The following is a 116,396-nucleotide window of genomic DNA, read 5'->3' on the forward strand; positions in this document are numbered from 1 at the left end:
AGGCCTACGCATTTCTACATAGAACAATCCACGCGCCCGTGGGGACTGCACAGGTGAATATGCAGGAAATGTACTGGAAATTCAACTTGAAAGAACTTTAAAATTCCGCATCGGTGTTTCTTGTTTTTCAAGACCACAGGAAATAATGTGGGCATGGAGAAAAATAATTTCTTATTTTTTATTTGTCACATGCGTACAAATCATCACTTGACAAGAAATATCAATTCGATTGTTATCGTCCCGTCTTCGGTAAGCTATATGAATGAAATTTATGGGAACAAAAATTCCATCAGAATAAAGTAAATATAAAGTTTAACGTTTATAACAAAGTTTGAAATTGCTTGGACCTCACTTACTGGTTTGCATTTCCTGGCCGTATCAAATGTTACATTGTGTGTCATGATTGGAAATGTATACTGTAAGCATGGTCCGGGTTATGTCCATAGAGAGGATAGTACGATTGACCAATCAGCGAACCTGCCGCCGCCAACGTCATGAATACTTAACCATGCAAACCTTGGCTCGTACATTGCAACGAGTTTGGAACTTTTCGGCTTGATTTCGCCCTTTATTTTTAGCACTGGGTAGTTTTTAGTTGTAGACGTTACGCACAATGTTTCAGTGCGGCCGAGATGGTGACCGACACAAGTGGTTAGTACATTGAAAATTACTTATTTGGATGAATTTCCTGGCCGGGTACGGCTCCAGAAATCAGCATTTGACCCTTGTAAATCTACAGTAAGTTATTTGTCGCCAAATATCGCCTATTTTGGTAAAATTTCAATTTAACCTTGCCATCTGCAGTATGCAGAATTTTTCAAGCTTTACAAAGATGGGTCAACTGTTTTAGTCGGTCATCGGAGCACGATGGAGCACGATTTTTTCGATCACCATGCGTTTCCCGATACGATTAACCCTTCGCTAAGAAAAACGCGCGCCGGATCAATCGCCGAGAAGTAACCAAAAGCTGGAAAAGAGAACGAAAAACGTCCAATAACTCTTTGTCGAATATGGTTAAGGGTAAAGAAACTCAGAAAACTATTCCTGAAGAAATCTTACAATTTTTAACACGGTAGAACGTCGCCAATCGACTGGGGCTAAGATACTTCCGGGTAGCCACAGTCTCACTGGATCGGTGGATCTGTCAGGTCTGATATCGCGATCTGAACGAAGTGAACCAACGTAACCTTTGACCCTTGTTACATATACAGTACGTGATTGGTTCTTGCCTTAATTTCATTACATATACGGTATGCCATTGGCTCTTCCCTACTATCCTCTATATGGACATAACCCGGACTGGTAAGTATGATCCGAACATCGTCCGGTCCCCATGGCTTGGTTAGGTCGGTGTGATATCCCTACCTTTAATGTGAGTAAATGTAGAGTACTGTCAAAATTAATCTGCTTGGCTGGGGAAGACGATAATCCGACCGAGGGCGTCACCCGAGGGACTTTGTTTTTACTTTTTACTATCCGCTACCTTCAATGAAATGGAATTGATGCAGTCACCAGCACTTTTTAATTTTAAAAGAGTGCAACACAGCATGGATGGCCAAAAAATTAGTAAATAAAAAACAGGAAAATATCCGAATACCAGGGAGGGTTGTTGTATTCCAAATTCGGTATACTTTGGTATCAGCCCCTTACAACGCAATAAATTTCATGAAACAAATATAACAACGCGAATAATTTTTCCAATCATATTTGCCATCGTTGGTGACAAACCTTACTTTGCTTCTTTTAGAGATATCTTTATGGATGTAGGCCTATATAATCCAAATCCTGCCGCTTGAAGAGTCTACGCATCGATAGGTGGCGCTAGTCACTTGATTTCTTTTTAATGGTTCAAGTTTCTCGTGTGCATGATCCATGATCGGGTAGCTATGCTAGAGCGATCTAGAACAATACAAGCATAGTCTGACTATAGGGTATATTGATATTTATAGTTAGCCCGAAGGGTGTTCATCTATATGAACACCTAATTATAATTGCTTGTTTCAGTAATTTCTCTGTCCATGAGAGCTAAATACGTGAACACTGCATCTGAATCGTTACTTTACTCGTCCAGCGTGGACAGATGTGCAGTGCCGCGAAATACCAGTATACACGCTGCTGGCTAACTGCTTTTTCACAATTTTGTTGAATAATGGTTTATTCCGTATATCGCCATGGACAGGAACCAATCACCAACAAACACAACACTAAATATGGTAAGACTCTGAGACCCTGTACGTGCCCAGGATTTCAAACTATCGAAAGGAAGTAGAGGTATTAACTGGACGGGGTTACAACAGGGGACCAAAAGCGGTAGTTTTCGTTAATATACCAGAGTCCACTAATCATAAATGCGATAAAAATATTAGATGGCAGAAGTTGCAACGATTTGAACTTTTAACAATTCATTGATACTCACTCACTCACTCACTCATTCATTCATTCATTCATTCATTCATTCATTTCATTACTCGTTTGTTTATTGACCGATCGGTACATATTAAAACCATAAAATAAAATTTTACGAACAGTAAAAATTATTCCTTATCGCACAATAACATACTCACGGATTGTAATAAGGCTGAGTTCACAAAAATGGTTGGGGGGCTGAAGGGGGATTCGAAAATTTTTGGGGTAGTGGATGAGGAACATGAAAATTTTGCTCTGCCTGTAGGGGGACTTGAACATTTTTTGGTTCCCTTTTACGTTTTACATTTTCCCATCATTCCAAGTTTTTGTAGGTAACTCAATAAAAAATGAATACCATTAATGATTTTTATGTCATCCAAGTTGTAATGTTTGTAATAGTTCAACAAAATCTAGAGGCATTCTGTCATATTTCACGACTTTTATCTTGAAAAATCTAAACATGTATGGTTTGTCATAAAAAAAACAAACAAACTTGAGCCTAGTAACAGGGTAGAAACTGCAACTAATGGTGATTTTTCCAATACTTATGTGCAACATATCAACTACAGTTTCTTGCTGTTTCCCTACAGCATCCTCAAACACACAATATTCAGTTTGTCGACAAAGCTTATATATTCAAATATTGTGTGCTCTTCAGCAGGAGCAATTGACCTGGCCAGAGTTGGATTAACTCAGGTTAGCTTAGACTGATAAATCCAAAAAGTTCACCGATGAGTTTAAAAATCAAGAAGAACTAGCCATAGGAATATGACTTTACAAACTGCTAACAGCAGGTAGTGTTGAACATCTGCGAGCGGAACGGCGCATACGAGTTTTTTTTTTTTCTGCTCGCACATCCTTTACTATATACGGGCTTGTGATAGTTGGGGGGGACTTGAAAAATTTGGTTCATATAGAGGGGGAATTTGAAATGTTTTTTTAGGGTATTAAGGGGGGTCTGAAAAAAAAAGATTTCAATCGCGATTCCTCCAGCTCCCCCTCCCCCAATCATAATTTGTGAACGCAGCCTTAATGTTATCTCTGCAAGATAACAATGCGGACAATACACATCTATACGAGCAGGTCGTGTCGAATGGCCTAGTATTTCAGAGTATATAGAGTATACCAAGAAACTGTGTCTGACACAAAAACTACAGCGTTGGAAGTGTAAAAAGTTTAACATTTCAACAACTTGAGCCTAACCATTTGCAGAGGAGGGTGTCTCTATCTACGACTCAACATATATGAATTGTGTTCCTTGTGAATGGTCGGTTTGCGCGCAGGGTCGCCGGTCGACCACTATGTCTTTGGAGTTTTAATCGAAAGCCGAGGATCGACCATAAAGCTTTGGGGTGATCGAAAGAAATAATAATCTTCAGAGTAAAAAAAGTGAAAGGATTTGTAGCCTTATTACTTAAAAAAATCACAAATATTCAAACAATTCGAAAACGGGTAAAAAAGTATCGGTACTGGAGAGGAGTGCACGTGAACTTCCTATTTTGTAAAATGTCAACATTTGGAAAACAGAGAAAATAAATGTTGCCTCTTTGGCCAGCAAAATTATTTAAGCAATAATTTGACCCCCCCCCCCCCCCCCCTCCCGGCCCATGAATAGAATAGAATAGAATAGAATTGATCTTTATTGAACTGTATGCCACTCTGGCATATTAGCACATACAATAAAGATATTCAACTTCAAGTTGAACAAGTCAGAGTGAAAGCGAAAAGCTTCCAAATTCACTTAGAAATAATATAAAATTTTCTCTTTTCAAAACAAAAATAAATAAATTTTGCCAAAGAAACAGCTGTGTTATTGTTTGTCATTATTTCAATAAATGTTTCAGTTAAACTTTGTTTCTTGTCTTTTAAACGGAGGATTTGTATTGTTTCTTTGTTATATAATGGGCATAAGAGTAAAAAGTGCATTTCATCTTCTATTTTGTTACTCTTGCAATATGGGCAGATACGTTTTTCTGCTCCCATTTTACGATGTCTTCCTGTTTCTATGTTAAGTTGATGTGCACTTATTCTAAATTGTGTTAGAGAAGCCCTTGTGCGTGGATTTTTCACAGTTATCTAAGTAAGTTTCATAATGTTGGTGTGTTTTGAATAAGCGGTATGTCCTTAATTTATTTTTCATATTGCCCTGTTTATTATGTATTTTGTGTCTAAACTGTTCTTCTATTTTGAAACCTATGTTTTTTAAATGATCGCCAAGTTTGCTTGAGTCTATGGGCCGGAGGGGTATACATTATTGTTATTATTTTACAGTTTTGGAAATGCCAGATAGATGTAGTACACATCAGGGCCACAATTGTGGATAATTGGATACATTATCAGTAATAATCTGAGGGTATGACGTCACAGAATTCACTGGTATTGACGAAGCTATGTAATGGTCTCTTGTGCGGTCTAAACTTTAATGGAGGTTTGGTCTTTTAATACCACGTTACCTTTTAGACCTCTGTAGGTCTACTCTTAAAATTAATTTTACTTATCAAAATGTTCAAGATCCTTATATTTACGCGGAAGACGGGTTTAAAAATGCACACAATGGCATCATTTCAACGACAATATGGTACCTGTGTCCCATGCAGGCAACCACAAGCAGCGTGTTGAACTTCAATATCAACAAAACGTGCAGCGATTGAAGAACACAGATCCATTATAGGTAATGTAGAACAAATTTAGGGGGGTTTGTCCTCATGATATGTCGAGATATGTCATCGAGAAGTGTTGTCTGGCAAACTCACCTGGCACAGTGACATACGACTGTGTCAGAATGCAACACTTGCCACTGGTCACTACACTTGATTACCATAGTGGAGTCTGTGGAAGAAAGTTACCATAGGCCTATATCTTCAGGTGATTGAACATTTGGGTCAGTCGGAGATTGTACTTCCTTCGATCAGATTCAGTAACAACAGTTTCGCATGAACTGATGCTTCTTCCAGTTTAATATCTTTTCATGTACAAAGAAACTTCCCAAATAGTATACAGCTCTAAATTATGGTCAAGAAACGATTGAAAATGCAACGTATATATTGAAGATTTTGATTTATCGCCTGACAAAGGAAATTGCACTCAAAGAAGTGTATACACTACTCTTCTGACTTTTTGTAAATTTAACAAAAAGGCATACGGCCAGGCCTCTAATCGTTTGGCGTTTGTTTTGGTTTTTTGTTTGTTGTTTTTATGTTTTATCATGAATATTTCAACAAATTCAGTCATTCCCTGTATCATGGTCCCTGATAGAGGGACCATATCACGGTCCCTCTATCAGGGACCGTGCCTATATCCTATTCGTGTTAACCGTTTTTAGCTCGCGCTACGTTTTCGGATGTTTGTCCTGGCATGGTGTAGTTTAGAGCTCACCAAGTGTGGGCCTACATTTGACGCAACATTAAATCGAGACAAATTTTGCTGAACTATGTTGATTTCATTACAACATGATTAAATCCACAGACTTGAGGCAAGTCTAACTCAACACAAAAACACAAAAATGTGAGAAGCTATACAAAAACAAAAGAGGTAAAGGTATTATTAGCTTTTGGTTGAGGGCGCTAGAGTGATCGTCCACTCCTCCAGCTCCCGCGCCCCTCAGACTGTTGCATTTTAACAGTATCCTGAAAGGTCTGACCCTGTTTGCGCAGGCGCTCCATCAGAATTGATTTCTGAAAGCGAATTAGTCGAGCAGCACATACACAATACATACAGGTGGCAGCCGGTAGCCAAAATTTTATTAACGTGTATCTCAAGATGAGGTCACACCGTTACTAACCAACGGGCTGGATTTCTTGCCGTGTTATCCATAGCACTAATCTAAAGTTAAACTGGAAAATGGGGTAAGTATAAGTGTAATTTGTATGCGAATATAATCGTATGCACATGAAGTTAATGACAACTTCGACAGAAGCTGCTGCCATGCCCATATTGACTTTGAATAGGTGTATACCCGATCCCAAGTGTTCCGGTCACGGTATTCGAATTTGACAGTGATATGGAAAGTGGGAACGCACTGCGTAGTACGGTGTAGCCGCGGCGTTGCTTCTCATGGTCTCTCATATTCCAAGCAATCGTGTGTTGTCATTGACACGACGCGGCCAGGGTGTTTCAGTCGTGTTGTGCTTTTGAAATTTACGTTGGCTTTCACCAATGTTAGGACATACTGCTTCAATATTATACAATTACACATTAACGACAGTTCAAATTTTGCAGAGTACCGTACACGCTTCCTCATTATTTATCAATATCGGATCATACTATTTATAGGTCGGCGTTTCACATATCAAGTTAATGAAATATTTTGTACTAGGAGTATATTTTGAGTTTGAAATGAGAAACACTGCTACACCCACCATATGAGGTACTCACTCACTGTAATCCGTCGCGCATTGTAATTGTCTCAGGTGCTCCTTTCTGTTGATTCTTTGTGATCCAAATCGGAGATAATTACTACCGTCGCACCCCTGGAATGTACGAGAGCTAGTGATTGTTTTCAAAGCCTGTGGTCGTATCTAAAATTTCGCAAACTCAACTGATGATATTTTAGCGCAACAGATCAGGTGTCCCCATATCACCATAGAGCAACGACCTCTATGGTATCACCTACAGCCATCACATACCAAAGTGTTGATATGCAAGCTCTTGTAACATATAATTGTGACTCATTGTAAGGTGTTGTTTTAACATTTCACAAGTTCATTTGGGAATAAATACTGGCATTGTGATATGCATGGCAACTGTTGATGATGGCAGTTGTGTGGGAATCATCAGTTCCTGGTAGTTTCCTATGAAAATTGAAACATATATTAAATAATTTACCTTATCAGGAGAAATTGATGATTTGAATCCAAATTCCATGCCTTTCACAGAGTTGACTGATATTGCATGTAGGTATCGAATCAGAAGCTCTACCAGGGAATCAGAAGTGATGTTCCCCCTCCCCCCCAACCCCTACTGATTTTGGCTGTTTTCTTAACTTTTCATCTCTCCAGTCACTCAGGTCAGAGAATCGCTTTTCCCACAGAGCTACTGGTACCATGCTGCAACTTTAAATGGAGCGCTGTAGATGGAATTTAAATTTTGTAAATTTTGTGAAATTTAAAAAAGTATTTTGACCAAAATTGACTCTGGACATGCATGCAAATTGTCAGCTGCCATTGCCAGTATAAAAACATGAGGAAGAAACAAAATCAAGGTGCAAATAGTATATATATGTCACCAAAAATAGTCACTCATCCTCTTTAATCTACAATTATCACTTTACATTGCAAGTAATTGAAAACTCATTTGAATTCTATTTGTTCAAGAATTTTTTTTTACAGTAAAGTCTATTTTTTTCAGGTATTTTTTTTACCAAAATGATATGTAATAAAATTGAAAGGTTGCAATAGGTGACTTAAATTTGATTGACTCAATCATATGTCATGACAAGAGAAAGAAAATTCTAATAAAAACTAGTAATCCAAATCTCTGAGATGACAGGAGTTTCGTTTTGTAGAATCATCATCGTTATTACTAAAATAATGAATGTAATGTTTCTGATATTGTTGAAAACATCATAGTAACTTGATAGCATTTGTATAGGCAAGAGGGTAAATTTTTAATATTCCAAAATGTAAACAAAAGGAAAAACTGAAGCAAAAAAATGCATTTTTATAAAAGGAGAAAATTACAAAATATTATAGAAAGGAGAAAGAAATGTACGGTACTTACTTTTGTCGGAAATGAATTGATATTTATATTGACTTGGTGTCTACATATCATCAGACTAGCTGTCTTGATATTTCTAGGTTCTGTATCATATGACCAGTGTCACCATGTACAAGAAATACTGGACTGCTGCCAGTGTATACACATAAAGTTTTTGAAAGCAAAACTGCATGGGTGTGCAAGAGTAGAAATATCAGTCTAGGTGACTAGCTTCCAGACTCTTGTGGTCCAATTTTCTCTCCACTTTTTGCCTTTCATCAATATCTCTACCACGGCAAATTTTGACAGGTACACATATTTGTCCCCATGAATTGCGTAAAGATGACACTTTCTTTCTGCCGATTGGCATTGGATGAGACCCTTGTTACATAATGTTGCCAAGTCTAGTGTAAATTTGAATACAAGAAAGCAATCAATGTCATTGTATATGAAACAGTAGTGGTTCTCTTCTCCAGCGCCCCTCTCCACCCCCTTGTGATAAGTTGTGAAATGTTTTTATTATCAATCAAGAAATTCACAAGCAGCGTATAATGTATTATGATGGCGTGAGATGGTTTCACATACATAGAAGGAAATAAACCAACATTATATGTAGCTCTGCATAGAAATCTGTGTTAGGGGTGAACCATTTTATTTGGGGGGGGGGGGGTATGGAGGAAATGGGTATGGGAGCAAATTTTTTTTTCCTGTCACAGTGACAGCAATTTTTTTTTCTACTGTCAGAGCTGCATCAATTTTTTTTTTCAAATGGAGTAGCAATGCAAATTTTTTTTTCTTTGTCATCAAGTTTGTGATGCGTGTATATAAGGCAGTATATTTACGGCCTGAAACTCAGAAATTTCAAGTGACACCCCCCCCCCCCGTCAACCATGATGAATTTGAGTAACTCCCCTCTCTAACTCTGAAATTTTGACTGATCCCCCCACTTAGAAAAGTTAAATACAAATACATGTATTTGTAAAATTTACAAAATACAGCAACAGTAAAGACCTTTGAAATCCTGATGTACTCTGCTAGACTATCATCAGTTATCTCATGATGGTTCAAAAAAGGTGAACCCATCAAAATGAAATTGCAAGTCACAATAAAATAAAGATATAAAAGCTCACGCAGTATCTAACCATATAGTATATTGTTTAATTTGGATGGGTATTATGACAGGGTTTTCACTAGGATATCTGACCGGGCAGAATTTGAAAGTACAGGGGGAGAACACGCGAGAGGCTTAGGGGGAAAGTGTCACAGGGGCTTTGCCCTATCTTGCATGGAAAGTTTAAGATATTGATGTGTGCAATGGTGCAGTCTGGTGCTATCTGAGAGGTGTTTTTTAATTTTTTTTTACTAAGTGAAACTGTTAGAACACCTCAAGGGGGAGAGCACGAGAGGGGTTTCCCCCTCTCGTATTGGAAATTTTGGGAAATTGATGTGTTTAATGGTGCAATCTGAGAGGAGTTTCAGGTTATTTTGCATTTGGTAAAACTGTTTGAAAATGACATTGAACACTGCAATATTTTTACATTTTATGCATGATCAGTGTTTGTGTCACAATATTCAACAACCAAACGATGACAATACAATTTGTGAAAAACAGTTCTGTTTGCCAGAGACTGAAGATAAATAAATATACAGGAACGGAAAATTTGTGACCTTCTTGTGTCATTTCTCCAGCTGCCAGCTTCTAATGAAAAGCTGAATATGGTATGTTTAACTGTCAAAATGGTCATTGAACTGAGGTAAATGAAACATGTTTCTGTGATAATAAAGGATGAATTCACAACAGTTCAGTTTTGTCCTAGATCCTGTGAAAATTTTGAGAAATTGATGTGCGCCACGGTGCAGTGAAGTGCAATCCGATAGGTATTTTAAATTTGTCTTTTACCAGTAACACTGTTAGAAAACCCAAGGGGGGGGGGAACACGAGAGGGGTGCCCCCTCTCGCATTGAAAATTTTGAGAAATGGATGTGTGCAATGGTGCAATCTGAGATGTGTTCAATTTATTTCGCAAAAAAAAATTGAGTAACCCGTCCCCCTTCTTCCTCTCCACATTTTGAGTAACGCCCCCTGAAGTTTTCAATTTTTTTAGTGACCCTCTCCCTTGTATTTCATTACATTTGTTGTTCCTCATTTTTCATTGTCAACTTGTACATCTTCCTAATATATTTATATTGAGAGAATACTATATTGATTTTAACACTAGTTTATTGACTCCTGTCTTGTGTTTTAAAATTTTCACAATTTACAGAAGTCAAAAAGTCCCCTTTAGATAGTGCCTATGCCATTGAGATATTGCAACAGAAATCCTGAAATATGATTTCTTGGGTCAGAAAAGGGAAGGAAAACATTGAGTGCACTGAGGTGTAAGTAGACCTATGTAGTGCATGCTTATATCATAAGTGCTGGGAAAAAAACATAAGAATTGCTTGTGGTAAAAACATTTGCGCCGCCTATGGCGGCACGCCGGCAAAGAATACATGAGAATAGGGTTTCCGAATTTTGCTAATTTCTGGTGCATTGTGACAATTTTTTTTTTCACTTCTGTCTGTTATGACAATTTTTTTTTCTCAGGCCATGGCAGGATCAATTTTTTAGCTCCCATAGCCATATGTATATATGGCAATGGAAGCTATTCTTATAGGCTAGGGAAATGTCTGTATGTATGTATGTCTGTATGTCTGTATGTCTGTATGTCTGTATGTCTGTATGTCTGTATGTCTGTCCGTCAACATCAAAAACTCCAAAACCGCTGCACATTTCATCTTGATATTTGGTGTGTACATGGATGATGGGCTGTAGATGAGATTTTGTTCAAATGAAGTTGTCATTGCCAAAAATATGCAAATTAAGTGAAAAAATGTAAAAACAGTCAAAATTGAAAATCTCAATAACCACTGAGCAGATTACATGAAAAATTAGCATGTAAGTACTTTGGGCTGACCTGAAATAATTGTGCTTTTTTTGATTTTTTGATATTGTTGAAAATATACAAATTAGTGCCAAAAAAGGCGTTTTTGGTAAAAAATCTTCTTCTTCATGAACCGCTGGTCAGACAGCTTTGATATTTGGTATACAGGTCCCTAGGGATAACCCAAATTGGATTTGTTCAAATTGTGATGAAATATGCAAATCTGTATTTTTAAGGAATTTTTTTGTCATTTTTGGTCAAAAATTTATTTCATCAAAACCGCTCGTCTGACAGCTTTGATATTTGGTATACAGGTCCCTAGGGATAACCCAATTTGGATTTGTTCAAATTGTGATGAAATATGCAAATCTGTATTTTTAAGGAATTTTTTGTCATTTTTTGTCAAAAATTTATTTCATCAAAACCGCTCGTCTGACAGGTTTGATATTTGGTATACAGGTTCCTACAGATAAACTAAATATGATATATAGAATATATGATGAAATCTGCAATTTTGTATTTTTGGTGCAATTTTTGACATTTTTGGTCAAAAGTGTTTCTCAAAAACTACTTGTCTGATGCCTTTGATATTTGGTATACAGGTTCCTGGGGGTTCTCCTAGTGTGATATAGTGAAATTTGATGAAATCTTCAATTTTTGTATTTTTGGGTCAATTTTTGCCATTTTTGGTCAAAATATTTGTTTCTCAAAAGTTACTCATGTGATAGCTTTGATATTTGGTATACATTTTTATACATAATTATGATGAAATCATCAATTTTGTATTTTTGCAGCTAATGTTGCCATTTTAGGTCAGGCCATCCTGAAATGAGCTATCAAAGATCTCAACCATCTTCATCAATACATATGTCACAAAAAGTTGCTCTCTACATAACACAGCAGAGCTCTGTCGACTATTGGGTCGCTTGTTTTTTCAAAACCGCTGGTCAGACAGCTTTAATATTTGGTTAACAGGTCCCTAGGATGACCTTAGTGAGATGATTTCATACAGTCAGGAAATACTTAATTTTGTATCCATGTCTATAGTAGCTTCAGGGACATTGGCCCTATGTTTAAGATAATGTTGTGATTCAGTAAGCATTTGAAATGGTAAACTGTATTTGGTGTTGAAATGCGGTAAAAAATAATGAGAAAACATAGCTGAGGTGATTTCAGCAGGTTTGGTTTCCAACAAATATATTCAAAGTTTTTTTCAATGTTAAAGAGTGATGGAGGGGGGGGGGGGGGTCCTGAGGTCCTGGCAGATTTTGAAAAAAATCCAAACAAATGTCAATAAAAAAATCAGCCACAGAAGGTTTGTCAAAAAGAAAAGGTGGGATAGTGGGAAAAAAAGAATGTACAGTGTATCGGATAAAAAAGATGTTCCTCATCAATCTTCCAGACAACCCCCTTTTATCAAATGGTACACCCCTGATGTATTTTTGTGTGCCATTAAACATGCAGTGTATTTTAGTTTAGATGTCAATCAAGTTAGGTAAGGATTTGAAAGGAATAGTCAAGTTCACCACAGTTTAACTTTATCTCTTGTGTCATCATCCTTGTGTAATTGGTTAAGTTTGTAAGTTGCTCCAGATGTGGATATACCAGCTGTTCTGGAAGAAAACAATGTTTACTTTTCCCTATAGGGTTTCTGAGTTAATGATTGCATGTTGAAATCTCTCCATGTATCTGGTGCATGGGCAAAATGTAAATATTGGTTGCATGTTATGTATTTCAGTCTATGTCAAATATTGTAAATGAAAAATCAAGAACAGTTTGCTGTGTGCTTGTAAAAGATAACATGTATGTCAATTAAATTATATAAAATAATTAAATATTAAATATTAAATTAAATTATGTCAATTAAATATTAAAACTGCCTTGCAGTTTGATTGTCTTAAAAATTATCACAGAAGTAGAAAATGAAAAGAAACTAATCAAATTGCTGTAACATATTCACCCTCAGTGTCTGTAGGCCTATACTTAACTATTTTATCATTACATTCAGCTTTTTGTTATATCTTTATCACTCTCCATGGGCCAAGGCACACTTGGGGTCAATGTCATCACTCTGTGCCAGTCTGTGAATGTCAGTCTGTCTGTATTTAGGCCCATGTTTCATACAATTGGTGGTTTGTTTTGATAACTATATTTGGTATATAGGGATAACCTAGCAATACAATTTTTTGACAAAATGTGACATGACTTCGGTGACCTTTGACCTCAAATATACATATTTGTCCATAACTCAGTAACCACAAGTGCTACACCCTTCATGTATAGTATGATGGGACACCTTATGATGCCACATATTGTACCTCATTAATTATGTGCATATCTAATTTTGAGCAAGCCAATAGAGCCAGAGGTCTGATTTTTGATATATAGGGATAACTATAGGAGAGAATTTTTTTTGACAAATGTAATGTGACCTCGGTGACCTTTGACCTCAAATATACATATTTGTCCATAACTCAGTAACCACAAGTGCTACACCCTTCATATCTGGTATGATTGGACACCTTATGATGCCACATATTGTAGCTCATTAATTATGCACATATCTCATTCTGAGCAAGCCAATAGAGCTGGATGTCTGATTTTTGGTATATAGGGATAACTATAGGAGAGAAATTTTTTGACCAAATGTCATGTGACCTTGATGACCTTTTACCTAAAATATATGTTTATGTCAATAAATAAGTAACTACAAGTGCTATGTCCTTTGTATTTAGTAGGATGGGAGACCTTATGACAACACATGCTTTACCTCATTAATTTTGCACACATCTAATTCTGGGCAAGTGAATAGAGCTAGAGGTCTGATTTTTTGGCATATGGATTAATCAGCAATATAATTTTTTTTTCAAAATGTCATGTAACCTCAATGACCTTTGACCTTGATTATACATATATATGCATATCTCAGTAACCACAAGTTCTATACCCTCCAATTTTGATAGGATATTAGACCTTAAGATGTCACATCTTGTACCTCATTTATTATGCACATATGTATTTCTTGGCTGGCCAATACTGCTAGAGGTCTGATCTTTTTTCCCGATTAGAACCATAACTTAGACATGCCTCATGTGTTTCAAATTGGGAACAACGACATAGACCTATTTGCCCATAGATCTCAACATATACACTCCAGTGATACTTCTTAATGACCACATTTCCCTGCCCCATCAAGACTAATACTCCTATTACAAGTGGGGACTGTCATTGTCAATGACTTGTTTAGTTAATGGTTGTATCACAGTATTCGATATTTCTAATTCTGTATTTTTTCCATTTTATATTCTGAATAAATACATTAAACATATTTCACTGTCTCCAGTACATTTAGTTTTTCACTTCATGCACTTATCCTTTCACACATGTTCAAATATCTGACCAGAGAACAAACACTAAATAGTCCAGGATGGGAAGCTACAGTGTCATTGACGCTATTTGGTTTTTCTTCTATCTCACCTGGCGACAAATTTTTTTTTTTCAAAATCCTCCATACCCCCCCCAGAAATCAAATGGTGTTCCCCTTATAATAAACTTATTCAGAGAAATACTGCAAAGCCATCTTCTCAGAACGCATCTTGTTCTTGAAGATGTACCAGTAGTATATTATCTCTGATTGAAATACAAACCTGATTCTTCACCAAAAAAAACCATTACATTGAAAATTGAGCTTGTGTGAAATCTTATTCAAGTTGAGATTTTCAGCATTCTCAAAAGTCACATATAAAAATATAACTGCTGGTAGAGAGAGGATTCATGACCAATTAGCATTTTGGTGAAAATGTGTCTTTGCTATTGTTTTACACATTGACTTCTGAAAACACTGCTACCAAAGCATGGGGATAGCAAATCTATCCCCCTTGTGGAAAACCCTGTGTGAACTTTATCAGATATCAGAAAGCCTTGATGGAGTGATAAACAAAGAATTTATTTATTTTGTTAATTGCATGTTACCTTGGTGTGAGACAGGTAACTGCTCCATGCAGTGATATACATAACAGATATTTTGTTTGCAAATTTTGAAATCTAATTTGACAGCATATCATGTGGACAAAGTTTTGAAGAGTTCTTTGTCTGCCATAAGGAATAATATTATTGTTGCATTCTTAACTTTTGAGACAAACCAAATGTAACAAGGAGAAGGGAAGACAAGTATTACATTATTTCTAATGAAAGTGAATTACACTGCCAATGTTCAGTGAAAGACCAGAAACTTTATCCAGTAAAAGCAATCATATGGTATAGTTCTATCCATGGAATGTCTCAATTCAAGGTACACTACTAGCTATGTACACACAGTAAAATAACATCACTGTCATGTGATAATGGGAAATTCAGAAGCCAAGCCTTGCATGTAAGACTTGTTTACTAAATCAAGACTGGTGTTATACTCAGCACAAAAAGCCTTCTGTGAAAGTGCAATGTGCAGGGAGTGAGGTTTCCATGACATGTGTGAGATTTTGACATGGCATTATGATTACAAGGGGTGTGTGCTAATTTAGCTTTATTATGTACATGATAAAATTTCACAATGTGGTCATTCTAGACTGGCTTCTGTTTTCAGTAGACTATTTAATTCATTTCACATTTTCAGTAGTGGATAAAAGATGATTGTTTGTCTTCAACATTTTTTAGCGGTCTGTGTTATCTGTATGAGACTAATCTTTTGCAATGGCCAGATTTCATTGCACTTCTTTGATGAGAAACATTACCCAATGCCTGGTGACTCTTTTCACACATTCCTGTACTCAGCACACTATGAACTGTGAACCAGTCATGAGATCATTGCCCTGGAAATTTGGAAAGCCAGAATACAAATAACATCAGGGCAGTATCATTTTACAGACAAAATAATCACATTATCATATGACTCCCAGATCACTCCTAATATTTTGAACTCTCTAACCACAGTGTATACTTTCTTCTGCCCTTCCAGTCTTTTCAAATCTACTTTTTGTTTTATGCAGGGAACAACCAATTTACACGACTCGGGCACATGTCTTCCAAATCGACCCGACCACTAAGAAGAACTGGCTTCCATCCAGCAAGCAGGCTGTGGCGGTGTCTTATTTCTACGATAGTACAAGAAATTCCTACAGAATTATCAGTGTTGATGGATCAAAAGTATGTCATTGAGAGCAAAGAAATTTTATCATGTTGTGTCTGTGGATGATTTGAATATATATGCATGGTCACATCATTTTTAACCTGTTCATCCCATTCCCTGTAAACAGGTCCAAAATCACCATTGATGACAATAGGATCGGGATAAACCATAATGGTGAAAGGGTTAAAGGTAACCAATTCACCAGCAGACTTTGGTACATCTCCTTTGTGTTCAGTGGAGTGTTTTGACAAATGTACAGGGAAATAGGGTGGAAAAGTAAAAACTGTCTTCAAAGTTCATCAGTTGTATATTTATCTAGTGAACATGTGTTCCCATGGAGTACCAACGACAGATGCCAAACAGAAATAATTCATAATTTGTTAAATTACTAAGAGTTAGATCAATCGCTGTCACAGGAGAGGGGAAATAAGGGTTGGTGAGGGGGGACTTCACCAAGAGCAACTCAGACAGTCCTACAAGACATATAGTTTGAACACTTGCAATTCTAATTACTGCCTCATAGATGTCACAGATTGCCCAGGCTGAAATGATCTGAGAAAACAAGATGTCCATCAGTAAGGACTGAAACTTGATAGGATGTAGATCAGACAAGGCTGATCATCGATGAATACAGATAGCCCATGTGACCATGAGTCAACAAAAGCCTGATATGAGCTAGTCATTGATCCACTGTGTTTCCAATTCTGTCTTCTTTACTTTGCCTAGACCCTACACGTCGCTTTCGGCCTCCGTGCCTCCGGAGTGGGGTCGGAGGCATGGAGGCCGAAAGCAATTTGTAGGGTCTAGGCAATTCTTTACTATGAATACAATATACAGTCTTTGAATATATAAAAAGATCTGAATTCTGCATGTCAAATATTAAGTGTTGCATATTGTCGTCAGCAAATGCAACCAACCTAGACTTGCATATCTTGCATAAACCATCCACAATGTTGAATAATGAATAAATCCAATTTCTCTCAGGTGATTTCCCTGCAGTCATAGGTAATTCATTCTCTGGGCAAGCTATCATTCTGTGTAGAAATCTGACAGAAATATGCCCACAAAAGGCAAATATTAGTACTACCCCTTTGCCAAATTCTCTAAACACAAAAAGACATGTACTCGAAACAGTTATAGTTGTATCGCATATAGCTACAAAAATTGCAGGCATACAGGTTTGATGAAAACATATATTCCATATGGCCATGCTGAAATTTTTGCCTGCAAAAGTTACATAGAGACAAGAAATATATGGACATACACACTTCATCACAGATCCCAATATGTTATTTTCAAATCGTCCTACACTTGTCGATGGAAGTGGATATTTCATAACATTTTACAATTTTGAATTTTTCTTTCCTCAGGCAATCATCAATAGTACTATTAACCCATTTATGGCATTCACAAAGACCAGTCAGAAGTTTGGACAGTGGTCTGATGCCAGGGCAAACACTGTCTATGGCTTGGGATTTGCATCTGAAGTCGAACTAAACAAGGTATGTGACCTATATCAACCTTTGACCCCTTGTTATTCATGACCTTTCACCCTTGAACCTATACTGTAGTCCATAAGTAGTGAATGGACTAATATCTCAGAAATGTAAGCGCATTTGAATGATTATTTCATTAATGATATTAAATGTTCTTTCCTTTGAACTTGAATCTTTCAGAAGGTCGTTGATCCAAATCAGCAATCTTGAAATGTGAATTCATGTAAAATAGAATTATTTTAGTGTATCTGAAAAGAGTAGAATACTAGACTGGAGGTGTAATTGAGAAAGCTTTAATCCTTGATGATTCATCTGTGATACAATGTCAAACATTCACTGTTCAATTACAATGTAAAGTTTTTTCATCAAAATAGGAAAGAATTCTCCTTGGGCAATTAGTGAAAATATCCTGGCTATTGATTGTGCTCAATGACCCCTGAACTTTGTCAAATCCTTCTTTTACCTCCTGGAGTCTTGAAACCATAATCTTTGGAATGCAAGGTTCTTAAAATGAACAATGCAATAGCAACTACCTTTTCTGTGTGGAAATTCTGTATTTTTTTAAATATTAGCTACCTGTTGATATTCAAGTACTGACACATATACATGCAGGTCAGGCCTAACATTGTACACATTCTAAAATTCTGGAATTTCAAAATTGTGAAAATATGATATTGGTGAAACTTGCAGTCAATTTTAAGAATGAATTGTAACATTGAATTAGAGTTCACACTATATTTATGTATTTCTAAGTGACTTGTACTAATTCAGCCGTAATGTTGATAAGTATGGTATGAATTGGAGATTATATTAGATCATTGTTATCGCAAAATGTGTGAAATTAGGTGCTTTGAAATTGAAGTGGTTGCTATTGATTTTCCTACTTTACAATCTCCCAAATAATAAGCAACAACAAAGGATTTCCAGTTGACCTGGCTGTGCAAATGAAAGAGTCTGGTGATAGGAATATAAGCTGAATAGGGACAAAGGGATGCAATGTACATAGTGATGATCCTAGCTTCTAATGCAACATTGAAATCTACGATGAATGATACAAATGACCCAATCTAATTTATCACTGTTACATCTCAGTTGTTAACTATCTGTTGCATCTGTCTTTCTGATATGAATGAACTTTACTGTTGAAAAGAGATCTATTGGTGGTTTATAGATGTTTCCAATTGCATGATAAAGTGTGCTAGGATGCAACATCTATGCATTACCTTTTCATCAGTCTTTGTACTGTTATGAATTATTCCTTTGGTCTAAAAATAGACCTGGTTAATAATACCCTGGTATTTGAAATGAAATGCACCGTACCTGGTATATCTATAATCGCAGTTTAATCCATCCCCTTTGCACCACTTGCTTACATTTAACCATACTCAGCAAAAAGCGACATTCATGCGTCAAGGCTAACAAGGAATGACATAAAAACCAGCTGTCATTTTTATAGACATCCCTATTGGCAGTCTTCACAAATATTTTATCGAAAATGGTCTTCATATAGACGGTGAAAACCATGTATTTAATGCTAAAGTGTGATATGTTCCACACTATGAAATTTAGATTTTGATTTGTGTTAAAAAATCACTCTTCCATGAAATTAATTCTTATGCCAAATTTTCTGTTTTAATATTGCTGTACATATTCCGCATAAGTGACATTTTATTGAAAAATTCTTTAGACATGCGTCACACCACTGTATCAAAGATTAATTAATAGTAATAGAGAAGATTTTGTCCATTCCTCAAGTGTTTGTTGATGTCAGATTCTGTAACACTTCACAGTCAAACACTTCAATAAAAGTGTGATCCTGGATTGATTCAAGTACTTAGCAGGAACAGCAGTTACAGTGAAACTTTGAAAGTCTGCCACAGATTGCAAAGTGAAATGTGAACTTTTTATAGTTAGGGTAAATTTATGTAGTCATTCTCTTACAATTTGTAAAAAAGTGTTATGGGCAGCCAAAATTTTTTCTAAAAAAATGTGAAAAAGCACATCAATTTGTTGGAAACAGAAATCACTCTTAATCAATATCAAATCTATCTTTCAGAACATTATTTTGTTACAAATGCAAATGATTTAAAGAATTAAAATTATACAAACAATTGAAGATAATCTGTATTGATGTTATTATTAGATTTGCATGATAAATTACGCTAGTGCCATCGTATTCTTTCATATAAATGTAACAACTTTTGCTCACTGAGGCAGAAATTGATGTCAGTTAAATATTTTGTGCTTGCATAATTAAATATAACTGTGATACTTTTCTATTCAGTTTTGTGTCAAGCAAAATTCCTCATTGATATGCTCACAGCGATTTCATGAAGCCTTTGAGAGTCAAAGTCAGTTTTTGTCACCTTTACAAAATATACTCCTATCAAAATGTTTCAGATTTTCCTAAAATTATGATAAAAACCGTAACCATAGAAATGTGATGTCTATTTGCTTCAAAATTACACAAAAAATACAGAAAAATTCATAAAAGTTGGTAAAATGTTGCACTAAAATATTTTGCACTGAGAAAATTTACAGCACTGAAAGGGTTAATGATGCTAACATATGTGACAGTTGGGCCGATTTTCATAATCTATTCAAATTGTGATTATGTTGTATTCACATATTACGTCATTTTAATTTTTTCAATGCTGATAAATGTGTCTCCCTTCTAAGTTTCTCAAGATTGTAAAAAAAAATTCTCTTGCATTTCCAATCAGTATGATTCAAATTGCCATCAGGCGTTGGCACAGTGCCAAAATTTATACCCAACGCTCTGAAGTTTGTGTGTAGTTTTGGATGAGTGACCTTGAGAAACTATCCAACCCAGCTTAGCGTTAGACTAAGGATTTATTTCTTGGTGATAAGAAAGACTTAATTTCCCAACGCTTCTGTTTTCTGGGTCACATGTCTTGACCATCAACATTACAATCGGATCGCTTGTCCTGTGAGTGCTGTTGTTCTGACAATCTGTAAAAAGTGTCAAAACATGCTATATTGCTATCTAAACAAAATTTTCAAAAAACAACATTTTGTATATTTGACCTTCTGATAAATAATCCTGAAACTGAAATTTTGTCAAAGTAGGAAGATGATATGGATGGTTCTGTTTTGACGACCTACTGACTCAATGATATCATGTGCCACTACCATTGTTAATGGATTGAAAAATCAATTTTAATTTCACAAATGGTATCCCACTGCCACAGTAGACCATCACTTTTATAATATTGCTGAAATATAATTTTTCTTCAGTACATTCGAGGTTGGAATGACACAGTCATAGGTACATGTGCGAAGCGTGACCTGAGTTAGTAAATTCGTTGTCACATTGTTTACACCGTTGCATTCTGCTGAACCTGTGCATATTTTTAGAACAATGATGGATCTCTCTATTGTTACATTTCTAATGTGAAATGCATTTCCCCACTGGAAGTTGAAAGTCAGGATTTTTTATAAAATCTGCATATTTATAATTCGAACCTGGCTTGAACCTTTTATTGGCCAGTTAGCATCCATGATGGTTTATTCTTTGAACAAAATATTCTATTATTATGTGAGATTTGGTGTTTTCAACTGTTTTGTCCTTTATGGTAACATCAGCTGAGTCACCAGGTCATTGAAAATGAGATGGTGGTATATTATTTTTGGAACATCAATGATGAATACAAATTTTTTAATTTTTCATTGCTTTGTCACATTTACAAGAAAAAATATTTTAGTGAAACAAATGATTGAAACACTGTTAAAGGGACAAAGTCGGCCATTTTTCATGAATTTAGTGTCACACGAGATACTACTGATATTGTTTGACATGTTGAAAGATGAATTAATGGTGACCATGCATATATTCAACCCTGGTTTTAGACAATTTAAATGTAACAATCGCAAAAATGAATTAATGGTCATAACCATTAATTCATTTTCACGATGATTTCATGTATCGTGTCGAAAACCTGGGTCGAATATATGCATGGTCAGCCCGTTCATTATCTTTCAACATGTCAAACAATAAAGGTAATATCTCGTATCAAACAAAATTCATGAAAAATGGCTGACTTTGTCCCTTTAATGAAAATACGCGACAAACTGAACGTCATGTAGATTGGACTGGAAAATATTGTTTCATGAATTCAGCATTCATTACTACTCAATTTCATAAGAAAAACACATAATTAGAGAAGCAATTATTCACTATCACTGATGAATCTGAAATGTTTGTGAGATCTTCCAAATGTCCAGAAGTTTGTAAACACATTGGAAATATGGTAACAACAAACATTGCACAATTTCATACATTTGTTGTGGTGCCGACATGAATATGGATTCTTAAAATGTAAATTTGCAGTGTTTCTACAATGATACTAAAAATAATACCAACAGAACATAACACAAGGTATGATAATTTCTGTCAGCTGTTACATATGGTGTGTTTGTGCATGGACATTTTACAAGGCCACTCTATAGCAGTATTTCATTTTTCTTTCAAATTGATTGATGTAGCCACTCATGAAATAAATTACATTTATTTAATTTCGCCTTTCCAAATATGATGATGACATCAGGACAAGGTCATTGCTATGTACAACATTTGATTTGGATAGTTTCAGTTCCATTGGTTTAAAAATGATAGCAATTTTTCTCCTGAACCAATCATGGCCACTCATTAGATTCTTCAATGCCACTCATTTGGTAACTTTGTTTATAATAGAAAGGTTCTCTTGTGTTATGAACATACATTCCATCTAACATTTCTAGAGTTTTTGAAAAACGAAGTTGTTCAAATAATAACATAAAGGTTTCAGACTACACCAGCTCTCAGAAATTGTTGGGGTTGGGGTCAGAAAAATTGTGTCAGAAAAAATTGTGATAACTTAGATCAGTTAATGAACCACTCTTTTTTAAGGGTAGGGATTTAGCCAAGCTGTTTTGACTGTGATGTCTTTGCTGGATGACTAGGTGCCAAATGTTGTGAGTTATAATGTGACTGACAATTTACTAAATTTATCAGATGTGGACTTGTCACATCACATGACGTTTCTAATCAAATATTCTATTCTGAAATGTTCGTGATACACGGCATTTTAGTTTGCCTAAACCATCATAAACTCAAATGATGGTACAGCTAAAAATACCAAAAAAAGGAAATAAAATTGCATTTTTTAAAAGTCAGCAGATAAGATTAGCTAAAAAGGAATTCACAGGGCTATGAGTTGTTCTCTACATATTTACTTCAAAACAATCACTTACTGAACAAACAGCCCTAGGAATTTAAACCTTTTCCCAACCATGGTTTGACCAAAACCCATTGTTCTCAAATTGAAAATTTTATTTTTCCATTCATAGTTAACACAGGAATGATTGCTACTTTGAATTTCAAAATTCAGTAAATGCTAAGGAATTTGTTTCTGTAGTACCAAAGTGACCCTAGATTTTTAAACCTGATTTGGTAAGAAAATGGTTTTTTTTTCATTTTTTTTTTCTGAGCAAAAGTTGTAAGTCTTTCACTGTTGAGGCGCATATTACCTCAAGTGTGGAACTGTTTGCAGGGAACCTGAGTTGAACATATTAAAATAGGTGTACTAGAAAAGTTCATAGCTTATGATGATTAATTTTTAAATTATTTGTCATGGAGGGTAAATATGAATCTTTATTAATGCCTAAGCTGATGGAGTGTCTTAATTACCGGTAGGCTTTGGCTTCTCTCGGACTCACACAGGAAATACAGAACTGAAACTTTTCCTCCTTGAAGATTTTTGCAGCCATTTTGCAACAGGATTTTTTGAACTGGAATATGTAACATTAGAACTTCTTTGTGATCATTGTGTTATTTCTGCAGTCCTGATCATACAGTAAAGCATTGCTAAATGATTGAGAACTGTTGTATCTTGTAAGACTTACCATCTTTACCACAAATTTTGTGTCAAAAAACAAAGAGGTAATCAGATGAAACTGTTGTGTTTATTTATAGAGAAAGAAATAAATTTAAATAACTTTTTGCAAAGGAAGTTGAGTATTATGCCAGGAAATTTAAGTAGTAATACTTTAATCTCTGACTGGTATATACCCAGAACAGTCACACTATTTATTCATTTGTGTTGCCATAAAATCATGTCAAAATATTTGTGAGTTCCATTTTTCTCAAATCATTTCCAATCTATTTCTTCTTTGCCAGTTTTGTGAAAAATTTAATGAAATCAGAGAAGCAGTGAGGCAGACGGCAGAGAAAGCCAAGACCATCAGCAGTAGCAGTAGCAGCTCTGTCCAGTCTAATGGCTCTGTTTCAAGGACATCTCTGACCAATAACTACGTCCATCCAAGCAATCAACAAGACAAGCCAGGGGACCAAAATGAGGTAGGTCAAAGGTCAATCCTTATTTAGGGCATTGAACTTTATTTAGGCATTGAACTTTATTTGGTTCGTTCATGATATAATTTTTTTACTGAATTTAATGTTGATTGTTTCTTGTTTTAATATCACATCTCTAAAAATGTGAGAAATTCAAAATATTTCAACATACATCCATTATATTCAGCCTTTTGATGAACACAATTGAGATGACTTTGAGATGGAAAAGGGGATTTATAACTACAAATTAGTCAACTATATGATATTCTTTCTACGAAATTCAGTGTAGCAATTGTAAACTGCAACCACTTTTAGGGGAAAAAAGTTTACATTAATATGGTGTATGATTTATGCAGAGTGACTGTGGTAGAGGTAATAAAATATCTCCATACATACATTACAGGTATGTTTTATGCCAGGGACATCTGATGGATAATTTTGAATTTGCTAACTCTTGACAATATTGCTATACAATAGTTAACCAAGGGGAACTAAAAATGACAGAGAAAACGTGTGAATTTTCCATCATTCCTCCTGCAAAACTACTACCCCCCACCCCTTTCTCTCTTCAGAGATTGAACATCACCATAGAAAACAATGGAGTTGGGCCAAGCCATTGTGTGAAAGGGTAAAGAAGGTCAATCAGAATTCATTACTATAACTTGTACATAAGAACAGAGTATATTCTATGCAGACATAGATCTTTTTCCAAAATTTTGTACTCAGGATGAGAGTGACATTGATGGTGGCAGTCGACCGACCTCCATGATTAGCAACACTGTCTCACCTAGCAGTAGCAACTCACAGCCAGCGACAGATGCCCAGCTAAAGTACGCCAATGACAGGCTGAAAATTGCTCTGGCCCAGAGGTAGGCAAGGTCACGTACTTGTTTATGTCCAGTGACAAATTTGATCATTGGAATGCAATTATACAGAAGTGTTCAGCTGCAGTGCTGCTTTTAGTGTTGAAATAATGTAGGTCATTGGGGAGTATTATTGTGATGTCCTAAAACATGGAAACTGCTGTCATGATTGCAAATTATACATCTGTTTTTATTCTGGATTTGAACAAAAGTAACCAATGGTGTATGGTTCATGTTACATGATAATACTTTTTCAGTGTTTTCAATGAAGTGACCCATTCCATTGAACATTGAAAAGTCAACAAACTGCCAAATTGTATCATCTTTGCATGATATCCAGAGTTTTGATGTAGTTTTTGAAGAATATGAGATTTTAGCCAAGAGATGTATGATATACATGGACAAGACTGACAATAATTAAAAGTTTTAGTTCATGATTAATTTTCGAGGAGGTACAAATATACTGTTGGTAATCACAGAGTATGAACACTTTTTTAACAATACATGAAAGAAGAAACTTCAGGTACCAGAATGGTAGTTCTAGATTCCTGCATGCGTAATAAAAACTACAAAAAGATCAGCTCTTACAGATCATGTTTATTTTTTCCACCCCAATTTACTGATGTATAGGTGTGATCAAAACAAAACAATTTGATTCACCAAATGTTCGTAGTGATAGGGTTGTTAATTATATCTTCAAGAAAATGCAGTACTGCATAACTGATGGAACAGAGCTTTTCTTCAAGTTTAAATGAACAAGTTCGTGTCACAATGAATAACAATGTTTACCACTGCAGTTCAGCAAATGCAAAGAAATGGGAAATGGAACTACAGACGTTAAAAAACAACAACGCAAAGTTGACGACAGCATTACAGGAAAGTACAACCAATGTGGAAGAGTGGAAGAGACAGCTAGCGGCGTACAAAGAGGAAAGTGCCAGACTCAAACGAAAAGTAAGATGTGTCTCCTGTGTTTGTTTCTTACCTTTATCGGTAAAATTTAAGATCACCGGGCTCATCTTTTTTATGGTATTAATCAGAGCTTTCTTAGGGTGCCTTTGATGACAAATGAATACAACGATACCCCCTAGGACAGTGTTGAATTTTCTGAAGCTGAGAATTGGGCCATTCTTCTTCAGTCTTGCACCTTAGGGGTGGTGTGTGTCTGTCTGTCTATCTGTCTGTGTCTGTCTGTTTGGCTGTGTCTGGGTATGCACACTGAAATGGTTACATTTGCACCGGAAGCAATCGGATGCTGTTTCTGCAGTTTTCAGGAAACAAAATCCAGTCTCTTCCATCAGCCAAACGACTTCATGACAGAAAGTAGGGACACAAAGTGACACTTCTTATCAAACTTCCACAGCTGTCAACCATTCATCATTCAGCAAGGTTGCTAAGATAAATGGAAAGGCAATATTAACACAACATTTCCCCTTTTCTGTAGATTGTGGAGTTGGAGGGAGGAGGAGGTGACTCTGTTAGAACGTCACAACTAGAGAAAGACAAAATAGATTTGGAAAGTAAACTTGCCAGCATTGAATCTGATTGCACTCTGAAAGATCAGGTCAGTAAGTGTAACATGTTCACCCCCAGTTTCCCTGTAAATAGTGCCACAATCACCATTGATAATATTTAGTTTGAGCCAAACCATGGTGGTGAAAGGGTTAAACACAAATTTTTTAAACTTCACATAGTCAATAATTCCAAGTTGAAGAACTCTGTTTATAATTTGAATATGATAAATTTCTATTAATTTTATGCAAATTTCCAGTTCTTTTTTCTATGAAAGGCACTATAAGCAGTTTTCAGACAACAACAGTTGGGCTAAAATTTTATTCAAATTTTAATGAAACAAACATGTTTGCTGGTCATCAGCCACCACAGTCCAGTTATACACAGCTGCATAACTTTCTATCAGCAAAGTAAAGGTCAAAGTTCAAAGTTGTTGCTAATTTTGTTGTCTGTCTCGCTCTGCATTTTGCCTGTAGGAAATAAGTTCTCTCACGCGGAGAGTGGATGAAATGTCAGTCTATGAAACCCAGAACAAAGCATTTGAAACCAGAATAAAGGTAAGTTGGAGTCAGGGTGTGCTATCAAGCGATTATCTTCAGAAACCATGTGATTAGGAAACTTCCTCAAGATAAGGAATTATAGGAAGTGATCAAGCTGTTTTATCAATTAAAATGTTGCTGACAGCAATACAGTGTGGCCCTTGTAAATGGTGTTTTGTTTATCAATTCTTGCAAGGTTCCGACTATTTCAGGTCACTTACGCACCCCGCAGCTTCCCTATTTGAAAACTAAAATTGTTTGCCAAGAGTTGGAGTGTTGGTTACTATGTGTCCATTGTTGACAGGCTAGCCAGCTGTAAATGTTTTGTTCAATATTCCACCACTATTAGGATGCCATAAATGGAATGGAAATATTTCCATCGCACAGTTGATTTAATCTGATTTGATTTGATCTGACCAACTAGAACAATATGTCAAAACACATAAAACGACCAGAACCACCAGGTTGTATTTTAAATTTTGTTTCTGCTCAAGTGCAAAACAATGTGCGACAAACATGATACCACAGACCAGAGCACTTCGAAACACAATACCGCAGACCAGGACACTTTGAAACACAATACCGCAGACCAGAGCACTTTGGATTTGAAATCATCTTTGCAATCAGTGAGTCATCAATATTATGACATGATTAAGTCATTGATCCTAGTTGACAGTCATAGCTTTTGTTTGAATGATATCGTGTTGTGCAGTATGAGTGGAATTTAGGAAAGTCTTCAGTATATAAACATTACATCAGTGCAGATATTTTTTCATCAGCTTGATTGAAACCAAGGGGTTATTTTAACCACACAGTCACACTCTAAATGCCAGACCTAAACCAATCTGGAAGCTTTGGTGTGATTTTGGTACATGCCTTGACCTCAAATAAATCCTTAAAATGTCTGTAAATGTCAGATCATTAAAGCTTCAAGTATGTACATTGGCAGTCTAACGGCATAAGCAGGGATTTAACTGCTGTACTGGCATATAACCGTTACGGTCAAAATGTTACCCAGAAGGCCAGGCAAAGATCCATGGATAATTATGTTTGGTCAAAATGTTACCCAGAAGGCCAGGCAAAGATCCATGGATAATTATGTTTGAAAAGTTTCTTGTACCCAGTCAGTTCTCTTGTACCAGTTGTTTGCACCTTTGTAATTCTATCTTGTACCCAGCTATGTTTACCATTCATGAGCGTTTAGCAAAAGCCAAAGACCCTTGCCAAATACAAGGTTTCCCTTCACACAGTAAGTGCTGGGCTAAATGCCAGATTCAACAGGATTAACCTTTCTGTGACCTCACCGACCTCTGACCCCCACAACCATAATGGGAGCTGCTGTTCCTCAAGGAGGTTGTGTTTTTCTGACCTTAAAGTTAGGTGACCATGCCAATAGCAGAGGTCACATGTCCATCACATTATCCAAAAAGGGTGTTTAGCTCTTGTGACCGGCAAAATACTCAGAGCTAAAATTATGGTTTTTAGCTCCCATAGCCATATGTATATATGGCAATGGAAGCTATTCTTATAGGCTGGGGAAATGTCTGTATGTCTGTATGTCTGTATGTCTGTATGTCTGTCCGTCAACATCAAAACTCCAAAACCGCTGTACATTTCATCTTGATATTTGGTGTGTACATGGATGATGGGCTGTAGATGAGATTTTGTTCAAATGAAGTTGTCATTGCCAAAAATATGCAAATTAAGTGAAAAAATGTAAAAACAGTCAAAATTGAAAAAAACTCAATAACCACTGAGCAGATTACATGGAAAGTTAGCATGTAAGTACTTTGGGCTGACATGAAATGATTGTGCACATCTTGGGTCAGTATCTTGGACTTGCTATTTTTCATGAATTTTTTTGTTATTTTCTCCCATTTTTGGTCAAAAAATCTCCTGCTCTGAAACCACAAGTCCGATTGATTTGAAACTTGGTATGGAAGTGCATAGGAGTGACCTTTCCCAAATTTGGGCAAATCGTGGTGAAATTTGCATATTTTGGTTTACACATCCATAGACTCCCATGTATAAGGCAGATCTCCATAGACTCCCATGTATAAGGCCACGAAAAATAAAAATTTAGTTTCTCATCGTATTCATATTGCAAAAAGGATGCAGTGACACAATTTTTAGTCCCCACGGATGAAGTCCAGTGAGCTTATAGATTGGGTCATGTCCGTCTGTTCGTCCATCCGTGAGTCCATCCGTTCACGCAGATATCTCGGATATTTTGACAAAATGTCATGTGACCTTGATGACCTTTGATCTCAGATATACATATTTGTCCATAACTCAGTAACCACAAGTGCTACCACCCTTCATATATGGTATGATGGGACAGCTTATGACGCCACATATTGTACCTCATTAATTATGTGCATATCTAATTTTGAGCGAGCCAATAGAGCTAGAGGTCTGATTTTTGGTATATAGGGATAACTTAGCAATACAATTTTTTTGACAAAATGTCACGTGACCTCGGTGACCTTTGACCTCAGATATACATATTTGTCCATAACTCAGTAACCACAAGTGCTACACCCTTCATGTATGGTATGATGGGACAGCTTATGATGCCACATATTGTACCTCATTAATTATGCACATATCTAATTTTGAGCGAGCCAATAGAGCTAGAGGTCTGATTTTTGGTATATAGGGATAACTTAGCAAAACAATTTTTTGACAAAATGTCACATGACCTCGGTGACCTTTGACCTCAAATATACATATTTTTCCATAACTCGGTAACCACAAGTGCTACACCCTTCATGTTTGGTATGATGGGACACCTTATGACGCCACATACTGTACCTCAATAATTATGCGCATATCTCATTCTGAGCGAGCCAATAGAGCTGGATGTCTGATTTTTGGTATATAGGGATAACTATAGGAGAGAAATTTTTTGACCAAATGTCATGTGACCTCGATGACCTTTTACCTAAAATATATGTTTATGTCAATAAATAAGTAACCACAAGTGCTATGTCCTTTGTATTTAGTAGGATGGGAGACCTTATGACAACACACGCTTTACCTCATTAATTATGTACACATCTAATTCTGGGCAAGCGAATACAGCTAGCGATCTGATTTTTGGCATATAGGGATTAATTAGCAATATAATTTTTTTTTTCAAAATGTCATGTGACCTCGATGACCTTTGACCTTGATTATACATATATATGCATATTTCAGTAACCACAAGTTCTATACCCTCCAATTTTGATAGGATATTAAACCTTAAGATGTCACATCTTGTACCTCATTTATAATGCGCATATGTATTTCTTGGCTGGCCAATACTGCTAGAGGTCTGATCTTTTTTCCCGATTTAGAACCATAACTTAGACATGCCTCATGTGTTTCAAATTGGGAACAACGACATAGACCTATGTGCCCATAGATCTCAACATATACACTCCAGTGATACTTCTTAATGACCCCACATTTTCCTGCCCCATCAAGACTAATACTCCTATTACAAGTGGGGACTATGTCATTGTAAATGACTTGTTGAGTTAATGGTTGTATCACAGTATTCGATATATCTAATTCTGTATTTTTTCCATTTTATATCTGAATAATTACATTAAACATATTTCACTGTCTCCAGTACATTTCATTTAAGTATTTTCACTTCATGCACTTTATCCCTTTCACACATATTCAAATATCTGACCAGAGAACAAACACTAAATAGTCCAGGATGGGAGCTACAGTGTCATTGACGCTATTTTTCATTGTTTGTTTGTGATGAAGCCTCTTTAATCAAACATCATCATGAAATATCTTCCTGGTACTTCCTAGCGATTGCACATCTCAAACCTACCCTATTCCAAAAATGTTCCCATCACACTGCAACCCAACTACCCCTCAGAATGAAATGGTAAATTCCCCAATAATCAATTCCAAATATCCCCTTGGAATGCAGTGATTATTATAACAGGTAAAAGAACAGCATAAAGGCTAGCTTTGTGTGAAATGGCCACATTTTTGTCAAGTAACTGAGCTCTCTGACATACTATCACACACTGGCATATTTTTCACCCGATAAGCACGGCTAAGCATATTTCATCTTGAATACTGTTCATTCCTTTAGAATTATCATTTTAAAATGAAAACAAAATTTTGGTGTGGCTGAAATGGTTTGTTACTATTATCATCTGGCTAAAATTTCGAGTTTTGACAAGTCTTGACTCGTCTTTCTAGGAAACAGAATTTTGTCAGTTGCTGTATTATGCCTGACTTATCTCAGTATGATCATGAAGGGTAATTCCACAGCTTCAGTAAGGTCACTAGTTTAACTATGGTGTGTGTGTGAGCAGACAGCCCAATTTTCACCAATTACCATTATCTGGTTTTCAATGGGATTAGTGTCGTGCATATGATCAGTGCTTCTACGTCAGTGCTTCCATTGCTGAATGCAACAGAGTGATGACAATATAAGGGGATTCCAAACGCTTAGAAATGGATTCAAAGAAATGAAAATGTCTCTTCTCCTTACTAGTATTAGAGTATAACGGTAATACGTCAACTGGAGGATTTCTACTCATAAATCGCTGTGTTAAGTAGGTTACTGCTTGTAGTCAGGTCTTACGTATGAACTTCACCAATGAATGTGTATTTTCTCATTTCTAATCTCAAATCCTGTACTGATTATCAAGGAAATGTCCATGTTGTTTGTCTCAAGTTACTAGTATCAAGAAATCCTCACTCACTGTGGTTTGTGATATGTCTATGGAGTACCCTGTCAAAGTTACTGTCTTCAAACATTAACATTTTGGTTTATTTTAGATATGTCAGCTACATTTGTCAGGGCATGGAGACATGTTGAAAACAGTGTTCTTTTTAAAATATGGCCATAGAGGGACCAAGCTACATCCCTGCCAACCATCAGAACAGATAAAGAAGGCAATGACATATGATGGACTAACGGCTGCCAGCTAAAAACTACAGTCCATAGTACAGTTAGATTTATGATATTTGACTCACATGGCACACGTTCCATGTTAATTAAATTCAAATTTTATTTTGAGGTGTTTCATTAAACAGAAAACACCAAAACTATTAACAGTGTACCTGCATTTTTCCAACACAATTCCACAGTATCTGGCCAAGATTTAAGTTCATACAGTGATGTTATAATACAATGGGGGATGGTTAGTCCATATCCAGTATCTTTAAAACTTATTTTTGTCCCAAGACTCTTATGTTGTCCTTTCTTTTCTTTTGAATATCATGTTTCCAACTGCAGTGTAATCGGTAATCTTTCCCACCAAATACTCTAATTTCTATTCCAGGAAACTAGATTGTTTTTTGTGCCAGGCACCAAAACCCCTGACATATTGGCCTTGTATGCTTCAAAATCTCAAAATTTTTACTTTTTCATGGAAAACATGATTAATACTGCCATTGTCATTTTCCTTTCATCCAGTCCTTACAGCTAGAAAACAAGACTTTTCAAGACACCATAGATGATATGAAAAGCCAACTGGAACTTGCCAGGCGAAAAGAAGAGCGCCACAACCAGGAAATGGCAAGAATGCATTCCCAGATGGGTCAGAAATTGCAGGAAATGCTTCATTTGCATAACCAGATGAGCAGTCATATCTAAGGTCATAGGTCAAAGGTTAAAGAATTTTTGCCACCTGAAATTTCAAAAAATTGTGGTAGAGAGTCAAATGCTTCTGTGGTGTTTAATACCAATACTTTTGGGAAAACTATGAATTTTAATTATTGCAATATGAATTTATTATTGACATAGTGTTAAAAATAATGGCACATATCAGAAATACTGACACTGCAGATATTTTATGAATCTGCCACTGTCATATCACATGAACCTGAACTGTGCCTTAACATTCCCATTTCATCTGAGATATCTTAATATCATGTTGTTTATACCAATAAGTGGAATTCCCATGGTGCATCACAGTTCATTATATTTAGAAAATATAGCATACTCTGTCAGTGGTTTGTGATTTTTATCACTCGGCTAATTTCAGGTGGTGAAAATTCATCAGAATCTGTCCTCTCTGTTTTATTCAGCTTCAAAGAGAATTATTTCAATGCTCTACCGTGGTGTAAAATATTTGTTTTTTTTCTGACAAAAGTTGATTTTTAGCTCCCATAGCCATATGTTTGTGATTTTTATCACTAGGCTAATTTCAGGTGGTGAAAATTCATCAGAATCTGTCCTCTCTGTTTTATTCAGCTTCGAAGAGAATTATTTCAATGCTCTACCAGGTGTAAAATATTTTTTTTTTTTCTGACAAAAGTTGATTTTTAGCTCCCATAGCCATATGTATATATGGCAATGGAAGCTATTCTTATAGGCTAGGGAAATGTCTGTATGTATGTATGTCTGTATGTCTGTATGTCTGTATGTCTGTGTGTCTGTATGTCTGTATGTCTGTATGTCTGTATGTCTGTCCGTCAACATCAAAAACTCCAAAACCGCTGCACATTTCATCTTGATATTTGGTGTGTACATGGATGATGGGCTGTAGATGAGATTTTGTTCAAATGAAGTTGTCATTGCCAAAAATATGCAAATTAGTGCCAAAAAAGGCGTTTTTGGTAAAAAATCTTCTTCTTCATAACCGCTGGTCAGACAGCTTTGATATTTGTATACAGATCCCTAGGGATAACCCAACTTGGATTCGTTCAAATTGTGATGAAATATGCAAATCTGTATTTTTAAGGAATTTTTTGTCATTTTTGGTCAAAAATTTATTTCATCAAAACCGCTCGTCTGACAGCTTTGATATTTGGTATACAGGTTCCTACAGATAAACTTAATATGATATATAGAATATATGATGAAATCTGCAATTTTGTATTTTTGGTGCAATTTTTGCCGTTTTTGGTCAAAAAATGTGTTTCTCAAAACTACTTGTCTGAGGCTTTGATATTTGGTATACAGGTTCCTAGGGGTTCTCTTAGTGTGATATAGTGAAATTTGATGAAATCTTCAATTTTTGTATTTTGAGTCAATTTTTGCCGTTTTGGTCAAAATATTTGTTTCTCAAAAGTTAGTCATGTGATAGCTTTGATATTTGGTATACATTTTTATACATAATTATGATGAAATCATCAATTTTGTATTTTTGCAGCTAATTTTGCCATTTTAGGTCAGGCCATCCTGCAATGAGCTATCAAAGATCTCAACCTTCTTCATCAATACATGTCACGAAAAGTTGCTCTCTACATAACACAGCAGAGCTCTGTCGACTATTGGGTCGCTTGTTTTTTTCAAAACCGCTGGTCAGACAGCTTTAATATTTGGCTAACAGGTCCCTAGGATGACCTTAGTGAGATGATTTCATACAGTCAGGAAATACTTAATTTGTATCCATGTCTATAGTAGCATCAGGGACATTGGCCCTATGTTCAAGATAATGCGGTGATTCAGTAAGCATTTGAAATGGTAAACTGTATTTGGTGTTGAAATGCGGTAAAAAATAATGAGAAAACATAGCTGAGGTGATTTCAGCAGGTTTGGTTTCCAACAAATATATTCAAAGTTTTTTTCAATGTTAAAGAGTGATGGAGGGGTGGGGGGGGGGAGTCCTGGCAGATTTTGAAAAAATCCAAACAAATGTCAATAAAAAAATCAGCCACAGAAGGTTTGTCAAAAAGAAAAGGTGGGATAGTGGGAAAAAAATGTACAATGTATCGGATAAAAAAGATAATGTTCCTCATCAATCTTCCAGACAACCCCCTTTTATCAAATGGTACACCCCTGATGTATTTTTGTGTGCAATTAACCATGCAGTGTATTTTAGTTTAAGATGTCAATCAAGTTAGGTAAGGATTTGAAAGGAATAGTCAAGTTCACCACAGTTAAATTTCTTAACTTTATCTCTTGTGTCATCATCCTTGTGTAATTGGTTAAGTTTGTATGTTGCTCCAGATGTGGATGTACCAGCTGTTCTGGAAGAAAACAATGTTTACTTTTCCCTGTAGGGTTTCTGAGTTGATGATTATATGTTGAAATCTCTCCATGTATCTGGTGCATGGGCAAAATGTAAATATTGGTTGCATGTTATGTATTTCAGTCTATGTCAAATATTGTAAATGAAAAATCATGAACAGTTTGCTGTGTGCTTGTAAAAGATAACATGTTTGTCAATACATATTAAAACTGCCTTGCAGTTTGATTGTCTTAAAAATTATCACAGAAGTAGAAAACGAAAAGAAACTAATCAAATTGCTGTAACATATTCACCCTCAGTGTCTGTAGGCCTATACTTAACTATTTTATCATTACATTCAGCTTTTTGTTATATCTTTATCACTCTTCATGGGCCAAGGCACACTTGGGGTCAATGTCATCACTCTGTGCCAGTCTGTGAATGTCAGTCTGTCTGTATGTGTATGTCCATGTTTCATACAATTGTTGGTTTGTTTTGATAACTGTATGGGAGCGAACAGTGATTATTGTCACTATTTTTATCTAAAGCAATAATGTGTGCTGTCAAATAGCTTTCTAGCATTGTGCGTTCCAGGTTTGAAGTATATATATATATATATATATATATATATATATATATATATATATATATATATATATATATATATATATATATAATATATATATATATATATATATATATATATATATATATATATTTATAAAGAAACCGACAGTATTACTGGAACATGTTTGTTGTTAGTAACAGGTTAAAAACTGCAATACCTAAACAGTCATCCATTGAAGAATTTGTTTCCATCCAATTTTTTCCTGACATGCTTAAAGGGTTAGTGTTTCTAACTTTAGATGATTTTTAGCTATTTTTTGTTTATATTATTTCTTGCCCTACTCCCCAAAGCATGTTGAGATACACAGTATTCAGCTTGGCAACTCAGCCTGTACATGTGTCAACTGCATTGTTAGTGTTGACAAGTGAATTTAGGTCCAGACTAGAATTCAAGAATGAACAACAACATTGCATTTTACTTGTATAGACTTTATGTTGACAAGCTGAATAGTGGATGTTTGACATGCCTTTTGGAGTAGAACAAGAACTTGCAATTGACGTACAAAATAAAAATGCTAACAAAATCATCAAAAGTTCCAGTTCCTGGCCCTTATATTTGTTATTGTATGCGTAGAACAGCACTTTTCCAAACGTAATTCTTATACTTACTGTGTCACTTATGATAGCATCAGAATTGGAATCACATTTTTTCAAGCTCTGTACGATACTTAGTGTTTTTCTATTGTACATTGATATTATATATTTTTTTGCTATGTATTTATAGAAGCATTCGTTTCTTATATTATTTTTTTTACTTTACTTTTATTAATGTTAGAGTTAAACTAGTGATGGCAAGAATCTGCTTACTGTTATTGAATATGGAATCTTTTTTCTATCACAACATACATTGAATTCCTTTTCTACTAGGAAGATACCAAAATATGAAGGCTTTGAATTTGTAGAAAATCTTTAGGGTAGGGTCGCCCTTTCATACTCAGACTAAAGTTTTACCTTATTGTTTCCCAATGCAATGGCTGGCCCCATTCGCAAAGGACAGGAGGTTTAATGCAGAGTACATAAAGATGTTGATTTTTGTTAAAGTATTCGGGTCATTTGAATGCATATTGTAGGTCTAACAAACAGAAATTTTGGTCAAACGTAAAAAAATTTCTGTTGGCAATATCGGATTGGTTTTGTATAGTTTCAATTGTGATTAAACTGAAGGCACAGACCCTTGAGAGTAAATGGCTGAACTAACTTTTCGGTAGGTGTACATTTATTTGAAACAGTTCCATACAATTATGTCTTGAAAAATTACTTGTTGTACTCTACAAAAATGTTACGAATCGAGAAGAGTCAGTCAGTATTACAATATAGTAATGAGTAGCAAGGGGTTACTTCATTTTGTAAACCTGACTCCCAATTTCTGCCAACACAAGCAATGAACCTTATACTGCTTGACAAGAACGGAAGTTAAGATTCTGATGATGTTGTTCAAAGTGTCAGCTCCCAGGACTTTGACCCTGTCACACACCCACCCTCCCCATTCCTATGGTTTAGTCCTATTGTTTTGTCTTTTTTTTTTTTTTGCATCCACATTGCACCCAAATATAGGAATAAAGTGACCAAATAATGAAGTCTGTCATGGTTCCACCCATGGTGCCCTGTACAATCATTGGTTTTGACGTTTATACACTGCCCAACATTGATTATGATAATCAAACCGGATGTGACCCAAGGTCAATGTCAGTCCTAAAATCATACTAGGAACAAAAATTTACATAATTCTAATAAATTAGTTAAAAAGAATGGAGTGTTATAATATCAACTTTAAATGAAATTTCATTATTTTGTTAGCTTGAACTGTGGTAAACTTTTCATTTTAAATTGATCATTTCAGGAAGCTAAATATTATGTGTGTTATAATTTGTTTGATATCTTTCAGTATTCTTTTATTTTTTCTTTAAAGAGAAAAAATTAATGTTAAGTTTTTAAATCATTTAATCATAATCGTCTTTTTACAGATAAATTAAGTGATCCTGCAATATTTCTGTCCAGTACAGATTTGAAATTGGTGAGTTGGAAAGACTGTCTATTCACATTTTGGCATTTAGTTTTTGTCAGTCAAGACTAAGTTACTAGCATTATGTATTTAAGATATCATTTAGTTATGAAAATTCAAGATTGTTGTCTTGAAAAGGAATCCATTTGATTATGTTTTCGCTGTAAACATGTTTTTCACTCCTTGGATTGTACTACATATGATATTACTCAGCATTTCTTTCATAAATGATGAACAAGGAAATTAGTGTCCCCTGTGGCATTGAAGCGGGAGTCCAATTTTAGTATAGTAGGAAGAAGATTAGTAGAAGGTAATCATTGCGGAATATTGTCATGGTGATTGTTGCTATGGTGATATTACTCAAAGAAGAAGGGAAAACCTGAAAATTTGAAATTTATCATCACAATACAAGTTAATATGTGACAAAATGTCATAGAATAGTAATCAAATTTTTCTTTTTGTTCAGTGGTGTTGCCTTCAAGATAAAAGCATACCCATCTTCCCACGATGTATTGCTTTTTTAAAGTAGCCTAGGCTAGCCTTCCCGTTGCAGATTGAAAAAGAGTCAGCAAACATATAATATGCATGCCTTTCTTGCAAACACAAATACTGTTTAATTAAATTAGCGTAGTTTATTTTATTGTGTTTAACAGATATTGTAAATTGTTTGAGAAGTAAGGCTTATTTTCCTGTGAAATTTATTGGGTGTTGGATTGACCTGATGAAGGTATATATTTAAATAACAAAAGTTATCAATATATCTGTTATTTACCTGGTGTTGTGTAAGTTGCAATATGTCTATATGTCTTGTCTTCTGCAGATGTAATGCAGATTTCATCGGATTTGAATTGATCAGTCAGAAATCGTTATGTAATATTCATGTAATTGACAAATTCCTCAATGATTGTATTTTTATGTGATGCCTCGTCTTTTCCTGTAAATTTTGGTGAGGATTATAATGTTGTAAATATATCGCCCTCATAAGGCGAACCAATACAATAAACAAATATGATTGTGGACCAAGCAATAGAGGGCGTAATTTTAAAAAATGAGTAAGAAATCTCAATTTCTTCACAACTGTGAATGTCACATCACAGTCTAGTAATTGCTACAGCAGAGAAAGTTTTGAAGGTCAGGAGTGTGTCTTTAAATTTCTAAAAATCTAGAAATGCCTACTTAGAATGGTTTCACTATAGAGTTTTGTCCGGCATATCACAGTGATTAGTTGAATGTTGTATCAACTAGTTAACACTCAAACTGTCAACCCAGTGTTTTCCTGATCCAGTAACAGTTTTGATGGTGCTCTTTGAACCTAGTATATATTCTTGCCATGATACCCTCCCAGCTAAGCTGCTGGTGATTTTCACACTCAAAGAATAGAAAGACATGTTTGTATGGAAGTATGCGTAATTACCAAAATCTTGGAGAACACTGACGGATTTTTCCACCCATCATTTACACAGATAAACATATCTTTTCCTTCTCCAGAAATTATGATAAATGTTGTCCTAACTGCAATGAAGCGTGATTGAAGTGTACCTAAATCTGATGTTTGTGGTGAATTTTGCCCTGCCTGCCCAGATATGAACTTCCCTCAGAAGAGTATTTCAAGTCTATGTATTTAGGTTTTGCAAAATGACCACAGATTGGCTAATATGTGTGGTCCTGTTCAGTAAAGGTTTCCTTACTTCTTCAACCCATAATCCCACAACTTTCAAATGTATGCGTTCAAGAGAACATAATTTCTTTTCTCAAAAAACAGTAAATTTTTCAAACTACTGACATTGCAGATACACCAAGATGGCAGTTGCCTTTAGCTTCATGTTGATGATAAGCCTGTCCTGGCTTCACTTATCCAAAAAAGTAAATATTGTTTCTTCATTTTACATCAAGGTGAGCCAGTTAAAGGGTAAATCCGACTGCAAGATTTGCTGGTAATGTGATCAAAAGACTGGAGGGAAATAATTAAATATGGAAGATTGAGCTGGACTAGATCTAGAGCTATTATGGAAATACTACAGCCAGCAATTTGTAACTTTCGTGCAAAGTGAATAATGGTTTGCTTGAACTCACAACTGTTACACACAATTTTACTCAAATCATTTCTTGAGAGAATTGATTGAGTAGTTGACTTTATTCAGAAGATGTATTTCAATACTATAGCTGCAAAACCAACTTTCACTCAAAAAGTGTCTGTGATATCTTAAAGGACAGTCTTGCTATGCAGTGAACCTATTACCCGCTGTATTTGAAACTGTATGGCTGAATTCATTGGTATGATAGTGAACACATGCTGTGAAATGGTTTTGCTTTCATTTTTATTCCAATAAACTGTTATCACAATTATGTCAAAGAACAAAATATGAATCATCTCTGCAATCATGTGCCGTCTGTGGATATGTATTAGTTTATATGCTGATGTGAGAGACAGAGACTTCAGCATGGGGACACCGTAAGCATCATCAGTTATGTGATGAGTTCATGATCTTGCACACACATTGTTCTTTATTCACAATGTCTGAAGGATTAAAATAACTTTAAATACATTTTTTATTTCACATCTTGTTGACACCTCGGTGTTTTTATCAAGCACCTCAAAGTGCCAACGACACTATTTTATGCACACATTCAATTTGTCCTCAACAGATCCTATGAAAGTTCTAGGAATGATCATTTGATAATGGAGTTCTTGATTTTTCACTGCTGCATTATATCCATCCCAAAGCTCACAAATAGCGCCCTCTGTAGTTAAGAATGGTGTTTTAAGTGAGAATGGCCGTTTTTCGTTCGTGAATGGCACTGGCAACAGAAAAGCATTCTATCAGGTTAGGAAGTTGCATGTCAATCTAGCTACAAATGGATGAAATTACAGGAAAGTAAAAAATTAAACTTACAAATTAAACCTCAAAATTTTCTCAAACGGATGTTTTCCAATATTGTGTTTTCAGGCTGATATGTGGCATCGTCATTTTTAATACAGAAGTGAAATGTTCCCAGGTAGTATTTTGGAAAACCAGAGATAAAGGTTGTATCTTCGATCAGTCTTTTTTGTTAACCTGATCAGTTTACCGCAAGTTAATGTCTATATTCAACAAGGAATGGTTGAGCGGATGAAAAACAAGATAATAGTAGGGATGTTGACCGGCCGGATCATACAAAGCCAATGGCGCAATATAAAATGAAGGGAGGGCTCCCCAGAACAAACAACTTACAGACATGAAGAAAAGACTCACTTTCTTTGTTACTAGTCCCATATTTACTGTAATTTAGTTGTTTTTTAGATTCCTGATGAAGATTCCCTGTGTGAAATCGAAACGTCGAAGTTTTAGAAATAAACTCTTATTTTGGAACAGAATCTTTCATCCGCTCAATACTACTCTCAAGACCAAGTTTCATTGCCACCTGGTAGCTGTTACTGTAGTTGGACTGACACCAGTTCTAAAAACAAACTCAAGGAATCTGGTTATCCAGACTGACTGTACAGGAGTGAAGAAATGTCTGCATAAATACTCTGCAAACATTTCCCAGTTAACAGAGCTACCCGCAAAAGTCTCTTTCGATTTCTGGCTTTTACGGATAGGTTCTTCCTTTATGGAATGTTCTTACAACTGAGGAAAATGCCATCTCAAAGGTACAGTGTGGTGTGTACAATGGTTCCAAGGTCCATGTAAATACCTAAAGACTGCCTACAAAGGATGTCTGAGAACTTTTCAGCCTCATGGTATATTTTACAGCACAGTGTTGCTCCCATCTAACAAACAAAACAAGCAATCTAGTGGCTGATAGAGCTCCGCTGTGTCATGCAGTGACTAGGAACATGTCTACAAAATATCAAAGCTATCAGACGAGTTTTTGAGAAACAAAAATACAAAATTTCAAATTTCATCATAATTTTAATATATCACATTAAGGTCATACCTAGAAACATGTCTACTAAATATCAAAGCTATCAGAGTACTTTTTGAGAAGTTTTTTAACCAAAAATGGCAAAAATTACCCATAAATATAAAATTGCAGTCTTCATCATAATTTCAATATATCACAAAGATAATTCTTAGGACCATGTATACAAGGCTATCAGACCAGAGGTTTTGAGAAAAAAATTGACCAAAAATGGTCAATACTGTTTCATCTGCGGGAATTTCAGTACAAGCATACGATTTGACAGGCTATGATAAGAATGCTTCTCAAAAAAAAGTCGAAACGGCTGACGTATTGATAGAAGAAAGTGGCTTCAGTCGGGGTACATGTCTGGGGCCGTTTTATGAATAGAAACCATGTTGGATAGTATGCGCATGTGCGGGGACGAAATTGGCAAGGGATAGGCGCGGCACCGGGAACACACAGACCTGTAATTAACAGGTACTGTTGTACAGACAGTCAGTCCTGGCAGTTTGTAGTCGAACTCGTCCGTTACTACCGATATGATTTCGCAAGGGACGAAATCGTTTACACCTCATCTTCGTTCAACAACATGTTCGGTATTCCATTCGATATTGGAAATTTTCGCCCACTCTCCGGGCACACTAAATTGCCTTCGATCACCTCTACTTCCATCATGACACGGTGAGCTTGTTTAAGAAAATCCTCGTTGCTATCATGGTCCTCGACAGGTTCGGCAGGCAAATCACCGAGATGACCGATACTTTGAGCAGCTTTGTAGAGGACTTCCCACTCGATCTTCGCTATTATTCTCGAAATGAACTCGGGGTTGAAATCGACTTCCTGGACACGAACTTCTTTTGCCTCGATAGCGAGCGGGTAACCGTTCGTAACGCCCTTCACGTGGGATGTCAGCATGTTATGAGTTAACAACTTCATTTTGCGAACTATTGTCAGGATCATGCAAAGCACAGGAGAGCACGAAACCCAGTACAGTTTTTGAGCGCGTGTGACAGGGTTTACTTGCAGCAGGAGGTACCACGCCCACGTGCACGCAGCAGTGAAGAAGCCCACGTGTGAACTGGAGAAAATAATATCCGAACAATCATAATACCCTGTTCCTGTTCATGTGCTTCAACAAGACACTACCTGATTGTATTAAATGGAAGTTTAAATTAAATGGAAGTTCTTAGGGACTGGACATAAATTACAGGGGGGGGGGGCAAGTGTTTTTTTGGGGTGGGTCGCCATTTTTCGCGCAAGCATTTTTGAAGGGTCATAAAATTTTGTGCAAGCCTATGGGGAGGGTCATCTTTTTTCATGCATCAAAGCTGAAATTGCATGTGCAGGTATTGAAGAAAATGGAATACTGAAAAAAGAAAAAATACCTCCTCGCACTTTCATTTTCTGCCATTTCCATTTTCAGTGCGCCCTTCAGGCGCAAATTTCAGGAATAATAAACAATATATTTTCTACTTATTCAACTCCTCTATTGTGCATAACTGTCCCCTATAATGACTCTTTCAATAACAATTTGGGAGATCACTTATTTGACATCATTCTCCCATTGACAATACATTGGGTATAGGTCTGTGTCAAATGTTCATGTTGGTGTGTGTACATTTTTTCTTTTTTGAGGACATTGAAAGAATGCAAACTAATCAGAATAGTGCATAGTGTCATCAATAACAACTGGAAGCTTCAGGTCGAACAACTTTTGAATAACAATTTAGGATCAGATAACCTATGAGTTATTTGTAGTTTCCTCATAGCCTACAAAGTATAGTGAATCAACATTTCGGTGAAATTCCAAAATCAAATTTCTTGCACAACCATTGACTTGAAACCACTCTAGTCTAATCATGAACATTAATACTAATAATTAGGTGTACATAAATGCACAGGTTTACCTAGTTTTGTATTGGAAAAAAATTATTCATAGTTTCATCATAGACTGCCATGTATAGTGAATGGACATTTCAGTGAAATTCCAAAATCAAATTTCTTGCACAACCATTGACTTGAAACCACTCTAGTCTAATCATGAACATTAATACCAATAATCAAGTGTACATAAAGCTATCAGACGAGTTTTTGAGAAACAAATTTTTTGACCAAAAATGGTAAAAACTGCCCTAAAAAATACAAAATTTCAAATTTCATCATAATTTTAATATATCACATTAAGATCATACCTAGAAACATGTCTACTAAATATCAAAGCTATCAGAGTACTTTTTGAGAAGTTTTTTAACAAAAATTACCCATAAATATAAAATTGCAGTCTTCATCATAATTTCAATATATCACATAAAGATAATTCTTAGGACCATGTATACAAGGCTATCAGACCAGAGGTTTTGAGAAAAAAATTGACCAAAAATGGCAAAATCGCCTCCAGATTTTATCATAATTTAAACGTCACATTTTGATCATCCCTGTATACCAAATATCAAAGTTATCACACAAGCAGTTTGGTGAAAAAAAAGATTTTTCAAAATTGATACACAAATTTGCATATTTCTGCACAATTGTAACAAATCTAAATAGGATCATCCCTAGGGACCTGTATACAATATATTGAAGCTGTCAGATTATTTATTTATTTATTTTATTCATTTTATTTATTTTATACTGAAGTTTTTTCTGTATAGTTGATTTTTGTGTGTATCTGTTATTTTTAGCTCCGCTGTCAGCGACGCGGAGCTTATCAAATAGGTTGATTGTCCATCGTCGTCCGTCGTCGTCGTCATCCGTCGTCGTCCGTCAACAATTGCCTTCTCCTCTGAAACCGCAAGTCCAATTGCTTTAAAATTTTATATGCAGTTCACTTAAGGTGACCTCACTTCAGTTTGTTCAAATCGTGGTGAAATTTGCATATTTGTATTTTTGGGGCATTTTTTGGTGTTTTTTGTAAAAAAATCTTCTCCTCTGAAACCGCTTGTCCGATTGCTTTGAAATTTGATATGCAGTTTGCTTAGGGTGACTTCAGTCAGATTTGTTCAAATCGTGGTGAAATTTGCATATTTGTATTTTTAAGGCAATTTTTGTCATTTCTGGTAAAAAATCTTTAAAATCTTCTTCTTCAAAACTGCCAGTCAGATAGCTTTGATATTTGATAGGTCCCTAGGGATGATCTATTTCAGATTTGTTCAAATTGTGCAGAAATATGCAAATTTGCATTTTTAAGGCAATTTTTGCCATTTTTGGTCAAAAAATTTACTTCTCAAAAAGTAGTGGTCTGATAGTTTTGAAATTTGTTATACAGGTTTCTATAGATGAACTAAGTAATATGTATTGAATTTCTGATGAAATCTGTAATTTTGTATTTTTGGGGCAATTTTTGCCATTTTTGGTCAAAAAATGTGTATTTCCAAAACTACTCATCCGATAGCTTTGAAATTTGGTATACAGGTTCCTACAGATGAACTAAATGATAGTTTTTTGAAATTATGATGAAATCTACAATTTTGTAATTTTGGGGCAATTTTTACCAGTTTTGGTCAAAAAATGTGTATTTCCAAAACTACTCATCTGATAGCTTTGAAATTTGGTATACAGGTTTCTATAGATGAACTAAATGATATTTATTGAAATTATGATGAAATCTGCAATTTTGAATTTTTGGGGCAATTTTTAGCTACTATAGACTATAGTCTATAGAAGCTATTGGGATGGGTATCCGTCCGGCGTCCGTCGTCAGTCTGTATGTATGTATGTATGTATGTATGTATGTATGTATGTATGTATGTATGTATGTATGTCCGTTTGTGAGGCGTCCGTCCACTCAAATATCTTGAGAACCGCAGTACTTACTGATTTGATATTTGTTGTGTAGATGAAAAATACGATTTTGAGAAACTATTTTTTTTAATTTGTTGATATTGTTGAAAATAGGCAAATTAATGCCAAAAAAGGTGTTTGGGTAAAAAATCTTCTTCTTCATAACCGCTGGTCAGACAGCTTTGTTATTTGGTATACAGGTCCCTAGGGGTAACCCAACTTAGACTTGTTCAAATTGTGATGAAATATGCAAATCTGTATTTTTAAGGAATTTTTTTGTCATTTTTGGTCAAAATTTGACTTACATTGTATGTAATTCTTGTACTGTATAAACCCTATCAATTCACCCAGAAAAAAATAATTAATATGATTTTAAATAATTGAATTAATTAGGAAATCATCAAAGCCAAAATAATTTTAGTGTAGAATTATCAGAAAGTTCAACTTTTTTTACAGTTCATAGTGAAATGCTTACCATCTTGGAGGATTAAAACATGTAAAGGCAACTTTCCTGAATCCCAACTTTGACATATTCTGAACCGTCATTTATTGTGCCCTGTATGTTATCTAAAAGAAATTGCTCAAAATAGTCAATAGAGATAGAGATAGAGATAGAGAAAGTTCTAATTTCCATTTATGGTTGACTTGGTAAGGATAAAATAAAATTACCTTTTGAGGAAAAAAATAGAGTGGTCAATTAAAAGAGTGGTCAAAGTGATAGGGTTTTTATGGTAAAGCTGGGCTGTATAAAGATTCCTCATGTGCTATTTATAGCAATTATGCAATCTGTGTAAACAGTGCAATGAAAGTGTAACATGATTCCTTATAATGCTTTTGATGACCTTGAACTTCTTAAGTTTCAAACCTTTGTCTCTTCTGTGTGCTTTCTCTGAGTATGTACAGTCTCAACTTATTAAACAGAACTCACAATGTTAATCAAAGATATCCACCTTCTTCATCAATACATGTGTCACAAAAGCTTATTCTCTACATAACTCAACAGAGCTCTGTCAACTGTTGAGTTGCTTGTTCTTTCAAAACCGCTGGTCAGACAGCTTTAATATTTAGTTTACTTGTCCGTAGGATGACCTTAGTGAGATAATTTCATACAGTAAGGAAATACTTAATGTTGTATCCATGTCTATAGTAGCTTCAGGGACTTTGGCCCTATGTTTGCCATTTTTGGTCAAAAAATGTGTATTTCCAAAACTACTGTTCTGATAGCTTTGAAATTTGGTATACAGGTTTCTACAGATGAGCTAAGTAATATATATTGAATTTCTGATGAAATCTGTAAATTTTGTATTTTTGGGGCAATTTTTGCCATTTTTGGTCAAAAAATGTGTATATTCAAAACTACTCATCTTATAGCTTTGAAATTTGGTATACAGGTTTCTATAGATGAACTAAATGATCTTTATTGAAATAATGATGAAATCTGCAATTTTGAATTTTTGGGGCAATTTTTCCTATTTTTGGTCAAAAAATGTGTTTCTCAAAAAGTACTTGTCTAACAGCTTTGAAATTTGGTATACAGGTTTCTATAGATGAACTAAATTTTATCTTTTGAAATTATGATGAAATCTGCAATTTTTACTTTTGGGGGCAATGTTGCCATTTTTGGTCAAAAAATTTATTCTCAAAAACTACTCATCAGATAGCTTTGGTTGACATGTTCTTAGGGATGATCCGATGTGATACATTCAAAGTATGATGAAATCTTCAATTGCGTATTTTGCAGCTTATTTTAGCCACTTTTTTCTGGCCACTGCATCGAGCTATCAAAGACTTCCACCCTTCTTCATCAACATGTGTCAAAAATAGTTATTCTCTACATAAACACAGCGGAGCTATATCGGCCGGTAGGTCGCTTGTTTTTCTATGGGCCTAGAGCCTGATTCAAATAAATAAATAAAAATTAATAAATAAATAAATAAATGCACAGATATACCTAGTTTTGTATTGTAAAAAAATTATTCATAATTTCATCATAGACTGTCATGTATAGTGAATCGACATATTTCAGTGAAATTCCAAAATCACATTTCTTGCACACACATGGACTTGTAACCACTCTAGTCTAATCAAGAACAAAAATATCAATAATCAAGCATACATAAATACACAGATTTGCCAAGTTTTGTATTTTAAAAAAATTATTCATAGGGTTCATCATAGACTTCCATGTATAGTGAATCAACACTTCGGTGAAATTCCAAAATCAAATTTCTTGCACACAAATGTACTTGTAACCACTCTAGTCTAATCAAGAACATAAATATCAATAATCAAGAATACATAAATACACAGATTTGTCAAGTGTTGTATTTAAAAAAATTATTCATAGTTCATCATAGACTAAAATGTATAATGGATCAACATTTTATGCGAAATTCAAAAAACAAAGTTATTGTACACAGATGCACGTGTTACCACCCTCTTCTAAACAAGCACAATAATTATTCAGGGTCCATATATGCACAAATAGTGCATATTTTTAATTCTGAAAAATTTTTTTTACAGTTTTGTCATAGACTCCCATGTAAAGTGGATCAACATTTTGAGTGAAATTCCAAAATCAAATATCTTATTCGCATGTGCACTTGTAAACAACCCATGCTAATCAAGAATATCTATATCAGTTATTAAACATCTATAAATGAACAGATATTGCTGGTTTTATACTGGAAAATACACGTTCGTAGTTTTCTTATAGTCGACTACCATGTATAGTGAATCAACATTATCGATCAAATCTAAAAATTTACATTTTTTGTACAGGCATGCACTTTTTACCTGCCACTTCAAGCAAAGTACATTTACATGAATTATCACACACATATGATTTGATATGTTTTGGACAACACGTTATATCAGCCATATTTTGCCTTCCTTTCAGGAGGGTGACTTAAAAAAGTATAGCAAGTCAGAAGGGGGTCTTGAACACACACATTGCGGATTTGTTGGGGGGGGGGTATTGTGTAAAGGGAAGGGTCACTTATTTTCATGCACGGATAAGGGGGAGGGTCACTAATTTTTGTGCATGAACTTCTGAAGGGTCACTATTTTTGACGCAGCGGTGTTTCGGAAAAAAATGACCCAACCCCCCCCCCCCTATGTCCAGTCCCTTATTCGATTGACATATCCCGTTTTCAGCGCATTCTAGCTCATCAACACATTTTTTCACCATAAGCATACTTATTTCAAAGCTTACAGCGTATTACATGGCGATGCACATCCATATTTTTCTATATCCATCTATATCAGCAAGATTCTCCACAGTCGTTTGGTGGGCTTTTCAGCTCTGGGACTATTCCACCCATAGATGAGTGTACAGAAGCGAGAAACACCTCAAGTCTGGAAACAGAATGGCTATAAAAACCGGAATGTTGCTCACGCTTATGTTTTGACGACGTGTCCGTCGAATTCGGCCGAAAATCACACAAAACGAGCGTTTTTGAAGCAAATTAAGTACCAGGTATGAATTTTGATAATGATAGGGAACAATCGACGGTCACATGATAGATGAACTTGCTAATTTTCACAGTGAAATCGGACACAGAATGTGACATGGCGTGGTTTTTATAGCCATTCTGTTTCCAGACTTGAGGTGTTTCTCGCTTCTGTACACTCGTCTATGGGTGGAATAGTCCCAGAGCTGAATAGCCCACCAAACGACTGTGATTAGACCATGTGTGCCATGTGCCCGAGGGGGTGGGGCAATTGCCTCGTTTTGATCCCCCTATTCCTTTGACGGACAGGCCCAGAAGATGTTCGTAAATAACTACGCATGCGCACGTATGCAGGGCCTGAAAATTACCCTGATCCGAGGTCCCGGACCAGTGATTTTTTATCCCGAACCAGTACAATATTCGCAATCATACCAAACCATAATCCAATAACACTAGGTCAGAATTTGTGAGACAATAGTTGTAAACATAGACACAAAACAGCACAGAACAGACAGTAAATAGACGGTACACAAACAAAGTCAAATTCATGAAAGAAAGATATATGGACCTCTGGCCAAAAGACCAAGAAGTGAAGTCAGGTGTTTCGAAAATAGTAAGTGCATCCTGCCCCACATGTGGCACCCGCCATATATCAATCTGTAAGTCAGATAGGTAGTGGTCACGAACTAAGGCCCCATGTCACCGATGCCATCAGTGATCATTTGTCGAAGAGAGATATTGTATTTATCTACCAGCTTGCGATACCTGCCAAAAAGCGTTTGAATATAGAGACAAGTCTTGCTCTGGTGTAACCTTGATTTAACAGTTTGTAAGAGAGATGGCCATGTCTCTCTACAAAATCACCATATGAACTGCATGCTCTTGCATATCGAATAAGCTGGGAAATGTATACCCAATAAGCAGGTGAGAGTGGAATATTACTGATGAGGTGTGGAAAATTGATTATACTAAAGTTGAAATCATCTCTCTTGTCATATAGCCTAGTAGAAAGGTGACCATTAGAGTCAAATTCAAGTAAAATGTCCAGATATGAAGCAGAAGAGGCCGTTTCTGTAGTTTCTTTAATCTCCAATTCTGGAGGATAAATCATAGCAAGATATTTATTGAATTCAGAGTTATTCAATGAAATAACATCGTCTATGTATCTAAATGTAGGGTTGAAAGTTCGAGCTACAGAGACCTTTTTCTGCTTGATAAAATTACCCAAATAACCCCTAAAATGTCCGCAGACCAGTACAAACGGGAGCCAATTTATTTTGCAAGGGAATTTCCAGTGTTTTTCTCACATTGTGTTCTAATGTCTTTTGACGAAAAATTAGAAACTACGTCCCCAAAAATACCGAAGTTACAGAAACCATGGAGGTACGCACTAAAGCCAGTTACACCATGGCTCCATGGTTACACTAAAACCAAGAGCCCATTGAGAGACTACATCTTCTAGCTACAAAATTACAATAATTATTGCGTCTTTAAGTCAATCAAACATTTCAAATTTAGTCTATTTCTTTCATCACAACGTAAACTCTACTGATGTTTTCAAATACTGTGTTTTCAGGCTGATATGTGGCATCGTCATTTTACAGAAGTGAAATGTTCCTAGGTAGCATTTTGGAAAACCGGAGATAAAGGTTGTATCTTCGATCACTCTTTTTTGTTAACCTGATCAGTTTATCGCAAGGTAATGTCTATATTCAACAAGGAATGGTTGAGCGGATGAAAAACAAGATAATAGTAGCGATGTTGACCGGCCGGATCGTACAAAGCCAATGGCGTGAAATAAAATGAAGGGAGGGCTACCCAGAACAAACAACTTACAGACATGAAGAAAAGACTCACTTTCTTTGTTACTAGTCCCATATTTACTGTAATTTAGTTGTTTTTTAGATTTCTGATGAAGATTCCCTGTGTGGAATCGAAACATCAAAGTTTTAGAACAACATTGCTACTTTTAGACTGAGTGTTCACTCGTCTGTTTGTAAGTTTAAAACTTTTTTCTTCTCATTTGTACAGATTGGTTTTTAGCTACATTTCCTTTTATAGACCAACAATTCAGTTTTTAAAATAGTTTTTATACGTTTTTACTCCAGTGCTGCTCACTTTCTTAGTTACTAGTCCCATATTTACTGTAATTTTGTTGTTTTTTAGATTCCTGATGAAGACTCCCTGTGTGGAATCGAAACGTCAAAGTTTTAGAAATAAACTCTATTTTCAAACAGAGTCTTGTTTTTTCATCCGCTCAATACTACTCTCAAGACCAAGTTTCATTGCCACCTGGTACCTGTTACTGTAGTTGGACTGACACCAGTTCTAAAAACAAACTCAAGGAATGGTCATCCAGACTGACTGTACAGGAGTAAAGAAATGTCTGCATAAATACTCTGCAAACATTTCCCAGTTAACAGATCTACCAGCAAAAGTCTCTTTTAATTTCTGGCTTTCGCAGATAGGTTCTTCCTTTATGGAATGTTCTTACAACTGAGAAAAATGCCATCTCAAAGGTACAGTGTGGTGTGTACCATGGTTCCAAGGTCCATGTAAATACCTAAAGACTGCCTACAAAGGATGTCTGAGAACTTTCCAGCCTCATGGTACATTTTACAGCACAGTGTTGCTCCCATCTAACAAACAAAACAAGCAATCTAGTGGCTGATAGAGCTCCACTGTGTCATGCAGTGACTAGGAACATGTCTACCAAATATCAAAGCTATCAGACGAGTTTTTGAGAAACAAATTTTTTGACCAAAAATGGTGAAAATTGCCCTAAAAATACAAAATTTCAAATTTCACCATAATTTTAATATATTACATTAAGATCATACCTAGGAACATGTCTACCAAATATCAAAGCTATCAGAGTACTTTTTGAGAAATTTTTTAACCAAAAATGGCAAAAATTACCCATAAATATAAAATTGCAGTCTTCATCATAATTTCAATATATCACATAAAGATAATTCTTAGGACCATGTATACAAGGCTATCAGACCAGAGGTTTTGAGAAAAAAATTGACCAAAAATGGCAAAATCGCCTCCAGATTTTATCATACTTTAAACATCACATTTTGATCATCCCTTAGAACCTGTATACCAAATATCAAAGTTATCAGACAAGCAGTTTTGGTGAAAAAAAAGATTTTCCAAAATTGATACACAAATTTGCATATTTCTGCACAATTGTAACAAATCTAAATAGGATCATCCCTAGGGACCTGTAAACCAAATATTGAAGCTGTAAGATTAGCCATTATGGAGATTTTTGCCAAAAAATAGCAAAATTAGGCTCAAAAATACAAATTGCATACAGAATATAGTATATTGCAGATGAAAAAAACTCTTAGAAAACAACTTTCCTGTGCAATGTTTTTGAGTTTGAACTGCACGGATTACTAGTATTCTCCCCTTTTCATCAAAATTTGACCAAAGATACAGAGTTTCTACATCTAAACTGGTGTGCCCTCTGACATAAATGATTTCAGATTCTTTTAGTCAATTGATAGAATTCATAAGAAATTTCAGTTGGCTTTATATCAACACATGTAACATATCAGAACTGAAGTAAACTATAGACAAAGTAATACTCCAGGAGGAATGGCCTGGTGCATGGTGTTCTTAAGTCTGCCTTTCAGATGACTCCAAAAAATAAGACTTTTAACAAAATATGCCTCTCATGTGAGTCAGATCAGAAAATAACTTTGATCAAGTAAAGATCTCAATGGTTAGCTCAATTTTTCTGTAAAAGACTTGGTTACCCAATTCATCTTTAAAATTTGTTAATTACAGTACTACATGTACTTCAACAGGATGTCACATAAAGTGAATACAAATGTGTTACATTTTACAGAAACAATATGGGTTAAGTAGTTTTAGAAAACAGTACAGCAAAGTCATGTTGATAGAACTTTGCAAGGTACCAGTAGGTCTGGTGATGCTGTCTCCATGATGTAAGTGTACGCAAATCATATGATTTGCAGTCGATCTCTATCCACCAGTTTGCTCTTTCTTGCATGCCAGTGGATTGCCTGGTTGTATTAGTTCACTTATACAATGTGGCATGCCAGTGAAAGGGACAGCAAGGTGACTGGTAGCTTGTAGGAATATGCAGGTAGTAGGGAGAGCTCTCCCTAACTACCTCCATGGTAGGACCACGGAAATTTGAAAAACTGGTTTTCACAACAAGTGAAAATGATACTGCTGTCATGGTGATCATGACAAATGTTACGAGTAAAAGGCCTAGCAACTTTATTTTTTGATAAAGTTTTTTCAGGTTTTGTTGCACTGTCAGCTATATTACACTTACATCAGTTCCTTGGTCTATTTTTCACAGTGTGTTACACACCCAGGTATTTCAAAATGCCGTAGGAGGTAGACAACGAAACTTTAGTTGCTATCTGCAACAAAATACTGAAAAATTCTTAAAAGGTAGTTTCCTGTACCTTGAAGTCCTGTGGCAATATATCAATAACTCGGTAATTACGTAGAGTATGGCATGCTGTATATCCCCTCTTGAAAAAGATTGTGATAAAAAAGATGACAAAATAAATATGAAAAGTATGAATGACTTAAAATAAATTTAATTATGTGTATTACATGATGGAATCTAAAGACAGAGAATTTTGAATGATGTCCTTCCAAAGTGCAGTACGAATGTCTGTTTTCCAAGTTTCTCAAAATATTTACTATTTCATTTGCAACGCTCCTGCAAATATCCGTCGGGTTTCTATCATCTTCTTCGTGTGACTGTGAACAGATGCTCAACCTTGTCCCGAAGGCAGCTTCGAAGTTTAGTATGCCCTTGTTATTATTCAGGCACCACTTCAGTAGTGTTATTTGTAGATGCTACCGCTTCTCCTTTAACAGGTGCTGTTGTACAGACAGTCAGTCCTGGCAGTTTGTAGTCGAACTCGTCCGTTACAACCAATATTATAATTCGCAAGGGACGAAATCGTTTACACCTCATCTTCATTCAACTTCATGTTCGGTATTCCATTCGATATTGGAAATTTTCGTCCACTCTCCGGGCACACTAAATTGCCTTCGATCACCTCTACTTCCAATATGACACGATGAGCTTCTTTAAGAAAATCCTCGTTGCTATCATGGTCCTCGACAGGTTCGGCAGGCAAATCACCGAGATGACCGATACTTTGAGCAGCTTTGTAGAGGACTTCCCACTCGATCTTCGCTATCATTCTCGAAATGAACTCGGGGTTGAAATCGACTTCCTGGACACGAACTTCTTTTGCCTCGATAGCGAGCGGGTAACCGTTCGTAACGCCCTTCACTTGGGAAATCAGCATGTTGTGAGTTAACAACTTCATTTTGCGAACTAATGTCAGGATCATGCAAAGCACGAAACCCAGTACAGTTTCTGAGCGCGTGTGACAGGGTGGTTTACTTGCAGCGTGCAGCAGTGAAGAAGCCCATGTGTGAACTGGAGAAAATATTTTCCGAACAATCATAATACCCTGTTCCTGTTCATGTGCTTCAACAAGACACTACCTGATTGGCTTAAATTCATTAAATGGAAGTTCTTATTCGATTGACATTATCCCGTTTTCAGCGCATTCTAGCTCATCAACACATTTTTTCACCGTAAGCATTCTTATTTCAAAGCTTAGAGCGTATTACATGGCGATAAACATCCATACTTTTCTATATCCATCTATATCAGCAAGATTCTCTATCCAATCAAATGAACCCTTTTATCCTTTTCATCCACCCACGAGCCCACTATATCTAATGACGTCACTGTATTTTCAAATGATCGCTGTTTCTGTGACACCGTGACAGAAATCGTATAAGGTTATCGGTATTTCGTGGATTTGCGTGTCGCCGCATGGTTTTAGTTTCGATCGTGAGTAAACTCCGATAGCCTAATAATCGCCGAACGTTTTCATTAGCTATACAGGACATATTTCCAAATGAATGGTCTATCGTTTGGCGAGTTATGCTGTCTTTTTTGTTGTCCGCCATGTCCTTCACGGATAGCGGCCAAGCTAGCTTTTCTACCACCGGAACCAACATATTCTATCATGACCGAGGACTCTGGAAATAGGAACAGTTTACATCTAACAGAGAGAGCCGAATGGCAATATTCACAACGAGAACTAGACGCTATTGAGGTTATACAAACGCGGACAAAACGGGGTAATAGAATAGCCTGTGTTTTCGTTCGATGTTCCTCTAACCCACGGTTCACCCTTCTGTTCAGTCACGGAAATGCCGTTGACATCGGCCAAATGAGTAGTTTTTATATAGGCCTAGGATCTCGAATCAATTGTAACATCTTCAGCTACGATTACTCAGGGTACGGCGTTAGTACAGGGAAGCCATCCGAAAGAAACCTGTACGCCGATATCGATGCAGCCTGGCAGGCCCTCCGCACTAGGTACGGGATCAGCCCAGAAAATATCATTCTTTACGGGCAGAGTATAGGCACTGTACCAACAGTCGACCTAGCATCAAGATTTGAGTGTGCTGCCGTGGTTCTACATTCTCCACTTATGTCTGGTATGAGAGTGGCCTTCCCTGACACCAAACGGACATGGTGTTTCGACGCTTTTCCAAGGTAAGGAACCTCTGATGTTGTATTAAACTAGGGACAGACAACATTTTTCAAATAATTGACATAAGTATAGTGGAATCTGACTCCAACCTTCATTACAGACGAAGTCACATTTACTCAAACGATTAAGGTGTCTTCACCCATGGATGTAAAAAATCTACTTTTCACATCCATGCTTCACCTTAGTGGCTCTTAATTGCAATATTAAAAATGGGTTTTAAATGTCAAATTTGTAGTAACAAACGTTATCTACCAGCATAAAACAAAATAATGCAGTTAGAGATATTGTTCTGCCCATATTGTTTCTAGGTAGTTCCAGAGTACAGGAACAGAGATAATGATCATTCATAGATTTGTAGAGAACCGACAGTTACTATCTTGTGAAAAGAATGTAAGAACACATGATACATTATTTATATATGAGTTGATATTTGGGTCAGGATGTTTATAGGTCTCAATTTGTCAAGGGAATTAGAGTCTCAGTAGAAGCCATTAGAAATCCTGTAAATGTTTGACAGGATGATTCATTCACCTGGATAACAATATGGTACATTTTTCCACCGAAAGCACACACCCACATCAGGGAAGTTGCAAATACAAGTGCATACATGTAGGGTTTTCAAAACTTGAATTTATGTAGGACAGCTTTCAAATTAAATTTTTAATGTACACCAAGTGCATCCCTATTATGAAAAATGAAATGTTATTTGAGGGAAGGAAGGTGAAAAGCACTGTAATAAAATATTCAATGTGTGGACACTAATAATTCATATTGTTTATCACTCCTGCATACCAGTATGATACTTAAGTAATTGAATCGATGAAGAGGCGGATACACATCTGGGATCATAATAAAGATATTGAATATGATTTTGTGATTTTTTTTCATAACATTGCATAATAGATCCAGGAAATACACAGACAGGTTGTGGCTGATTAAGAAACTTCCTTTTTACTGAGTGTCAATTTCTAAGAGTTGTATAACAGTTGTAATTGTGATCTGCCTGATGTCTATTTGGAGCAATCTGGTGAAGCAATGTTTCTCCGTTTTGTGTCATTAAATACTCTCTTTAAAATGCTCAATTGACCTCATCAATCAGTGAAAGCCACAATTGTGCTTGCCTTCAATCACATGGAAGTCACATGACTGGACTGGTTATGTCATTCTCCGTAGATTTCTATTGCCCTACTTTTCATAACAGAAGGTCACTATGACAGGCAATGCTGTGATGCCTTAGAAGGTCACTGAGTCACAGTGTCATCATGAGGTGATTGCTCGACAGAAAGTTCAAATTGCAAGATTCACCTTGAAATAAAAGGGACTATGCAATTCATGATTCTCCTTCCTACTCGTTTTGTTTAACTTTACAAGTCACTGATTAACAACCAACATGCAGATGGCTGCCTTACTTTAATTGCCCTAATTAAAAAATCAATTCAGTGTAATTGGGATGAATATCGCTGTGGAGGTCAATGCATTGTTGCCTGTGATAATGAAACCTGACAGATCTTAGTTTATGTAAATGCCAGCTACCAACAAAAGTAAATGTTAAAGGCAAATGGTATGAAAAATTCATATCATTTTTTGGTTAGTATTGTGAATTCAATTGTTTCAGTGGATGAAGCCATTTACATTAATCTTAACATTAATATGACAACAATAAAATGCTGCTTCAAATTTATTGCTGTTCATTCTATACATCATTGGCTTGAGAATTCATGAGATGTAAAATGGAGGCACCGTGGCCCAGTGGTTTAGGTAACGGATTCACTGTCACAGAGGATGGTGAGTTCGAGACCCGGTTCAAGACCCGGTAGGTCCAGAGTAACGGACTCACTGTCGGAGGATGGTGAGTTCGAGATTCCAGCACAGTGTTGTGCCCTTGAGCAAGGCACTTCACTCCTCAGTGCTCCATTGGGGGAGTTAGTGGGTTATTTACCTCATCCTGTAATTGGGCTAACGCCTGTTGGATGGACTGAATAAAAAAAATAAACAAACAAAAAAAAACAGAGATGGTGTAGCCTTGAATCAATGAATTCATAGAATGGAAAGAGAGAACCATGAGCTGGCTGAGAATTTAAGCAAATATTGGTCCATGTGTATAGTCAAATGTAAGCCACACCTTTTCTAGGTGCTTCATGTTTTCCAAGGCCAGGGCTATAAAACAGTGAAATAAAACAAAAAATTAATGCCGCATGCACAGGTGACTAGTGATCTCTGAGTCAATAATAGCCAATGAAAATTTTCCTAACTGCAATTATGACAGAATAATTATCTGTTTTATAATACCATCAAGCATTTATTTATGGTTGAGACCATGAACAAAAGTACCTGAAGTGAGTTTTGTGACCAGAACACTGCTACATGTAGTAAAACCTTTGTGCTTTTACAGGAGAAATATGTCTGTATCTTTTATCTATGCATGTATTCATGTAAAGAATTTTAGTCTGGTGAATTCTGTCTGTTTCACAACATAGAGAGAAAATTGTGTCAGTGCGTAGTAATACGTTCAGACAATCCATAGTTTTCATTTCTTGATTACTCTACTCTTTTGAGTGATGTATTTCTGAGTACACAATACTGTATTGACAGCAAACAAAAAGAACGTTATAATTATGCAGTATGCTATCTTTGTGTCCCGTCAATAAATTCAGTATTGAGAATGCTTCAATGTGATGAGTGATTGTGATGAAATCGTGAATATTTATGGATGGTTTACGTTCTGAGCAATATATGTCATCTTTAGACATTATCATACATATTGGTACTTTGTGTGCTATGATATAATTGGAATTTCAGTAATTCAAGAGGAGCTCAAGAAATAAGCAATTAATTTTTCTTTCATGAGTCACCAAGAAAAGAAAACAAAATTGCAGAAAGTCAGACACAAGACAAATAGCATAAGCAATAAAATAATGCTATCCCAATTCCTATGTCCTCTGTGATTGCTGAGTTTTTTTGTTTTTGTTTTTTTTTGTTGGTTTTTTTTTGTTAAAACATACCTGTAAGTACATGTATGACAGACATATGCTTTTACTTTTGAAAATACTTATTATATTCCGTGGTGGTCCAACACTTTTTTGTTTGTGAAAATGTACACGTCAGTGTAACAAACATATATGTACACCGGTTATACAATACCTTTACTGTTGAAAATACTGCTTTATAATCAGTGGTGTTCCCATTTGAATATAAAATGAAAAAGAAAATTGGTTTACCCGGCAAGAAATGAAAGTGATGAAAGTTATCAAATATTGATGTATTGTGTGAGAAAAAACTGAAAAAGACAACAGAGGAATAATGCATACATGTATGTAGCAGTGTTTTTAAGGCCAACAGAGAAGAGTAATAAGGTAACAGCAACAAGAAACACCAGATGGCTTAAATATTTAGATTCTGTAGATACTGATAAAAAAATTGAACATGAATATGTATACACACATCCAACATGCCTAAACCTGCGAGAAGTTGGTTATGTGCCAACAGTATTTTCAGGTAGTTGTTGTCAGAGGCCACTTAAACCAAGAATTCCACTTCCTATCATGAAAGCAGCTACACTAATGAAGACCAGGTAAATTTAATAAGGTAACATATAAGCACCAGGTTTTTGGAGTGGTTGTAATATTAAGGGAGACTTGAAGTTTTCCAATCAATGAAACTTCATGAAAACCAGATGCCTGTGTTATTCAATTATTCTCTGCCATATGCCAACTCATTGTACTCACACTGGCTGATTTTAAAATTTGTAAAAGATAATTGCTGACATGACAAGCCTGTGTTCACATCCAATTGGCATCCTGTACACTTTGCATTAGGCACATGCGTGAATTTTGGTACAGTATTTTGAGGGGGAACTGAAAGGTATTGTCTTTATGATGTTATGAAATCTTTGTTTTCTCATGAGCGTCTGTCAGAACGAACAATGAAATGCCTTATGTGTACCTGTATATCATGCACAGTGGTGCAACAGCTGTTACCTTTGACACATGGACAGACATGTTTGTACTACCAGTACCTGGTGTACAGACTTGATCACACAAAAACATTTTTCATTGTACATTATGTACCGTGCCATACACTGCAAGACAAGTTTATTTTCCACACCACAGTTTCTAGTTTCATAATTTGCCATAATATTGATAATGACAGCAGATTTATCACCTGTTCAGTTACTTTTCTTTGCTATCCATCCTTACAGTGTTATTAGCAAACAAGCATACAGTAGATAACATACGTGTACTGTAGACCACTGTACATGTATGTATGTCCCATCATGTTTGGTACAAAAGTCACTGATATATTCTGGCATTAGATTAAAAGAGTCATTTTTAATATGCAAATCTGTAAAGTCCACCATCTGTATTCTCCATTTTTGTATGGATTTTAGTTGTTGATGTTATATCCTGCTGCAATCAAGTATGTGAAGGATAAGCTGAAAAAAAATGAACAGATTCAAGAGATTCAAAAAGGTGAAAAATTTCAAGAGATTCAAAGATATCTTTCTTCTTTTGAAATGTATTACGGTAGTTTTAAGAATTCCTTACACACACTGTTTGTAAGAGGATGCCCTAACGATGTACATGGAGGCCAATGTAGCAACTGTATGTCAATTACAACACAATGATGTGACAATTTGAATATTTGTGACAGAGTAGAATTCTGTGAACCCCAGTCTTCCTAACAAACTCATAAATTACATATGAAAAATTATTACAAGACTCTCCATAGTATAAGTATGGATAAAAGCAATGCAATGTAAATGTCAATGAATATTTGAATGGGTAGGAATATCAATAGCAGAATATTAGATTGGAAAATAAATACTGAAATACTCTGCTTTGATACTCGACACTAGGACTGATCAGTGTGTACACCAGTATAGGCATTCCATGAATACTTTCTGAAATACATTGAAAATGTTCATTCAGTGGTATCACTGTCGATCAAAATTGTCTGGTTACTGAGAAACATAATTTCTGTGACAGAACCTAGATTTTGAAGAGCATTGCAAACACTGGTGTGATTCATATCAAGGGGGTTTGAGATAATTTGATTTGGGGATTGGAGAGCTTAGTTTTCATCATTGCCATTTGTTGCTCCAGGAAAGGATCACCGATGTTAATCACTGTGCAGTATGGTACATCTTCCATTTTCCTGTCAGTAATTTTTTTCCATGTTCGGAAAAGACGTCAGTGCAGAAGGGAGATACAACATGCACTCATTTTAAGACTCATGTAATTGTAAACCTTTTTACAGCAACAGCTACTCGTGGTACCGTGAAGCTTTTTTGTGTGTGTTGGTTCAAAGAGCAGAAAAAGCCCTGGCTCACAAAAATAAAGACTCAAAAGTCGGCCATCCTTTAATAGTCATACGATGAGAGAGGACAAATACAGCAACACTAGTCTAGGTTAACCCACTTTAGAAATATTTTTTATCTAAATAAATCCGAACAATGTTATTTACCAACAACTGTATAATGGTGATTACAATGAAATTTTGGTGCAGTAAATGTGGAGAAAGCCAGAAGCAGAGTCGACTGTCTTGAATGGCACGTTGGTGTATTGAGAAGATAAACCAGTAGCTTGATCTGCTGTTGAACAGCCAAATCTTGGATGATTGCTCAAATACTCGATGTACACTGTATATGTGCTGTTCCAAAACAAGATGAGTGCTCATGCTCCAAACACCAGACTCTGTCCACAAATACAAAGTCACCTCCATTTTAAAATGTTTGAACAACACATGTACCTGTAACAGATGGAAAATGTATAACATGTAAAACAATGCTCCAAATGTGGAACTGAGTATATTAGCAACAAGTGTATCAGTGAATCCTAATCTTGCCCTGCATGTGGGACTAGGGATATTTTCATTGTGAGCTCACGATTCTCTTGTTTGTAGAGAAACAAAAATGTCAAAATTTTGCGAATCTGTTAGGCTGTTATAGCAATAACAAGGACATACACCAACCAACTCTTTAGTTTTCATGCAACTTTACCTACTAAGGGAAGGTTTGCATGTAATCATTTGGAAAATACATGTTATGGATACCTGTGGGTAATGTTAACAACAGACTACACATGGCTGCCATATGTATCTGTCTTGTCCGAACTATCTCCTTGAAACAGTTCTGCAATGGGGGAAGAAAAGAATTCAAATACATTGTGTTGTTTTTCTTGCTAAGAGTCAACCAGGTGAACATTATCTATACATGTTTTTTGTGTTCTGATTGGCTTGATTGGTGTCATGTGATGATTTTTAATTTGCATCTAATGCTGAATTGTTCCCTGATGTACAGAGATTTATGATTCCGAAGAATTATTCATTGCAAAGTTCATGTAAAGTATGACTATGAATTTGCCCAAATTCATCAATATGTCTACATATGACAAAAATGTAAATTTTTCTGCTGTAACATTAAGCCCGTCTTCAATTTTGTGTGTGAGTTGGTTCAGACACAATATGGAATGATTATTTGATGTGATAGCAGATGTTTTAATGTATTTTGGAAGTATGGACTTAATCGGATTCACCAGTACATTAGAGTTTTGTGATCAAATCTGAAAATTGAATTCAAATCATTGTCTCATCACCCACTGTAAGAAATTCTCCAGAGGCACTTAATTTTTTAACCAGATTTTCATTTAAATGAGTAAATGAAATTTATCAACAGATTTCAATTAAAAGAATAAACGAAAATTTATCGATGAAAAATATCAGCTGCTTGCAAGTCTGTTTTAAAATGTTTCATTTGGAATTAAACAGATCAATAAAATAGGTTTTGCATCATCTTGTTAGTTCTTGTGTAAAGTAATTTTATTTAAGCATTACATCTGCAAAATGCTAATCAGGGAGGTTACTTTCACTCATGAAGAACACTTTTGAAATTTAACAAATGTATTTGCATTGCATCATTCTTGCAGCAAGGCGCAGTTACTAAGTTACTAGAACTTTGGAACCTTTCTAGAACAAGTAGGGTGAGTTAGTATGTCAGACACTTAGATGCCATCACCAACGAAGAAGGACAGTTCCTACTCTTGTTAGCACAAATCACCGGAATAGGAAGAGAACATTGGGGTTACTATAAAGTAAATGATAGCCCAGTCTTTCCTGCATACCATAGTGGTCTGGCTGCATAACTCTCCAGTAAAAAGATACAAATGGCCGACTACACGTACGGTACAGTCACTGACAGCTGTCACACACATACACATAGGGATGTAACCAGCATAATTACCACTTAACACATGTCATTATCCCCGAATGAGAGACCGAGCGACCAAACGGAAAATTGGATTTCCTCAATAACTGGAAAAAGAAAAATTGCATCCACAGTCAATTATTTCTTCCATGGAATAGGTAAAAGTAAATTGAATTTCTTTATGTTGGTGAATGGAAGTACGGTACTTTGTGACAGCAAACGCATCTCAAAAGGTCATACTGCCACATAAAGGCGATAATTGGAAAATGAAAATTTGTAGTGTATGACTACAAAACCAAAACAATTCTCTATAATATTGTATCAAGCAGTATAGGCCATGGAATGCTTGAAGTATTTGCAAATGGGAAGGTACAATCGTGTCATATTTAGACAGAGTGATAATGCCGCGTATATTTGAAAGCTGAGTCATTCACAGTGTCTTGTGCAGGTATTTCAATGGCACACTGCGATGAAATTGAGCCATGCTGAAAACCAGCAAGTGCTATCAATTCACGCAACAATTGCTTGACCATTTTTCAGAAGAAATTCAAGTGTACTAATCAGGCCGGCTTCGCTGTCTGGCTGGAGGGGAGGGGAGCTACATGTACTTTCACCTCCCCAAGTGTTTTGTGACCGACAAGGGCCATCAAGGACCACTCAGACAAGCAAGGCCAAGCATCTAGACTGATACGTATCATGGGTGTCACATACCTAGCGGGCCATCAAGTCTGCTAGTCATGAAATGTTTTCATGAAGCCGTACTTGAGGAATTCATCCCCAATTAATTCATGACTTATGACCTGTCATCATCAGCATACCAGGTCAATAATTTATGATATTACAATTTCCATTTATTTCAAAATGTACTTTTAGTTCATCGCTATATTTTAGCTCTTCAGGCTCCATGTGAAAGGGATCACTGTCCTGTTTTCAGAGTTTAGTCACATCTGCCAATCACTGAATCATTTGACACTATCTTGTGTTTCTTTTGTTTGAGTAACATATTTTAGACTTGAACTGTTGAACTGTATAGCCTGTCTACAAAAGTGAAAGCTTCATCGACTGAGTATATGCTATATTTTACATGATATGGCTGCACGCAAATATTTGTTTGCATGTGTTCTTTTGTTGGTTGTATTATGGTTGCAACTCTTCCACCACTATGATCTGGCCCAATCCTATTGTTTTCTATGGCAGAGATGGAACTCTACACAGGAAAACAGGGTAAAAGAGTCAATGTATAATGGAGTGTAGGGCATGTCATGGCTAAAATTGTTGTTCATGATCAATTTGATAGCATAGCCCCTCAAGTGAGGAAGCCATACAATTATTCTACCATAGAGCTGTAATATGTACATCAGAATTTGTAGTTTTGCGTAAATGCTGGTAGTGATGTACATACATATCTACATATTAAATATCATTGTTATGGGCCTAACTCCTTCATCGCTGAAAGAAGAGTTTTCATAGCATGCATGCATGCATACACTCTGTAATTACTCAAGCTAAAAATACCATGTATTTGCTGATATCGATTTAGAAAGAAAAGACCTCGAAAACGGTCAAGGAGACCAACACGTGTATTTATATATATATATATATATAATATATATATATATATATATATATATATATATATATATATATATATATATATATATATATATATATATATATATATATATATATATATATATATATATATATATATATATATATATATATATATATATCCACTGTATGGGCGTAACTCCTTCATCGCTGAAAGAAGAGTTTTCATAGCATGCATGCATGCATACACTCTGTAATTACTCAAGCTAAAAATACCATGTATTTGCTGATATCGATTTAGAAAGAAAAGACCTCGAAAACGGTCAAGGAGACCAACACGTGTATTTTATATATATATATATATATATATATATATAATATATATATATATATATATATATATATATATATATATATATATATATATATATATATATATATATATATATATATATATATATATATATATACACAACTGAGTTGATCAGGATAATCTAAAATATTACATTTCCACTACAAATTTGTTTCGTATAGGCTGCAGAGCCGCCTGCACTCATCGGGTCGATCACAGCCACCCGATGAGTGTAGGCGGCTCTGCAGCCTATACGAAACAAATTTGTAGTGGAAATGTAATATTTTAGATTATCCTGATCAACGCAGTTGTATATTATATATATATATATATATATATATATATATATATATATATATATTATATATATATATATATATATATATATATATATATATATATATCCACTGTAGGTTCCAACATCAGTGTTCAGTTCTAAAGGAGCAGTGAATAGCTACTGGTACATGCACATAAACCTTGAGGACGGATGCACATAGGCTCCCAATGTCAGTAGATTTGCTATGTCCAAGTGGAGCATATAGAAATTCCTGACATCAGCAAAGTATTCCTTTGCAATCTGTCTTACATTTTAGGTGGTTCTGTAGAATAATTTATGATAGCATTATGATTAATTTCCATACTAATGATATTAAATATCAGTAATTATTATGTTAGTAAGCTGTCATTTTTTCCATCAAATTCAATCAAATTCAAGGTAGTGGCCAGTGCCCTTTAACTCCTTTGAGGAACACACTGTCATTTAATTATGAAACAGATTGTACTTGGCGATGACAAGATTTTTCCAAAGAAAAAATGAAATACTTCATATGTTTATAACATTGTATTAGTGTCTTTCAGCTTAGAAAACCATCCCATCTTACACACCAGCTGGAAACTTTTTGTATCCCCAATGGTTCTACTCTGGAATAAAAAAGACACAATGTGTTATACAGACTTAGTACTCCCAAAGCAACACATATGCCGGTACAAACAAATCCATGTGTATAAGTGCGTATTGAAATGTACCTACAGGTATTCCTATGCACATTTATGCACGTTGGTTTATTTGTATCATGGTCCATTCCAGTTGTGTGTGGAACCTATTTTCAGTACCATAGTCTAAATTTGACTCTTGAAATCATGTGCATCTATGAAGCTACACTGAATTACAGCCTTCAAAGGGTGAGTAATTAAATCAGCCCTGAGCTAGTACAGCGGTATATTCTCTTTCAATGATGCGTCAGATGATAAATAACTTGTGAGGAGAAAGATGATGAAGATTCCAGGGTCTTGAGATGTGGAGAAAGTTAATCAAATTTGAAGGGGCTTCGGTTTTGTCGTAATACAGAGGTACCTTTGAATGGTATTACACCAAGGTGCCAGGAGAGCTACTGAAAAGACTTGAAATCAAATTACAGCTCTCCAAGGGTTTACTTGGGAAACGACACTGTCAAATTACTTGTGTGAAGTCCCCAATGTGTGATTACAGGTAATACAAGTTTAAAATAAAAGTACATGTCTGTGATTCCAACCCTTGTGGACTGTGATGACCATGGGTATACTCACTGTGTTTCATATCCCTCATGCAGTGCTGTTCAGATTGTTGTATGTAGAAACAGTGTTTGAAAATTTTCTGTTAAATCTTTTGAATGGGTTGTGCTCTGAAAAACAGCAATCTGGCTATTGAATTGTACAGTTCTAGCATTTCCACCATGAGGACATGTCACTGATATTTCTAGTCAGGTACTGGTCAGTACATGTCACCTACAGTACATGTATGACCACCATCCATGTGCATTACGTCTACATGTATCACATGATTTCATCTCCACCATGACGGTACAGTACATGTACCAATCTTATCAGGGAAGTGTTCAGCTGTTTCGCTGTCATAGAATCTTAACTTCCAACAAGCAGACCCAAGACAATACAAATATTTCTGGAGAACGTGTATGAAATATTTCATGGCTGTACATGCAAGTTTTAAAGTTGGTCTTAAAAACACTTTGTCAAGGTCACATTTTAAGTGAAAAACGCCTGCAAAACATGACTATCAATTTCAATCATAGAAGATTTTTTTCATCAACAGACAAATATTCCATTGTGCACAGATAAAGATGTATGAAAAGCCATTACCCAGTACACAGAATTGTCATTACAGTGCTGTGTACCATGACCTGTACATTAGAAAAGCCTCTCTTGCATTACCAAAATGGAAGCTGGTGGGACAAACACCAGTTGTTCAGAACTGCCATTTTTGAAGCTCAGAGCCCCGAAGACACAGTATTGAAATAACAGATACAAGTTTTACAATTACTGTTCCTGTAACAAGTGACAGATTTGGGGATACTGCAGTTTTGTTTGAGATATGAATCATGTGAAAACCAGATGAAACCCCGAATTGAAATGAAGCCTTTTATATTCTCAAAGTATTACGTTGATTCTCTATGCAGCTGAAATACACCATCCTCATACATGTATAAATCTGAAAGCAACCAAGAAGATAGGAACTGTCTTAATTAATGACCAAAAGGATATATAAAGAATTATGTCACTGAGCAGCTTTTGTGATGATGTTTATAAAATACCACAGGTTCCCCCAACAAATCACACATTTGTAAAGGTTACATGTACAGGAGGTTCTCTCAAAATAGGGAAACAAATCTGGTGATTGATATTCATATAGTTGTGTTACTGCTGATGAGAAAATGGCATACATGTATAACATCTGAAAGCAGACTTTGTGGGGGCATAGAGTTTCTCCATATTGGCCCTTTAAAGCTAATTATTAGTGGTTTTAAACAGTTCAACCCTGATTCTCTGTACAGGGGTCCACACACACTGTCAGTAACAGTGGGTTTAGGCCAAACCAAGGTGGTGACAGGAGGTTAAAGGTTTTTATACCCTCAGCTGTTAGTCTGAAATTATTGAGAAATAAAGTAGAGCTTTCTCATGAAAACTGCAAGTTAGTGGAATCTGAGAGAACTGTAATCTTTCATTTGTACATGTAGGCATTGGTTGAAGCGATAGCGTTAACACCGTGACATTTCTGCCCAAAAGTATGACTGAGTGTCACTCCATTGATATTCACATCATGGACACTGTGTTCATCTTGATGAACATGAATAAATAAAACAAGTACAATTTCCGCTGCCTCTCCGTGCAGTTTGTGTAGGTGTTAGGAATGGTACTCCATCCATCTGCTACCCACGCATTGTGTACCGTACAGGTAATACCTGTAAGCCATGTTTAGCAAACCATGAGTTCAGTGACTTCTCTCAGCCTCTCAGGTCCCGGTACAGTGGTAGTGTTGCTGATTGGATAAAAATCAAACAATTCTCAGCATCAGGTTCTCAGAGTTTGTCTTTGCATTTCACGTTGCATCCAAAGACAAAGTTTTTTTGCCTTTTTTGTCCAAGGATGTGATATATTCTGGAAAGGTGGACGTATTATTTCTCAGGTTGCAGTACAGTGGATACTCTCTTACAAGTTGCTGTCATGTTACAAGCGTATAAAATATATGGATAACAAAATATTTAGCAATGAAAATTTACACTTTTAAACATTGAAACTGCCAAAATCATGATTCTGAATTGTACAGAGGCAAGCAGATACAGAACAAGCTTGAGATCAGTTTTCAGACTCAATTCAAATCAGTAGTTCCGAAGCCGCAGATGTGCTTTATGAAATACGCCAGTAATTTAATGTGGACATGTACATTTCAGTCAGGTGACTGCCTTTCAGAGAGGTCTTCACATGTCAATATTTCTTGCAGTTTGTAGCATATTCTTATCATCAGTTCATGATACAGCCCATCACTCTCACAGCTTGCCTTCGGCTCATTCGCGTACACCTTTATGGTACAACAGTACACACAACTACTGTGAGTCATACTGAGGAGGGCGGTGACCATTACTGAACCCGACACAGTGAGAAATCCATTTGTAGCACAATCTAAAAAAAAAACGGCTGACAACATACGAGTAAATGGCAGGCAGATTTTTGCTTGAGATTTGCTTGTAAATCTAAAACCGGGCAAATTGATGTTTGGAATGATATAGATGCAGTTTAGAATTTATTGCAGATGAGATGTTTTTTCCATATTCTTCTGTATCCAACCCTGATGTATTATAACTTGCCCTTTCATATTTCAGATATCTAGTAATTAATCCACAGAAGTCTGGCAATGAATGGACTGTCTGTGTCACTCTTCCATCATTGTCACCTGCTATTTTCCAGCTCATAATTAGGATATCAATTACTTGAAACTGACCTATTAGGCTTTATTGGGGATATTCTTTGTGTAACCTGCAAAAACAATGAATTTTTTATTTCAACATTTGTGTGATGTGTTGGCTTCTTTTGCATTCAAAATTTTGACACTGAATGAAAGTAACAGAAATGTTGCATCATAGATCTTGAAAAAGTGAATCTCTTTAATACCGGTACTGGCCAATTTTCTCGAGTGTTTGTGAGTGGAGACCAATGTAACAATAAAGTAGGCCATGTCAGTCCTCTTCTTGTATTTGTAAGTCAGCATATGTAAATGAGAATTTGCAAAGTGCCTTTAGGATTTTTACAGGGCCTATGTTTGGCTACACAGTTAGGAAATAATCCTCCAATGGAAAAAATCTGTCTGGAGAAGATGGAATCTGTCTGCCAAGTTGAGGCATGTCACGTTGCTGATGGAGAACTCTGTCCTGAGGCAATTTTACACTGTGTAATTCAATATTATTTCCTGGCAGTCACCTTTACACCAGGATGTACTTTCAAAAATGTATGTAGTGGGGGCCATCTGACTTTCAGCTCTGTACATGTACATACAGTATCTTGAATAGAATATTGAAGATCACTTCAGATGATTATGTGTCTCATTTGAAAATGTCGAGTTCTATAAATGTGCTGAACATTGTTAAAAAAAAGAGCCGGCCCAATAGTTATTGGCATTTAAATGAACCACATAACTGCATTGAAAGTACTGTGTCATATGACATATTCTTTCCTTTGTTGTGAAGTATGGCTTCATTTCTCATAATCGGCTCCATTTACCGTGAAATAATATTCATGTTTCAACAGCTACAAACCATTATGTTGCGCACTGAAAGGACTAATACAAATACAATTTGCTCTCTGTATGAAGTGATGTCATATTACCAGGACAACGGGTTAATAAGTACACTTTTTACCTCATTCAAATGATTGAGGCCCAACAGTATTCTCGGGTCATTTGGTCCTGTAAACTACCCCACTGTGTCATATTGGAAACAGTGGGTGGTGAGAGCACCATATCATCTCAAAATAAAAAGATGAAATTTAATTGAGCACAGGGACAGATTATGTCATTGAGTTCAAAATTATTCCTGGTGAAGACAGCAAGCACAAGCATACACACATTCTATAGACTTCAACCGTTTGAGCACAAAGTCAATTTGTGTCGCTTTTATAAAATATACCCTTGTCAATTTTTTTCAGATTTTTCCTAAATTTGATAAAAATGTAGCCAATGAAATATGATGTCCATTTCATTACAAATTGTTAAAAATAACAGAAAAATTCATAAAAATTAGCAAAAACATTGCACTAAAATTTTGGCGGGAAAAATTGCAGCACTCCAAGGGTTAATAACTACTCTATGAGAACAGAAATGGCACCTCTGTCCCAGACTCCCTGGTTGAAGAGTGTGCATGACATCACCTTTCTTTGTATGATGTGATTTGCTTCACTACGCTTATTGATAATAACCGGGCCTCTACCGTATTACTTTCTCACTTGCCAGCAAACTAGACTCCTGTGTGTCGAATGTTATTATTAATACTACAATTACATCCACGCCAAGTGTTGAAAGGATTTGGTTACATCACTCATATCTCCCTTGTGATGTTTTTTTTAAATATTGTACACGGGGAAAACCAGGTGGAAGTACCTAAAATTATGTACGGTGAATATTCAGTTTTTGCATTGACACAGACAGTGTAAGGCTTCTGTATATAGTTGGTTAGTAAGAGCATGACTTTGACATTTACCATGGTATCGCTACATTAGATTACACCGTTCTGAATGAGTTGGTGAAGTACATGAACTGATTGTTGCACTAGGGATGTAAAAAAATGTCACTTGGATTTTTGAGATCAAATGATTATCATTATAAACTAGTCCTCAAAATAAAAAAATATGTAATAGACTGCAGTCAATAAATATAGTATTGACAAGATGAAATGTTGCTGTATACATGGTGTATCTGTGTGGTTTCGAACAGCAAATTTTGTTAAAAACTTTACTTTTCTTTAAAAAAAAAGATAGGGTAGATGCATATAAATCATGGAAAGTCTCCTGTCTCTTGTCTAGATGATTTAAAAGTTAATGGTATCAAAGAATAGCCTGTTAAATTTCTGTTGATGCAGCAGCTTGACTTGGGAAACTGTTGTAGGCACCTTGCAGTCAGTACTCTGAGTTTGTAATCTACATTCAGTTTGTTTTATAATGAGCATGTGTACTGTAACATGTATATGAGATTTTTTTTAAATTCCTGAAAGTGCAAAAGTTGATAGGATACAAGGTTCCGAAATCCAAACACAGCTTTGTACCAAATTTTACACTTCTATACTGACAGTGATAATGCAAATGTTGAAGGTACCGGGTAGTGGTAAAATCCAGGCTGGCACCCTTACATGTAAATGATATACAAGTACAGTACATGTAGGTGTTCCGGAGTCTTACATGTGAGATGACAGTATAGAGCAAGTAAAAGATGTGCAGGTTTGTACATGTATAATTTGGTGTACAGTGACAGTAAGCACTGATTGTGATAAAGTTACCATGGCACGATATCACAGAATGTAGGATCTTGTCACATTTGATACACGCTATGTCTTCCGAAATGTCAGCATATCCCCAGTGAGTTAGCAATACCCTGAAATCACACGTAGGTGTGTGAGATTGGTCAGCTTCCAAGCTTTGGCACTGTGCCCAGTGCAGTGTACAAGCGTATCTTGTACTGGTAAGAACAAGTGTAAAAAAAGAGACTTTTTGTTGTCACCCATATTTACATGTACCTGATGGTCACACTTGGTGAATTGTTCATGTGAGGGCAAAACAGGATTTTCAAAAAGTCAATATGGCCTCTATGTAAATAATTCTTTGTAACTGGGGCAACGAACTGATGAAATTCACATGAGCATTGGCATTAGCAGTGGCAACGCACTGGTTTTTGTAACAGACGTTCCAAATTCCACATAGTTTAAAATGAAATATTAATTTCTGATCAACAGCACTATAGCATATTTCAATTTTCATCTCTTTTTGGCTATGAACAGTGTGAAAATTACAGTGAAAATGCACACACTGCTGTGTAGAGTGACTCATATTTGTCATGATTCTCTCCCTGACTGTATGGAGGAAATCTGCACAGACATGTCCTATATATATATATGAATGCATGTAATATTACACACTCACGATACACATGTGATGCACAAATTACTGGTATATAGTCTTGTCAATTCTGTAAACACTCTCATACAATACATGCTTGATTTCTATTTAATCCTGGCACGACTTTTGTTCAGGGTGCAAACTGTATGCTACATACATGTGCTATGGTTAGATATCAATTTACACTGTTTAGAAACTGAGTCATGTCGTTTGCTGGACAATGCAGCACAATCTAATCGAATTCTATACCTTGGCTGGCTGGGAAAGCTACATGTAGCATCATGGGGCGTGACAACCATGAAGTACATGAGGCAAAGTGAAATTTGGTGAAAATTAAGCAACAGCATGACATTGTGTTAGAGTTTGAATGGTGAAAGTGGAGAGATAGTGATATGTTCATTGGTCAGTATTACATTATCTATATTCCCAATGGATAAATTATGAGAGCCGAGTATGTTTGTTGGCACAAATCAAATTATGAAGAGAATAAAAATGATGAGAAAGATGTTGCATTTATTGATTGAAGCATAGTGGTTGTTAACCAATTCATTGGGCCTAGTCCCTACTTGGGTGAACAGGTGGTGATGGGATCAACAGATTGCATTCTGTAGAGAATTCTTAAGAGGCGTCTGACGTTCATAGACAGTCGAGAGATTCTGTCTTTTTTCAGAGCAATAAATTCAGCGAACACATCAGATTCTGAAAGTCCGCTTTTTGATTAGATAAATAGATTCTGATACACTGATACTGATGAGGTCAACAGATTCTGTTGCACAAAGACTGATGATTTCATCAGGGTCTGTTACTCTGAGGCTGATGAGATGGACAGGTTTTTGTATCTCTAAGATTTACTCTGATGAACGCAGCAGATCCAGGTTAAAATCTCCAATCATCATAGAATTTGAATTTAATATTTTTGCTGTTATTTTCCATCTTACGTGTGTGTACATGATAAACTTGCAGACACAAATACATATAGTCTTGCATTTAGTAGATAGATTTTCAACCGGACATAAAACCTGAAGGCCACACCAGAGCTTCAAGATGTCCTCCTTTGTCATTGTGATCATTTTGTGAATCTTTGTCACTGTCACTGCTGTTACATAACAGTTTTATTGTACTCACTCATTCTCATGTCGTGATTAATACAATGACCTGTCTGTCTTACTGTATTTCAAAACTTCCACGTCACAAATACACACAGCAGGTGTCCATGAAAAGTTTGGATACAAACTTTTCATCCCAAATGCCTACACTGAGGCATCATTGAGATATCAAATCTTGTGTTCCTTCCAAAGCTTTGCACTGATCCATTCTACCAATCATAATGATTTATGCTTCTCTGTTTTTTTTTCTCACTTTCAGCATTGAAAAAATCGGCAAGGTCATGTCACCCGTGCTAGTCATCCACGGCACCGAAGACGAAGTGATAGATTTTTCCCATGGCCTGGCGATCTACGAGAGGTGCCCCCGTGCTGTGGAACCACTGTGGGTTGAAGGGGCTGGACACAACGATGTAGAACTCTATGGACAATACCTAGAAAGACTTAAACATTTTGTCACACATGAGTTAACAATTAGTAATTGATGAACGGGTTTTAGGGATCCCCCAATGTAAACGATTGAAAATTAAAAAATATACTATGTATTAACTTTAAATGTGGGGAAAGTATCTAAACCCCCTGACAGTAATGTTATAGAGATGAACAAGGGGAACCCTGTTTGTAAGTTTTGCTGTCAGTGAAAAGTAAGATCAGAGAATATACTATGCCAGGGGCAGAGCCGAGAAGTTGACAAAATTTTTTTGATATAATACTCAAGACTTCATGATGCAAAAGCTCTGTATGATCTTCCAGTGCAAGGAATTTGTACACAGATGTGGACGTTGTATGTCGCTTTCACAACAATTGTCCTTCAAGTCTGCCTCTCAGTAGAACAATTAAGGTAGTATGCACCTCGAAAGTCAAAGACACAAACTTTTGCTGAAACTTTCCTTCCACAAGGAATCTTTAAACCATTCTCTCTCAAAATTAAGAATAAAAATCGGGGGTCACCATGCAAATTTTGTAACTAGAGAAATAAATAACCCAAGATTTACCGATATTTAACATTCAAAATGGCCAACATCCCTGGGTTAACTCTATGGAGAAAAATAAAATTTTCGCATTTCGAAAAACTAAGACTGTGAAAAGATTTCTTACTCCAAGAGCTTTAAGATGAATCCCCACAAGTTGTAGATCAGAAAAGAATTGTAAAAGTTTGAGAGTCCGAATATCTGTCCCCGAGGTGCCTTCTATCTTAACAGACAGGTAATAGACAATTCTTTGTCCTGTTGAGTGTAAAAAATACGGGAGCAAAATGCCTTGCAGGATCTGCTTTTGACTGACAGTGAAATATTTAGATGTCAAGTAATTGTTGATGTCGAGATTTTGATCAGTAGAAATGTATTCTTTTTTTTTGTATTTTAATTTCCATTTACCCTACCTATGCCGTTACTTGTGTTGTTGATTTCATTTAAGTGATTCCATTGCAGTGATGTGAGATGTCGTTATGAAATTAAGTCAGTTGGTGTGTGTTGCTTTCAGCAAATGCAGTTTCATTCAGAGTTGCTTTTTTCTCAAACACACAATTTCCACCTGATAGTGTTTCGCTCACACCTGATTTCATATTTGTTGCATTTTTTGCATCAGTCAGCAGAGTTTAGCTTTGCCGTTTCTTTCGTAATAGCCAAAACTCAACCCTGCTTTGCCACTTTGCAATGAACATTCAGAGATCCACAATATGAAGTGAAATCTATCTAAAACACTCACAGAAACCACTGAGGAACGCTTACTGATTTCATGACCAAAGAAGCTGTGTAGTGGGTGATATTACATTGTTCAGCATTGGAAGGGGTCCTTTTAGGGGAGGGTATGCTGAAGGAAAGCAGTTATGCCATGTACCAAAGAGGCTAGGGAAAAATGGGAGCTGATTCATGTGATCATGTCATTGTAATGTTTCAAATGCATTTTGGGAGACGGATATGGGGTAGCTTAGCTTTTGCTGTATGTGTAATTAAGTCAGAATGCTTTGGTTCCTCATCATAATTTGACCCATTTGACACAAGGCTGTCTTACAAGCTTTGTTTGTCCATAATTTAATTGGATCCATAGACAGAGAAGCTGTCTTTTGAAGTTGATAGTGAAACATTCAAACTGAAATTAGACATTTCATTTGTTTCGTCGCCCACATAATAACAGTGGAAATATTTAACTCAGTGCTTCACATTGGCTGTCAGATTTCTTCAACTGATTCACTAGTACAGTGTGCATGAAAAAAAGAGTTCATGTACATTTTGTCGCTGGAAATTAGTGAACTGAAAACAGCCTATTTGCTGAGAATTTTCCCACTAGGAGTGTGTACCAATATGTGTAGGGTCCAATATTGTAATAGATAGAGGTTGCAACAGACCTTTGTAATGAAATTCATGTTATCCCTAAAACAAAAGAAATGGCAGTAAAGAGTTAAAAAATAAAAAATATTGTATCAAAAATATCAAGACACAGATCCCTTTCCAAAGTAATAATCTTGGGTAATATCAACATGGTATATGGAGCCAAAGGGAATATAGAATTGTAGATTTTGCAAGACTGAATAACATTAGGCCCATAAAGCTACCGTACAATTCAACACCATCTTAAGGGGATGTGTACATTTATTCATCAGGAAAGGCACCCTTAGACAAGAGATCATTACTACTAAATGGAAAGTGGGCCCAGTGTTGTTCAGGTATGCTGTAGATTTTTTTTTTATTTGTAGAATTTTTGAGCTTTCCCTTAGAAGTTTACGTAGCTATTCTGCATGTATTGGACAGACTGTGACAAGAGGTTTACACATTACACTTCATACATAAATATTTTGATTTACAAATGGATGACAATACTGTGACCAAATTGAAAAGCCCTGCAACTCTCAACTCAGGGGAAAAATGTTCACCATTTATGTCCTCCCGGTTGATTGCACCATCACATTGAGGGCGCTGTTTAAAAAGAAATAAGCAAACATGAAGAAAGTTCATTCAGTCTCCGCTGCAAAGAAATGCAGATTTTTGTTTTGTTCATAGCATTAAGCGCTTGAAGCTTGATGTAATATTATCCATTTATGCAAATGTTATTCATAAGTATTGTTTTAATATTCAAATCCAGTACAGTGAATATTGGTGTACTGCATGTCACACATTAAACAGTTTTGTTCCTGGAATTTTGTCACAGACCTTATATCCCAATCTAGAAGAGACTCAAAACCATCAACTGACTTCCACTATGTATTTATGTCAAGTTTTAGTCAAGTTTGATGTGCTTTGTAATTGATGTTTGCCAATGACCATGACAATACGGATGAAAGTTGGGTCAGTTTACTCTTGACTCTTTCAACACCCTTTCTTTGGTACAATCACTGACAGTAGAGCAATTCTACCACAACCTTAGGTTTTTTCGACAACTTTGGACCCTTAATTAAATCTTTCACCACCATGGTATGGCCCAAACTCATTGTTGCCAATGGTGATTTTGGACCTGTGTACCTGGGAATAGGGGTGAATGGGTTAACTAGGGAAATGGAGGGTGAAAGGAGCCAAGGAACAAATGCTGACCTGACCTGCTTTACATTATAAATACTCCCAAGGATAAACTCTGCGACAAAAGTTTCAAAACAAATCAACATTTTTAGTACAAAACTCCATCACTACAAAAATCATTGATACCTGCTGAGTAACTCCCACTTGCTTAATATTTATGTTCACTTTTACCCGAGGATTTAACTAATGTTTTTGAATTTTGTGGGATTTTTGTTGTGTATATGTTAACTAAAAAATCTCTATTAACACTGAAGTAATTGACTGAAATGCATAGGCAGTATTGTATTACAATGATCAGCCAATACTTGAATTTTTAATATGCAAAAACAAAAATTGAAATCGTGCAAGGAGATGAAATGTTTTTTTTAAGAAATGCTCGTAACAGCAGTGCTTGATTCCTTTTCGTGGCTTTGAAATTCAAAAAACACTTTCGAAGGTTCTGATGACCTTTACAAGGAATTGTATGAAATCACTATTGCATGTTATGTCTTGGAATCCATCAAAATCTTGACGTACTGTTTCAGTGTCTTTGTGTCCTCAATTATTGTACTTGTGAATGAAGCGATATTTAACCTTTTTAAACATAACCAACGTGAAATATCACAGTTTTCAACATTGGCAATAGAGTAGTTTATGATAGAAAATACTATTTTTTCATCAGTCATTGTTATTCTCAAGAAACCCATATTTATCTAGTATAGAAGAACATTTTCAGGTCTTTGTCAAGGCCAAACCACACAATGTATTGCCTAGACATTTACTTATAAGCCATGCTTTCCAATATATTTCCATTCCTCTCTATGTACCTTGTATATATGTCATATATGTATGTGTGTCTGAGATACATTTTCGTGTGATATGCATACACTGTTTCCAAGGCATATGAAAGTGTGCACCAGCGTACATTTTCACTTGCCGACAAAACAATGTACGCACATTCTCTGGATGATGCATGTGTGATATTTATGTGTGATACTTTACAATAACTGTACGATAGTAACATTTTGCTAACTGGTATTTAAGTCAAGTATGCCAGCCCACCTAACCTATACCTACCTACCTGCCTACCAGATAGTTTTTACCTCAGATTGGTTTGTGATCATCCAAGTGTAATGATGTCGCGAATGTCATGTACCATTTGGCGATAAAATTTTTAAGGGTGCCACTTATTTTATTTGAGAGAGAGAGAGAATGTGAAGACTGGTCAGTATCTGCCATGCACATCGTAAAGCAAATGGGCATTTGTATCTTTGCATGTGTGTTTTCAGTTGGACTTTGTGTATGTACATCCAGGCACCTTGACAGCGATTTGTGCAAAGTTCCGCATTGATGTAGCAATACATCAGCTCCATTGGATGGACCAAAATCGTGTGAATTCCAGAGAAACACAACCTTGTTTGACAAAAACAGAGATGTACAATCACACTGTTAATTGCTGACTTGCCTAGACTGATAAATGCCTCATTGTAAAAGAGTCCTCTTTGAACTCAAGATGTATGTATTTTATTTACAACATTACTTTGAGTTGACATTGATATTATGATATGCAGTTTCTTTTGATTTAGACAATTAAAGATTCTCCATGGGCACCAGACTAGAATTTTTTTGGCCTACAATGTTACATGATTAATCAATTTGAATTTTCACATTTTAAAATCTCTGACATCACGTCCTGTGTATCACAATGATGCATTCAAAAGTGAATAATGGTATACACAAACACAAACCGTGATGATAACACAGCAGACTTATAAGCACACAATACCATGATATCATTTGCATGTCTGCATTACTCTTTGGACCAAGGGATTTTATTTGCAATGAGAGAGTGTCTCCCCTCATGGTACAAAACAAGCTAATTAAGTTTTTGCCATGCAACCTTTTTGTTTCCATTTAGATTCTTACAAGATGTAAAATGGACTACTTCTCTTCAATCATAATTATCACTTCTCCTAAGACAAAGCAAGCATGGATGTACAAATGATTATTCATATGGGCATGTAAGACAACACCCCATTTTGATCTTGCACACGAATTGCAATGTTTGTTCTAGTTTGCCAAATGACATGTATGTACTCTTGCAAGATGCATACAAAATGACAGTCTGGTATAGCCAGGTCACCTTGAAATAAGGTATTTTCTACAGAGACTGTGCGAAGGTGGTGTTGCACATAACACAGCATATTTTGCGAAAATATCACTTCTGCAAAAGATTCCTTCAATTTTAGCCCAAGATCAACATATTGGTAGCGCTCACCTTTTAGCTGTAGCTTAATTTAGCCTTTCTACCCCAATATACACCTTCATCCTTAGAGTCAACTATTGCTACTATACTAAACTTTAGAGTCTCTGCTTTTTGAAAATATATATATAGTATGAGGGGGTTTCCTTGTCATCTTTGATGAGAAATATTGCTTTGAAAGAAAGTGTTGGTCAAGAGCATCGCCACCTTAAATGGGGACATGTTCGGTTCCCAGTATACTTGCTACATCTGGTATGATTTCATGGGTTATCTTTCAACCATTATTGTTTCAACACATATCAAAGCCGGTTTGTGTAAAGTTTGGATAAGCATTCAACAGTTGGCCGTATCAGCGTCATGTATTTGACAACATCATATACGTGCTACCTTGCAATCTTCACTTAGATTGTCCCAGTAAATATCTAAAGGTGATTTCTTGTAAAATATCAGAAGAAATGGCCAGTGATTTTTCCTTTGTATTTTCCACACACAAGTTGTTCACTCTTTCAAAACAAAATACACCAGAAATATAAATGGTGATATGCATCAGACAGCTCAGTATAATTGCTGAGCAGAAACCAGTTGGATGACATGTTGTAATGGGAATTTCCATACTGCCAGGGAAAATGGAAAGGAAGAGTGTGATTAAAAGAGTATTGATGTTGTTATGGTAACAGATGAAATCCTCTTTGTTGCTAGAGTCAATGAATGACCGTCTGCATAATGTTAAACGTTTATTATTTCTGAACATAGCTACAGATGTTTTTCAACAAGAAAACTTCTCTTTACAGGTAGCCTGGTCACCCTTTATGATAGTGACATGGCCTTTTTTTAACCCACAAGAAAACTGGGAATTTTCCACTTTACAACATTTAGGGGGAGGCATAGGGAGGAAAGACCATATCACTTCAATCACTGCTTTTTACTTTGCAATTGTGTGCAAACTTTTCTCTCATAAAGCAAGTATTTACCAAATGATGGACAGAATTTCTTTTCTTGTAATGTACTTTGTTTCAAAATAATAATATTTTGTCTGCTCTAAAGCAAGTTGTGATGTTTCTTCAACATATATATATGTATAGCACTGTTCTTCCTTAAATAAATTTGTAAAATACCACAACTTTTGTCTTGTTTATAACTCCTGTTGTAGGATTCCTTACCAGTAACAGTGTTTTGGAACTATGGACTGAGGGCAGTCAAGCACATATCACTGTCACCAGGTGGTCTTGTTAGCCAACATCATCCAATCACAAGGCTGTTTCAACATGACCAATTTTCATTAACCAATCAGTGCTTTGAATGACTGCAGTTGCACACAAAGCATTCACTAGCAATTCCAAACACATGTTAAAACTCGCTGACAGAAATTCTCATGTACCAGAGCGAATTATTAAATGTCATGTGCAAATATATACATTTGTCACTATGCTGTCCCCAGGAGTTCACTGTCTGATGCAAGAATATCTGTGCAAACTCCTTGCACTTGTGAACAATTCAGCCAACAAAGAACAATTTTGGCCATGCAGACTCCATAGGCATGGATACATTATTGTCACACCAAATAGCAGCTTTTTAGAGAGCTAAGTTGTGTAATTCTTATAAATGGACAGTCTCAAGAAGACGTCAACTCAGGGATTGCATGAATCATAACTCAAACATAGTTTATCTTTATTTTTTTAAATGTATTTCAATATAATTGAAGTCTGAGATGTCACGGTAATGTAATTGATAGTAAAGATATATTTTCAGAAATTGAGTTAATCTCTCCTTTAGGGCATTCTATGAGACCAATTGGAATCAAAAGCTACTGTATCACAAAACCATACCGCACTAAATTTGTTCAAACTGTGTTCACTGAAGTATCAGAAGGCTGTTGAGCATTAAGAGTGACAGTGTAAGAGTCTAATTCCACCTTCAGTGAATGGTTACACATTTATCACTTGAGAGACTGTTTCCCTGGTAAAATATCAATAATATTGGCTGATGTTCCAAATTTGCCAGTCGTGAAAATGAAATTGACTGGAAAGAAACACTAAAGAATATAGCAATAAAGGATGACACCCTGACCATTAACATCTATTATGGGCAAGGGCAAGGCTGCCAAGCCTGTTAATTTTGGCTTTCCTTTTGCGTGCGTGTCAGGGCAGAGTCTGTTATTTCCATCACATTATCAACGAACTCAAGAAAACTGCAACATTTAACGAAAATTTCCCACACCAAAGACAATGGAGCACCATTACTGTGTATTTGTGGTGAGTCACGTGGTTCAACTTGCCCAAATAAAATGCAACGGACAGGGCATGGTCATATAATATATAATAGACTTTGTAATGGACAAACGTGTTTTGTTGATCACACAAAATTAACTTTTATTAAATAATAAACTTTTATGTGGAATTTGAGTTCAAATTTTTCACCTATTGGAGATTAAGCAGCCCAATCAAGGGGTCAGGACAGTATGACATCTGGTCCTATGAGACAAAACCACAAACGAACACAAACAAATTTTCTCCAGCACTACTCTGTGACTACAGCATGCAGAAGACCTAGCATATCAGAAAGTAAGGGGCAACATCAAAAGTTCAATGTCTTATAAAAAACGTAATCCTTTTAGTTTAGGGTGGGAGGTGGGTTAACCCAAAAGTTTCTGTCCGACAAATCAATTTAAGGTAAAAATTACCAAAGCAGAAAATATTCAGCAGAAATGTGCACCCTGTTTTGAAGCTAGAGTTTTTTATCAACATGTGCATGACTTCCCCCATTCTGGTTAGCGTAAACAATGCAGGCTGTTGGCCTCTGTTGCACTTGGAATTTGTATGTATGTTTTACTACATGTCTGGTGCACCTTATCATATTTTACACGTTGATGTGACCTGGTTTCAGCAATACTTGTAGGTTCAATGTATGTCTTGGGGGAGACTTAAGGATTTAAGTTTTTTGTCCTAAATTGAACTTTTGACGTCGACCCTAAGGGTACCACCATTGAATGAACTTTGTGACCTATATATCACTCATAGCTAATCGCTGATTTACACTCAGAAGGCCATGCAACAACAGGTTAATAATACCACCACTCTCACACATTTGCAGGATTTTCCTTTTTTTCTTACCTCATTTGCATATTTTAGACACTGACATGTTCATTTGAACAAATTCACATCTCAACCCCTGGGTCTACCTGTACACCAAATACTAAGATGGTAGGTGCGGTGGTTTGGGAGTTTTGTGTTGGACGGACTTGCATCTGCATGCACATACATACATACCAGTATATACAGACATACAGACACCACCGATTCACCATATAAGCTCTTTTTGGTATTTATACATATACCAAATATGAGCTAAAAAGTGGATAATAGTGAATGAAAGAAGATGCTGGTATGGATTGTTGGATGTCAAGTTAGTATGTACATGGAATTGAATATACAACCTGTCTTGATAGGTTTCATCCATCCATTCTGAGCTGACAAATGATGATATTGCTACAACATCACTTTCAACATAGACCCTAGAAACTGTAAGATCTATGGTTTCATAACATCAACAAAAACATGATACAGACGAGAGCTTATTTGTAAAACTGTTTATTAGCCGAGATCAAAGAAACAACATACATGTTGTTATCAAGCGTGAAGAAGAATAAATAAAGAAAAATTCAAACAAATCAGTCGGTCAGCGTATTTTGAGCAAATAATTCTCTGATCATTCTTAAAAGGCAGTTATTGCGTGTGAAGTTCCACAAAAGTACACCACACAGGGGTACTGGATCCTGTCATACACACATGTGCATACCTGGTCACATCATTTGTGAATCTCAGTGTGTTACGGCTGATGTGAGTCTGTGTAGATTTCTGGTTTGACCGCCATGAGCAACAGTGTCTGCTTGAAAGAGACAGTTATTTCATATACTGTCAACGTGACCACTGACTTTCCCACAAGTAGATCATAGGAAAAAATGACATGCATGACATTGCTGAAAGAAGATACTCTGGGTAAATTTTGCAATGGCTGTCAGTCTGTTGACATTGTAACAATGCAGTGAAATTCACTTCAATGTAAAACCTTTGAATCTCTATACCATCACTGTTTTTAAAACAGTGGCTGGACCTGCATCATACGAAATACAAGTAACAAGATTACTACAGCGGTTTTGCTTACATGAAATATAACATCTTTTCACTTCCTTCACTGAACTTGAAATTGGCGAGATCTATTTTTCTCACACCTGTGGATACATACATTACAAATGTACTGAGAGACCTCAAATTTATGACATCCACTCATTGCATAACACAGGCACTGAATATTAAACCTTGAACAAGGTTTCAGGTACCACCATTTACAATGTAAAATCTTAAAACCATGTACAAATGACAAAGTGTACATCATGATGGTGCACTGATACCAGAATTTTCCTTGTACACATCTGATGGGTTTCCCATCTCCTCCTGAATGTCTTCAGCCCTGGATCCTTCATACCCACAGGTTTGTCAGGAAATCTCCTCAGAAATTGCAGGATACAAAACTTGCCAGAACACACAGCATTTTTTCACTTAGCTGTATGTCACACAGTGTGATGCAGGGAATCCAATATCAGCTGCATGCGGAGATTTACAATGCTACTTCTTGACCCTTGATGTTTGCACTGCCTATTCACAATGCACAGGCAAATGATCATGTGACTCTAATAGCTTCTACGATTGGCTTCTCGTGACCTTTGCACTGTTCTGTGAGCATGCACATGAAGGTTTTCTCAATGAGAAGGCTGCAAGCGGTGTTTCACCATCACAAACAGAAAACAGAAATGTAAATGATATTCTTTTGATGTTTCCCCATCAACCCTACAGTTCTCTTGAGCCCTTGGATTTGCCCTACTGTATTCCTGATGCAGGCTGACAGGAATCTTAACACATTGAAAGTGTTCATTTTTTTTGTTCTCTGTTGCCTTTCAACACTCGACAAAACAATTCTGTTGAAAATTGGCCTACTGCTAAGAGAAAAACAAAAGACATCTGTCTGCTTCTGATGGAAAAGAAAGAATCAATTCAAATAAATCTGAATCTAAAGATGAGATTTTTTGTTTCAAGGAATGCAGCAAATGGTTCCAAAGATCTGCATCTTATCACACTATCAGTCAAAATGAAAAATTTACATAACAGCTTCAGCAAAAACAAAGCTCTACCCCTTACTAGCTATCCAGGTACAAGTTACAACTACCGCTTACAGTCACCTACTTTTACTAGACATTCACATCCCATGAACTTGGAGGAATGCTGTAATTAAAGAGCAAATTCTTTCCTTGGGTGCATAATTCATATTTTTCATTGGATTATTAATTTCTATAAATTTACAGATTCCTCAAAGCTTCTCTCTTCAAAGTTTTACTTTTTACAGTTGGAGGTGTTTTTGGTAATAAATGGCTTACCATTTTTCTGCTTTTTTTTCCTTTTTGTTTCAATATTTTTCATATTTTTAGTAGTTTTTCCGTTTTGTTTACTAATGTTCTCCTTCATTGTTTGTTTTCTTTTTTTTTAAGTTTTCAATGCATTAAGTTTTTTGTCCTGTGATGAGAAGTGGTTCCAAGTGGAAACTGACCACCAGTGGTTTGTATGGCTTTTTTCCAACAGAGATGGCAAGACAATGCAATGATGCCACCACGCCTTCTTCCAGTAGGAAACCTACACACAGGTGACGCTACTCCTCATACCTGAACTTCAGATAGTTCACCATAATGTTAGACAGAGGTAGTTGGTCGAGCTTGTCTATGTTTCTCGGCCCAAGAGTCGTCCGGATCACAAGACGGCACATTTCTTGCAGTGACCTAGGGTTTGCTGGTGGATTAGAGTTGTACACAAAAGGTGGCAGTTAGAACACACACTGAGTACTGGTGAAGTGGTTCTCTAGCATATACTAGTGCCTGTTATCACTTTTTTGTTCCAGTACAGAGCGAGACCAACAGATTCAGCATTGGCTGGTTGTAGAGTTGGCTGAGCAATAGACTGTAGAGAAAACCATTTCTCTAGGGTCTGTGGCTGAGCCCCATACACAAGTGAATCTTTCAGTAGAGTGTAGAGCCAGTTCCAACTGTGAACCCATCCTGACTATCATAGGGTAGAGCTGCACTAAATACAAATATAGCTTTTAATTACCCCTCTGCATGAGAAAATGGGAGGTGAACAAGTTCACAAACCCGATTTAGAGCAGGACCGAAATTTTGAAGGAGAGGATATAAATATGTTTCAGAGAGATGAATATTTGAAAACATAAATGATTCACATTTTGTATGTGAGCTAATTCCTCATATTGAAGTTTTTTGAAAATATTGAAAACGCGCAATTTATCAAAATGAAGTTGAAGGAAAGTAACTTGCACATAAAGATTGCAAAGCTGTAAGAGAAAATTCAAACTACTCTGGAAAATATAGTATCGGCAACATGAAACGCTCTCTGTTATCATGATAAATTGTTTTCAATTCCCATAAAAGTATGTGTAAACACACACAACGAAGGGTCAACTTACAAGTAATATGAAGAAGGAAGCACAGACAAGGTCGGTCCTTGTGGGATAAACTTCTTGAAACTTCGAATGGAGTGAGTCCATCATGATTTTTGATGTTGGGGTCAGCACCATACCTGTACAGTATCTTGCAGGCCTCAAGGTCATCCTTCAGGGCAGACAAATGTAGAGATGTTTGTCCGTCTTCCTGCCGGCCTAAATTGACGTCTGCTCCCCTCTTGAGGAGCAGTTGGCAAATCGAGTGGTTACTTTTGATGACGGCATACCTCAGAGGGAACCCGAGTTGGACGTTGATGTTGGCGTGCCACTGCAGCAGCATTTTGATGCAAGCCGTGCGCTCCCGTATCATCGCCAGCTGAAGAGGCGTGGTTCCCTTGTCGCTTTTGGAGTCCACAGACGCCTGATGCTGCAGCAGCAGGTCGGCAAATGAGTCTCTCCCATAGTGGGCAGCTACATGCAACGGAGTCCACCCGTCGCCGCTCTGGATGTCTACCACATTGTGCTTGCTGTTCCGGTCAAAGTCTAACAACAGTCTTGCAATGCGGGTCCTGCCATGCATGGCTGCATAATGTAATGCTGTAAAGCCTCCGATACCATCGCGTAATTCTGTTCTGCCTGTTAAGAAAATAAAAACAAACAAGATTGCCAAATGGCATAACAGCGCCAAAGTAAACTTTCTAGACTTACATTTTTCCTTTCGCTACTTTGCTTTACATTAAATTTTGTTTGATATAGACCTATCTACAGTATGTATCACTGGAAATAATTCATGGAATTTTGTAAATGAATGAATGAATGACAGATTCTTTGTCTGCATAGCTGGAATTCAAGGAACAGTTGCTGCAACTGTTCGCAGTAAGAGGAATGTCTATGACGTGTTTTACTTTCTTCTATCAACACTCTCATTGCAATGTCCTTGCCCCTGAGGTCCAACTGTGTCATCTAAAACACCAGATTCAAAATAAGGTCAAAGGCAACCTTGACAGCCTGTACCTGAACATTGTGCAGGGTTCAAGTCTGTGTGCTCTGTACAGCTTTGATTACATGATCAGTATTTCTGCTGAGATTACCGAGTAGTGCATATGTACTTAGGGCAGATAGATTGCCTGGGCACCTAACACCATTTCTATTGTCCCCTAATATCATTGTATTGATGTACCTAGAGGAGCCCTGGTGTCATAGCTTGAGAACTCTGATAAAATTTACCAAGGTACCCTAAGGCCCTCAATGATACACTGATGATGAACCATTGATTCACAACAGGTGCTTTCGGATGCAAGGAAGTTTCTAATTATACATGTGTTGACATATGATGATAAAGACCAATAGAGTAATTGCCAGAAATTCCTAAGGCACAAAGAGATCAGAATTCCTATCCATTGAGGGCTGACCAGTTCACAAGCACCTGATCATGTATCAAAACCATGTCACTTACCTCCACTGTCAAGAAGGACCCTAAGAACTCTCTCCCTGCCTCTTGAAGCAGCAAGATGTAGCAATGTCCATCCATTGAGATCAGCTTCATTTGGCGTCGATCCATGCGTTAAACACTCTTTCACTGTTGCAACATCACCCCTAGCCACCGCTGCTCTGATCCGTACTGTTTTGCTTAGATCAATTTGTTTCACTTTTCGGCGAGTCTTCATCTTCTCTCTAACTCCTGGAACCTGTGATGTAAAGTTTTCTTGGTGAATATGGATGGAAAAAGCCGGCGTACACATTTTAACTTTATCACAAGTTACATACACGTCATTGCCCTGGTATGTTTGATGAGCTGTATATTATTATACACCTGAGCCTGCAATGTATTGAGTTTTGTCATATAGTAAATTTCATTATTATACACCTAATGCCGTAACCTATGGGAGTTTGACCGTCCAATAACTTTCCGTATTTTGTATAGTACGTGGAGTCCCGAATACGGGAGACGCGCGACGCGCCTGTTTAGCGACTGTCGGATGTAAACAAACTATTTTACGGTGAGTTATAGACATAATAACAACTTCCACCAAAATGTATTCGTAGTATAAGGTTTAAAACACGCTAAACACAAAACTGAGTCTAAATGCAATTGATTTTTATTTTAAAAAACTAATTAAATTGAAAACATTCAGCGAAGTTTGCTTGTACTGCACTGAAAATTAATTGGCTTCGTGCCAACGCAAGGGACTTGTACTACGGAGCAGTAGATCGCGCGCGTTGCACTCATATCGTGCATGCCGCATCCCTCAAATTTACCATAGAATTAGTTTATACGGACGATTAATGGAGGGAGGTGTATAATAATAGGGTTCGGCGAGTCCAATACGTCACTCATTGAGCCCGAGTCAAAAACAGGGCCGTATTTTGTGAATAACCCTATAGTATTACAGGACGTTCCATGACACTGATGTGGAGTACACCAAGTTTTGATGTTAGGATGCTATTTGACCTTTGACCTCATAATAGCTTGTCATCCACATGGGGAAAACAATATTTTAGAATTGTTCTTTCCAAAAAATTAACATCTAGCAATTGTAAGTCACGCAGTGAATAAAGTTAAGTCCAACATCTGTGAATTTATGATAAATCATGCTACTGAACTACAATATCTAGCACAATATACTGCAGATTGATTTTTGAATTGTATGCTTAGCAGACACCCTGAATGGGTTCCCAATGTAACTCACGATCACGCCATGCAGTGTATGACAGGGCATTCTCAAAACACTATAATTTCAACTTTTCTGGTAAAATTGGACAAAAAATGGTGTATGTATAAGAATAAGGTTATTAAGGAAATACCAACCATGATTTATGTCCTCATACATGTATGATTAGGTATTGTCCTTCACGCCTATATGTCTTGGACAGTACCTCCGCCACACTGTACGATGTACTCAGACATAAATCCTGGTAATTTGCGAATAACATTTCATAGAATCCTGTAATATTGTGTGTGTTTCCTCCTGATTTCTGATAACTTCAAAGATAGCAACTAAATTGTTTTCACATGCATGTTTGGAAAACAATACAAGCTGTTTGAGCAAATTCTTTATGTTTAAAAGAAACTTTGTAGACTTTGGAAGCAATGTATTCACGACAAATTGGTCAACTAAGTGAGCACTGCATCAGAAATCAATCTGAGACATTCTGAATGAGCTCCATAAGGGCATAGACTTGAAAACAATATCAGTAACCATGCACGTAGTCACAACAAAGCTAATGATGAAGGAAACCTCATAGATATTAGACAAGAAACATTTGCAAAATCCAAAACAATAATATCAATAATAAAATACTGGATCTGTCACCAGTACAATGTATACAATTGAAATTGGAAAACCACATAAAAGTTTCATTGTCACTGTTTTCAGTAAAATCGCCTAATCAGTCAAAATTTGTCAAAGAAATTAACAGCATTGCAACAAAATTTTATGGGACAGGACATGTTTATTTAAACATGGACCTACTGTGATGTAACTTTGATCATTGAACCCACTACACAAAAAAAGGGGTCTAAGCTTTGATGTATTCGTTAGCTTTTATTATCTTTAAAGGGGACAAAAAATAATGACTTGAAAACATTATATAATCATTTTACAACATTCTAAAACATTCAAATGATGAGGCATATATGCAACCCTTCGTTCTACGTTTTCATGAAGGCCACTCTGCTGAACAAATTTTGAACAAACACATTTAGCAAGATAGAATTTGTACGCAATGCTTCTATAAAAGCAGTAGCCATCTCAGATATCACCTTAGGAACTTGATTCCAGCATTCCGTGGAGTCTCGCAGTTTTGTTTGACACTTACAGCTCGAAGAAAATCTCATACATGCGACAGTTAAAAAAACTATTGTACAAGCGAACATTCAGTTGCAGTCCTTCTGGGTTCAAAGATCAGAACGGCGGCCATGTTTGCATTTCCTGAGGTTTGAACCAATAATACAGTGAGAGAAGTATCTCAACCCACAGTCCGACGGTTCGGCTATCATAGGCATGGATTCCTAGGATATGAAAATGTAATCTCTGGCATGGAAAAACTGTGGGTTATGTATTAAACACCTATGAGAAAATTTACAAAACTATGTTTCGTGACGTGATCGATATTATTATAATGTGAAGCAACAGAGGCAAGATAGCAAAAAACGTGGTGAATTTTAAAAGTACGTTTTCTGTGTTGGATAAACATATGGAAGTCAACGATAAAAATGAAATATTCTGCTGACCATCAGTTTTGGAAAGTAAAATAATGAGTCAATGAGAATTTTGTGTGCCATCGCAGTCTTTCATCTTTTCGTACTGATTCTGAGATTTTGTTCTCAAGTCTTGATTGAAGAGGGCGTTGTGTTAAGTGTTAGGTGCACAAAAAGGTACATTTAACGGTGGGAAATGGTCATTTACCGTGCATATGATAGCATAATGTCATTGATGAGGCGATAGGTACCAGCTGACATGATTTAGCGTTCTCATTCACAAAAGCCACACTCGCGTTCACTCATATATATACTAGTATATTCAGAGAAGTGAAAACAAGTTATGACAGGTACATGTATCGCTCAAATGGCAGGACATACACAACAATATCGGTATCTGACGGCTGCTGAAGAAATGAGCCCAGAAACAGAGATCCTTGATGAACAAGTTCGAACAGATCGATCGCCCAGCTGTTGGGAACTTCGGGTTCTTCAGTTCAAACGGAAAACACTACCGCTTACAAATCCCACCACCAGTGACAATACTCTAGGTAACATGACCATTTTCACGAGAGACAGTGGCGACAATGATATAATAAATTTACCTCTTATCGATATTGCAACCTCTTCGTGCTCAGCTGCTTTCGAATGTGTGTTAAGTAACAACATTTCGAAAAATCGACGCCACCTCTGGGTCCGCTTCCGCCATCTTTCCCAAAACCAAAACAAATATTCTGCACATGCGCATAGATAGGTGGATATCCCAGAATCCTCTTTGAATTAAACTACGCTCGTTGTGCACGCATGTGGCCTACTTTGTCAGAGAACCGACTAGTTTTATACCACAAATTATTCAAACATGACCTTACTCAAAATATCAATCTAATTGCATATTACTGAGTGGTTAGAAAGAAAGCTATCAGTTTTCCAGGGTGTTGAAAGAATATTTACATACTTTTTAATGGATGTGGCAAATTAATTTACTGTTCATGTTTGGCCTAAGGCTGCGTTCACAAAAAAACGGGGGGGGGGGGGGGGCTGGAGGAATTCAGGGGGGATTCGAAAATTTTGGGGGTAGTGGAGGGGGACTTGAAAATTTTGCTCTACCTGTTGGGGGACTTGAAAATTTTTGGGTCCCTTTTGAGTTTTACATTTTCCAATTCCAAGTTTTTGTAGGTAATTCAATGAAAAATGAATACCATTTTTTATGTCATCAAAATGTTGTAATGTTAGTAATAATGTAACAAAATCTAGAACCGTTTTGTCACATTTCATGACTTTTATCTCGAAAAAATCTAAACGTGTGATTTGTCGTAAAAAACAAACTTGAGCCTCGTAACAGGGCAGAAGCTGCAACTGTTAATGATTTCTGCAATATTTCTATGCAATATAACAACTACAGTTTCTTGCTATCTCCCTACAGCATGCTCAAACACACAATATTTAGTTTGTCGACAAAGCCTGTATATATAAATATAAATATGTATTTGGTGATAATTTAATTGGAGTCCAGACTGACAGTCAGTTGTCAATGATACAAATACAAAGGCTGTGATAGCAAGCTGAATACTGGACAATTCAACATGCTGTAGGGAGTAGAACAACAACGCAGTTGTAAAACTGAACAAAAATATTGCCAAAATTATCAAAGTTAATACAGCTACTGCCTACGGGTAGCGTCACTATCAGATACTACCCTGCTACTGCAGTGTCACTGTCACTGCATACCTGAACAGTGACAGACACAGCTCTGACTCTGATGTACATGGTAGTTGAAGAAGAGTTTTGGTCAAATGACACTCATGACAGTGAAACTCGCTTGTACACAAGATAAGGGCAAGAGAGCAACACACGGAAGAAAACATAGAAATGTTTGAATTCTGGCATATGAGAATAATCAAATATTAAAGAAAAAAGATGGGGTCACCATGCTTGATTTTCTCAATTTTCACACTCTTATTATAAAATAATACAGAAGTAAAACTTTGAATAGTAAGACTAAAAGAAAAAATATCTGACCAAATGGAATTATTTATTTTATAACCAAATTTGCAATTATCACACCAAAAATTTCAGAGATTAAAACATTTATTTGATGGAATATTTGAACCTTCCGGTATTGTCAATTTTGAGTAGCATCTAATTCATATAGGTCTTGTAGTTTTGAAACAATTTTTGGTAGGTCACGGTGCAATACGGCAATTAGCCAGAATTCACAATTTTCCTACTCTCTCATGATTGCATTTTGTGTGCTCTTCAACAGGAACAATTGACCTGGCCAGAGTTGGATTAACTCCAGTTGGCTTTTAGACCAATAAATTAAAAAAATTCACTGATGCATTTAAAGAACTTTCCTTGGGAATATGACTACAAAAAGTGCTAATACTGTGAGCAGAACGGCGCAATGTTTATTTTTTCTGCGCTCACATCCTTTACAAATATGCGGGCCTGTGATAGTTGGGGGACTTGAAAAATTTTGACCATATAGAGGGGGCATTTGAAAATTTTTTAGGGTACTTAGTGGGGAATCTGAAAAAAAAAATGATTTCAATCGAGATTCCTCCAGCCCCCCCCCCTAATCGTTATTTGTGAACGCAGCCTAACCAGGCTCAGTCCTAGACCTACAGGTTATAGGACTATTATGATCATCCCGACGTGCGTGTTGAATACTTTACTTCAAAAGACGCTGCAAGTACAGATTGCATCGAATTTGAAGTTTTTACTGTATTTTAAACATAGTTTGTCACACGGTGAGAAAAGTGTTGATTGCATCATAGACCCTCTTTTCTAGACTGTCGACAGTCCCTTGTGCCTTTTCTGTCTGTGTAGTCTCTCGCACATGCGACGGTAGGGGGTAGTCGCGAGCGAAAGCATACACCTCATACCTTAGTCACTCCATAGATGTACAAAAATAGACTTTTGTACATCCATGGTCACTCGCAACTGCTCTTGGAATGCCCAGCTCGCGCCTTCCGTGCGCTGGCGCTCGTGGGCTAGGTAGTGTGCAAGATTGATCAATTTTCTGCTCGATCTATCGATCCCGTACTGGATCTGCCCGCCACTGCAACCTAAATACTCCCTAAATACTTAGGTTGTAGTGGCGGGATCGATAGATCTAGCGGAAAATCGATCGATCTAGCAGACTACATAGCCCACGAGCGCCTGCATGTGCTTCTGCGCTACGCTTGCGATTCCCTCCACCGTCGTAAGCTTATGCGCGAGAGACTACACCAATAAGAGATAGAAAAGGCACAAGGAACTGTCGACAGTCTACCTCTTTTCATGAGGGTCTACAATTGCATGCGTAAAACTTAGAAAAATATCAGCATATAAAATAGTATTAAAGGGAATGTATGGAGAGAGATCACCGCCAAACTTCATATATAGTGCCCAATTTGTTTCTCGAGAAAATTACCATGGAAGTGTTACATGTAAATGTTGGTATTTTCTTGTTACTTTGCAAATATGTTTCATTAGCCTACTACTACCGATGCATCTTTCTTCTTCTCCCTCGGTCCAACGCCATCTAAGAATATGTACCACAAGATCCAATCTGATTAAAATCAGATGTAGGGTACGGCGACGTCTACTTATATATATACGCGTACGCGGTATTCTCTTGCTGTCGCTTCTCACTAGTGAGAGTCCACAGGCGCTCCTTAGCTGGGTCGTCTGCTAAGTAGATCGATTTTCGGATCGATCTATTGATCCCGTAGTCGATATGCCCGCCACTGCAACCTAAATACTCACAAGGTGTGCAACACAATCACTCAAAACCACACCACCCGATTTGTCAACTGGCCGTGTGCTCACACAAAACATTCAAAACTACACTCCCATATACCTAGTTGGATCACAAATTTAACCATCTCCTCAAAAATCACGCCGATGAATGTGTTACTCGCGTCATCTTGAAGAAATCGGCCGTGTTTTGAGACCAAGCGTGGTGAAAAGCGGCCTGCAGAACGATTCTACCATATTATGTAATTTATTCTACTACTGATTGGCTAATCAACGGTCAAAACAAAGGTCATGGCAAGACGTCACTGGTGAAGTACAGTTGAACCAATCAGCAGTGGAAAAAATGACGTCATATGGTAGACATAAACATGATATTCTCGATTATCGATAATTAATTAAACTGCCGATTGGAATATCAATATTATTTTCTTGGAAAGAGTTCGCTAGCGCTCTATTGTTCTGTCAAACTTATCAGATTTCAAAAATCATCGCGGCTATTTTAAACTTAATGTTATTTAGGCCTTTAGTAACATGACGGTACCTCTGAGTTCTGAAACGGAAAGAAAACCGTAAGGTTTGCAAACATTTCAGCGCCCAATTGTAGTACTTTACAAATACCATCACAAAACGCTAGGAAATTTTAATGAAAAATCTGCACAAAAGATAGCAAAAAGGTCATAAGATTGTCGATCAACACAACTCTTTAAAACAATGCGTCTACATCCTTCCTATGAAATAAACGGGAAATTCGCAATTTGGTAAAATTAATCGTAATATAGTCTTCTACAAGACTAAAGCTCCCATCTATATTCAGCTGGTTGACCACCCATCTACTTGTTGATGAAAATTGTAGCGTAGGCATTCGTCGATGACAGAATCTCGATGTAATGTTTTCAACGTTTCAGAAAAAAAAAGCAACGTGCAAGTTATTTTATGCAAATGTTACTGTGTATACAACATACATCTGTTGAACAGTTTGGCACTGTATAGGTTATACATGCATTTAATGTTGCATAATGCAATAATGTATTATTCTAGGTGTTTGTCACTATATTATTGTTATTAGCTATACTAGACAGTTATTTTTACGTTATTTTTAGACGATAGATAGGTAGATGCATGCTAACGTTGTACTTGCGTATGTACTTACACATACATACATACATACATACATACATACATACATACATACATACATACATACATACATACATACATACATGGACCTGCTCATATGCGTAGCTGCATAAGTAGAAACACTTGTCAATCGATTATATTTTTACTCAACCACAGTTCACGCCATTTCACCGTTTTTCAACATTCATCATTGAATGGCAGTAAGCTTACACTTGAAAATGAATCAAGACGATGGAAATGTGAAAAGTAGACAGTTATATGGTTTTATTTTCTCGGTGGATATTACATATCCTTCAATATACACGGCAAAACATGGCAAACTGAAAAAAACAACAACATGAAGTAGAATTCGACTTATGTTTTATTAAGTGGAAAATTTCTGTACAATTCAATAAAATGATACTAGGTAAACAGCATAGGGTATACTCGCTGCACGAGGGCCTCCGTTATCTATATGCCTATACAATCTGCGTTTAGTAAAAAATTTCTTCAAGTTTAAAAACAACCAACAATTTTCAGATGACTCCAAAGATAACATCGAGAGCATCCCCATACCACCACCCTACTCCCTTCATAAAAACACTTTTAGGTTCAATTTGTTGCATCACATAACTCCTGATTAACTATGAGTAGATTAGGGTAGAATGCGCCTCGGGGACAGATATTCAGATTCTCAAATTTTTTCCATTCTTTTCTGATCTATCACTTGTTGGGGCTAATTCCAAGTTCTTTGAGGTTTTTCGAAAACAGAACCCCCGCCCCCATAGAGTTAATACAGGGATGGCGGCCATTTTGAATTTCAAATATCATTAATATCAGGTAATTTGTTTCTCCATAGTGCCAAACTTTGCACAGTGACCCCTACTATTTATTGTTGATTTGGTGAGAGTATAATTTCAACGATTCCTTGTGGAAATGTTTTAACAAAAGTTTAAGTCTTTCACTTTAAATTTCAAGGCGCATACGAAATGTTTACACGAAAATAAAGCGCTCCGATCGCAAGTTTTACAGCTCATATGGCAATTTACAGTAATTCTACTGTGAAACTGTGAATTGTAATGCAATTTATGAACACATTTTTACAGGCTAGTGCTACTGAAAAATGTAAACATCTTACATCAAGGTATCACCTCGACTTGCATTCGCGTAAAGAAGGGGAAAGACGGGGCGTCCAAAGAAAAGAAATAAGTGGAGGATCGTCGTATAGCCTAAATTTGGCAAGATTATATCAGAATAGAAAAGATTTGGTTTACTTGAAATGCACATGGTCTTTTTTTATTAACCAACTAATTTATGTGTCTTAACATTTTTATGTTTTGCTCCGTTTAGGTGAAATTCTACAACTGCAAAGATATGGCGAAAGTTCTTCAGATGCACGCAAAAAAACAACAACAACAGAATCCCACGATATGATACCACATGAACATAATGGTTTGTTACGATTTGTATTCATGATATGACTACTAATGTACGGGATGTATTCAAAGACGCATGAGAACTCATCCGTCTCCACGAGTGAAGTGATCATGATGGCAATGTCTTACTCTCGACTGTATAATAGAGTCTCGTCTGCTTTAGTTTGGCACAGTGCACACGCCCTCACAGTCTACCTTCCACTTGCCACTGTCGAAGGAGAAATTGAACGATGCTGAAGTTATTTTCGTATTCGTTTTCGTATTCGTTTTCGTATTCGTATTCGTATTCGTATTGGAGTCACTGACAAAATTTTTTATTTTTAGTCCAAATTTCGTACGTATTATATAAAAGTTCTGTCTTTACAGAAGTTAAAGTGCTTTTTATATGACAATATATCAATACTTCAATATTTGAGAATGTAAGTTGAAAAAGATCCAATCTTTTTAGGCCCTAGATTGAAAGATATCGTTGCTATCAATAGAGGAGAAATTTTAAAAACAAACGGCCAGTACACAGGCACTCCTCAGCTGGGTAGTCTGTTGAATAGATCGATTTTCGGCTCGATCTATCGATCCCGTAGTCGATATGCGCGCCATTGTAACCAAAATACTCACTAGGTTACAGTGGCGGGCATACTGGCCACGGGATCGATAGATCGAGCCGAAAATCGATCTATTTAGCAATCTACCAAACTATTAGCGCCTGTGGGCCAGTAGTCTTTGGAGGAAAGATTTTTTAAACAAACATCATTTTCGTATTCGTATTCGTATTCGTTTTCGTATTAACTTCTATCACAACAACCAACTTCAACATTCTGTTGACATCATTAGTATCGATAATGGAAATTCAGCTGACCCGCCCAATTTGACGAATTGTAAACTTAAAAGGTAATTTTCTTGTTTTAAACTGATATCTCTGAGAAAGTGATCGTCATAACGACAGTGAATGCAGGGCTCAACGTTATCGCATGCCCATAAGTCGAAATTCTAGGGGCAAACCTTGGACCTTGAAAATATCAGAGGCTTTTGTAGTGTCACGAAAACCTTAAAAATTATATATATATGACATGCTATATTTAGACTGCTGTCGCAAAGGAAAACGAGATGAATAAAATGGCATCATAGGCCTATGTCCCGATCGGTACATTAGTTTCCCTAATAAAGATTAAATTAATGTGTGAGCTGTTGTCAGAGTCTTTACTTGAGTACGGCCCATCTCTTTTTCTTTCCTTGCGTTTGCGTCAACTGTCATTGCCAGAACATGTTAATCAACTTGCGTTATGATAAGATACACCAGAATGCATGGAAATTAATTTGTATCGCGAAATATCGAGAAACACCTGTATTCTATGATAAATAGGCTTCAGCTAGTCTAGTAGCTGTCGCAACTGGCTCAATCGGTTTCCGTCATTTGTTACTGTGCGATCCAGTTTTAGTGTTACGCAGTTTGCCCTGCTCTACAACTCCGTTCTGCAGGTCACTCCCAAAACTTTCAGCAGTACTATTTTGGGGGACCAATCAAGCCGCTAGCCGTAGATAGCTACTTTTTTCAACAAAAACTCTGAATAGAAATGCAGCAGCTATCAACTTTCGATAGATATTTTGTAGGCAAGAGAACAAAACTCAAACGTATATGCGCATTGAATCCTAGCTGTGATATCGCAGCGGTACTTGTGGCGTGTATCGAACTCGCTCGGGTCATTGAGGTCATCGCCACAGTCCCATCCATGGTCTGTTCATGGAAGTTTTTACATCCATGGTCTGTTCTACATAATTGCAGTCGCTACCAGGCAGATTTGCCATGATATTTCAACAAAGTTGCTTGCTATTTAGATCTAGCTGAAAACAAGAACCTTTATGAAACATGCTAATCTAGTCCAAGCTTGATGAAATCGATGCTTTCATCTGCTTTCCAAGGACGATTTCCGGAAATGGTCTAGCCGGTCACATGCCACTAACGCAAATATTCATTACGCACGTGAACGCATGAAACATGTTGCAGTTACTGGTTGCTTGTTTTCCCTTGTCAGCTATATTTTGATGACATTTTATGCTGGGATTATGATTGGTTCAGTTGAAATGATGTGACAGCACTAAAACTGCTTCTGATACTTGATTGGATTGGGATATTTTGACAGATCATTCAAGATAACATCAGCAGACACATTGGCAGCGCTGTGCAGTGCATGCAGTGGAGAGAACGCGCTCAAACCTTTGAGTAACTCCGCTCAACGGCTATGCTTATTCAATGCGTATTTTGGGGTCGCGGCCTTTCGGGACAATGCTCCGTGAACACTGAGCGAATACAATTTGATCACGTATACGGTATGGAGAAATGTCTTGAAAAAAATTCAGTCGCAATCTCATAAAATTTGGTCGCCTATGCGACTGAAAATGGTCGCTACTTTGAGCCCTGATTGAATGTAATACGTGAATTATCGGTCGGTCCGGTTTTATGTTATTATTGCTCACATCTTTACTCTGAAAGTTAAACTACCTATTGTGATTGATTTCTGTTACTTTCTACCCTGTAGCAGCACGTACAACTTTGTCGTAACTTGCAATTTTGTAATTTTTGCCTTACCGCACTCACTAAGTTTTGTAAAGTATTGTATTGTATTGTTATTATAAATTTATTTCAGGTCTACGTAGAGCCATGTCAAAATGAAGTAAAATACTTGAAATACAAATTGTAAATGGATATTAGTATTCTAAAGTGAGTCCCAAAAGGATGACCGGATATAACAGTTTTCACATTTTTTTATTAGATGGTTGTCCTGGACAAGTCCCCCGTTCATCATAGCTTTCAACAGTCACCCGTTTTGCAGCGCCTCACAAAAATCTGCCCTCCCCGCAAAACGATGGTACAGTCCAGGGCAGCTCCTTTGCATCCGCTCTCACGAGTCCCATTACTTGGCACTGACCACCTGATTTAGGGGTGCATCCAGCTGCCCGGTCAAGAGACATGGCAAGCGAAGATGCTGCCTCACCAGATCCCAACCGATTTAAGTATGTTTTTTTCAAATAAAATGAGGTGAACAAAATTCTTTAAAATCTACAAATGCAAATTTATGTAAATTTAACCAAATTTGGCAGATGAAATTACGAATCAAATTATCACAATATTTAAACCTCAGTAAATATCGTATATTGCACGTTTCATACCTGAAACCTGGACTAAAAATAACATTTTCTGTCAGTGACTCCAATACGAATGCGAATACGAATACGAAAACGAATAAGAAAACGAATACGAAAATAACTTCAGCATCGTGAAATTGATGTCAGTAGCTTTTACATTAACCGAGAACGATTGCATTTACTGTGTGATGAAAGGAACTAGTGTTTCTGTCGCATCGAACGTTTTCCTCCTGTGGGTGTACATCCGATTCGTTAAACACGTTTATAGAAGATCGTTTCCGCCTAGAATAATCATTTCATGTAGACCTACATGTAATTTATGAGAGAATGTCCAGCCCGTCTTGGAACAATTAAAAAATTGATTCTAGATGTCACAACAGCGGCGGTATAATGGTTGTAGTGGCGGTGGCTGTGTTAGAAAAAGTCATCACTCTTCACCTTTGCATTATATAAATGCATTTTTAACCTTGTTGTGTCTCTTATGTGCTCTGGCATTCATTTTCTTGGCCCTGTTCATTTCCGTAATTTCCTCCGTGCTCATCTCGTAAGGGTCCTTGAACTTGGCAGCGCATGCAAAACTAAACAGCAAACACAAGATGAGCATTCCGCCTGAGCTCATGGCGGCGATGGCGAAGTAGTCAAAATGGTCCAATTTAGTACACAGGGTTGCACAGCCGTTCTCGCCATTCACGGTTACCAAACTACCGTTTTCCATGTAATTTATCTTCAAGCAAACTAGAAACTGAGTCGGCCACGGGGATAGACCAGTCACTGCCTGCCATCTGGGCTCGTCCGCGGGTACAGACACTTCATCGTCGATCCTCTTAACCCCACGGTACCTTCCCACGTAGGAGATGTTGTAGTTGACAATTGATGACAAGTTAGCGATCCAGTTTGAAGTAGGCTCGTACCAGGAGATGTTTGCCGACGAAGTAGTGACGTCAGTGAAGTTGAAGTCGGAGAGCTCTTCTGACCCGCATCTGGATACCGTAGTCTGCGTTAAAACAGCCCTGAACGAGGTCACAAAGAACAAGACGACCAGTGATCTGTAGCGTTTCACCAATGGTTGATCCATCACGTGCTACGTCTTCGGTGAAAGAGTTTCCAAGTATCGCAATTGATGTTGAATACTGTTATGGATTTCAATGCATCTGAAATGAGAAGGACATGCTGAAATGATTGAATTACTCAGTTCTCATACTCTTTTTTTTTCTCTTAGGTAGTCCAAATCTCGGAAACGAAAGCGTCAAACTTTTGATAACACTTTGCTTTAGGAAAACTTTAATAAAATTGGTTTTTAAACTTAAAAGTACTGCTTTTCTCCTGCAAGATATAGAGGAAGTAAATCAGGGCAAATGTGCAAAATCTTCGTTCAGAGAAACAAATTGCTTCTAATTTCCCGGTATTGTCGTGTCGCTCCGTGTTTACCCTACGAGGACACAATCGATATCGATTTCCTCGACGAAAACACAAACTGTAAAAAATTCGACATCTCACTTGTAATTATACCTTGGAGGCATAAAATCCTAGCAAACTGTTAAAAAGTTAATCACAGTCACCTCAGTCATAACAACATTTTGTCCACATACAGAAAAAACCCTTTCCATGTAATGAAACCGCAGACTTCGAAGGTCATTTTTAACAGTCATGTCCATAGAACGAGATCAGGACCCTATTCTATTTTTATTCAAGGTGGGCTCGGTTTTATCAGAATAGTTTTGTATATACAGCTAGTGTTGAATGGAACAAAGTTCCAAGAAATATACAGAGTATTACTTCAAATTCTCTGTTTAAAAGAAAGTTAAAGACGTACTTTTATGAAGCAATGATTCAACGTGAGCAAAATGATTTTGTTTTTTATTAAATGTTGTCGTGCCGATTTGCTTGATATTTTATTTTTCGTGGGACCACAGTGGAAATAAGTTTTTTAATTTTTCTGTGTTATCCCAGCACTTCTGTCTTTGTCTTTTTTCTTGTTTGTACTGTATGGTTATTTTTTTAAGTGCTAAATAAATCAATCAATCAAAAAAAAAGGTCTGTGCATGTATTCGAAACGTTTAGTCATCTCAACCATTTATACTAAATCTTTATTTGCTTACGGTTCAGTCAGTCCATTCTAATTATTATATCGTGTCCTGGAAAATTAAAGGGTAAGACGGGCAGGTTTTTATCATTTTCTCCGGGATTCGAATTAAAATGGAATTATTTTCATGATCGTGGATTTGTACTCACAATTTCCCCGGAAAAAATATATACCTATTATAATTCTTGAATGGCAGCCCCTTTTTAGTGATTGCATATATATCAAGACTGTTGTTGTTTTCACTTTAATCATGCTCGAGACTTGATTAAAGTCTATTTGAAGCGATAAGGAATAAGTTTTCGGCGAAATCTGTCGTGTGTTCATTACGTAAACATGTAGGGATGGTGTGAACACCAACAAAACGGAACAGATACAACGCCGAGTAACCATACACCATAGACCCTTCGAGGGTCCATGTATAAACATAAAATACTTGGCTAGTCTGTTAACGAATGTTATCTCCCTCTCTTTCTATGATAAAAAGGGACGTGTCTCCGATGGATATCAGGTTAGGCTATTAGTAACTAAGGTGTAAGGTAAACATTCCGGGTGAACATGCAAGGAATGAACACTGCTGTAGACTCTGCAGCCTATAAGTAAATTGAAGAGACTCAAAAATAAATTTGCAGTCTGCGTGGGAAGACGGCAATGGCTGTTGTGAAATGAGAAGCTAGTAGAGAATTCGAAGAAAGATATTTTTTAAACATTTTGTTGTGACAAGGTAGGGCACACACAAATTAGTAATCGAAAAATCATAAATATCTTCGGAAGGAACTGTTATATATTGAATATCACGTGACGACGATTTCAGTTTTCCACCGAATATTGATAAGGTCTCAGTAAGGAAAAACCGTTTTTACTCTGTAGTTCGAGCATTTTCTATGTATTCATATTTTCATGTGATTAATGATCTTTTTACTGATGGATAAGTTCATTTCTAGTTATTCATTATCGTTTTACCTCTTTCATTTTTCTTCAAGAACAGCCGAAATATTAAACATTATTTACTCTGGATCTTTTGGATATGGGAAACTTTACTTTCAAGTCGCGGCAATTTTTTCGAAAAATGAAAAACATATATCATATGGAGTGGAAGCAAGAGTAGCAACAATTTTAACATACTGAAGATTATAACAACAATAGTTAAAGGCGTAGCCTCCCTTTAAAAGGACGCGAAGCTATGGCGGCATTCATTGTGTAAGTGGACACCAAACAGGCAACATGCGGGCACACGCTCCAGAAAATGCCACTTTTTGGGTTTTCCCGGCCGCAAAAAAACACAGACAGACTGCTAAGCGGTCAGCGCGAAGTTGCTGCCGATCGAACTCTGTGGTTATGTTCAAAGTCTAACGCGACTGGAAGACAATTTTTTAGGAAATTCAAGCGTTTGTGGTGGGGAATCAATGACCGTTGGCGATTTGAACCGACTGTCAATCAAACGCTTGTATAAACTCTGTTTGCAGGATTAGCAAAATGTGACAAAAGGTTGAGATCAGTTTGTGTAATCAATGTCATAGAAATCAAACATCGTACTGGCCAAATGTTTGACTGGGAGGAGAACTCCACTAATTCGAGAACCTGGGATTGAAAAGTGCGGCTTTAAACATAACGATTAAAAATCGACCACCGCTGCAACCGTTGCCACTACAACTATACTGCTGTGACCATATTATGTTATTGTTCTATCAATTAATATTAGTGAATTAAAAAATTTGATTTCTCATTTGCACAACGACATGTTTAAAAATCATAAATACAACGGATTATCTTTTCGTAACCGTATTAATAGAACTCTTCGTGGATTTCTGTCAGTATGACATCACTTGGTAAAATCCTGTCCATGATGACTTGGGCACAAGGTTGTCGCCAACAATTAAAAATGGCGTCTTACGAAAGGCAGATGTATGTGTTTCAACGGCTTTCCTTCAACGTGTTTCGAAGGAATTCTGGCCCAATCGGTTCAGGAGTGACTGCCACGACACAGCGTGTTGCCCCAAATCTAGTTGTAATACTAGACGTGTATACATGTCCTGTCGTTACCTAAATATTTCAAATAAAATGCGAAGAGCAAAGTAAACGAATGCGAAAAGAAGTTTACGTCATGCCTCAAATATAACCAGACGATATTCAGCTGAGAGAAACGTGTATACAAAGTCAGCTGTAGGGTTGGCCACAACATATATTATACGACTCGGATCAGACGGGAAACTTAAAGTTAATAAACGACCGAAATTTTTCTTCGAGACCTGTCTTATAGTTCCTGTTGTAACATGTGTTATGACAAAAACTTTGAAATATTGCCAAGCATATTAAATCAATACAACACTTGCGGGTAACGGTTCAAGTACTTATGAAAACAAAAGGAATGTTTATTACAGGCATGATCCGTTGTTGATCTGACTACTTAGTGACAATGGTACGGTTTTATCCGGTCTTTCATAACCTGCCACGCGCTCGATTAATTGATTCTTCGTTATTTATATGACGGTGAACAGACTTTGCAAAATGTTATGATTGTGAAAGCACGCAGAGGAAAAGAAATTGCATTTTTTCTTGTTGGTATAAAGGTGTGCGACCGAAAGTAGGCTGAAAGCGCCATCTTTGATATGCGACAGATACACCAAATCAACCAATACCTGCAAATGGCAAACAGAGGCTCATCATGCCAGACTATATATCTCAAACCGTCATGACGAACACACACAAACACTCACTCTCTCTCTCTCTCTCTCTCTCTCTCTCTCTCTCTCTCTCTCTCTCTCTCTCTCTCTCTCTCTCTCTCTCTCTCTCTCTCTCTCTCTCTCTCTCTCAGCGCACGCCTGTTACACTTTCACACAATGGAAATTTAGACTACCATTTTTGCAACTCCTGTAAGTCTCAAAAGAGGTGAATCATGAGTTAGACCACAAATGCTGATTGGCTTGAAATAAGCCGTTTCACATCCTCTTATGCCAAGGAGTTGATATTTGCCCTAAATCTTTTTCTCTGTAGAGAGCAATGGCATATATTTCTAAAATTCTTTGATGAATTCGATTTCTTTTATCACTACTTGTAACCCATCCCGAGAAACGGTTTCTAGCCGATTTTAACTTCGCCTCGTAACCAAGCAAGACCAAACTGATAGTCGTAACACCAGTCATGCAGTTTCAACTGATCTTCAGGGTAATTCATTGTCAGTGATTGGTAACTGGACTGGAGTCGGCAGCCACATTCACTAACATGAATATGAAGGCATAAGGTTAATGTACAGATGAAATTCCGATGTCGTATGAAGTTATATTTTGAGCCACTCTGGAGAGGACTTCTTACTTTTTTCACCCCAGTTATAAATCGGAAGAGAATAGGAGCTCTGTCGTTTGCAATCATGCTGAGAGTAATTCTAGTCGTGAACACCTTTCTATCTATTGTTGTACAGATTTCAACACGCACATTGCAGGACCCAGAACAACACAAACGACGCGTTTTCTTTTTATTCTGGTAGCGCCGGCACCATGAAGGGGCGCTCGCGCAAGACCAAGACATATCATGTTCAACGTACTGAAATGCACAGACATTAATTTCATGTTCAACATACTAAAATACACAGAAATTTATGATTGTAAGCCTTACTTGCACACAAAAAGATCTTTATACAGGAGCCCAAGTCTAATTGTGACTCACACCATGTCAGGCATTCAAAAAAGTTAACTCGACCACATTCCTCCAAATGTGAGGATGTACTTGAGATGAAATTTGTATGAAAAGTCGAATTTTGTCTAAGGGTTCGTGCAGCTTTTAAATGTTGACGCAGACTTGTTGAAATACCTACATCAGCTCTAGTGAAACGTCACTCTCCTGGCTCTAACCCGCTTTATGGGTCCTCATTGTCCAAACAATGGCATACCAACGACAAACAGTTGTATACCAAATTGTTGCACCTTCCATGTTTTGTTCAACTGTGCAATATGATCCAACCCAACCCAGTCAACATCAAAGAATTCGTTCGCTATATGGAATATCACACAAAAAAGCATACAAACTTGGCTTACAAGACGTTAAATCAGAAAGAATACTTACATCCGTTCGTGAAACAACCGATACAGACTTTCATCTACAAATATTGTCCTGCAGACACGACAGCCGAGTTTTTAACATATAAGTATACACATAGATTATTGCTCTACTCACGTGGTTCGGTTCCAGTTTCCTTTTAAGTTGCCTGGGTTCGTGCGGGTTGCCAGGTAACTTATTACTTTGGTCTTTGGACCGTAACACAAGTGCCCACGTATATATGTCTCATGAATGTTACTCTCCGAAGACAATGTAATAATGAAAATTACCTGAAATGCCATATACTCCGCATACATTCGATAGATACTGTTGTATATTCGTTTATATTCCCTGTAACTGTTCACAATGGAAGCCATCTAAATTCACGATACGTTTAAATATTCTCTTTAGATGCGGAACAACCGGATTTACATCAAATATTATTTATTTTCGTCAAATGTTATTTTCAAAGGAGTGCGCTAAATTGAATACCCAACAGGTTATGATAAAAGCTATTGTTATTGATGGAACCAACGGTGGAATTGGTGGCATTCTTCGACACGTTGCGAGCATGTCTACCCACTGATTCAGAACTGAGAATATGGTGTTACGAAACCCAATCACAGCCATTCCCTGCTTGGTCTTTTCTTGCACTATCACATTCATTTGTATTCTGTTCATGATAGTCGTTAAGGTACAACAAAATTTCGTGCCGACATAAGAAGGTGTCTGCGCGATGCATGCCGGACCGGTGCCACGGTTACGCCGTTGTTACCATATCTGCATTTGTAATTTGTAATTGTTCCTAGTAATAACAGCTAGGTCACTTTATGATGACCAAAAACTCAGTGGGCGGTTTCACACATGAAAATGATGCCATGACGTCACGATTGGGTCACGTCTGCGAGATTTAGTATACACACACATGGTTGTTGATGGAAAGCAGAGAAGCAGAAAACCAACGCTTGAACTACTTACTTCACACAAAATTTCCTTGGTACTGCAGTGACCTCTTTAAAATATCTCATGTATTAAGGGCAAAACAGGCTAAGATATGTAAACTCACTGTGAATCTGTGTGTTTAAATCCCATCCTCACTGAATCTACATATACCCCCCTCTCTGTCTCTGTATGTCGATCTCTGTCTATCTTTCTGTCTCTGTTTATCTTTTTCACACACACACACTCCTACCTCGTGGATCAAGAGTCAAGAAAATAATCATTGTTCATGGTTTCGACTCCAAAGCCGAAAATAGCCCCTATGACCGCGAGTGTTTAGAGTTTCCCTGCTGAATTTTCTTAGGAAATATTTCAGTGTATCCTACTGTCATGCTTGATTGACTCTATTCAACGTTTGTGTCAGTTAATTAACATTCACGACTACTCTCGCCTTTCTGTGTTTTATAGCTGGCGTGTTACGTCATCTTGTGAACAGGTGGCGAAGGAGGAAGCCTAAAAAAGCGAAAGGTTGAAATCGGTGGGAAGGTCAACATTAAAGCTTGAATTTGGAGAGTCGCCGAGATGATAGGGCATTGTCTTTGAGCACTTTGATGAACTCCAAGTAAAAGACTGTACAACAGAGTGACGACAATTTCACCGTCTCTAGCGCATCGCTGCGAATTACTTTGAACTCCATTGTGCCCAAAGTTCAATTACTACCCTTTGTCCTAGCCTGTGATCATCGTTTATTAAGTCCTACTCCATCTTTAACAATTTCAATTATGTTTGTTGAAATGCTATAAGGCATGTATCTGGTACACTATGCTGTGATCGTGAAGTGTCGCCTGTTCCCTTGCGGCGTGTTTATGCATTCAACTTCAGGTGAAATGAACAGTAGATGTACTCACCATAAATATATTCAGGTTCAAGTAAGCCTATGTCTTGACGTTTTGACGTTTTATATCGACATCAGTAACTTCACATCCTAACCCGAAGATCGATCTGGGTGCGTGACCTTTTCAGAAGGATCGCAAACAAAACACAAACGAAAAAAGTACCAGATATTTACAAAGTGGTTGGATTGGTGCTAACTCTGTAAGCCCTCTCTTGTCCCTTGCACACAATTCAGGCGATTAGAAAGCTATTAAATTGGAGAAAATGGAGAACTGTTGCGTAAGCCATCAATTGGAAGGGCCGTCACATGGTGTCAGTGCGCCTGTCACCAAGGATACAACACAATAGATGACGAAGGCTATGAAATACGTCCTCTGAAGCCGGAACTGCGTGCTTCAGCATGCAGCAGACAATCTCAGCATATTTCAAAAGATTGACAACAGGCCTTTCATGGCTTCGGACTGACTTCAGACTGACATGCAAAAGTTGCTATCGAACAACAATCTGCTCCGCTCTGCTTCTGTAACCGATGTTTTATATCGTCGGTTTATTTACTTCCAGTGTAAACGAAAATATCGGACCATGCAGGCTTAGTCCATACTTTACTTGATGTGAAGAAAGCGACGGACACTGTGAGAAGAGAGTGTTTATTCAATTTGTGAACTTCTAAATTCTATCTGAAGTTTTGTAACATGTAGCATAGAACGAATAGAAATCCATAGTTTCAGTTGGAAGGAATGGCGTAGACTTGGTTCAAGTCTGTGAATTTCTAAAAATAAAATCATTTGCAGTAGTTTCTAATGTGTCTCTCCTTTTTTCATACAAACCTATTTGGAATTTGGCAGCCAAAGCCAGATTTTCCTAGCGATTGAATGCGTTACATTTGAGTCTGCGCAGTCATGAGTTAGGCCAAAGTAATTAAATTCTTTGTTTTGCGTTCACTCTAAATTGGAAAAGGTACGCGTCTAAGCGGCTAAAAAACACACACAAGAAAATTAACACAATGTAATTTGATTGCAGCAAATAACAAATTGTAACAAAATTTTCGTTCAGAAAAGCTAAGCGGTCATGTCCTAAAATTTCCTATTCAAATACACTGTGTGTGTTTTTCATGGAAACCTTATAAACCTAGGCGGGTGGGGACGCAAAACAAAGAATTTAATTACTTTGGCCTTAGTTTCCGCCGGATTCCGGGAGAAACTCCCCTGTATAGCGTTCAACCCACTTACGCGTTTCACATGAAAACGGAACACAAATCATCGCGTTTACCCAATTCAAACATTTACAAATCACAGACTTGAACCAAGTCTAGGAATGGCGCTATACTTATCATCTCCCGACAACAAACGTTAGGGGCGTACTGTAAAGTATGTGTGGAGTCATAGACCCTACAGGATACGGTCTATGGTAGAGTGCATATCTAATGCAAGAACACAGATTAGAGACCGACACACAATTCCCATCGCTTCTGAACAAATTTCGTCGCATGTGTCTTTTATAAGAACACTGTAAAAGCCAAAGGTTGCAACTTGTCATGCACATGCGTACTTTCAAGTATAAGATTGCTATTAGAACACTTTTTACGTTAATTTCTAAAGATCTTACGTATTCTAAAAACGGCTGTCATTCGTTAAAAAGGGAGAAGGGAAGACATAATTTAGACCATAAATCATCATGATTCCATCTTAGTCTAATATACTAGTATCTTCCTTGTTATCAATAGACTTGTGAAGCGTCCCCTACCACCATGAATCAACAGGTAGTTGTGTTGTGGCATGGTTAACCAACCCACACGTTCTCAGCGATATCGTCTGTACTGCAATTTATCCTTTTACGTGAAACCCAAGTCAAGCAGAAAGACAAAGGTACACTTCACAGTCGAAATCAAATTAACTCTACTTCATTTACACAGTGGCTTGGGACACGCCACTTGCAACTTCCGATGTGGTTCATACAGAAAAAAGACTATTTTTCTCCTTGTCTGTGCGTTACTGTCTGTGCTTCTTGTTTGGGATGGTCTAATTTTGTATCTTGATGAAAGAACACCACGTCCTTCATAAGAAAACTGTTACGGAGAGATAGCCTCGTGTACAGTCCACACATGTTGAAATTGGAGCAAATAATGATCAGTCGTAAAGCGAGTCATTTACTCGACCACTTCTCAGCATGGCGGACGTTCTATCACCAGGTTGTGGGATACGAATGAAATTATAATCGTTTAAAATGAACATTGTATGAATTTTGATATTAAAGATTTTTGTTTAGACGAGCAAATAATCAAAGCGGGAAATTAACGATGTTAATTTATACAAACAGTAAACCGTTGATCTTCCACCGTCCAATCGTCGCCATCGAAGATATGTATCATTTCAGGGGAAAACGTCAATAAATATGAACAATTAGATGGTGATTATTTTTCTGTTGTAATATAAAAAATGACAACTGTCCTGCCTTTTTTCTGTGTTCCACCTCGGACAAAATGAATTTTAGTTGTGTGGTATTCCACGTTTCGGCAGTGATTACGTGATAAAAGAAGTGATTGTGTGGACACAACAGCTGTCGCCATTTCTCATTGACAGTATATACTTCGATACCTTTGTCACAACGATGCATTTATCATAACTAAATATAGTTTTCCCGCTTGTCTATGGTAGTACAACCTATTTTAGATTTTATAGAACAGAACATGTATTCAAAAGGGTAAGACTCGTCCGTTATTCACACGTCAGGGCTGGTATATATATATATATATATATATATATATATATATATATATATATATATATATATATATATATATATATATATATTATATATATATATATATACATATATGTGTGTGTGTGTGTGTGTGTGTGTGTGTGTGTGTGTGTGTGTGTGTGTGTGCGCGCGCGCGCAAATAATGGAAGTGGCAAAACCTTCTATAATTTTCGAAAACATTAAATGAATATTACGTACCAGCGAACTGCGCTGACACGTAATTGCAGGAATATTAGTACCCTAGTTCAAATCCTCTTTTATGATTAAAAAACGCTTGAATAAACCCGATGCAACGTTGCGTAACACACCGGAAGCAGTTATTTCAATCGTGGTTTCAGTTCAGTAAACCTTTGTCATTCTCAGCCACTTCACTTACAATATTAATCACAATGGATCGATAGTTCTTTGTTGTGATCTATCACTGTCTACGCTTTTCTCCCAAAGAAAGAAATCGTTATCATTAGTTTGTTTATTTTTATTCAGGATAAGAAGTAAATTATGTATGATGTTATTCAAAATGAGAAGTATAAGTCGTGTTATTATTCTGTATGAATCTAAGAGAGTCTTGGAATTGTCGATAGACATTTTCTCGTGATATACTTCCAGGTATATTCCAAGGGCGTGGTTCATGGTATGTTCCAGAAATGACATCATCGAGAAATACGTCATGGTGGTAGACCTCTGACAACCAAAGACACCGGCAGTTAGTAGACAAAAATAGATATTTGTCACCCAAAACAACCTTTGGGGCAGGATGATCAGAAAAGACACAAAATTGTCCTTTGAACGAACATCAGCAAAAAACATGAAAACGAGACAAAATCGATCATAGAAAAGTGACAGCTAGCAACGACTTTGGGAAGTTTGTGGCTTGTGACGAGCTTTGAAGGGATTGAAGAATACAGATTGCAACTCATCGTGGCCTCATTCAATCTGCAGTTGTGTTTTAATGATTTCCATCCGTGTTCTGACAAAATTGTAAAATTCATACTCCAGAGATAACCTCGCGCTCATTTCTGCTAAGGTGTCGACTGACGTCACGTCAGATTTGAAATCTGTGTCAACTTGGAAATCTTCGTATTTCTTCAACCCGGATATCATGGTCTTGTATACCTTGAGTGCGCCCTCAAAGAATTGGGGCAGCAATAGCTCAAATACACGCAGAGAATCCTCAAAATCTTCCAATATACCGACAAATATGTATTTTTCTGTCACATGTCGTTTAGCTCTCTCCAAAGCCCAGCGACTTGGAGAACGGCATTCCGGTTCTTGTCCGCAGAAATATGGTATAATCTGAAAGGCACTTTCTTGGCTACACTTTGGATCGCCTTTCAGCAAGCAATCTTTGAGAGCTTCCTCGAGTCCCGCTTCGTTGCTATGGTAACCCTCCTCCGGATCGACTGCGCCTTTGAAACGTCCGATGTTTTGGAATTGTACCCAGACATGAAGCGCGGCAACGGTTCCCGGATGAGATTTATGTACCGTAGCTGCTCTACCCCGAATTTGGCAAAATCTATGTAGTACAAATGTCGGTTGAATATGTATGGCTGAGGCTGTTTACTAATGACCCTGGCGAGTGATCTTTGCCTTGATTCGGAGACGTTGTACGCTGTCCACACCCGGCTCCAAATACTATGGTAATCGTGTTCGTAAGACAAAATGCCGATTATCGCGAGCAGAGTCCGACTGCCACACCCGTCCACTCTGTTATACACGATTTGACTTTCATTCCAATATCGGGCGATGTTCAGGGACAGTCTATAGTATGGCTGTACGACATCGGTGATACTGGGTTCAAGTTGAGGAACGGGAGATACGCGCGTACTTCCGTTAAGCTGATCAGCGATATCATCTAAAGAAAAGGTTGAGTTTTCAATCGCTGCTTCATCCTCATCATCTTCTAAAGCAAGGTCCAATCTTGTCAGATTCTGCACCATTTCGACAAATTCGTCCTTGATATCCGTTTCAAAATCTTTCCCTGCTATGTTACCACCCTCTTCCTGCCAGAGTTTTGACTTGAACTGATTGTAGAGATCGTATATTTTATTCATTGTCGTGTGATGCACCACCCTGGATGACTTCAACAACTGTTCATAAATCTTTTTCACTGTTGGGTTGTCCGCGATCCCTCCTTGCTTCAGTATCTCATGAACCTTTCCGGCGGTTGCGTCGCGGACATTCCCGCCGTATTTGAGCAGCGAATTGACGTTGTTGGCGGTTGCGTTCTTCACGGTCTGCCCGTATTTCCAAAGTTGCCCGACGTCCGTGAAGATGTACCCTTTCGCATCAGACGAAGGAAACGATATCTTTTGCGTCACCGACATGTAAAACCCGAGATTGATGACAGCCGACAGCGACAACAGCGCCATCACACAGAGAATAGGTCCCCTTCGCACCATTATAGCGGACTGGTGAGGTTTTTCGATGAATCTTTCGGTTCGGCGAGTCTTCGTCAACTTCCGCAGGATCACTTACTAATTCACCGGACGTCGCATGGTGGTACCTGAAAGATGAAAATAACTGTGACCTTTGAGATCCTTGAGGGTATCGCAAACTGAAATGATGATCCGTGCACTCTGAAATTTGCAACCAGAGCAAAATAAACTTGATATAAATTAAACATTTTGGCTGGCTGATTAGGATGATAAATTTGTGGTCTCTTACATTGCCCAGTTTCTGTAACCTTTGATGTTCGTGATCATGGGCAATATATATCTGCTTTATCTTGGGTGAAAATTTGTGCTGCATTTGCAGTGAAACATTGTATTTTGTTCCGTCGTGTAGCAGTGACGATGCCGTGTAACATGTCTTATTAACATTTCTGATGGTAAAGCCAAATTCATAACTGCGAAAAATTATAATTTTAATACACATTATGTCAATGCAATCATTTATTCACTTAATTTTCGGTCAATAAATCTAGCTCAATATTACGCGCCAGTTGAAATAACAAATAAGTGTCGTGTCCGCCACCTTTTACACGTCACAATAGACACACTCGGTTTGGACCGCTAAGTCGACAACATGTGTGCACGTCCAGGCGATTGAAATTTGACAGAAACGCTGGTGCTCTTACAAAAACAGACAAATTATGAAAATGGATAAATAGAATGTGGATAAATAGAATGCGACTGAGTACCACACGAACACCTGACTAGCGGAAAAAATAAACCGATTCCAAGTAACATCATATTTTTGTCATGTTAAAGTGTATTTTATTCTTAATGGCTCTAAGTTAAGTTGCGATGGTGCTATTTCGGATGTTCGAGATCAGGTCATGAATTAAAGGATAACGTTTTAGATAGAATCCTAGAACAAATACATTGCACTGTAGGCTAGTTAAACAGCGACGGCGTGTTTCTCCACCCATTGGACCGGGAAGAGCACAAATATGATTTTACCCACACAGCAAATGTAATATTCGATCCGAACGCAACTACGGAATCAGTGAATTTAATGATTTATCAGTTGGTTCAGAAATTTACAATCCGCGAAACTATAATTATAACATACCTCTTTTCATTCGTTGGAACAGTATTCGGATGTCTAGTCTGGATGATGACCGTCAACACACCCTAGCAGTGATAAAACTATTGAAGACGAACCCTGGCCGTTCCACACCTACCCGTTGGAGAAGCAGCAAATATGTGTACTGTTCCCGGCAACCGTAGTGGTGGGCGTTTGAACTCACGGGCGAAAAGAAAGCATTCGTTTTGTAACATGTTGCCCATAACAGCTGTTGGTTATTCTGTGGAATGGTTGTGTGGCATTAAAATCCGATTTAATCCTTCGTTCAACGTCCGCTGGGCTCGAACACTGTGATAATATTTTAAAGCCAAATCAAGTCGGATGTCATTTTTGGTCAACCTTGAATTGACAATTGTATGATGTTTGAATTCCTCGGAATGGTAAGGTCTGAAGTGAGAGTGAACATGCTGAAAACGGGTAGAGTGGGCATAATTTTGCGACAATTCAGGCATATCTAAGTATAATCACTGACGTCACAGTTTTGCTTCAGATATATCATTTACTCTCTCACCCTCCCCCCCCCCCCACACCTCCCGGAACTATGATCTGGTTTGGCACTTTTGTGACTGAGACTGAGGAACGGCTGTTAAAATCTTGCACATTTTCCTAACTTCTGCGCCTAACTTTCTGCCTTCTGAAAAAAGTATCACCTACACTATATGCATAACCTGCACCATTATACATAAACAGATTGAATCGATTTAATATTTCACTGGACAGGTCTAGATTATATATTATTGCCTGAATACATTTATGAGGTGACAATTCACCTGACGCCAGGAGGGCAAATTGTCTCCTGCTAAGAGGGCACATAACCCATGTATTCAGGCAATAATGTTTTTATTACATGCCTCTTCACATTAACGGTATGTGATTGTATGTATTCAGTTACATGCAGGGCATTCTTAACCATTTTTACCATTATCGACCAGCGTTAAACAGATTTTAACGAAAGTCAAAATAGCAGTGCGCCAATGAATGTTTTACGTCTACCCTTGTCCTTGACGTCGAAAACGTCGAAGGGCTTCACCGGACCAGGTAACTATTGAAACCGGTCCGCACATCGTTTACACGGCCCGCTAACTCCCCGGATGTTCCTATTCAAACCAATGCACTTATTTGCACCAACATCGAGGCATGTAATAAAAATTAATTGGATATTTCACTCACAACCCTGCAAACGACGATGCAAATGTTCATGAAGGCTGCTGTGTTGAAAGCCTCGTACTGAATGGTTCAATTTTTTTAACATGTAGTAAAACACGGAACTGTAGTTGTCTCACTTACTTTATAAAAAGCACTGAAAATTATCAAAAGATAAAAATACTAATGGTATTAATCCATGATATATTGTGACGAAGTCCGTACAGCTATCACCACTGTCTGGAATTAATCAGGCTCAAAGTAGTATTGAAATATTCAAGTTACATGATTTAGTGATTTATTAAAATAATGGAACGTTGATTTATGTGTACAATATAGTATTATTGCTGTATAGTCAACATTTTACATCGATGGCTTTCCTTCAATTTTAGTTATTTTGTAGATGCTACATCAAAGTTTATTTATTTGATTATTAACATGGTAATGAACATTGGTGGCACAACTTGTGCACATAACGATTAACGTCCTAGGCTTTTGGTTCTCTCTCTCCCTGTCTCTCCCTTTCTCTCTCTCGTTTAGCCATCGCGTTTACCCAACAATCTACGCAACAGCCTGCCAGAGTATATTGCTTCAGTTTTGCGATCTCACCACTTACGTGTCAGTCTGTTGAAGTTTATCCCTTCAAGTAGCTGTTTCGATATTTATGCCCACAGACTTGGAGAAAGTCTAGAGGGCGTCCTTTATACGGAAAAAAAGTCAGTCGTGCAGGGGCGCTCTTCATCCAGCTTGGGAAGGAAACGAATTGCGAAAGTCTGGTCTGGTCCACGGGTCTGGTCATGGTCCCCTCCGGGGTCCCCTGTCCCATGTCGGCATTGTCCATCACTTGGTACCGTGTCGGGGCCGGTAAGGCATGTATTCCGATGTTGAAAGGGTTTAAGAAAAATTGATGTCAGCAAGTACAATAATTTAAGATGCCGCTGTGTTGTTGACACCTTCAAAGCCCGGGCTTCAAAGATACCCCCGGCAAGCTTGTGTAGTGAGTGTTAGCCCGGGTGTAAGCACAGTCACTCGTGATCTATTCCGGGGATCTATTCAGCTCTGGGACTATTCGCCCCATAGACGTGTGTACATTTGCGAGACATTGCGTTTGTACATTTGTGTTGGGTTTTTCTCGAAAATGTACACACGTCTGTGGGGCGAATAGTCCCAGAGCTGAATAGATCACGAGTGACTGTGGTGAAAGGAGCTTAAAGGCTCAGTAGCTGTGCTTTTAGCATTATATTTGTGGTTTTACTTCCAAACTAACACAAGTTCGTGGGAATGTACTCATTGAAGGATGTTTATACAAGTATAAGAAACTGTCCACTGGGACTGCATGTGTAATTTTGAGCACGATAAATAATAAATGTTTGCCCATGAGAAAAATAGCGCCCTCATGCAAATAAAGCAAAAACACTGTACGTCGTGCATATATGCATTGGAATCTTCACAGAAACAACAGAGTAGTACTGGGACGTCATATGCTTTCTTTTCTCTGTAATATTACCATTTTTTAAAATGGCGGGAAATCAAAATAATGCTTAAAATTTAAATTTACTTGTTCAATTTTCAGCTGTAAAAGATTGTATCTTTTAAGTTTGTAGAATTACAGAAAACCAGAGAAAATAGAAAGCTTTTTTCAGGTAAACATATTTCACGAGTTACAGCTATAGGGGCTTTAAAACCACAACTGAAACGTAAATCATATACGTCGACCAAGTATTGTAAGGATAGTGAGTGAAGTTGCTTTTATGGGCGAATTTTTCAGTCTGTCGAAACTTGACAGTAGAGGATGCACCTTGAACTCATTGAGGTTAAATTGTACTATTGACATTTTAATTTCCCAGTCTATTTGTCAGAACATTCCTTTTTACATTGGTCTACTTCACTTACAGTACTAATAGAAATGAAGACGGCACCTAATGTTGATGGAACACATCTATCAAAGTGTTATTTGTGAACAAATTTAACTCTCCCTTTTAAAGACCCAATCAAAAATTGATTTTCGCATTCTGCCTTTCATACCAACCCTTGACGTTGATGGTAAACTTACCAACTGTCAGATCTATTCATGAATAAAAAGAAATTGAAGTTGATATACTATCATTTGGCAATTTTCAAAAGACAATCCAAGTAGACTCAAATTTCTTCAGGAGCACACAAACCCCATCAATGCACCCTTGCATTTTAGTCACCTTCTGCAGTTTTCATCCACATCTTTGCATTTTTGTAAACCCCATTAACATACTACATGAACTCGCAAGTGGCATTTTAAAGCACAGCGACTAAAAAGGCCAAAAGCAGTCAGCCTGGAATTTCATGCGAATCT

The 116,396-nt window shown here is 36.9% G+C and overlaps 5 protein-coding genes, 1 long non-coding RNA gene and 1 pseudogene across 7 annotated transcripts; 2 read left to right on the plus strand and 5 right to left on the minus strand.

The window, feature by feature from the left end:
• Positions 1-6,067: 6,067 nt before the first annotated feature.
• Positions 6,068-35,487, plus strand: LOC139121134 (homer protein homolog 2-like). The gene is made up of 9 exons (XM_070685785.1): positions 6,068-6,251; positions 16,010-16,166; positions 17,520-17,651; positions 23,824-24,003; positions 24,724-24,866; positions 25,658-25,814; positions 26,305-26,424; positions 26,849-26,929; positions 32,352-35,487. The coding sequence occupies exons 1-9, from the start codon at positions 6,247-6,249 to the stop codon at positions 32,529-32,531; spliced, it is 1,155 nt and encodes a 384-aa protein (XP_070541886.1). The 5' UTR covers positions 6,068-6,246; the 3' UTR covers positions 32,532-35,487.
• Positions 35,488-41,911: 6,424 nt separating this feature from the next.
• Positions 41,912-42,262, minus strand: LOC139122174 (multifunctional methyltransferase subunit TRM112-like protein pseudogene; annotated as a pseudogene).
• Positions 42,263-53,546: 11,284 nt separating this feature from the next.
• On the minus strand, positions 53,547-53,918 carry LOC139122175 (multifunctional methyltransferase subunit TRM112-like protein). Its single transcript, XM_070687594.1, has one exon. The coding sequence runs from the start codon at positions 53,916-53,918 to the stop codon at positions 53,547-53,549; it is 372 nt and encodes a 123-aa protein (XP_070543695.1).
• A 420-nt stretch (positions 53,919-54,338) lies between these two features.
• Positions 54,339-77,916, plus strand: LOC139121135 (alpha/beta hydrolase domain-containing protein 17C-like). The gene is made up of 2 exons (XM_070685786.1): positions 54,339-55,168; positions 73,067-77,916. Exons 1-2 carry the CDS (start codon positions 54,522-54,524, stop codon positions 73,287-73,289), a joined length of 870 nt encoding a protein of 289 aa, XP_070541887.1. The 5' UTR covers positions 54,339-54,521; the 3' UTR covers positions 73,290-77,916.
• Positions 77,917-82,129: 4,213 nt separating this feature from the next.
• Positions 82,130-90,000, minus strand: LOC139121136 (ankyrin repeat and SOCS box protein 7-like). Its single transcript, XM_070685787.1, has 4 exons — positions 89,863-90,000; positions 86,513-86,744; positions 85,081-85,692; positions 82,130-84,392 (listed from the first exon to the last, which is right to left on the minus strand). The coding sequence occupies exons 2-4, from the start codon at positions 86,721-86,723 to the stop codon at positions 84,256-84,258; spliced, it is 960 nt and encodes a 319-aa protein (XP_070541888.1). The 5' UTR covers positions 86,724-86,744; positions 89,863-90,000; the 3' UTR covers positions 82,130-84,255.
• Positions 90,001-94,373: 4,373 nt separating this feature from the next.
• On the minus strand, positions 94,374-107,230 carry LOC139121137 (uncharacterized). The gene is made up of 2 exons (XR_011549233.1): positions 106,651-107,230; positions 94,374-99,842 (listed from the first exon to the last, which is right to left on the minus strand). It is a non-coding gene; the product is annotated as an uncharacterized lncRNA (long non-coding RNA).
• Positions 107,231-109,856: 2,626 nt separating this feature from the next.
• Positions 109,857-113,090, minus strand: LOC139121138 (uncharacterized). 2 transcript variants are annotated; one of them, XM_070685789.1, is made up of 2 exons: positions 112,910-113,090; positions 109,857-111,899 (listed from the first exon to the last, which is right to left on the minus strand). In XM_070685789.1, exon 2 carries the CDS (start codon positions 111,793-111,795, stop codon positions 110,728-110,730), a length of 1,068 nt encoding a protein of 355 aa, XP_070541890.1. In that variant the 5' UTR covers positions 111,796-111,899; positions 112,910-113,090; the 3' UTR covers positions 109,857-110,727. The 2 variants fall into 2 exon arrangements, with proteins under 2 accessions (XP_070541890.1, XP_070541891.1); XM_070685790.1 differs by having other exon boundaries at positions 109,857-111,916; positions 112,910-113,084.
• Between the last annotated feature and the right edge of the window lie 3,306 nt (positions 113,091-116,396).

This window comes from Ptychodera flava, chromosome 21 (assembly GCF_041260155.1).
Source record: "Ptychodera flava strain L36383 chromosome 21, AS_Pfla_20210202, whole genome shotgun sequence".
NCBI classification, from domain to species: Eukaryota; Metazoa; Hemichordata; class Enteropneusta; family Ptychoderidae; genus Ptychodera; species Ptychodera flava.

Bases quoted from the DNA above. Each gene is read 5' to 3' on its own strand.
- LOC139121136 (XM_070685787.1), bottom strand. From the start codon at position 86,723: ATGAAGACTCGCCGAAAAGTGAAACAAATTGATCTAAGCAAAACAGTA. The intron at 85,693-86,512 runs GTAAGTGACATG...TTTTCTTAACAG, and splicing joins GGTCCTTCTTGACAGTGGAG to GCAGAACAGAATTACGCGAT. The intron at 84,393-85,080 runs GTAAGTTGACCC...CTAATCCACCAG, and splicing joins CTTCCTTCTTCATATTACTT to CAAACCCTAGGTCACTGCAA.
- LOC139121134 (XM_070685785.1), top strand. The intron at 16,167-17,519 runs GTATGTCATTGA...TTCTTTCCTCAG, and splicing joins TCAGTGTTGATGGATCAAAA to GCAATCATCAATAGTACTAT. The intron at 26,930-32,351 runs GTAAGTTGGAGT...CCTTTCATCCAG, and splicing joins CATTTGAAACCAGAATAAAG to TCCTTACAGCTAGAAAACAA.
- LOC139122175 (XM_070687594.1), bottom strand. From the start codon at position 53,918: ATGAAGTTGTTAACTCACAACATGCTGATTTCCCAAGTGAAGGGCGTT.
- LOC139121135 (XM_070685786.1), top strand. From the start codon at position 54,522: ATGAATGGTCTATCGTTTGGCGAGTTATGCTGTCTTTTTTGTTGTCCG. The intron at 55,169-73,066 runs GTAAGGAACCTC...TCTCACTTTCAG, and splicing joins TGTTTCGACGCTTTTCCAAG to CATTGAAAAAATCGGCAAGG.
- LOC139121138 (XM_070685789.1), bottom strand. From the start codon at position 111,795: ATGGTGCGAAGGGGACCTATTCTCTGTGTGATGGCGCTGTTGTCGCTG.